The sequence below is a fragment of the Trachypithecus francoisi genome, unplaced genomic scaffold (assembly GCF_009764315.1).
Source record: "Trachypithecus francoisi isolate TF-2019V2 unplaced genomic scaffold, Tfra_2.0 Contig01461, whole genome shotgun sequence".
Taxonomy (NCBI): Eukaryota; Metazoa; Chordata; class Mammalia; order Primates; family Cercopithecidae; genus Trachypithecus; species Trachypithecus francoisi.
The window spans coordinates 13,683,613-13,805,508 of NW_022681433.1; the positions used below are offsets into that span (position 1 = coordinate 13,683,613).

The following is a 121,896-nucleotide window of genomic DNA, read 5'->3' on the forward strand; positions in this document are numbered from 1 at the left end:
TTACTCCCTTGGAGAGAAGAAAGGATAGGCGAAAGGAAGGCAGAAGGACAGAGAGAGATTCTGCTTTCCGAGGTCTTCCTCTGAGGCATAAAACACCCCAACATTATCACAAAAGACTCTTTCACCTTTATTACTCTAAGGCACTCCAAAGCTGCTTAAAGAACGAAGGACAAGAGGCCAAATACCTTAACAAATGGTACAGATACTGCTTTAGTCACTTAGGAAGTAACAAGCGCTATGGGAATTACTAATTTTTGTATTTTTGGTAGAGATGAGTTTCACCATGTTGGCTAAGCTGGTCTTGAACTCCTCACCTCAAGTGATTTGCCCGCCTTGACCTCCCAAAGTGCTGGGATTGTAAGCATGAGCCACCACACCTGGCCATATATATACATATATATATATTGTGTGTGTGTGTGTGTGTGTATGTGTATAAAATAAATGAGCTAAACATAATAAACATTGGTGGAATACTCCAGACAACCACAACACAATATATATTTTCTCAAGTGGCAGTGGAACATTCTCCTGGACAAACTATGTTAAACCATAAAACAAGACTCAATAAATTTAAAATAATTTAATTCAAACAATGTTCTCTGACTACAGTGGAGCCAAACTATAAGGCAATAATAAAAAATTTGGGAAATTTGGAATATTGGCCTGAAGTTTTGGATTTTTGTTGTATGTCTGCTATCTGGTTGTGGTATCAAGATGATGCTGGCCTCATAAAATGAGTTAGGGAGGAATCCTTCCTTTTCAATTGTTTGGAATAGTTTCAGTAGAAATGATACCAGCTCTTATTTGTGCCTCTGGTAGAATTCAGCTGTAAATCCATCTGGTCCTGGGCTTTTTTTGGTTGGTAGGCAATTTATTACTGCCTCAATTTGAGAATGTATTATTGGTCTATTCAGGGATTCAGTTTCTTCCTGGTTCAGTCTTGGGGAGGGTGTATGTGTCCAGGTATTTATCCATTTCTTCTAGAGTTTCTAGTGTATGTGCATAGAGGTGTTTACAGTATTCTCTAATGGTTGTTTGCATTTCTGTGGGGTCAGTGGTGATATCCCCCTTACTGTTTCTGATTGTGTCTGCTTGATTCTTCTCTCTTTTCTTCTTTATTAGTCTAGCTAGCAGTCTATTTTGTTAATTTTTTTTTTAAAGCTGGTGGATTTGTTGAATGTTTGAAGAGTTTTTCGTGTCTCTATCTGCTTCAGTTCTGCTCTGATCTTAGTTCTTTTTTGTCTTCTGCTAGCTTTGGGGTTTGTTTGCTCTTGGTTCTCTAGTTCTTTTAGTTGTGAAGTTAAGTTGTTGATTTGAGATATTTCTAGCTGTTTCACATGGGCATTTAGTGCTATAAAGTACCTTCTTAACACTGCTTTAGCTGGGTCCCAGAGATCCTGGAATGTTGTCCCTTTGTTCTCACTAGTTTCAAAGAACTTCTTGATTTCTGTGTTCATTTCATTATTTACCCAAGAGCCATTAAGGAGTCGGTTGTTCAATTTCCATGTAGTTGTGTGATTTTGAGTGAGTGTTAATCCTGAGCTCTAATTTGATTGCACTGTGGTCTGAGAGACTGTTTGTTATGATTTCAGTTGTTTTGCATTTGCTGAGGAGTGTTTCACTTTTGATTATCTGATCAATTTTAGAGTAAGTGCTATGTGGTGATGAGAAGAATGTATAGTCTATTGTTTTTGGGTGGAGAGTTCTGCAGATATCTATCAGGTCCACTTGATTCAAAGTTGAGTTCAGGTCGTGAATATCTTTGTTAATTTTCCATCTTGATGATCTGTCTAATATTGTCAGTGGGGTGTTAAAGTCTCCCACTATTATTTTGTTGGAGTCTAAGTCTCTTATTAGGTCTCTAAAAACTTGTTTTATGAATCTGGGTGCTTCTGTATTGGGTGCATATATATTTAGGATAGTTAGCTCTTCTTGTTCAATTGAACCTTTTACCATTATGTAATTCCCTTCTTTGTCTTGTTTTGATTTTAGTTGGTTTAAAGTCTGTTTTGTCAGAAACCAGGATTGCAACCTCTGCTTTTTTCTGCTTTCCATTTGCTTGGTAAGTTTCCCTCCATCCCTTTATTTTAAGCCTCCATGTGTCTTTGCACGTGAGGTGAGTCTCTTGAAGACAGCATACCAGTGGGGCTTGATTCCTTATCCATCTTGCCAATCTGTGGCTTTTAATTAGGGTATTTAATCCATTTACATTTAAGGTTAATACTGTTATGTGTGAATTTGATCCTGTCATCATGATGCTAGCCAGTTATTTTGCAGACTTGTTTATGTGGTTGCTTCATAGTGTCACTGGTCTGTGTACTTCAGTGTATTTTTTTAGTGGATGATATGGTTTTTCCTTTCCATATTTAGTGCTTCTTTCAGGAGCTCTTGCAAGGCAGACCTGGTGGTGATGAATTTCCTTGGTGTTTGTTTGTCTGAAAAGGATCTTATTTCTCCTTTGTTTATGAAGCTTAGTTTGGCTGCAAATGAAATTCTGGGTTGGAAATTCTTTTCTTTAAGAATGTTGAATATTGGCGTCCAATCTCTTCTGGCTTCTAAGGTTTCTGCTGAGAGGTCTGCTGTTAGTCTGATGGGTTTCCCTTTGTAGGTGACCTGGCCTTTCTATCTGGTTGCCCTTAACATTTTTTCCTTCATTTGACCTTGGAGAATCTGATGATTATATGTCTTGGAGTTCATCTTCTCATAGAATGTGTTACTAGGATTCTCTGAATTTCCTGAATTTGAATATTGGTATGTCTTGCTAGGTTGTGGAAGTTCTCCCAGATGATATCCTGAAGTATGTTTTCCTACTTGGTTTCATTTTCCCATCCCTTTCAGGAACCCTAGTCTGTTGTATTTTCAGTCTTTTTACATAAACCCATATTTCTCAGAGGTTTTACTCATTCCATTGCATTATTTTTTCTCTATTCTTGTCTGTCTTTTTCAAAAAGATAATCTTCGAGCTCTCAGATTTTTTTCTTTTGCTTGGTCCATTTTGCTATTTATACTTGTGATTGCATTGTAAATTTCTCGTATTGTATTTTTCAGCTCTATCAGATCAGTTATGCTCCTCTCTAAACTGGCTATTCTGTTATCAGCTCCTGTATAGTTTTATCATGATGCTTAGCTTCTTTGCATTGGGTTAGAACATGCTCCTTTAGCTCAGTGAAGTTCATTATTACCCATTTCTGGAGCCTACTTCTGTGAATTCAGCCATCTCAGCCTCAGCCTAGTTCTGTTCCCTTGCTGGAAAGGTGTTGCAGTCATGTGGAGGAGAAGAGGTGCTCTGGCTTTTTGTGTTTTTAGCATTTTTGTGTTGATTCTTTCTCATCTTTGTGGGCTTACCTACCTTCGATATTTGAGATTGCTGACCTTTTAATGGGATTTTTGTGGGGTCTTTTTGTTGGTGTTGTTGTTGTTGCTTTCTTTTTGTTTGTTTGTTTTAATCGGTCTAGGCACTCTTCCGTAGGACTGCTGTGGTTTGCTGGGGGTCCACTCCACATTCTAGTCACCTCTATTCCTCCCACACCTGGAGGTATCACCAATGAAGGCTGTGAAACAGCAAAGCAGCTGTGAAGGCAGCCTGCTCCTTCCTCTGGGAGCTCCATTTCAGGAGGGCATTAACCTGATCCTGGCCTGAATGCCTCTGTAGGAGGTGTCTGGAGACCCCTGTTGGGAAGTCTCATCCAGTTAGGAGGAGTGGGATCAGAGACCCATTTAAAGGAGCAGTGTTGCTGCCCCTGGCAGGGCAGGTGCACTGTGCTATGGGGGAGTCCCCTTGTCCAGAATGCCTAGACTCTCTCGAGTCAGAGGCTAGAAAGACTAAGTCAGCTGAACCATGGAGCCTGTGGCTGTCCCTTCCCCTGGGGCTCTGTCATAGGTTGAGATCAGAGTTCTGGTCTGGACCACCTGGACTTCCCGGAGCCAGCATGTTAGAATGGCCCACTCAAACCACAGAGATGGCAACCACCCCTTCCCCAGGGAACTCAGTCTGTCTTAGGCAGTCTCCAGCCTGCTGCCACTAACCAGCTGGAATTCCAAGCCAGTGTGTCTTAAATTGTGAGGTGCCTTTGGAGTGGGGCCTGCAGAACAACTCTGCTTGGCTCCCTGGATTCAGCCCCCTTCCTAAGGAAATGCACGAATGGAACTCCCACCTCACCAGAATCCCCAGGGCCAGAGTATGCATGCCTGAATGCCCACTTCCCCAAGACTCCACACAGCTCTGTGCTTTGGACCTAAAGCTCCGGTGGCTCAGGTATCTCCTGATCCACAGGTTGCAAAGATACATGGGAAAAAAGTGATTTCCTGGGCAGGGCCTCACAGCCACTCACTACTTCCCTTGGCTGGGGGTGGGGTCTCCCTGACTTTGTGCTGCTTCAGGTGGGCTGTCACCTCAACCTGCTTTTCCTTGCTCTCCATGGGTCAAGCTGTCTGCCTAGAACAAGAAAGAACTTGGATACCTCAGTTGAAGGTACAGAATTCATTTGCCATTTTCATTCCTCTCCATGAGAGCTGCACACTGCAGCTTCTAATTGGCCATCTTGGTCTGTCCCCTCCCGTAATTATTTTTGTTTCATTTTCATTCTTTTTGTTTGTTTTAAGAGACGAGATCTCATTATGTTGCTCAGGCTAGGCTCGAACTCCTGGGATCAAGTGATCTTCCGGCCTTACCATCCAGTCTAGCTAGGACTACAGGTATGCATCACCATGCCCAGCCTCTCCTTCATTCTTGAAGGATATTTTCACTGGAATGTCTTTGGAATTCACAAAATATGTTAGAATTTACAAAATTTTAAGATGATAAATATTAACTTTTAGTCATTTAACTTAATTCCATTGTCATTTTTTATTCCATTCCACTGAAAAGTGAGATGCCAGTCTAATTATTGCTCTTTTGAAGTAATTATTTTTTCCTATGGCTATTTCCAAGATTTTCCTGTTTTCCTTTGGTTTTTAACAGTTTTACTGTGCTTAGCCTAAGCATAGTTTTCTTTTGGTTAATGTTGCTTTGAATGTCTATAGACTTTTCTCAATCTGTGATTGATGTCTTTCATTAGTTTTAGAAAATTCTTGGCTATTATCTCTTCAAATATTATTATTATTATTATCATCATCATCATTAGGGATAGAGTCTCACACTGTTGTGAGAGTGCTGGAGTGCAGTGTTATGATCAGAGTTCACTGCAGCCTCCAACTCCTGGGCTCAAGCGATCCTCCTGCCTCAGCCTCCTAAGTAGCTCGGGCTACAGGCACACCACCACATCCACCTAATTTTTTCTTTCTTCTTCTTTTTTTTTCTTTTTGTCTTTCTTTGTTGCCCTAACTGGTCTCTCACTCCTGGTCTCAAGCCACGTTCCCCGCTTGGCCTCTCGAAGTGTTGGGATTACAGGCATGAGCCACTATGCCTAGCCCAAATATTATTTTGACCTCATTATAGGTCTTCTTTCCTTCTGAGACTTTAACTGAATACTCTCACCATACCCTCTTTTTCTCTCACTTTTTCTTCTGGATTTTTCATCCATTCTGTTTTATATTCATCATGCTAGATATGCATATACATGAATCATTTTTTCTCATCTATCTTTCAATTCACTAAATCTCTCTTTAGTTCTCTGTCTAAATTCCTGTCAAATTCACTCATTGAATTATGAAATATAGTCATTGTCTTTTTCAGTTCTAGAACTGCCATTTGGTTCTTATTTTTTTTTTAGTTTCTAATCCTCTGTCAAAAATCTCTATCTTTTCTTGACTATAGTAAATTTGATTATTTTACAGTTAATATTTGATATCACCATGATTTTATATTGGTGGACTGTTGATTTTGCTGGCCTGCTTTTTCTGGTGGTTTTCTATCATGCTATTGTTTCTCTTTATATTCTAAAAATGTTTCACTGAGTGCTGGAGATTGTATTTGGAAACTATTTTGTAGATAATTTGATGTTTGCTTCTGCCAGCTGACTTGGAGTAATAACAATCTGGAATCATTTTAGTGTAGTTTCAGGAACTGATACGATTCAAATATGAACAGTAGTCCTTGAAAGGATCTTTCTACTTGTAGTTTACCCTTTTTCTAGGATTCAGTCCACAAGGTTGTAACTCAAAACAAGAGAAGTTCACCAAAGTTCCCCTCAATCTTGACAGCACCTGGACCCCAATGCCTATTTCATCTGCCTCTGGTACTGTTAAAAGACCTTCTCAGCCACTCGGCAGCCTCCCTCTAAAATTGAAAAGTGCTTCCAAAGAAAAAGCAGCCTCAAAGTCAAGAGAAAAAGCAGGCTCCTCTTCCTGGCCTCCCCTTTTCCTCCTAAAACATGAGCTAGTAACTTTTCACTGTCTTACTTTTTCTTGCTTGTATTCAAGCAGATACCTTTTATTTTGGCTACCTTACAGTCAGCAGAATGAGAGGTCTGAATAACCTAGTCTTTCATTACCAGAGCCTTAATTTAGTTTTTTAAAATTTTATTTATTTACTTGTAAAATCATGATTATATATATATATACAACATAAAATTTACCATTTTAAATGTACAGTATAGTGGCATTAAATACTCACACTGTTGTGCAACCATTACCATCATTCATCTCCAGGACTTTTTTATCTTTCCAAACTAAAATTCCATACCCATTAAACAATAACTCCTCCTTTCCCACTTCCTCGGGCCTTGGCTATCACCATTCTATTTTCTGTCTCTATAAATTTGACTGCTCTAGGTACCTCCTATAAGTGGATTCATACTGTATTTATCTTTTTTTGACTGGCTTATTTCACTTAGCATAATGTCTTCAAGGTTCATCCATGTTACAGTATGTGTCAGAATTTCCTTCTTTTTTAAGGTTGAATAATGTTTGATTGTATGTACAAACCACATTTTGCTTATCCATTCATCTGTTGACGGACAACTGGGTTGGCTATTATGAATAATAATGCTTTGAATATAGATGTCCAGATATAGTCATATATCACATAAGAGCATTTTAGTCAACAACGAACTGTATGTAAAACAGTGATTCCATAAGATAATAATGGAACTGAAAAATTCCTATCACCGAGTGACATCATAGCATAATAATGTTGTAGCACAATTACTGTATTTTTTTTAAAGTCTTGCTCTGTCACCAGGCTGGAATGTGGTGGCACAATCTCAGCTCACTGCAACTTCCGCCTCCCAGGTTTAAGAGATTCCCCTGCCTCAGCCTCCCAGATAGCTGGGACTACAGGCGTGTGCCACCACGCAAGGCTAATTTTTTGTATTTTAGTAGAGACAGAGTTTCACCATGTTGGCCAGGACAGTCTCGATCTCCTGACCTCGTGATCCAGCCACCTTGGCCTCCCAAACTGCTGGGATTACAGGCGTGAGCCACTGAGCCCGGCCAACTCTATTTTAAAATTAAATTTAGTGTAGTCTAAATGTACAGTGTTTCATAATATCCTAGGCTTTTATATCCTCACCACTTATTTGCTGACTCACTGAGAGAAACTTCCAGTCCCCAAGTTCTATTCATGGTAAGTGCCCTATGTAGGTACACCAATTATTTTTATCTTCTGAATTATGTTTTTACTGTCTCTTTCTATGTTTAGATGTGTTTAGATACCTGGGTACTTACCACTGTGTTACAATTGCCTACAATATTCAGTAAGGAAACATGCTGTGTATAGTACAGGTTTGTAGCCTAGGTATACAGTGGGCTCTATTTTCTAGGTTTGTGTAAGTATGCTCTATGATGTTCACACAATGATAAACTGCCTAATGATGCATTTCTGAGAACGTATTCCCATCATTAAATGACACATGATTGTAACTGAGTCTTTGCTTTCATTTCTTTTGGGTATATATCCAGAGAGGGGATTGTTGAACCATATAGTAATTATATGTTTCATATTTTGGGAAACAACACACTGTTTTCCATAGTAGCTGCACCATTTTACATTCCCACCAACAATGCACAAGGATTCTAATTTCTCTGCATCTTCACCAACACTTATTTTCTGTTTTTTTTTTTTTTATAATAGCCACCATAATGGGTGTGATCAACTGAGTTTCAGTGATTATATTTTTCATTTCTAGAGTTCTATTCCATTTTTTGAAAACATCTATTTTATTTATTTAACACTGCTAAAGATAGTTATTTTATATCCTGGGTGTGATATTTCTGTATCTGAAGTTTTTGCACATCTGTTTCTATTATCACTTGTTACTGATTATTTCACTGATGGTGCCTTTTTAGTCTATGTTTAGTTGGTTTAAAATTAGGAGTTGGTCGTTTTATTTAGGCATTTATTCATGGGAAATTTTCCCATGTACCCTTGCTTAAAGGTACACTCCCTTAAATAAGATTTACTAATTTTAGTAGATACTCAGCTTTATTTCCTTGCCTGGACCTAATTTGAGAGATATTTTATATTCCCAGTGGATAAAAGGACGACAGCAAAGGTATACATTCTTCTTAAATTCATATGTAGTCTTAAAGTAATTCCATTCAACATTCCGGAGTTCTGTGTATGGCAAGGAAGAATGTGGTAAAATGATTCTCAGAATAAATCAGCGTGAAAAATAGGAATTTTAGAAAGAGAAATGGGAAGACAGAAGACTTTACCTACTTGATAGCAAGCTACATCACTAAGTTGTCCAAAGAAAAATGATATAATAATTAACAATAATTCCATGGAAGAGCCTAAATAGAGTAAAGCCCCAAAACATAAGCTTAATGTATGATAAATGACTCATCCCAAGTCATTAAGAAATTGATTCTTCAGCAAATGGTGTTTGTAAAATATAAAACTGAGATTCATATTCTTACTTCATTGCATACACTGGAGTAAATTTGCCATAAATTAGACAACTGAAAATAAAAGAAGCTGTAAAATTTATTTTACATGAGTGAATGAATAATCTCTAGTCAGAAAAAAACTTTCTAAGGACAGAAGCAATTAGAGAAATAACAAAAGGAAAGATAACTAGATACAAATGAAAAGTCTGTACAGCAGAAGACATAAAAACTTAAAGCTAACAACTGCAGGGAAAATTCTTTTTTAATTTTAATTTTAATTTTTTATTTCAGTAGGTTTTTGGGGAACAGGTGGTGTTTGGTTACACTGATAAATTCTTTAGCAGTAAATTTAGTGATTTTGGTGCACCTATCACCTGAGCAGTGTACACCGTACCAAATGTGTAGTCTTTTATCACTTACCCCCTCCCAAACTTTTCCCTGAGTCTCCAGAGTTCATTGTATCATTGTTATGCCTTTGTGTCCTCATAGCTTAGCTCCTACTTATGAATGAGAATATATGATGTTTGGTTTTCCATTCCTGAGTTGCTTCACTTAGAATAATGGTCTCAAATTCCATCCAAGTTGCTGTGAATGACATTTTTTTGTTCTTTTTATGGCTGAGTAGTATTCCATATATATTTTCTTTATCCACTCATTGATTGATGGGCATTTAGGCTAGTTTCATATTTTTGCAATTTTGCATTGTGCTGTCATAAACGTGTGTGCAAGTATCTTTTTCGTATAATCACTTATTTTCCTCTGGGTAGATATCCAGTAGTAACATTGCTGGATCAAATGGCAGATTTACTTTTCGTTCTTTAAAGAATCACCACACTGTTTTCCATAGTGGTTGCACTAGTTTACATTTTCAACAGCAGTGTAAAAATGTTTCTTATCACCACATCCATGCCAACATTTATTATTTTTTGATTTTTTGATTATGGCCATATTTGCAGAAGTAAGGTGATATTACATTGTGATTTTGATTTACATTTCCCTGACAATTAGTAATATCAAGCATTTTTCATATGTTTGTTGGCCATTTGTATACCTTCTTTTGAGAATTGTCTATTCATGTCCTTAGCCCACTTTTTGCTGGAATTGTTTGTTTTTTTCTTGCTAATTTGTTTGAGTTCTTCATAGATTCTGGATATTAGTCCTTTGTCAGATGCATATTTGTGAAGATTTTTGCCACTCTGTGGGTTGTCTGTTTACTCTGCTGATTATTTCTTTTGCTGTGCAGAAGCTTTTTAGTTTAATTAAGTCCCATCTATTTATCTTTGTTTTTGTTGCGTTTGCTTTTGGGTTCTTGTCCATGAAGTCCTTGCTTAAGCCAATGTCTAGAAGGTTTTTTATATGTTATCTTCTAGGATTTTTATAGTTTCAGGTCTTACATTTAAGTCTCTGATCCACCTTTAGTTGATTTTTGTATAAGATGAATGATGAGGATACAGTTTCATTCTTCCACATGTGGCTTGCCAATTATCCCAGCACCATTTGTTGAATAGGGTGTCCTTTCCCCACTTTATGTTTTTGTTTGCTTTGTCGAAGTTCGGTTGGTTGTAAGTATTTGGCTTTATTTCTGAGTTCTCTATTCTGTTCCATTGGTCTATGTGCCTATTTTTATACCAGTACCATGATGTTTTGGTGACTATAGCTTTATAGTATAGTTTGAAGTCAGGTAATGTGATGCCTCCAGATTTGTTCTTTTTGCTTTGTCATGCTTTGGGTATGCAGGCTATGTTTGGGTTACATATGGATTTTAAGATTGTTTTTTCTAGTTCTGTGAAGAGTGATGGTGGTATTTTGATGGGAATTGCATTGAATTTGTAGATTGCTTTTGGCAGTATGGTCATTTTCACAATATTGATTCTACCCTTTCATGAGTGGGGAATGTGTTTCCATTTGTTTGTGTCATCTATGATTTCTTTCAGCAGTATTTTGTAGTTTTCCTTGTAGAGGTCTTTCACCATCTTGGTTAGATATATTCATAAGTATTTTATTTTATTTTATTTTATTTGAAGCTATTGTAAAGGAGATTGAGTTTTTATTTGAATCTCAGCTTGGTCACTGTTGGTGTATAGCAGTGCTACTGATTTGTGTACATTGATTTTTGTATCCTGAAACTTTACTGAATTAATTTATCAGATCTAGGAGCTTTTTGGATGAGTCTTTAGGGTTTTCTAGATATACGATCATATCATTGGCAAACAGCAAGAGTTTGACTTCCTCTTTACCAATTTGGATGCTCTTTATTTCTTTCTCTTGTCCGATTGCTCTGGCTAAAACTTCCAGTACTATGTTGAATAGAAGTGGTGAAAGTGGGCATCCTTGTCTTGCTCCAGTTCTCAGGGGGAATGTGTTCACCTCTTCCCCATTCAGTGTAATGTTGGCTGTGGGATTGTCATAGATGGCTTTTATTACCTTAAAGTATGTTCCTTCTGTGCTGATTTTACTGAGGATTTTAATCTTAAAGCAATGCTGGATTTTGTCAAATGCTTTTTCTGTGTCTATTGAGATGATCGTGTGATTTTCTGTTAATTTTATTTATGTGTTGTATCACATAAACAGGATTGCATATGTTAAACCACTCCTGCCTCCCTGGTATGAAACCCACTTGATTATTACAGATTATCTTTGTATATGCTGTTGAGTACAGTTACCTAGTATTTTGTTAAGGATATTTGCATCTATGTTTATCAGGGATATTGGTCTGTAGTTTTCTTTTTTTGTTATCTCCTTTCCCGATTTTGGTATTATGGTGATACTGGCTTCATAGAATGATTTAAAGAAGATACCCTCTTTCTCTAGCTTGTGTCAGTAGGGTTGCTACCAATTCTTCTTTGAATGTCTGATAGAATTCAGCTGTGAGTCTGTCTCATCCTAGACTTTTTTGCTGACAATTTTTTTTATTGCTGTTTCAATTTTGCTGCCTGCTATTGGTCTGTTCAGAGTATCTATTTCTTCCTGGTTTAGTCTAGGAGAATTGTATGCTTCCAGGAATTTATCCATCTTCTTTATGTTTTCTAGTTTGTGTGTATAAAGGTGTTCATAGTAGCCTTGAATGATCTTTTGTATTTCTGTGGTATCAGCTGTAATATCTCCTGTTTCATTTCTAATTGAGCTTATTTGGATCCTCCCTCTTCTTTTCTTGGTTAATCCTGCTAATGGTCTATCAATTTTGTTTATCTTTTCAAAGAACTAGCTTTTTGCTTACTTTATCTTTTGTATTGTTTTTCTTTGTTGTTTTAATTTCATTTAATTTCATTTTTATTTTTAATTTCTTTGTTGTTGTTTCTAATCTTTGTTGTTTCTTTTCTTTTGTTGGGTTTTGGTTTGGTTTATTCTTGTTTCTCTAGTGCCTTGAGGTGTAACCTTAGATTGTCTATTTGTGCTCTTTCAGGCTTTTTGATATAGGCACTCAATGCTTTCCTCTTAGCATTGCTTTTGTTGTATTATAGAGGTTTTGATAGGTTGTGTCACTATTATCATTCAGTTCAAAGAATTTTTTAAATTTCTAAATTGATTTCATTGTTGATCCAATGATCATTCAGGAGCAGGTTATTTAATTTCCACATATTTACATGGTTTTAAGGGATCCTTTTGGAGTTGATTTCCAATTTTATTCCACTGTGGTCAGAGGAGGACTTGATATAATTTTGATCATCTTAAATTTATTGAGACTTGTTTTATGGTCTTTCTTGGAGAATGTTCCATGTGATGATGAATAGACTGTATATTCTGCAATTGTTGGGTAGAAAGTTCTGTAAATATCTGTTAAGTTAATTTGTTCTAGGGTGTAGTTTAAGTTCATTGTTTCTTTGTTGACTTTTTGTCTTAATGGCCTGTCTAGTGCTATCAGTGGAGTACTGAAGTCTCCCACAATTACTGTGTTGCTGTCAATGTCATTTCTTAGGTCTAGTAGTAATTGTTTTCTAAATTTGGGAGCTCCAGTGTTAGGTGCATATATATTTAGATTGTGATACTTTCCTGTTGGACTAGTCCTTTTATCATTATATAATGTCCTTCTTTGCCTTTTTAAACTGTTGTTGCTTTAAAGTCGGTTTTGTCTGATATAAGAATGTTTACTCCTGATTGGTTTTGGTGTCCATTGGCATGGAATATCTTTTTCCATCTCTCTACCTTAAGTTTACATAAGTCCTTCTTTTTTTTTTTTTTTTTTTGAGACAGAGTCTCGCTCTGTCGCCCAGGCAGGAGTGCAGTGGCGCGATCTCGGCTCACTGCAAGCTCCGCCTCCCGGGTTCACGCCATTCTCCTGCCTCAGCCTCCTGAGTAGCTGGGACTACAGGCGCCCACCACCGCGCCCGGCTAATTTTTTGTATTTTTAGTAGAGACGGGGTTTCACCATGGTCTCGATCTCCTGACCTTGTGATCCGCCCGTCTCGGCCTCCCAAAGTGCTGGGATTACAGGCGTGAGCCACCGCGCCCGGCCACATAAGTCCTTATGTGTTAGGTGAGTCTCCTGAAGACAGCAGAAACTTGGTTGGTGAATTCTTACCGATTCTGACATTCTGTGTCTGTTAAGTGGAGCATTTAGGACATTTACATTCAATGTTAGTATTGAGATGTGAGGTGCTATTCTATTTATTGTGCTATTTGTTGCTTGAAGATCTTGTTTTTTTTTCATTGTGCTAATGTTATAGAGATCCTGTGATATTTATGCTTTAAAGAGGCTCTATTTTGATGTACTTTGAGGATTTGTTTCAAGATTTAGAGCTCCTTTTAGCAGTTCTTACAGTGTAGACTTGGTAGTGGCGAATTCTCTCAGCATTTGTTTGTCTGGAAAAGTCTGTATCTTTCTTTCATTTATGAAGCTTACTTTTGCCGGACACAAAATTCTTGGCTAATAATTGTTTTGTTTAAAGAGGTCCTAAAGATAGGACCCCAATCTCTTCTGGCTTGTAGGGTTTCTGCTGAGAAATCTGTTGTTAATCTGATAGATTTTTCTTTGTAGGTTACTTGATGCTTTTGCCTCACAGCTCTTAAGATTCTGATGACTGTGTGCCTAGGCGATGATCTTTTCATGATGAATTTCCTAAGTGTTCTTTGAGCTTCTTGTGTTTGGATGTCTAGATATGTAGCAAGGCCAGGGAAGTTTTCCTCAATTATTTTTTTCACAAATGTTTTCCAAACTTTTTTATATCTTTCTTTGGGAACACCAATTTTTCTTAGGTTTGGTTGTTTAACATAATCCCAAACTTCTTGGGGGCTTTGTTTATTTTTTAAAATTCTTTTTTCTGTTTGTCAGATTGGGTTAATTCAAGTCTTGTCTCAGAGCTCTGAAATTCTTTCTTCTACTCATTCAATTATATTGCTGAGACTTTCCAGTGTATTTTGCATTTGTTTAAGTGTGTCTTTCATTTCCAGAAGTTGCAATTGTTCTTTATTTATGCTATCTATTTCTCTGGAGATTTTTCTGTCCATATCATGTATCATTTTTTTTTATTTCTTTAAGTTGGTATTTGCTTTCTCTGGTGCCTCCTTTAGTAGCTTAATAATTGACCTTTTGAATTCTTTTTGTGGCAATTCAATGAGTAAATATTCTTATGTCAGACAAAACCGACTTTAAAGGAACAACAGTTTAAAAAGGCAAAGAAGAATTCCAAACAATTCTTCTTTGTTTGGATCCATTGCTAGTGAGCTAGTGTGATCTTTTGGGGATGTCAAGGAATCTTGTTTTATCATATTACCAGAATTGTTTTTCTGGTTCTTTCTCTTTTGGGTAGACTATGACAGAGGGAAGATCTAAGGCTCAAGGGCTGTTATTCAGATTCTACTATCCCATGGGGTGTTCCCTTGATGTAGTGTTCTCCCCGCTTCCCCTAGGGATGTGGCTTCCACTTCAGGAAAAATTCTAAACAATGTGAAAAAAGGGAGCAAATGCTCTCTCTATCCTTACACCATATGATATTGCTTCATTACGTCAAAATATCTTAGTTTATTCTTTTTAACCAAACTCTTTTATACAGCACTCAAAATGCTGCCTCCAAGTATCAGAAGCATGTCAGGTAACCCAGACAAGGATGAGGACATAATGCTTTTTGTTATTTCTTGTAGATCCAAGTTTTGATCTGTTACAATTTTCCTGCAGGCTGCAGAACGCGCTTTAGTATTTCTTATAGTGTAAGGCTGCTGGCAACAAATTTCTCAGTTCTCCTTTATTTGAAAATAACTTTATTTCCCTCTTAAGATATTTTTCTGGATATAGAATTCTGGGTTGATAGTTTGTAGCATTTTTTTTTAATGCCACCTCGTTGTGTTCTGGCCTCCATTGTTTCTGATGAGAATTCAGAAATCATTCTTAATGGTTTTTCCTCAATTTATGATGTGTCCTTTTTTCCCCCGTGTCTGCTTTCAAAAATGTCTTTTGGTGTTCTTCAGTTTGACTTTGGTCCCTTAGATATGCTTCTCTTTCTATTTGTCCTGCTTCTGATTTGCTAAGGTTCTTGGATCTATAAGTAGATTTTAAAAATCAAATTAAAAACATATTTTGCCATTGTTTCTTCCTTATTTGTTGTGTATGATTTCCAGACAGAAATAAATATATCCTTCTACAGCATAGTGTCCTGAAGTATCTGGGCTTTACAATGCCTCCTTCTTATGGGCTAGAAGGTCGTTTGGCCAAGTCATTTAAGCATTCAGTACTTTAGTTTTCTCTTCTACAGGAGAGGAAATTAAAATCCTCAGGGGATTTCGTTGATAAGTCAATACAATGGTGTTTATAAAGGACATAGAAGGTATAGGTAAATGGTGGGCATTATTTTGTTTAAAGCATTTCTCCAAGAAGCCTTGCTCAAAATGCACATATAATTAATTACCCTCTGTTAACATCCTGAGACTCATTTGTTGAATTTCCTGACAAACAGCAAAGCCCCAAATAAATGTATATATTCTTTTGTTGGGTGTGGAGGAGTAAAGCACCAGAAAAGTTCCCAACATGGGCCCCAGGGTTCTGGTAGAGATGGCAAAGGCAAGTGGACACAGATATTCCAACCAGTATTGATTAACAGCCTGCCTCTCCTGACCTGTGGGCAGGAGAACCAGTTCATTAATCCTTATTATCAAATGTGAATTGTATACCACAGAATGGGGAAAATTAGCAATTTCTGTATTGTAATATATTTGGCTGCAGCAAAACAGAAAGGTAGAACAGATGTGCTGTCAGAATTAAAGTCTTCCAGTTCTCTCCACTCAATTGTCATTGATTTAATCTGACAAAATGTTTGCTTTAGGCCTCAATTCTTTGTCTATGCATAAATTCTAGCACCAGAAAAACAGCAATGTCATAACCGCAAGGGATAAACAAGGTTTCTAAATTACCTGTTTCATTCCTTTATGTTGCTTGGAATGCTAATGTCAGTCTGATAAAGGCTGGCTCATTGTAAGGAAACATGTGTCTCTGTTGGTGCAGATTGCTCCTGAGTTGTTCCCTGAGTGATTACATGTGATATGCAGATGGAAATCAATGCTGGAAATGAGTGGGACAATATGAGGTGTACTGGGAGGAAAGATGTGCAGATTAGGGGGTAGAGTTGACATATACTAGAAGGCAGGAGACAAGGATGCATGTTAAGTGAGAGAATGAGAGCCTAGCCATAACATGAGTCTGCATGTTCATATGAATGAATGAGTCCAAGTAAATGTTGGAATGCTGCCAACAGTATCTGCCAACATCTATTGGCATGTATCGTTCCTTTCAATTGGCAATGTGTCTCATGAATGGGAAGAGATTTTTGGTATGAACAGAAGGTCAGGAAGCACTGCAAATGCACTTAGGTTACTATAGAGTCAATTAAGTTCTTTCTTCTTCAAGTTTTAAAATTCTACTTGAATCAATCAGCAAATCAGCAGTTACATTGACTATTACATCAATGCTTTATGTACAGATCTTTTAAAAACTCAAGATTTCTCACCTGAGAACAGAGATAAGTAAATCGAAGCTTCCAAAGAAAGAACATACCAACCAGAAGGAGAAATTTGTATTTTTGGTCCTTACGATAGCCAATTAAAATTTTATTCAGCCAACCTGATGGACGGTCGATGGTGAGATGATACACTGTTCAGGCCAGTTAACAAATAACTCTCTCTGATCAAAACTAAAACAGGAAGTCTAGCTGAGAGCAAAATAATCTCAGCTGGGCACGTCTGTAATCCCAGCACTTTGGGAGGCTGAGGCAGGCAGATCACTTAAGGTCAGGAGTTTGAGACCAGACTGGCCAACATGGTGAAACCCCGTCTCTACTGAAAATACAAAAATTAGCCAGGCGTGGTTGCACGTGCCTGTAATCCCAGCTACTTGGGAGGCTGAGGTAGGAGAATCACTTGAACCCAGGAGGTGGAGGTTGCAGTGAGCCGAGATCGCGCAACTGTGCTCCAGCCTGGGCGACAGAGTGAGACTCTGTCTCAAAAAAAAAAAAAAAAAAAAAAAATATATATATATATATATATATATACACATATGTATATATGTATAATAGTCTCTTAAAACAGGCACAGCAATGATCCCAGCTCTGTGCCATGCTGAGTGATCGAGACTGATCTAATGAGAACATCTGCAGAGCACAGGGATAGTCTACCTGAAGCAGAAACTGAGGAACCCTTGAGAAGAAACTCCACCTTAGGGGAAAAAGTCCAAGTCCACAGTCTGGTTCAAGGCTAGCTTCAAGGAGGAAGGGCATTCCTGATGATAGCCCGTTTGCTCATATCGTGTCCTTCAGCCTAGTTCCCAGGATTCATGGGGGAGAGGAGACTAAGAAAATGAGAGAGAGTGAGGCATGACAAGTCTATCCAGGCAGTGAGGGCACAGGCAGCACCGATGTGTGGTGTTGTGTGGCTGTGCGACAGAACTGACCACACTGGACATGAAGCTTACTTTCCCTATCTGGAGTAACACCGGAGCATAGGGCAGACATAGTTGGACAGATGACTGGGGTTGAACTGCGGATGAGGTACAAATCCCCTTGGATGCTCCGGGAGTGAGTTGGGAGATGTTCGAATGAGTGAGGGTGTGGCATACGTAGTGGATACCTGATAATTCCTTGTCTGCTCACATTTCTTTCCTTCAGGAGTGGATTTTTCCTCTATCTCGGGATGCTTATGGAGCTGCCAATCTCCTCCAGCCCCGACAGCCCTCATAGTCCACAGAGATAGATCTGTGACCCAGGCTAACCAACAAGAGAATACCATTCTCACCGGAATCATGAGAGAGGCACATACTTGGGCACAGGACCCTAGCAGGGCCAATCGGAGGCCTTTCGCAGGGCTGAAATGATGGCTGCAAGGGGTCTCCATCTATCATGCAATTTGTAAAGACCATTCTTCCTACCAATGGAGAGATCTGACAGAAAATCGTAAAGTCACCAGGGAAACTGTGAGATAGAGAGAATAAGACAGATTTTGAGGACCTGGCTTCAGCCATATATACACGTGGCTCAAATCCTAAACATTTCAGTCACACAATGATGAAATTTCAAAATTTCTAAAATTCTTTTACACCTTGTTTAATCTTATGGATGACTTACAATTGAGTGACTCCTGACTAACAGAGAGGAAGGATTATTTGTTTCTGTTTTTGACCATTTGGAACGGTGAGCAGCTGTGACCTGCGGAAACACATATCTCAGAGGAAGAAGGCAGAACAAATCATCCCTTCCTCAGTCTCATACCTAATATCTCCAGTTGTTCCAAGGAAATTTTAAATATGTACATAAATATTTGTCTGGAAATTCTTTTAAAAAGTGACGGTGACTGGTAAATCCCATGTGCTCAGGGATGCTTCCTTTAAGTATTCATATCTCCCTTCTCTGGAATGGAACCTTGTAGTAGGGGATTGGAGACCCTGATTTCCAACAGCCTGCAATGATCTCAGGGCATCCAGAAATGAGGGGAATGGGGCCAGGTACAGTGGCTCACGCCTGTAATCCTAGCACTTTGGGAGGCCCATGTGGGTGGATCACGAGGTCAGGAGTTCGAGACCTGCCTGACCAACATGATGAAACCCCATCTCTACTAAAAATACAAAAATTAGCCAGCCGTGGTGGCACATACCTGTAATCCCAGCTACTAAGGAGGCTGAGGCAGGAGAATCGCTTGAACCCTGGAGGCAGAGGTTGCAGTGAGCCAAGATCACGCCCCTGTACTCCAGCCGCGGTGACAGAGTGAGACTCCATCTCCAAAAAAAAAAAAAAAAAAAAAAGAGGGGAATAGGAGACAAGGAAATGGAAACTGTCTGTCTGTTGGGGATAATCAGATTTCTGATCTGCATCCAGTTGAGGAGGAGTTGGGGAGAAGACAGTGTGGCTGTGTGGCTTTATCCTTACGTCACTGTTTCATGTAGAACCTGTCATTTTCATCAGGTCATTCAGCATTCACACAGCCATGCAATGTTTGAGTGCCTGCTCCAGGCCGACATTCTGCATGGCACACAATGGTGGGGAGACAGGACACTGCCTTTATGGAATTTATAGCCTAGATGGGAAAGATAGACAAGCAATTAATGATGAAATGTGATATGTGTTATGAATGAGATATTATTAATATATTTGATTAATGTAGTTGACTGTATTAATCAACTCTTAGTGACAAGTGAGAGAATCCAAATTCAAGCTAGCTTAAATAAAAAGAGTCTACTTACTGACTGCACAATAGCCCTGGATACAGATGTCTTCGGGTTTGACTGGATCCAGCACACCAATGGTGTAATCCTGTCTGCCTCTGCCCCCATCTCTGTGTCTCTCTGACCTCTGCTTTCTTCTGCATCTGCTTCATTCTCGGGCAGGCTTTCTTGCTGGCAAAGATAGCCCCTGGCAACTCCAGAAATACATTATCCTAATCATAATGAGATCCTAAGATCTCATATAAAAAGAAATCCTCTCTCTCTCAGTCTCCAGAGCAATCCTTCAATTATTCAGTTGGTCCATGCCCACCACTGGATCAATAATTATGCCCAGAGATTAAAGGTTTTATTTGCTGCTGTCTGGTTTACAGGTGCAACCCAAGGCTGCACTAAGAATCTAGGAGGTGTATTCTTAAAGATTTTAGGGGCATCCCCTAAAGATATTATGCATAACTTATACCATGTGCTATGGGAACACGTAACAGGGCAAATGTCCTGCTGTAGGGCTTCCGGAGAGGCTTATTAGAGGAAGCTCGTGTGAAGCTTGAGCAGTAATTCTTTCTTTTTCCTTTTAGAGACAGAATCTCACTTGTTGCCCAGGCTGGAGTGCAGTGGCACAATCATATTTCACTGCAGCCTGGAACTCCTGGGCTCAAGTGATCCTCTTGCCTCAGCCTCCGGAGTAGCTGGCGCTACAGGCATGCTTTCTACCATGCCTGGCTCAGTTCTTATATCCATAGCTAATATTTATCGAATGCTCGCTATGTACCAGGCACTATGCAAAGCACTTCACATATATTAACTCACTTATTCTTCACCGCAACCTCTGAAATGAAAACCAGTGTTTTGTCCATTTTAGAGAAACAAAATTGAGGCACAGAGAAGTTAAATAACGTATTCTCAGTCCTATAGGTACTAAATGAATAGGGTGTCGGGTAAGGTCAGTGGGAGGAAAGAAAGATCCAGGTGAGAAATAGCATGTGGACAGACCCAGAGGAATCACTGAGGAATCATAGCCTGGACTATGGGAGGACAAGGAGCTCTGCAAATTGGGGATGTTAGTAACACCATTTCCCCTCTGTCTTGACTGTAATTTCAGAGTCTTGTTTTCAGAGACTCACATTTCCATGTAGTTTGCCAAGGATCTGGATCAGCTGCACTGAATTCCCGGCTCATTTCTAGAAACGTGGCCCAACACTCTGATCAAAAAGCATACCTTGGTTAAAACTGATCTTTCAAAAAAGCCTGCCTGATGTGACCTATTGTTCTCATGGTTTTAACAACATGGCAATAATTGTGTTGTTGCTTGTTGCAGTTGGGTGACTCTACTTGGCAAGTGGGCTACTTTTAGAGAGATCAGCCAACCTAATTTATCTGCAACCTTTTCCTTGGTCCTGAATTCATTGGTACTCCAGTCACTTGGGTTTTCTTGTTTGTTTTGTTTCCTCAATTTTGTCCTATTCGAGTGCTCTTCTGGGCATAGATCAAACACCAGTGGCTATACTTCTGGATGTCTTTCACTTTAATAACAGGTCACCATCCCCACTCTCAGTGCTCTGGGACCAGAAGTCTGGAAGCATCCTGTAGAGAAACACGGTATGCGTGCACCACTCCGCAGCCTAAGGACACAGTATCAGAAGCACTGTATTTCTATTTACAGAAATATTTAGAGGAGAAGCATCTTTTAAAACTGGCGCAGACCTGGGCGCAGTGGCACAGGCCTGTAGTTCCACCTCCTCAGGAGGTGAAGGTGGGAAAACTGCTTGAGCTCATCAATAGGGTCACCAATAGGGTCATCAATAGGGTCACCAATAGGGTCATCAATAGGGTCACCAATAGGGTCAAGTCATCTGAAATCCCATTCTGTAGTATGACGGGGACAGATGGAGGAGAAGATGACAATGGGTGAAAAGACCCTACAGAGGCATCGTTGGATGCCGTTCAGGTACAGTAACAACCATCTGACTACCTTTAGTCACCGTGCTGCTCTTTGAGTGCACTTTGTCTCTGCTACATGAATGACTAAGATCTGCTTCAATCTTTACTTCCTTAAAGAGACCTCAACCAAAGGCTCACCAGCATACAGGATTTATATTAAGCATACTTAACAGACAACATGGCATAGGCATCAATCAATCAAAACAGGTGCTGAGCTATATGCAATGGTTCAGTTGAACTTGTGCTCACCAACTGACTGTCAGCCCTGCTGGTGGGGATCAGGTAGTCTCTTTTCACCCAAGAGACAGCATCCAATATCTACTGCCAGACAACCAGATATTCCTCTGGGCCAGTGGCTCTCAGTAGAGGCTAATTTTGCCTTACAGGGGACATTGGAGATGTCTGAAGACATTTTTGGTTGTGGTATCTGGTGGGTAGAGGCCAGGGATCCTGCTAACTATCCTACAAGTCTCAAGGCAACAACAACAAAGAATTATCTGGCCCAAATTTTCGTAGTAGTGAGGTTGGGGAACTCTCCTTTTGGAGATGCCCTTAGCATGAGCAATAGCTTCCCATGCTGTGAATCACAGTAAACCTTTACAAGACAGTGTTGATGGCAGACTCCCATCAGCTTGTCATCTTGGGGGTGTGCCATGAGTTCACAGTAAAAAGCCATTTATAAATACCAGTGCTCCTGTGGCTTTTTTCCACACTAAAGTCTACTAGTCAAACAATAAAATGGCCAGGCACTGACGAAGGTGTTCTGCTGGCGTTTTCTTATATCAGCAGAGCGTGCATTAGGTGAAAATTATTTATGGTAACAACAATAATGAAAGGCAGCTTTTATGAAGTTATTATTATTATGTGCCAGGCACTTCTTAGGGAGCTTTCAGACTTTATCTCAATTTTTACAGAAGCTCATTAGATGTCCTATTTTTGTGTTGAGGAAGCTGAGGCCTAGAGAGTTCAGTGACCTGCTCAAAGTCACTCTGTCTCTACTACGTGTGTTCTCAGCCACTGTATTGTCCACACACCCCTGATAGCCCACTCTTGTAGGAATGTTCTGTGTCAAATGCAAACAGAAGAGACCTAATTCTAAGGCTGTGAGGTTTGGGTATTTCAAGGCAGGAATGGGACGTCTAGGGAATGGGCAAACTGTTTAGAAGTCCAAAATGTCTTCATATATAATATATACACGGCTTATATTTATGCTTCAGAGAGTTGAAGCTTCTGAGGTGTTCAAGTGGGCTGAAATCTCTTATACCTTTTTCTGTCTTAATGTAGCAAGAAAGCCTTATCTGTGATGAGGATTTTCAGATGAAAAAACTACTGTGGTTAGGCTTGGCCCAGGATGGCACATCACTCACATGGCACACCCTTCTAGAAAACCAAAGAAGGGGATGGCTTCTGTCAAATCAAATCCCTGCAGACATTAGCTAAACCCCACAAAACACATTGATCAGGTGAGCTACCTCCAGTGCCACCCAGAGCCCTACGGTTTACAGGCAGGTGTTCCCTGGTTGAGAGAGACACATGTGTTTTGGTGGACATGGCCGTGGAAGAGAGTCAGGGACCTCGGTACAGGCCTTGCTACACTTTCTTTGATTTCCTTTCTTTTCACAAGGAGAGAGAAAGGAAGAGTCAGAGGATAGAAGAAAGAAGAGAGGGGAGGAGGGAGCTAGTGATCTGATGTTTCCTTTTACGCACCACCTCATCTCATCCTCACAGTGATCGGTCAAGGCTAAACATTGTTGTCCTCCTTTACAGAGCCTTTAAGAGGTTCACTAACTTGACCAAGGTCACATAGTTGGTGGATGAGGGAGTTCAGATTCACACCCATGCCTGTCCGATGCCAAAAGCTCTGCTTTTTTTCCTCTGCCACTCTGCTCACAGTGGGACGTCCCAGCCTTCAGGAGCTGATAGCATTGTGCTCCTATCAGTCAGAGCAAGTGGATTGCTTGTGTTGGCAGCACATCTACTGAACTGCAAATGACAGGGACGAGGATGACGTGGAGACTCTCGAAGGCTTTCCTATGTTCCGCGTTGGGCACAGGAGCCAAGAGGGAGGACAGCAATTGTAGGAAACACCTTAAAAGCAACAAATTGATAAATAAACAAATGGAAGCTTCAGTCTTTCGTCCTGAAAAGAGCCTGGCACTGTCAGTAAGAGGGCCTGGTTCTGCCTCTGCTTGGTCCTGTGACCTTGAGGGCTGCATGGGACTCCCCGTGTAGCTGTAAAACCAGAAGTTTGCTTGGGCCATTGTTAGTCTTGTCTCTTTCAGCTCTGACAGTCAGTCTTGTGTTTAAATATGATTTCCACCATATTAGTCTGCTCAGGCTTCTGTAACAAAATACCGCAGACTGGAAGGATTAAACAACAGACATTTACTATGTCATAGTTCTGGAGCAGAGAAGTCTAAGATCAATATGCCTGCAGGTTTGGTCTGTTCTGAGGCCTCTCTCCTTGACTTGCAGACAGCCATCTTCTCGTTGTGTCCTCACGTGGTCTGTGAGTAAGCCTCCCTGGTGTCTGTCTCTGTATGTCCTAATCTCTTCTTCTCCTAAGGACACCAGTCAGATTGGATTAAGGCCCACCCTAATGACCTCATTTTCACTTGTTTGTCTCCCCATCCCCAAATACAATTACATTCAGAGACACTGGGGATTAGGATTTCAAGATACAATTTTGAGGAGGATGCAGTGCAGCCCATAACATACCATATGTTCCAGAATGTTCTCATGTGCTTTATACATTTAAATGTCAATGGATATAACATGCATATGCTAAAAAAATGTAGCAAAGGTATGGGAAGTTAGTTAAGTACTTGCTTCATGGCACACAAAAAACTTCCAAACACTAAAGAAACCCATGCTGCTGGCCTTCCAATCAGAAAGACATCTGAACTGGAAAGATGAGTGAGGAAGCATCCTCTTGGTGATAATGATGACCAAGGCTCAGGTGAGAGGTCACTATCAGGGCTCGAACGCTCACCTGGCAAGCTGTCTGTGCCTAAATCTTCAGCTACATAGGAGAACCTGAAGACATTTGTTGGAAAATGTGGGATGAAAGGAAAAAAGCACTGAAGGGAATCAGAGCAGCTTGGGGAAAAACCAACTTGCTGGACTGCCTCACACTTATTTTAATATAGTTAACCCTGGGACAACATGGGGCTTAGGGGTTTCAACTCCTCACATGGTGGAAAATTTATGTATAAGCCCTCAAAACTTAACTGTCAGTAGCCTACTGTTGATCAGAAGCCTTACTGATGACACAAACAGTTGGTTAACATATATTTTGTATGTTACTAGTATTATAGATTGTATTCTTACCATAGAGTAAGCTAAAGGACAGAAAATATCATTAAGAAAATCACAAGGAACACATAATATGTTTACTGGTCATTATGTGAAAGTGGATTATCATCATGGTCATCATCCTCATTTTCACATTGAGTAGGCTGAGGAGGAGGAAGAAGAGGAGGGGTTGGTCTTGCTCTCTCAGGGCTGGCAGAGGCTGAAGAAATGGAGGAGGTGGAAAGGGAGGTGGGAGAGGCAGGCACCTTGGTGTGACTTTTATATTAAAAAAAAAAATCCATGTATGAGTGGACCCGTCCAGTTCAATCCTACATTGTTCAAGGGTCAACAGTATTTTTATTTTCAATTACTCATGCGGAGGATAGGCTCTTATCACCTTTTCAGAGCTTGTTACCCTGATTACCTTCTTACCTAGTGCCAACGGCCTGAAAATCTTGTCAACAGTTGGATGCCAGGCCTCAGCCCTTTCCTAACAAACCACAAGAGACAGCAGGAGTTGAGAAGGGAGGCTTGGATGTTCCTTGACTTGTATAGATTTGTTTGGGACAAATCTATACTGAAGATAAAATTTTGGTTTTTGGTAAAATTCTAATTTTTAATAACATCTATTGAGTTTATTGTAAATTTCCAATGTAGAAAATTGAGGTAAGTATACAAAAGAATTAAAACTTTCTGCAGGGACAATATTTGTATATGTTTCTGCCCTGAATATATATACTACATGTATATGTGAATATAATATAGGCTTATATTTGCAGATATGTACATATGAGCATGTGTATATAAAAATTGGAAGTGTATTACAGACAAAATATTATTCCCCATTCTCATAATATAGTCTGAGTACCTTCCACAATTTTAAATACTATTTGAAAGCATGGTATTTAATGACTGTTTAATATTTAATATTCCATTTTGTGAAGGTGGTAGGGAAACAAGAGCATAGGAGAGCTAGGGTGACAGCATTTTAAAATCAACTCTGTCTTAAAACTACCAAGGCACATTCCTTGCCAGTCACAACCCATGGTCGTAAGATGTTTACAACTAAGGAAGCAGCCTAATAATGCCCACAAGGACAGACTCCTATGATAACGAAATGCCCAGATGTCCTAATATCACATAACAAAATATGCTTTTAAAATAATTACAGTCATGCTTTGATGTACTTACGCACAAAAATGCCAAAGATAACCTTTTAAAAATTGGCAAATTACTAAAATTTGTCTCACTGTCGGCCCATCTGCAGGTAGACATAACTCAGCTTTTACGTAGATAAGACCCCTGTGTGAGAAGAGTTTAAAACAAAGACACTTTCTGACGATGCCCTATCCTGTAGCTGAGTAGCCTTCAATAAGCTAACTCTTCTCACTGCACTCTGTCTTGTCTTGAATTCCTTGCTGTGCGAGCTCCAATCACCCTCCCCTGGGGTTGGATCGGGACCCCTCTTTCCGGCAGCAAAAGCATCTTAATGTATTTAATCAACCCTTTGCTTATGGGTATCTGAAATTTCCTCTTTTGCTATGATAAATGACTCCATGATAGACATACATGTATCTAAACCTTTGTGAGCATCTCTCATCATTTTCCTATAGTTGTGTGTGATGGTTAATATTAAGTGTCAACTTGGTTGGATTGAAGGATGCTTAGACAGCTGGTAAAGTGTTGTTTCTGGGTGTGTCTGTGAGGGTGTTGCCAGAGGAGATTAACACCTGAGTCAGTGGACTGGGAGAGGAAGACCCACCCTCAATCTGGGTAGGTACCATCCAATTGGCTGCCAGTGCAACTGGAACAAAAGGAGGCAGAAGGTGGGATAAGCTGGCTTGCTGAGTCTTCCAGCCTTCATCTTTCTCCCATGCTGGATGCTTCCTGCCCTCAAACATCAGTATCCAGCTTCTTCAGCCTTTGGACTCTTGGACTTACACCAATGGTTTGCCAAGGGCTCTTGGACCTTCAGCCATGGCTTTCCTATTTTTGAGGCTTTGGAACTGGGACTGAGCCACTGCTGGGTTCCTGGCTCCTCAACTTGCAGATGACCTATCGTGGGACTTCACCTTGTGATCGTGAGTCAATTCTCCTTAATAAACTCTCTTTCCTATGCACATATGTCCTATTAGTTCTCTCCCTCTGGAGTACCCTAATACACTGTATTTTCTTACAAAGATGTATATTGTGAGAAAGTCCTCTTCTCTTGAGAGTACATTGTTTATACTGTAGAGAAAGCACTTTCTACCATGCCACAGGCATGCATGCAGCTGGTTTCGAAGGTCTCCTCAAAATTCTGGCAGGATTAAATTTTATTCCGTACTAAATGACCATAGTCAAATCCTCTAAACCCAACAGCTGCACATTTCAAAATCCAAGTGTTTGTCAGATGTTGCTCTCTGTCTTTTCTGCAATCCTTTGGGGCACTATTTTCTGAAGGTGCTTCTAATTCTTCCTCGTTGAAACAGGGTAGAATGTTCCTAGCATGGGAAAGCTGTGTGAATCAGGACTGTTGGACGTAAGGGACAGAAACCCAAGACGAAGTGGTGACAGCAAAAAATGGGGGTGAGGGCTAGTGAGCACTGGAGCAGGGATCGAGGGCTACTAACTCTTACTTTGTGGCTCCTCTTTGATTTCTCTGTCTGTGTCCACTTTATTCTCTCAGACTGGCTTATTCCCCGGGGCCGGAAACGAGGATGCTGGCAGCACCTGGCTGATGTCTGCCCAGCTCTGTCCACAGGAAGCAAAGAGACTTTTCCTTTTTCCAGTTCTGAAAGTCCTTGGCAAGGAAGGCTTTTGTCCACCCTGAGGGCCCTCTCTCTAGTCAGGGGATGGTCAGCCAGGAGTTTCTACCCCCAACAAAATTTCTATGCCAGGGAGATGGGATTTTTTGAGATGGAAATTCCCTTTGGAGTCACACTAACTAGTAGGGAAATTCAAAAGCAGAATTTCCCAGAAGAGAAAGTAGTACAGACTCCAAGAGAATAGATGGGAGCTTAATGGTCAACATTAAGGTCCCCCGAAGAACACAGTGACAGTTGTGTTGTTTGCCTCCCCAAGTGGACCCCTAGAAAGCTGGGATGGTGAAATTTTACCACTAAATCCTTGCAGGGCTAACTACAGACAGCTCTTCCCTGCAAAGACATCTACTTGTTCATTGTGAAGGACAAAGAATATCCCTTTATGGCAGAAAAAGAAAGCTCCCACCTTAGCATTTCATGTGACCCCACAAATCAGTCTAGTGTCATGCATGATAACCATGTTCACTGGGCATTTGCTATGGGACAGACATGGCACTAAATATTTTATGTGAATATTGTCATTTATACCTCATAGGAACGGTTAGCTCTGTCTTACAAAGGAGTAAACTGAACCTTGGAGAAAGGTGAAGTAATTGCCTAAGTATACTTGGCTCAGAAAATGCAAGGCCAGGATTTGAACTCATGTTCTCCAACTCCAGAGCCCACATGCTTAACCTATCCAATATACTGCCTTAAAACACTCCAGAAAATGGAGGGCTCCATTTGCTTAATCTTCTTAATAATAACTATTTTTGATTCAGCACTTTCTATACATAGACCTGTATCAGGTACTTTACATACATATATACATACATTTATTTAATAGAGTTTTTAAGAGCAGTTTTAGGTTTACAAAAATATTGAGCAGAAGGTACATAAAGTTTCCATATACCCCCCTCATCACAGCCCTCCCACGCCAGTTTCTCCTGTTATGTGAACATCTTGCATTAGTGAGGTGTATTCATTACAATTGATGAGTCAATAATGATACATTATTTTTTATTTTTATTTTTATTTGAGATGGAGTTTCACTCTTGTCACCCAGGCTGGAGTGCAATGGCACAATCTCGGACACAATCACTGCAATCACAATGGCACAATCACTGCAACCTCCGCCTCTCGGGTTCAAGCGATTCTCCTGCCTCAGGCTCCCGAGTAGCTGGGATTACAGGCGCCTGCCACCATGCCTGGTTAGTTTTTGTATTTTTAGTGCAGACGGGATTTCGCCATATTGGCCAGGCTAGTCCTGAATTCCTGACCTCAGGTGATCCACATTTTGGCTTCCCAAAGTGCTGGGATTATAGGCATGAGCCAGCGCACCTGGCCAATACTGATCCACTATTATTAGTTAAATTTCATAGTCTACATTACAGTTTATTCTTCGTATTGTACGTGCTATGGGTTTTGACAAATGCTGGACGGTATGTATCCACCATTACAGTATCATACAGAAGCTATACAGTCCTAAAAACCCCCAGTGCCCCACTTATTCATCCTCCCCTTCACAAGTCCCTGGCAATTACTGGTCTTTTTACTGTCTCCACTGTTTTGCCTTTTCCAGAACATCATATAGTTGAAATCATATAGTATGTAGCTTTTTCAGATTGGCTCATTTCACTTAGAAACATGTATGTTTCCTCCATGTCCTTTCATGGCTCGATACATTGTATGGATGTGCCACAGTTTGTTCATTTACCTATTGAAGGACATTTTGGTTGCTTCCAAGTTTTGGCAATTATGAATAAAGCTGCTATAAATATCGCTGTACAGGTTTTTGTGTGGACAGACATTTTCAATTCATTTGGATAAATACCAAGGAGCCTGACTGCTAGATAGTTTGGTGAGACTATGTTTAGTTTTGTAAAAAACGGTCACATCATCTTCCAAAGTGGCTGTACTGTTTCGCATCCTCACTGGCAATGAATGAGAGTTTCTGTTGCTCCACATCCTGACCTGCATTTGGTGCTGCCAACGTTTTGGGTTTTAGCTATTCAATAGCTGTGTAGTAGTATCTCTTTGCTTTAATCTGCAATTTCTCCAATAGTATATGATGTTAAATATTTTTCCATATGCTTATTTATTATATGTGTATTGTCTTTGATGAGGTATCTATTCAGATCTTTTGCCTATTTTTATTTTATTTATTTATTTATTTATTTTTGAGACAGAATTTCACTCTTGTTGCCCAGGATACAGTGCAATGGCGTGATCTTGGCTCACTGCAACCTCCACCTCCTGGGTTGGGTTCAAGAGATTCTCCTGCCTCAGCCTCCCAAGTGGCTGGGATTACAGGTGCCTGCCACCAAACATGGCTAAGTTTTTGTATTTTTAGTAGAGACAGGGTTTCACCATGTTGGCCAGGCTGGTCTCGAGCTCCTGACCTCAGATGATCCACCTGTATCGGCCTCCCAAAGTGCTGGGATTCCAGGCGTGAGCCACCGTGCCCTGCCATGTTTTTAAAGTGGGGTGTTTTCTTATTACTCAGTTTTAAGAGTCCTTTGTGTATTTTGGATACCAGTCCTTTATCAGATATGTATTTTGCAAAGATTTTCTCCCAGCCTGTGGCTTGTCTTTTCCTTGTCTTAACATTGTCTTTGCAGAGCAGAAGGTTTTTAATTTTAATGAAGGCCAACTTATCAATCATTTCTTTCACAGATAATGCTTTTGCTGCCGTATCTAAAAAGTCATTGCTAGATTTCCTCCTATGTTATCTTCTAAGCGTTTTATAGGTTTGTGTTTTTTTTTTTTTTTTTTTTTTTGAGACGGAGTCTCGCTCTGTCACCCAGGCTGGAGTGCAGTGGCGCGATCTAGGCTCACTGCAAGCTCCGCCTCCCGGGTTTACGCCATTCTCCTGCCTCAGCCTCCTGAGTAACTGGGACTACAGGCGCCCGCCATCTCGCCCGGCTAATTTTTTGTATTTTTTAGTAGAGACGGGGTTTCACCGTGTTGGCCAGGATGGTCTCGATCTCCTGACCTCGTGATCCACCCGTCTCGGCCTCCCAAAGTGCTGGGATTACAGGCTTGAGCCACCGCGCCCGGCCAGGTTTGTGTTTTACATTTAGGCCTATGATCTGTTTTGAGTTAATTGTTGTGTAAGACGTTAGTCTGTGTCTAGATTCGTTTTTTGCATGTGGCTGTCTAGTTGTTCCAGGACCATTTGTTGAGGAGACCATCTTGTCTCCATTGACATGTGTTAGCCACTTTAGATCAGCTATTTATGTGAGTCTAGGCTACTGTTTGGGTTTGGATGATTGTGCCCTCCATACCTCATGTTGCAATTTGATCCCCAATGTTGAAGGTGGAACCTAATGGGAGGTATTTGGGTCATGGGGATGGATCCTTCATGAAATGTCTTTTCTGGGAGTAGGTGGGATGGGGAGATGAATTTTCACTCTATTAGATATCTCCAGAGCTGGTTATTTAAAGGAGCCTGGCCCTTCTCCCCCTCCCTCTTGCTTATACTCTTGCCATGTGATCTCTGCACACACACACACCCCCTTTCATCTTTTGCCATGAGTGGAAGCAGCCTGAGGCCCTCTCCACATGCAGATGTCCAGTCTTGAACTTTCCAGCCATTAGAATTGTGAGCCAAATAAGCCACTTTTTCTTTATAAATTACCCAGACTCAAGTATTCCTTTATAGCAACACAAAACAAACTAAGTCTATTTCTGAGCTCTATATTCTGTTCATCTTTATACACATTTTTCATCCTTACCATGAGGTTCATATGTATCCAGCAGGTAGTAAAATTCTTATTTTGAAAATGAGGAAACTGAAGCACGGAGTGAACAGGCCACTCTCCCCAGGTCAGTAGCTGGTTAGAATTGAAACCCACAGCTGTCTGGCTCTGATTCTGTGCACTTTCCTTGCCCCCAAGGTGCCCAATGGTGCTAGAAAGAGACTTAGTATGTCAACCTTAATCTTAGATGTTGCTCTGTAGGGCCTAAATTGTAGCATCTCCTTTTCTTAATGGTTGCTGGAATCTTGGGCAGCTGCTCTTTGACTGTAATCAAGGCTGCCTGTTACTCATGGTTTCTCTGAACCTGTAATGTGAGTCATGACCTGCCTAAAAACTGGCTTTGCTTAAAACATTTAGCCCACTTTACAGCATCCTCTAATTTTTTTGCTGAGATCTTGTGCATAACTATTTTTTCCCTGGTTCACACTGAATTCTTTTTCCTGAGAAGTCACTTGCTCATCAGGTTTGTGTTATTGAAGACAGGACCTTGCTGAGTGGGAATGCTAAACGGAGCACAGTGCTAAAAGTCTCCTGGGTTAAATTTCACCCATACTCCCATCAGGGCCTGGAGCACTTGCTCTTAGAATTCACAAACATTAACTTCATGTTGGCGCTCTGTGTTGCCCAAGGAGAGCATCTCTATAATCTACGAGATTCTATTTTACTGCCAGAAGTCAACACAGGGAAAAAGAAAGACAGACAGATAGACAGAAAGAGAAAATTCCACAGTCATATTTCAAACACCAAGGCATAGATTTTTTTTTCTTAAGAATATAAGATTTACAAGCTCCAAACAGGGGTGAAACAGTTTGCAGAAGCTCTCACAGCAAATGAACTGGTAGAGTTCAGATTCAAATCCTGATCTGGTGCCAAGGGCAAAGGAGGTGGTCTTTAATCCCACCAGGCTTCTCTCTGTGAGAACGGGACATGCTTACTGTAGCCTCAGCAGAGTAGGCTGCGTGGGATCTGGGAGATCTCCTTCTGTGAGTGGAGGGCATCATTTCACCACTGTGCAATTGAATGAAGATACATTGTTTTATTTATTTATTTATTTTTATTTTTATTTTTGAGATGGAGTCTCGGTCTATCACCAGGCTGGGGTGCAGTGGTCCAACCTTGGCTAAGTGCAACCTCTGCCTCCTGGGTTCAAGCAATTCTCCTGCCTCAGCCTCCCAAGTAGTTGGGACTAGGGGCGTGCACCACCACATCCAGATCATTTTTGTATTTTTAGTAGAGATGGGGTTTCACCATGTTGGCCAGGATGGTGTCAATCTGTTGACCTCATGATCTGTCCGCCTCGCCCTCCCAAAGTCCTGGGATTACAGGTGTGAGCCACCGTGACCAGCCAGATTTGCTGTTTTAAAACAAAGCATATATGGCGGCTTACAATGATGTCAAGCACTGTTCAAAGCACATTACAAAGCTGGGCAGAATGGTGCTCGCCTATATTTCCAGCTACTGGGGAGGCTAAAGTGAGGGGATTGTTTGAGCCTAGAAGTTCAAGGCTGCAGTGAGCTATGATGTTGCCACTGCACTCCAACTTGGTGACAGAGTGAGACCCAGTCTCTAAAACAAAAACAAAAACACATTTTACAACTGCTAAGCCTGTGTTCATTACAGCTTTTTCTGGGGACGGGCATGGTGGCTCATCCCTGTAGTCCTAGATGCTAGTGGAGGTTGAGGCAAAATGATCGCAAGACAGCTGGTATTTGAGGCCAGCCTATGCAACATATCAAAAACTCTTGTCTATATATAAAAAAAAATTAACTAGGCGTGATGACACAAGCCTGTAGTTCTATCTACTTGGGAGGCTGAGGCAGGAGGATCACTTGAGCCTGGGAATTTGAAGTTACAGTGAGCTATGATTGTACCACTGCATTCCGGCCTGGGTGACAGAGTGAGATCCCTGTCTCTAAAAAACAAACAAATGACAACAGCAGCAACAACAAAACACTTTTCTGAAGCTAGCACCATGCAATTATGTACTTTATAAATTGCTAGTCTAATTCCAAGGGAATAGTTCAGCAGCTGACATTTGAGAAGGACCTGTAGAAAGGATTCAAAGGCCACAGACACCGTCCACTGTTTTTGTTTTCCTACAAGATAGAAGAAGGATGGCAGTATTAATTTATGCCCTGCTTACCTATCCCAAGTCCCAGATCACTGGATCTTTAAAGATTATGATTCTTGCTTGGTTTTTGGTACAAAAGGAGACAAGGAAGGAGCTTAAGAGGTGAGCACGGTGTGATTCAGGACTGAAGTTTCGGCCACTTCCTGGGAGGTAACTGCAAAAGTGAGCCGTTCTGACTAGCTGTTTGTGCATTTGCCACCGCCAAGGGGGCACTGGTAGATTCAAGCTTTGGGGCTCTTCTGACAACTGGCAAGGATAAAGTATTAGCAAGGGCAAGGAAATAGCAATAAAATAATCCAATAACAAAGACATGAAGATTTATAGTAGTTTTTAGGCCCGTGCAGTGTTTCAGGCCTGTAACCCTAGGGCGCTTTGGGAGGCCCAGGCGGGAGGATCGCTTGACCAGGATTTCGAGGTTAAGGTGAACTGCGCTCCAGCCTGGGCAACAGGGCAACACCCTGTCTCTAAAAAGAAAAGACAATTTAAACCCTTTAAGTGCATACCAGATCTTTTATTTTGGTGAAGGAAAACTGGTCTCGAGCTCCGCGTGAGCTCCCTGGGGCCCGCCGGCACGGGGTTGGCACAACCGGACCTGCGGCACTAGTTCTGGCCGGGGTGCTGTGGGATCTGCAGGGGACCATAGGATGCTGTGGCGCGGCGGGCTCAGATTGGCGGAGAAGCGGCCACACGCCTGCGGAGCTACTGAGAAGGCGAGCGGAGGTGCAGCCCGCCCGCCCGCCGCGGGAACCGCAGGTTGAGGCGCCGGGCGCGCGAAGACTCAGCTGCCCCGCCCACCAAGGGCGCGTCGGTACTCGGCCGCCGCCTCTGGGCTGGCAGCCGCCGCCGCGCCGCGCTCCTATTGGTGCCCGGCGGTGACGCGGCCGAGCGGGCCGGGGCTGCCTGGTCCGTAGGCGGGCGCCGGGCGCTGGGCGCGAGGGGCGGGGGCCGGGCGCGCGGCTGATGAAACCTGGCGCCGGATTCCGCCAGTCCTCCGCGCCCATTCAGTCAGCGCGGGCAGGTGTGAGCAGCGAGTCAACCGCGAGCAGCTGGTCAACCGCGTGGCACGCGCGCACGCGGCCGCCGGCCCCTGATAGCCGCAGCCTCCACTCCTCTCCCCGCGCGCCGCGCCTCCGCCCCGCCCAGTCTCCCCGGCCGAGCGTCCGTTGGTCCTTGAGCGCGTCCGCCTGTCTGTCCGTCCGCTGTCCTGCTGGAGCCCCGCCGCCGCCGCCGCCGGCTCGGTGAGTGCCTGGCCCCCGCCAACGCAGGGGGCAGCTCCTTGGGCCCGGGTGATCACGAAGGGGGCCCTGGCTCCGCGTGGGGCCGCGGGAGGGCGGCGCGGGAGTGGCGAGGTCCCTCGCGCCGGGAGGGCTGCCATCCTCCGGGAAGGGCCAGGACCTGGACCGGGCGGGACCCGGAGTGGGCGCGCGGGGCCGGTGCCCATGTGGCTGTCGCCTCCACGGAGTCCATTTTGGCTCCTTGAAGCCGCGGCGTGGTGTATGATGCAACATCGAGTGAGTAAGCGTGGGCGACCTGGCGATGCCCGCCCCGCGCGCCTGTCCGGGGACCGGCGCGCCGCTACGCACGGGGTGGTTGGGGTGCGTGGGCGGGCGGCGGGCGCGCTGGCCAGCCCGGGAGGCATCCGGAGCCCGCTGGCAGCGAGGAGACCTTCCCTTACATGGCGCGGTGCAGAGCACCCCGCCCCGCCACGAGGTCTGGGGATATGTCATCAGCCTTGGGTGCGGACCCTGCCCGGCCGCCCGGAGGGTGGTCCCGCGGCAGGTGGCCCGCCCGGGGACTCTGCTGCCATCCCCGCCCGGTGGTCGCCCTGACCTAGAGCAACTAGCCTTCCGCTTGTCCCTAGAACCCGGGACGCGCCGCCTGCACCTCTCGTCTGGGTCCCAGTCCCCAAGATTGCTTCGAGGAAGTCTCCCCTAGGTGGGCTTCTTTGTGACCCAGTGTGGCCTGAAAAGGCCGGGTTCCTCAGGCCCTCCACATGGTTTGGAGTGAGAGGAAGTTCTTCCGCCTTTGGAAAGACACCGTATTCTCAGGGTGTTCCCTTCTGCGTAGTAGAAAACTTCCCGGGCATGGGCAGGTCACAGTCATTCTAAAACCTGCGTGTACACAGAGCGGCAGCTGCACTGTAGTTCAGCTCCTGTAGTTGAACTGCACTGTAGTTCGGCCTGTTGGTTCAGCTCCTGACCCTTTCCAGGGGATGGGGGAACCAGATAGCAGTTGTGTTTGACTTGTGTGACTGGGATAGTCAGACATGTGCCTTTAGGAAAAAAAAATAAATAACCTGCATTTCCCAATACTTACGTCATCACCGCCATGCCCTCATGTGTTGGGTTTTAGTCCAGATAGTTACCAGATGGTTGGGATTTCAATCCCAGGTGTATCTCCCTAAAATATGTGCCTTTTATCTTCCATTCAACTAGTAGAATTGTATATGTCGGCCTCTGGCTGAATGCCCTAATTGTATTTAATTCGATTTATAATTTATTTGGGATTTTTCTTAATATTTCTTGCCCTTTATGTTTGGTTCAGATAATAGGAAACCATGATACATTTATTCCTCTGGTATTTTTAGTTGGTGTCAGTGGAAATTACCGTGATTTTTATATGAACACACCTTCCTGTTAGTAAAATAAAAGGTCTTATTTAAGTCACACGAACAGAATAGAAACTTAGGGGAAAGGTCAACAATAGGTTAAAATGGTTTTAAAAATAGGTTTAGCATATTACGATCACGTTTAATTATTATAAAGGTAAAATTCAAAGGATGTCAAAGGAGTTTTGAGTAAAGAGGACAGGGCTTAATAAGTGGATCAGAAATGTACTCCCTTGTCTGGGTCTGGATTCTAGAGCCACGTGCTTCTGTGCGTATGATTAGGTGAAAAAAAAAGGGTTGAAAGATAAGGTTGTTGACTTCAGGGAGTTTCAATTTTCTATTTGGTACAAAAACTCATTCTTTGATGGAATTAAATACATGTTGATTGATTATGCTGGTCTGTAGTTTATTTTAACCAAAGTCCATACAAATAGGGAACTATGTTGGAGGGCTCAGAAGTATGTCCAATTAAATTAATCCTTTCTCATTATCAACTATGTATTTGGAGAGATTGCTGTTATTCCGAGGGACAAATTTGAAATGTGAGTAAGTGCATCCTTGTTATAGAGAAAAATATTTTTTTCCCTCTCAACCTTGGAGATACTTGGGTCTCGGAGTTATCTCTTCCAGAGGCATCTTCAGAGATGCCTATCACTCCACCTGCTTCTTGGTCCTCACTCCAAGCAAGACCTTCCGATGGGATGTGGTATTTTTCTGTATAGTTGGGCCGTGCAGACCTGGATAGATTTTAAAGCAGATCCAATAGGATTGGCCGGTGGATTCATGGGAGGGTGAGAAAGGTCAAATATGACTCCAAGCACATCGGAGTTGCTGTATTAATGAGATGGGAAGGCTGAGCAAAGAACCTGCTGGATGGAAGAGGGACTTTTTGAAAGTCACAACTGCCCTTTTTAGAACTCTCATCCCCAGGGTCAGGGCTGGAAGACGTGTCTTCTTGGGGCCCCTCAGGTGCCTGCCTGCGTGTTGCAGCCAGCCGTCCACGGTGCTGGCATCCTTCCCCTTCACCTAGCTTTACTGGCTCCTCTCGCCAAATCTGGGGGGTCTCTTCAACCTCTGTCTCCTTGCTGCCCATGGCCTCCCTTTGCTCCTCTGGCGCCTTCTAGTGGGCCGCCTGGCGGTGGGCTTGTCCTGTGGAATGGGAGCCCTCTAAACATGGGGTTCAAAGGTCCTGGGGTATTCCTGGATCATCAGGACATCTGCCTCCTCTCGGGTTTCCCAGGCCTTGGGTGGGGAGGCATCAGATCCCTGGCCATCCTGCTATCCACCCCAGGGTTTGGACCTCTCTTCCAGTGAGGGAACAGAGTAGTAGCTTCATTTGCGGCAGATTATCTGCCTTGTGATAAACTTTAGTGGCCTCCCTTTCTGTTTTGCCATAATCTGCCTCCTCCCCCACCCCCGTACCCAACTACAAAGCAGCCTTGAAAATAACCACCCCTGTGGTTCAGTGTGGGTCATGATCTGTGAAGGCAGGTTTAGTGCATTTGCCAAATGGAATTACCAGAAGGATGGGCATAAAACTGGGAAAGTGATTTGGTGGCTTGCTAGTCGTGTTCATTTCTCTCCCAAAGCATTCGTTCAGATGTGCAGCATTGGCAGACGCGGGGGATGCCGTTTAACTGGCCCATTGGTCAGGCTTTGGTCATCCCAGGTACATGGACTAGATTCTGGCTGGTCTGCGGTTGGCCCCTCCTGCCACACCCAGTGGTTTTCATTGAGCTTTTTTCATGTAATTATTGTCAGAAACAGTGGGGAATGGAAGGTATTGCATTTGGTGAATACACTGGATAACTGGAGCCAGAGCCGTGTGACTGAGGGAAGAGGCTTTCACAGCTTCAATGCAGAATGGGATGATTATCTGCCTTGAAATGAAGGATGCTGCTTTGAGGAACTGAGGGGAGTTAGGACCAATATTGGGAACAGCACTGCTCCTGGCTTCTGGAATCCTGGCTTTGCTTCTCTCTGAGGTAATTTAGACTTCCTGACCCTTATACACTGGCTCCATCTATATATTGGGAGAGCCTGTCCCTCTCAGCCTCACAGTAGTGAAGTTAGGAAGCATGGAGTCCATAATGTTCTTTGAAAGAATAAAGGCACCAAGTCCATGCATTTAAATTTCTCTGTTGAGATCAGTCCTTTTGTTAGCAGCCTGCAGTTCTGACCGTGGCAACCGAAAGTCAAGAGCAAGGAAACCTGGGGGTTTATTTGGAGGTGGGACAGGAGGTCCCTTCTTCTAGTAGGACTGTGTGTGGCTACATTGTCTCTCCATTTTTTTTCTGATTGTCCCCTTGCCCCTCCCTTTCCTGGGGGCACAGAGGGCATGGCAATTTTGTTTCCTAGCTTTCCATATTCCTACTGCAGTGCTTTCTTCAGAATATTTGTTCAGATCGGGTTCTTGGCTGTGAGGACAACCAGCTGCTTTCCTGTTTCTTTAGAAGTGGATCCCCGTGTCCTGCACAGAGAGTTCTGCGTTGTCGAGACCATCTAGCAGTGGTGACTCCGGGAGTGGCCTCTGCTCGATGTGGGGCCTCTGCAACATGAGGTTATGGGGCCTCTACGCTGTGGGGTCACATGAGACGTCATGACCCCTGCTGGCGGAAAGAGCAGAGCCCCAGAGTGGGTTCCACTTATGGGATCAGTGTTTTTTCTGATAGTCCTTGGAAGCACATTTAAATTCTTTTTCATATTGTTTGCATGATAATTGACTTCTAGTGCCTACCTTATAGGACTGAGAGGATTTAAATGAGATAATCCATGCTACGGATTTAACACGGCCTCTGGCACAAGTCTAAATGTTGCATATAAGTGTTGACTATTATACTGGAAAGAAGGCTCAGTTCCTTGATTTAGGCGTGGGAGACATAGATATATCTATGTGTGTATATATATATATATATATTTTTTTTTTTTTTTGGGGAGAGGATTGCGCTCTGTCACCCAGGCTGGAGCGCAGTGGTGCAGTCACAGCTTGTGTAGCCTCCATCTCCTAGGATCAAGTGATCCTCCACCTCAGCCTCTCCGGTACCTGAAACCACAGGTATGTCTCCGGTACCTGGAACCACAGGTATGTACCACCACACCCGGCTAATTTTTATTTTTATTTTTTGGTAGAGGAGGGATCTCATTATGTTGCCCAGGCTGGTCTCAAACTCCTGGCCTCAAGTGATCTGCCTGCCTTGCCTCCCTCAAGTGCTACGGTCGTGAGCCACTTAGCCTGGCCCTGAGAAAAATAATTTTTATAACAACTTAATTTCGCTCTCTCATTTTACCAAGGCATTAAAATGTTGTGCTCTTTCCTTGGGTTTGTATGAATTAGAAGGGGCGCATAGTCCCAGGGTGCTGAAGGAGGGATGTGGGCCTCTGAGGCATCTGCTGACAGGTTCACCATCCCATCTGGTCCTAGGTCTGAGGGAAGGAACAACAGTCTCTGGCTGTTTTGGCTCTGACTGCCTGGATGGACTTGAAGCCATCTCTCTTTGGAATCCTGGTGTCCCCCGGCCATGGGGTGCAGGTTTGCTTAGGTCTCAGACCCACACACCTTGGGCTTAGTGACTCCTAGGACTCCTGGGAAACAGAGCTCACAGCCCCTTTCTTAGTGTTTGCTGTGTGTGTGTGTGTCTGTGTATGTGTGTGTGTATGTGTGTGTGTGTGTGTATGTGTATGTGTATGTGTGTATGTTTGGTGGGAGGCAGGACGGGAGTGACTGCCCTAGCTATAGTCATCTCAAACATTTTGTTCAAATTACTCTGAAGACCTTGGGTCTTAGAAAAAACAAAGCTGAAAAGCTGAAACTCTGGCCGTGTGTTTCCCACCTCACTCACCCCTGCTTGTGTCAGTAGGATAGGATGCCTCCATACAGGGCAGGGGAGGTGGGTGACACCCACCTGGGAGCAGCAGTGAGAAGGTGGGCTCACCTCCCCACAGAGTGGCTGTTGATCTGTTACGGAAGTCTTCGAAGTGTTCTTCTCTGCATCTTGTCTGCCTACCGAGTGCCATTAGCAAAGTCTGTTAGGCGAAGTAGGAAGGAAGGGAGGGGCCCCGGGGCTAGGTAAGATCAATCCTTGCAAGCACTTATTTCGTGCTCAGCATGTACTGGACGCTTTATCTAGGTTTCATTTGAGTCCTCCCAGCCACCCAGTGAGGTCGGCCCTTCTGCTTTGACTGACGGGGGGAGGGAGGCAGGTGGCCCATGGGCACACAGGTAGGCAGTCAGCGGCCGAGTGAAGATTGGAACCTAGATGTCTGCCTTTACCTGGACTCCAGCCTGTCTCGGTATAGGCCTGGTCTGGCCTGCCCTGTGTGCACTGAGTGGGAGTCAGACAGATCTGAAGCCCATCTGCCTGTGTCCCTCTGTTTCTGGCTGAGTCCAAGTGGTGCTGGCACCGGTCATGCGTCCCAACGCTGGATGGCACCCTGCCTCCCCTCTCTTTGCCCTGATTTCCCTCTGCTGTCTCTGAACGCAGGTCTTCTGCCTCCCAAGTCCAGGCATCTGGCACAGCTGGAGCCCTGGGGTCCCTGGGGCAGCTGCGCTGGGACGTGGCCAGTGTCAGGAGCCAGGGTGTATGACAGAGGCTGGGCTGCATTCTTTTTGGGTCAGTAGTTTGGCATTTACATCCCCAGACTTTGGCTGGATGCAGTGCCTCCTGCCCAGACCACAAGGGAGCTTTGTCTGATTTATCACCATCCAGCCATGCCCACACTCCACCTCCATCTCTACCTGGGGAGACCCCTTTGCAAAGGGTCTTGTGGGAACCAGAGACTGTTCGTAGGGGAAAGTCAGCTTCCTTTTGTGTATTCCATCCTTCTTAAGGCCAGTGGCCTCTGTCGTCCTGCCCTTGGCTTGGCTTTGATGATTTCTACAATATCTTGCAGAGATGCTGCCTTTCCATAGAGGATGCTTCTTTAACACTCTCGGAGAGCCTGGGGCAGGAGCTGTCCACACCAGGGCCTGCAGCAAGGGCGCATCTTCCCCAAAGTGACTTGGGAGTGTCTTCCTGGCCCGCAGCTTTCCCACAGTGTCAGGGACACCTCCTGCCCTCCCTTGGGACGAGGCCTGGTCCAGGAGCTGAGGCATCAGGGTGCAGTTTCTGGGACCCCATGGAGGCCCCCTGGGAAAGACTGGCAGTTAGAGTCGGGAAAACTCTTCCCTAACCGCTTTTGCCCTTCTCCTTTTCCCTCTTCTTTTTCAGCAGTTTTTGGAGAACATTTCAAAGTTAAAAGTTACAGAGGCCAGGCATGGTGGCTCACACCTGTAATCCCAGCATTTTGGGAGGCCGAGGCAAACAGATCACTTGAGGCCAGGAGTTTGAGACCAGCACTGGCCAACATGGTGAAACTCATATCTACTAAAAATACAAAAGTTAACCAGGTGTTGGTGGCACATGCCTGCAGTGGCAGCTACTCGGGAGGATGAGACACAGGAATCACTTGAACCCGGGAGGCGGAGGTTGCAGTGGGTTGAGATCACACCACTGCACTCCAGCCTGGGTGACAGAGTGAGATGCTGTCTCAAAAAAAAAAAAAAAAAAAAAAAGGAAAGAAAAGAAAAGTTGCAGGAGTACAAGGAACTCCCGAGTACCCTCTTCTCAGATGTGCGGGTGGTTTATGTTTTGCCTCCTTCTGTTCTCTCTCCACCCATACACAAGCTCACATGCACACAGACATACACATTTTTTCTGAACCATTTGAGAGTAAGCTGAAGATATCATGCCCTTTTATTTGCTCTCTGTACTTCAGTGTATATTTCCTAAGAACAAGGACCTTCTCTCTCATAACCATGGTACGACAGCAAAGTCAGATTGCTAGACTGTCCCTATTCGACTTGCAGTCGTCCACATAATGTCCTTTATAGCTAGGTATTTTTGGGGAAGGAGTTGTGCAGTGTAGGAGTTCTTTCAAAAAAGCTGTAGTCTAATTTTCTACCTCATAAGCCTTTTTAAGAAAAAGTGTTTCTAAAAGTTATGAATGTTTGTTGTGGAAATTTTGGAAACTACAGAAAATTAAAAGAAGGAGAAAATAAAAACCATTCATAATTCCAGTTCAGAGGCTGAGTAATTGACCAGAAAGGTGGTGGGAAGACTTTCTCAGCTCCTTGAGCTCTGGTGACCTGGCCACGCGGTCCCGTGGTCCCTCTACCACCCACACACCAGGCAGGAGCCCCGCAGCCGAGTCCTGGGGCTGTGGGAGGAGCTGGCCCTGTCTGGAGTTGAAGGTCTTTCATGCTCCTGCCCACCCCTTGGGCAGGTGCCCATCGAGCAGGCGGACTTAACCAGCCTTGGTGGTGCCTTTGTGGTGCATATCCTCCGGGTGGGGAAGGGTGGAGATTGTTAATAAATATCCAGAACTTGTTTGAGACTTGAAAAGAAATGTTGCAGGCCCACTCTTGTCTGGTCTATACCCCTTGCTTCCTGGACTTGGCAGAGGTGAAGGATGGGGCCTGGAGCGTGATTGAGGGAAGCAGCACTGGCCCCGTGTCAATGACCTCTTGGGTGCTTCATGCGGTTGTTAGACTTGCCTTTTCATAAGCCTCTTGGCCCCTACCAGTGGGCTACGGAAGAAATAAAATGTGAAATTTTACCATGTGAAGTTTGCTGTTTGCTGATGACTGTGCATCTCAGAAGTTCCTAGGGAAAGGTTTTAAAACTGGTGCAGGTAGTGAAGTTTGGATCTCACTTCTCTGCTTTGTCTGTTGAGGTGGTCCCTTCGTCATAACAGCCGTAAGAGTGGCTCTCCCATTTCCTCACCCAGGACGGGTCTTTGCTAAGCGAGTCTGGTTTCTGGAAGGATTTTGTTCTTAGAAGCTACTATGTCTTTGTCCTCAACTCCCCATCATTTGTACCTCAGTTTCCCTGAGCTGTGGGTCTACGTTATGTGTGAAAATGGGCCTCTGAAGGTCATGATCAAAAGCCTTGAGTATTTTTCCATGTGTTTGTTTTTTCTGCTCCGGCCCCAGACCCTCTCCTTGAAGGAGCTGGCCTTGAGAGTGACTTCGGTGGGCAGCCGCCCAGACTCCACACACCCCGCTGAGTCCACGTAACGCCCAACCTGGACGGGCCAGAGCTGAAGGGCTACTCTTCAAAGAAACCCTTTGAAGTGCAAACATTTCCTTTCCTGAAAAGAAGGGAAATTGAAATGAAAACGTATTGTTCTGGGCAGACAATGTTCTCTTCGATCAAAGAGGGAGTGAGGCTTATAAAGGGAGATGCACAAATTAGAGCTTGATGTGGCCAGTGGTGTGGACGTGGATATTCATCCCTGTGGCGGAAAATAGGGGGGTCTCTGACATTCGTAAGGTTGTATTTTCCTTTTTTTCCTTCTTTTTCCTTAAGGCTCTGAATCTAGGTCTAACGTTCTATTTAATCATGTCTCTCTTTTGTGTTTTTATCTTGTGGTAAGCATTTGGGAGTGTCTTTTGGTAAATCATGATACCATTTCCATGTTAGAATATTATGTAGCCAGTAAGAATGGTGTTTTCAAAGAACATTTGATTTTATGGGAGAAACTTTAATGTTAAAAGTGAAACCATCTGGGTGCAATTTTCCATATTCGGTGTTATCTTAATGAGATATATGTATTTGCACAGAAAGAAAAAATTGGTAAAATTGGACTTTGTTTTTCTCACTCAGTGTTTGTGGCACCTAAAATAGTGCTCAACAAATATTTATTGAATGATTATTTTTATCATTAGTAAAACTGTATTTAAAGAAGGCATGTCTTTGAGCTAATGTTTTGGCAGGTGGATGATGGGACAATATATTATTTTAAGTTTCTGTTGTAATTTTGCTCTGGCAGCTCAGTTCGGGTTGATTTTGTTCTTTGGTGCACATATGTACCCGATTTTGCACTTTGGTGCAAATTATACTGTGAATGGGTGACTTTGACATTTATATTTTTGGAAGAATTTGGTTCTACTGAAGTCAGAGTATCAGAAAGTTGCCTTTTTCCTAATGTTCCCAGATGGGGTAAAATTACAGCTTCTTCTTACTTACTCTGTAGTTAAGGAACCTTTGGGCCAGTGTGTACTGTCCTGTGGTTGAGAATTTTTGCCTGATTTGCCCAAGGTTTCTCGTTCTAGAGCATCCAAGGCTACCAACATGCACTGTTCATATGTCGTCCTGGTTTCTAATGGATAGTTGTCTAAAAATGCAGCTTCTCATTCTTACCTGTACTGTAGGTTAGCTCGGAAGATGTCCATCCATGGTCTCAGTGATCTTATTCAGGGAGGCTGACTGTCACAGCTGTCCTTTCCTCTCTGGTGAGATTATTTCATTGCTTCTTCAGGCACTTGGGATTCAGAGCCCTGTTGACTGCCTCTTCTGTACTGTCAGCTTAGCACAGGATTCTGGAAGCCCGGTGCTGGGAAAGCCTTTCTCTGGGCTGTTTGGGATGGGGCTACTGGTTACACGCACACACTGGTACTCACTGGGTGTTCCTGAGGATGGCAGCTTTTCAACTTCTTTGACTGCAGTCTACAATAAGACCTAAATTTACATTGTGATCAAGTACACACACAGAGGCACACATATTGATACATAGATTAAAATGAAAATTTTTATGAAACAGTACTCAGTTTTACTATCTGTGATACACTGAGATAGTTTTTATTCTTTTCTGTTTCATTACAAGAAAAATTCCTGGTGGCAACTTGGAGTTTGCAAAACACACTACGTTTAGACATATGAGCCACACCTCACCTGCAACTTCACCGCACTGTCCTGAATTTCATGTTCACTGCTAGCACCAGGGAATGGGAGTCAATTCTCCATCCAGACCAGTTAGGGCAAAGAAAGTTGAGGAGTCGAGGTTTCTTTCTGTGGTGATTTGAGAGTTTCTGACTGAAGGAGACATTATTCTCTGTGGTGATGCCCAAGAAGGTGAGTAGGTTTTCAGGGCAGACCTGTGTGAATTCCCCAGTGTGGTTTGCGTATGCAAACTGGGGTATCTGTCCTTAGTTAACCTGACACACTGGTGTCCCAAAGGTGGCCTGGTCAGGCTGTATGTGAGTCTTTAGAAATGGGCCACACGTTTGTTAATTTCGGTGCTCTGATTTTCTTTGATTTTATTTTATTTGGCGTGATGTGGTGAAGAACCTATCTGAAAGAGTTAAGGATTTTTGGGAAGAAGAGTGAGAAAACATGCTCGTAGAAATGTTATTTTTTGACTAAATCTGATGGGTTAAAATCGAATGGTGTTGAAACTATATTAACATAGCAGCTATACCATTAAATAGTTCTTCTTGAAAAGGTTGGATGGATTTTTGCTTAAGAAATGCTTGAATGTTTTTTTCTGTTTTTTCTTAGAAAATAAATGTCTTTTAGTCTGTGCGTATAATTCACAAAACAATTGTAAATCAAGGGAATTGACTCTGCCTAACAACGGTATAGTGACATAACAGAACTAGAACAAGATAAATGGCCTCATTTATTGAGACAATGTGCAAAAGTCTGTCCTTGTTCTTTGGAAGTTTCTTTTATTTACTATGCTTCTCAATAAAAATAAATTTGTTGTGAGAATTCAGAGTACTTGCTTTACAGTATTCTTAAAAGTTCATATAGAAGGTACAAATATTGGCTGGGTGCTGTGGCTCAAGCCTATAATCCCAGCACTTTGGGAGACTAAGGCAGGCAGATCACCTGAGGTCAGGAGTTAGAGACCAACCTGGCCAACATGGTGAAACCCCATCTCTACTAAAAATACAAAAAATTAGCTGGGCGTGGTGGTGCAGTACAGCTTCTGAGTAGCTGTAGTCCCAGCTACTCGGGAGGCTGAGGCAGGAGAATCGCTTGAGCCCAGGAGGTGGAGGTTGCAGTGAGACGAGATTGTGCCATTGCACTCCAGCCTGGGCAACAGAGTGAGACTCTGTCTCAAAAAGAAAAAAAAAACCATTACAAATATTACCACCACCATTGTTGGTATTTGAGAAGAAACCTCGTGAACTTGATCTTATGCTGTTATATATGTTAATGTTTGAAATAAGTGATGACTCTGTTATTGCAAGTGTACCGCACTTGCCCCGCAAATCTATAACCTCACAGTTTCAGCCGCTGGGTTTGTTTGTTTGTTTGTTTTTGTTTTTTAACTTTTGTTGGAAGACATTTCTTTTTCAGATTGCTTTCTTTCCAGAGGGCAATCTTGGGAGAAATTAAGCAAGAGCATTCATTAGTTCTTTGAGTAATTTTATTGAACTGGGAAGAATGTCTGTCTTGCTGGTCTGAGAGTTGGATACAATTAGAGTTTTAGAAAATTATCAGATCTAATTTGTGCTGGGATTCAGGCCTCATTACCGAAAGACTCTGTGGTCTGGTGAGTCAAGGTGAGGGCATTGCTGTCTCATGTTTCTTGGCTGATTTGGTGTAGGGCAGTGCCCAGGGGAGGAGAAAGCTCTCTGCACAAATCCAAATCACTTTCCTGTGGCTCCTGGTTGCCCATGAGCGGTTCCGTGTGGAGCATCTGCAAGGGAGGTCTTGCTGAGTCACCTTGCGCAGCGTTTGAGTTGCTGGAAGAGTTGAAGTGTACTAAGAGCTGCTGGCCTTGACCCACAGAGGTCCCAGCAAGAGTCTCTTTCCAGCAAAGGGTCCTGCTATGTGAAGGAAGAAAGCACCATTCCGCCCTGGGGAGGCACTTGGGAGCAGGCACAGAGGGAAAGCATGGGCTTTTCCACACGGAGGCTTTGTGGGAGCAAGCAATACTCCCCATATTAAAATGAGCAGTGTCTCAGACGTTTGAATTCTCTTACCTTTTCCTGGAATTGCCCTTGTTGCTAGACTTCCTTGAAGGAACAGAACTGTAGGGCACTCTTTACTGTGCATGCGGGCACGGGTATGGGCTCCTTACAGTTCTGGGGTGGGGCCTGAAGGCCACATTGCTGCCAGGTCTAGACCTAATGCAGGGCCTGCACCTGAAGATGCAAGCTGTGTAAAATAAAAAGACAAATCTGGGGACAAGACGACTGAAGCGTATTGTTTCTGGAAACGCAGCACACAAAGCAGGACACATTTCCATTGTAGTTGTGTACGTTGGGTGCATTTTGTAACGTGCCTGTTCATTATGACTGTTACTCCTTCATCGCTCTCTAAAGAGCATGTGGGTAGATAAGGTCATATGGATTGGGCCAAAGTGGCAGTAGGGGCAGGCAGTAAGGATGGGGAAAAGGAATGCATCTCAGCAAGTGTGCACGTTAAGTACTTGGCATAATGTAATGGTGCCTTTCATATCCTAAGGTCATACTGTGGGTATCTTTGAACTGTCTAGACCAACACATGCGTACAGATCCTCCCCCGGGGATCTCCTGAAATGCAAGTTCTGATTTGGTAGCTTAGGGAGTGGGTCTGAGAGATTGCATTTCTAACCAGCTCTCAGGGTCCTTGGAGTAGCAAGCACCTCCCAAACTGCTGGAACCTGGGACGACTGCAGGGAGACCTGAGCTGCCCATTAGACCACATCTCCCTGAGGGTCTGGGATGCATATGTCTTTGTTCCTCCTGTACCAAGGGCAGTGCCTGGTATGAGAAGTAGATGCTGAAAGTGATCTTTTCAACTGAACTGAAGAGGCTGCTGTCCCAGAGCCCATTTGCTTTAGTGGCCTTGGGACGGCAGAGGTGTGGTGGTCCGGTGATAGCCTGTGCACTCATTTCAGCCCAGCTTGGTTATCGCTTTACAGCCATCTGCAGATAGGTTGTGCAAATTTGGCAGCAGAAGTGGGGCTCCTGGCACCGGCAAGGAGTGATAGCCGAGGGCTTGGCAGTGAGGACAGAGAACACCCACGGAAGAGAGGCAAGAACTCAGTAACCACCACCGTCTGGGATAATTAGCCAGGTGGCAAGCAGCCCTCCTCATTTCAGGAGGTCTGTGTTGTACACCCACATGCAACTCTGTGCCTCAGTTTCCTCATTTGAAAAATGGAGAAACTTACAGTCCCCCTGTTGTAGGTCATATTAAGGATTGAAACTTTTAGCGCCTTGCCAGGCTTAGCATGAGAGTGCAATAAATGTGAGTTGTAACTAGGAGTGGTGTGTAAAGGGTTAAGCCCCGGCCTTCAGGGAGGTTTCTCGCGGAAGAAAAATCCCATTCCTGAGGTTGCATATAAATGTGTTGGTATTTTGCTGCTAAAAGAGTAGGTGTAAATGAACATGCAAAGTGATTCCTCCAGAAGGCTGGGGGTGGTGAAATGGGCAAAGGAGAGGTTGCTACTTGTTCCTTATCCTCAGGAAATTCTTAACGGAAGAGGCGGATGTCAGGAGCTTTCTAATTAACAGGCCGGCGAGAGGGGAGATGAACCTGTCTCTGGGGTGTGCCTCAGGGGCAGGCATGCGCTGCCAGTACTGGCGCTGGGGCGAAGTTCCGGGGACCCTTGCCCGTAAGACCTTAAACCAGATTGCCACTTAGAGGGGACGGCACACGCTTGGATGTGTGCTCTGGTGTTTAAGCCTCTTTGCAACTTACTTATGTTTGGTTCTTCAAAAGTCTTAGAAGTGGCTGGCTAAAGGTAACGGGGTGCTGAGGCATGGCTCCCACACATGTCTGTCACCCCAAAGGTGCTGGGCACGAGTACTGAGGGAAACCTTGGCCGTGTCGACCTGTGTTTACTTCAGAGCTTTATGCCTAGCACTTGGGTTTGCACAGGGACATTTAAAGTAAGAAAGAAGAGAGCAAAGTAGATCGGTCTCGGGAGGCTTTGAAGGGGGCCCAAGCTTCTGTATTTTACCACAAATGCCTGTGAAAACTCCCAGAACATTCCTTGACCGAGATGGTTTTCTTGTACTTTCTCACAGGGGGAGAAGCAGGGGTGGGGGCGGGGGTGGGATGTCATGGGAATGGAGCGTTCTTAAGCTCAGTTGTATGTGATTTTTATTTCTCTCTGTTGCCTGGTTCATTAATTCATAAACTCCTTTAGAAGGCTGAAGAGTTCATTAGAAATATCCTATTTCTGTTAAATAGCAAGTAGAAACATGGCATTTACATTTTTCTTTAAAACTCAGAACTTGAGATCACTTATGTAAAATGTGAGGCAAGGCTGTCCCTTCTCTGGGAGGCTCTGGTGTTGGCGGGAATGGGGGGTTCAGGGGATCGAGGTTTAACCTGTGACCTTTGGTAGCTTTTGAATTTTTGAGCCATGTGTGTGTTGCCCTTTTGAAAATCCCATCATGGCATGCTTCTTTGGGGAAATCTGATTTCGTTTGTATGGTACCTCTTGCAGGAATGTAGAGGGTAGCTTTTAATCACCTTCTTAACGCTGTTCAGTCTCTAGAAACTGGCATATTATTCATTTGCCTCAGCAGGCGTTAAGATTAACAACATATTCCATGCTTGAAACTTTGCAGTTGGGCCCGGGAATAGTCTCTCTGCTTTATAGCACTCATCGCCTTGCTGGAGAGGGAAAATCAATCAGGTAAGGAGACATATCTCGATTGTTCAGCGAAGCAGCCCTGTGAGGAAATTAAGGTTTGTTTCCAGGTGTGAAAAAGGCCTGTGAAGGAGGAGGCTCTGCCAGCCATTGAAAGTGTGTTCTCCACATGTGTTTATGTGTTGTCTGGGCATGAAGAGGGGTAACATGGAACAGATCTCTAAAAGGGGGAGGCAGTTATGAAGGCACTGAGAAATAAATGTAGAAAAGCAGAGAGGAAACACGGTGGAGGAGTCCTGGACTCTTAACAGAGCTTGAAGTACCTTGGAGCCTGAGAACCCAGACATGTCCCCTCTGCTGTCCCCTCCTCCCTGGCCTCGAAAATCCTCCTGGGGATTTATCACACTCGCTGCATGGCAGTTCCCGGATGCCCTGGCCCCTCAGCAGTCACGGCCTGGAGGTAGAGCGACCTCCACCCCACCGGCTCAGCCACGGACTCATGTGATCCTGGGCAAGAGGCAGGCGCTCCAGGCCGCACTTTTTGCTTTGGGGGTCTGAAGAGCTTGCACTAAGATGCTGCCCTCTGTGAGGTTTCCAGCCCTAAACGGGAAGTTAGGGACATTCCATGATTATGGATCCACCAGAGAGCTCTGAGCGGTTCGGTGGCCATGTTGTGAAAGTGAATGTTGAGTGGGAACCACGCCATCAGATCTAGTAGGAACAAAGGGTCTGGTAGGAGGATGACGACAAAGACCTTTACTGAGAAGTGTCACTTTGCCTGTGTTAGCCCAGAAGCATTGAGCAGGGCACCAGTTCGACCAGAAAGAACAGGATGGCTCTTGTAAAAATGAAAAGCACTTGGTAGCAGCATCCATGTGGTCCACCAGGCTTGTGCCCCATCAGAGGAATACTCTGGAGGAAATGGGCCATTCAGAATAGTGTATTTCCAGGCAGCTCTGGAAAGAGTGAGCAGTTGGGGACCAAACATTTCATGGTCTGATGAAAAGCTAGTGGATGCTGGCCAGGTGCGATGGCACTTTGGAAGGCCGAGGCAGGTGGATCACCTGAGGTCAGGAGTTTGAGACCAGTCTAGCCAACATGGTGAAACCCTGTCTCTAATAAAAATATAAAAAAATTAGCCGGGCATGGTGGTGTGTGCCTGTAGTTCCAGCTGCTCGGGAGGCTGAGGCAAGAGAATTGCTTGAACCCAGGAGGCGGAGGTTGCAGTGAACTGAGATTGCGCCACTGCATTCCAGTCTGGGCAACAGAGCGAGACTCCATCTCAGAAAAAAAAAATGCTAGTGGATGCTTATCCATTCATGACAGGGGCAGCCGTTTCCTGGTGTCAGATCCCTAGCCGCGGTGTCCTGTTGTGCGGGGCGCCTCTGGTGGAGTTCGGAATGTCGGGATAGGCCATGAGAAGTTTTAGTTCCATACTATCTCACCAGGGAGGAAGCCTGAGAGAAGTTTTTTTTCAAAAGGATTAGTGAGCCATACACATCAAAATATATACAGGTTTCATCAAAGGAAAGAGACCCAGCTTGAATTGAGGATAAAGCATTTCCACAGCAGAGTCAGGCCGAAGCTCTGCGTCAAGATATCTAGAAAGAGCTGTCTGCTGCCTGAAAGGTTTCTTCTAGAAAACCCTTCACGGTGGTACCACGTGTACTTGTTTCTTTTCTGCCCTCCTGAGAAACATACTTGTCCCCAGCAGAATGAAGAAAAAGGCAATAGCAGAAGATGTGAGAGAGAGAGAGTTCTTGCCTGCCGCCACATCCCGCCTGCGGAGAGAAGGGCAGCGCTGTGGAAAGAGGCCTTGGGTCTGAGAACAAGAGGACTCATTCAAGTCTGTGGCTTTTGACAGGCTGTGACAGGGAGCCGGGGTATCGACGGATCGCTTTTCCAGCATTGGTGGATCCTTAGTGGACTTGGAGCTCTCAGGGTACCCAGTGAAAAGGCACCAGGCAAGAGCTCCCCGGGGTGTCTGGTTGACCCAGTAGCTTGCCGTGTTCTCTCCAGGAAGAAATAGTTCAGGGTGGATTGTGCCAGATTCGCATTCCTCTCCGCAGCCCCTCCAAGGCTTCTCAACCACGGCTGGACTCTGGGTAGACTCAGCTGGGGACAGACGGTGGACACCTGGCACCTTTCCTGGGCCTCACAATGTTTGCTCAAGGTCCTTTAGGTTTGTCTTAGCAGATGTGATCCTGCCGATGACAGGGTATTCTTATTTACACTTGCAGATGTGTGTGTATTAAAATAACACGCCCTTGGACTGAATAGAGCACATTCACCTGTGCCACTGAGTTCACGTAAGGTTTGCAGTAGGACAAAGGATGGCAAAGAGTTCGATCTGCAAAAAAAAAAAAAAAAAAAAAAAAAAACTTCAGTTGTGCAGCCCAAGTTCAGATGTCTTAAATATCTGCTCTCCGGACAGAAATCTGAGAAGGGTTGTGCTACAGGAGAGGGGAAATCTCATTTGCCAGCCCCCAAGAAGCCTTGGCTTTTGTTTGGGGATGGCAAGGACTTCCTAAGAGGGTTGACTGAAAGATCCGGAAGATGAGAGTAAGAGCTGCCCTCAGAGTCTCCAATGCCACAGGCCACAGCGAGGAGAACCACAGACTTAGTGACCAGCTCTAGAAGTCAGCACGTGTTCCTTGTCAGAACTTGCAGATGTTTTAGAATAAATGAAAAGCAAATAGGACTTTCCGTAGCTGGTGACAAACTGACCCAAGCAGAGGAGTGGAGGAGGAGAGGGTGTCGGGGTCCAGAAGAACGTGGTTCTCCGTGGTTGCCCAGCACGCCGGGGCTAGCAGGGCTTGGGGTGATCACAAATCTTTTGCAAATGCTGTCATGGGACATGCCGGCCCACAAAGCCTGCTTTGTGAGCTCCTCCAAAGACAGGACACTCGGCCAATGGCGACTAAGGTTGACCAAGATATTATTTCTTGTGATCTTGGCTCTCCAAATACAGGCTATGTGGCATTTCAGTGAGGAGCAGGACAACTTGGTGGCCAAGAGGTCCGTCAGAGATGCCTGGCATGCATTCTGCACGTCACTGTAAGGCAAGTTGCAGCCCCAGCATGGACACAACCCTCTTGGAGCCAAATTTCAGATTTCCCTGCTCTCTCCAGTGTGTGTTTTCCACCTGTCCCCCTTTATTTGGGACTTCCTAGAGCCACACGCCCAGGAGACACTGCTACCCTTCAGTTAGTGTCACCTCTCCTGCACTGGGCACCCAGCTTCCTCCACAGCCCTACCAACCCCCGCACCAGCGAGGTACTTGGAGCTGACTTGTGCATTTGGCTCCAACTGTGGGAGCCTGCTGAATCTGGCGCCTGGCTCTGGCTAACCCTGACCCAGTTAGGTGGGAGTTCAGAGTCAGAGCTGGAGGCCAGCCCGGCCACCAGCATGAGGTGTGGAGAAAAGCCCCAGACGCATTCAGCAACAAAGTGGCTGGGAGAGAAGGTGGCTGTCGAGGTGCAGGGAGAGGAAGCCCCTGCCCCATCCGACCATTGAGTTCACTGTGCCTTTTGCTCATTCAAGCTACAGTAAAAGACCTTATGGCAAATTTCATTTGAATTTTAGAACCGGCCTTGTGTTTCACTGTGGATAAAGCGATTTGTAAACTTCTGTATCGGTATTTAAATTTAGGTGATTAAAAAAAGACAACCAGTGAATGGAGGTGACAGGCTCGGGCCAGGGCCCTTCTGACCCAGGGCTACCTGAATGGGAAGTGAGAGGAGCAGAGGTGTTGGCACCAGACAGACTTGGGTTCTAGCCTGGTCTCTGGTGCTGACCGGCTGTAGGAACCTGCTCCAGGCCTTCCTCTGCCCACTCGCCAGGTGCCGTGTTCCCAGGTATCCGAGAACTGAGGCAATAGCTGGCCAGTTCTCAGTACAGAGCTGCACATATATCAGTTGGGCAGCAGATACCAGTTTCCTTTTTTCTCCTCATTCTTTCATTTAGTTTTAAATGGCACTAGAGATGGTGCATCTGTTGTCCTGGAAGCCTACAGGGCACTGGGAACAAGGCTCCTCAGCAAATGAACAGACCAAGTGGACCATTGGGATGGCCCAGACATCCTGTCCTGTCCCCTGTCCCCTCCTTCTCTCACTTTCTGCAGCTCTACCAGGTATAGGTTTGATTTGAACTTGGTGTCAGCCTTTGTAACGTAGGGAGGGTGTATGACGCTGAGAAACAGTGATGCAATGCAAGTAACAGATTCCCAATTTCAACAGCATGTCAGTCGCATTACCGAGTTCTCTGCTGTTAGAAAACTGTTCATTCTTATCTGAATATAGTTTGTGTGGTTCTTCCTGCCTGCAGGAAGCTTTAAATTTCTTTTGTTTTCTTTCTTTTTTTTTTTTTTAGAGACAGGACCTCATACTGATGCCCAGGCTGAAGCGCAGTGGCATGATCACAGCTTACTGCAGCCTTGACCTCCTGGGCTGAAGCAGTCCTCCTGCCTCAGTGTCCTGAATAACTGGGACTACAGGTGCACACCACCACACCTGGTTAATATTTTAGAATAGTTTTTGTAGAGACAGAGCCTTGCTCTGTTCTCCAAGCTATTCTCAAACTCCTGGCCTCAAGGGATCCTCCCATTTCAGCCTCCTGGAGTGCTGGGATTATAGGCATGAGCTACCACACCTGGCCTAAATTTCTTGATAACTCCACCAGTGCCGTGAATTCATGTTCTTGTTCATGTGGGCACTAGGCAACATTAAGCATTGATATTTGGTGAAAATTAATAAAAAGTGTACTTTCAGCTCTGAATGGGGAGCTCTGTAGGCCTTTCTGGAAGTTGCAAGGCAGGGGCAGATGACCACAGTGGGCACTCATGTCCCTCAAGCAGGGACAGAAATCTCTCTCTGTGGGCCAACTTTGAAAAAGTTTGTACTGTATTGAAAACATAGACTACATTTGGAATCTAAACTTTTTAGACATTGGTATGAAAAACCTTTGGTTTAGTTTGTACATAAACTTACTTTTAGGCTCACTCTTAACTGCGTCATAAAATACCTAAAAGTAGATATTTTAGGGGATTCAGGGGCACGTTTGTTTTATTACAAGTGGTATTTAATAGCATATCCAAGAGCTAAATACACCTTTAGTTCAGACTCTTATTTAAGTTTGTAAATTCTAAAGTTGGGTCCTTTAGCACAATGGGAAGTTTGCAGAAACAAAACAAGTAAAAGTTTCTTTTTAAAAATTCATTATGTACTTGGGATTTATCATACGTTAGAAGCAGTATACAGTACTTGGCTTTTAAAACTATATGTCTTCTTCTTTTTCTGTTGTTTGCGTTTACTGTTTTGAGAAGATCTCCCTGGGCGTTCTTCCAGCACAGATCGAGAGAAATTGGCTCTGGGTAGAATCATACTTCTATGTATGAGTAAGAAAATCATGGTGTTCTTAGGTAATTGTTTACTTAAACGCTCCTGTAACTAAAGAACAGTTGCAATGGTTACACAAAGGGCGTAGAAAAAGTGCCTTCTGAACAAGAGGAGCTTGCGTTTAGGAGGTGGCAGCTTCTCCTCTCTGCTTGATTTGTCTGACTCTTAGCATGTGCTTCATTAGGTGTTTTTGTTCATTTGTTTGGTTTGGGCCCAGGACAGATACTTGTGATTTGTGCTGCAAATCATCCTCCACTGACAGACTGGTTAAAGAGTAAAGAATATTAGCTGCTCCAGTGAGTGCTACGAAATGTTAAGGTTTACCCTAGACCTTGGCTTTCCATTTTTGGATAAGATTTCAAATTTCAGAACAGGCTCTTTGAGAAGACAGCCCTCATTCATGTACTCATGTGCTCCACAGGTATCGGGTGAGCTCCCCCTGACCTTCCCAGGTTCTTGCCCTTGTGGGCCATAACTCCCTGGCATCATACAGATAGATTGATAGCACAGGCAGTTGGCCAAGAACCCTGTTTTTTAATGATTAAGTGAATGACAGAGAACGTCACAGTTTTACCATCTATCTTCATCCCTTTGTAAACTAAGCTCCTACTCGTCTAAAACCGCTCACAATTTCAATTTCCTGTCTCTTGAATTAGACAATCTCCTGATCTCTTCTCGGTCCTCACTCCCTGTGGTGTCTGTGAAACATTTAATACTGTTGGCCATTCCTTTCTACAGATCCTCTCATTTTTTGGGTCTGTTGAAGGAGGCTTTCTTCATGTACAGCATGTGAGAGAGCTTGTCAAAGAACGGAGTCATTGCTTGTTAGCAGCTGGGTATGCAGAAATGCCTGTGGAAGTCAGAGCTCATGGTCTGCAGTTAGAAAGGTGCTGGGCGAAGGCGAGGTGTTCAGGCCTGAGGCCTGAACTGTCAGTACCCAACTGGGGTTACCAGGTTTAGCAATAAAAATACTGGATGCCCAGTTAAATTTGAATTATAAATAAGCAGTGGATCCTTTTTTTAGTATAACCTTCTTATACCAAAAAATTATTTGTTGGCAATATTTGGGACATCATTGTGATCTATTTGGGGCATACTTACATTAACCAATTATTGGTCATTCACATGAAATTTAGATTTAAGTGGGCAGTCCTGTATTTGATCTGACAGCTCTTTGCTGAGCTTCCATCGAGTCACATTGTCTTTTGTGGCTCCTGCTGCACTTTGAAAGGGGAGGATGTGGGCCTTAAGGCAGACACTCGGAGTCAGACACTCTGGTTTTAGAGAAGTCCGTCTGTCTTTGGACTCTAGAATTGCACCTCCCTGTCATTTGTGTGCTACTTCCTCCTTCGGCTCCCAGATGGTGGTGTTCCCCGCGATTCTGCTAACAGCTGCCTTCTTTTCTCCCAGGGATTTCAGTCCCCGCAACACATGCCTCTGGGGTTGCTCCACATCCAAGTTCCTCGTTTCAGATTCTCACATCCCCGACTGCTTGCCCGATAGTTCTATCTGTTCTGCTGGACACAGGACATGTGGCAAGACTGCTTTTTGATCCGAGGATATTTTGACTGTCATTTACGAATAAAAATATTTTATCAGATACATGTCATCACCAAAGAATTTTTTGATAACAAGATTATCCTGATTGAACTTCAGCTTAAATCATTGTGTTTTTAGAGCACAGATAAACCATTGAAATTTTTCATGTTTCGTGACATTATTTTCTCCAGGATAGATTATTTGCTATCTACGTTTTCAAGAAAGGTTTCTTGTATGTACCAGCCACTTGTCTGTGGCAGGTCTGGCGGCTTTGGCTTCTGTCTCTGTTTCTCCTCGGCCACTTATCCCTTCCAAGTTGAGTTTTCCTCCCTCAAATTGTACAGCTTTAGGTGTTGCTTACCACGTTGAGTTGCCCTTTGCGGTTGTGCTTGTTGGCTGCTTTTGCTTGGTGTGCTGAGAGCAGTCCCATGCAGGTTTCCCAGGGCCACCTTCCCTGCCCAGCGCTGGTCAACTATAGTGCCCGTGTTTTATGAGCTTCTGATCACTTTGTAGATTCCAAACTGGGGCAGAGAGCGACTGGGGGAGCCAGAGGGGTAGGGCCACAGTGCCTTAGTGAGGGCCACCCTTAGCTCACATTCACTGCTTCCAAGTTTAGGATTTCAGAGTTACTTTGGGCTCATTCCCTTCATATTGATAACTGATGGCATCCGGCCAGTCCTTCCTTCCCTACCCCTCACACGGTCTTCTTCCTTTTCATTCTAGTCCCACGCCCTCGTGCCGGGAGTCCCGAGTGTTTCTTCCCACCTCCTCACCCTCTGTCTTTCCAGCATCCTCCTGAGTGGCCTCTGTACTACTTCTCCCCTGTTAGATTACACTGGCACCTACCCCTTTAGGCGGTGCCTGCCGTTCTTGACAGCATGTGTGTGGAGTAGAAAAGCCAATGAGTGACTCTTGCGTGAAGCATCCTGGCTCTGCCCTGAGGGCTGGGGGAGCCCGCACTGGTCCACTGGGCTTCTCTGGCGACAGGTGTGACTTGGTGTGGGACCGGGTGGCCCAGACAGCGTGTCGCACTTGGAGGTGTGCTTGGGACCCACAGGCGGCCTCTGCATCCTCACCACCTGCGTTTTGGGGCAGTGTTCTGCATGCCACAGGCAGCCTCAGACCTGGGCATTGGTGCCTCCTTGGCCACTGGCCATCAGGCCTGCTTCCCTTGTGACATGTCACTGTGACCTTTCCTGTGAAGGTTTTTAAAGCAACACTGTACACGCAAAGGTCAACAAAGAAGAGTGGATGCTAGGTGGACAGAAATGTAAGTTAAAAGGCAGGAAGTGAGGCTGCTTAATACAAGCAGGTTGGAGGGGATGAGCAAAACAAAAAATGCCCTTGAAATGATGCTTTAATCATTTGTCTTTAGAGACGTAAAGCGGGACATGGAAAACAAACATTTCCATTCAATGTATACACAGTTTGCAAAACAAATAACTGGGCTTTTTGAGTGTCCAGACCTCCTGGAAGGAGGAAAGTGGCTCTGGACTGGGCAATCCTTTTCCGCCTGAGTTCAGAGTGGAAGAAATTGGGGAAGCCGCCGCTCTGGTGGAATAAGTAAAGCAAAAGCCTTTCATTTCCTTAATGAAATGTAATGCCTCCAAATTTGGCCCAGAAGCCAAATTGAGATGGAAAGGCCTCTGCGTGGAACGGGACCATCCATGAGTGAGGACCCCCCAGCGGATGTCTGGTGGTCACTTCATTGTGATCTAGAAAGGCCCCAGTCGTGGCCAGCCCTCCACCACCCCGCATTCAGGCACCGCCAAGGGCTTTGGTGGTTGGTGCTATAGAGATTGGGACCTTTACATATGTAAATGTTTTAAAATTAAAATCGGCCATAAAGTGTCGTTATGTTATGCTTTTACAATTTCCCCATTTTGTTTCTGTTTTTAATAGTTGTAAGTCAATTTTAATATTTCTGGGCAACAGCCCTCAAGTCTTCCACCATCTGAATCAGGGCAGATGAAAATAAGTCAAACAATTACCTTATTTTATTTTTTCAACTGTATATTTGTATAGTACGTTTTTGATTACAAAATACAAGTTTTGCTATTTTAAGGGCAAAAACTGCAATTATTTTTGCATCAACCTAATACCTTCATATGGTATGGCAAAAACAGTTATCGTTTTGGGTACTTAATCTTCACAGCACTTTGTAAGTTGGTTACTAATGAGATGTCTTATACATTAAGAAACTAATAATAGTAATATAGTTGGCATATAGCACATACTATGCACCAGGAGCTCTGCAGTGCTTTACATACATAAATTCATTGAAACCTCCTCATCTTGCAAAGGAGAAAAGAGAAACTCAAGAAATTAAATAACTTGCCCTTTTTTTTTTTTTTGAGACAAAGTCTCTCTTTGTTGCCAAGACCCAAGTGCAGTGGCATGACCATGGCTCACTGCTGCCTCTACCTCCCTAGGCTCAAGTGATCCTCCCATCTCAGCCTCCTTGGTTGCTGGGACTATAAGCACAAGCCACCATGCCTGGCTAATTTTATTTTCCTGTATTTTGTAGAGACATGGTTTTGCTATGTTGCCCAAGCTAGTCTTCATCTTTGGGGCTCAAGCCATCCACCCGCCTGCCTTGGCCTCCCAAAGTGCTGAGATTATAGACGTGAGCCACTGTGCCCAGTCCCATCATTTTTTGAATCCAGTTTAGCCTGAGAGTTTAGCTTCTATCTTGTTTCACCGTTTCTTGAGCCTCACAGGAGGAACAAGGTAGAGGTAGGGGGGCCGGTGTGGGTGACACTGTCATTATTCCGGTTTCAGATGGTAGAACTGAAACAGCAGCATGGAGTAGCTTGCTCTAGATCACACGGCGAGGGCAGGCCTTCTGATTCGTCATCAGATCAGTGAGCAAATATAAAATGGGACGTGGAAAGAATTTTTCTATTCAATGGCAAGTCAATAACAGTGCTTGATGCAAACCACTAGGCCTTTGTACCCAGGCACATGGCAGGCCCTGGCCTCCTCCTCCATGCTGAGCTTGGGGCAGGGGAGGTTCAGCAGAGGGACCACTGCACATAGCATAGCAGCCATTCATTTAATGCCAGAGGAACATGTGAATGAGCGTCCCCAGGATTCCCAGGCGGGTGAGGAGCTGCTAGGTAATTTCACCTGGTGGCCCACCCAGGCAATGTGATTATGTGAATGTGGCATTCAGGGAGCTTCTGCATTATGTTAGAAAACGTTTGTTTCTGGTTCTGTTTTTCTTTTAATTTGTGTAATGTGACCAGGACGTCTGTGGCCTGGCTAGCCAGCAGCTGTGTGCTTTGTTCCCTAGTTGGAGCCTGGCCAGCCGTGGAGGTGGATCCGAGGGGCCTTTGGGGCGACTCCTGCCTCAGCCTCTTTGGGCTCTGATAAGCACCCCTGAAACTCTTTGAGGTTCAGTGTTCTCATTTATGAAATGAGGATTGATGGTTGCTTTTCTAGGTATGTGAAAGACCTAGCACAGTGTCTGCTGCATACCAGCTGCTCAGATGTCATTGCATTACATTGAATACTTTTTTAAAAATCTGTCTTGATAGTGCAATGTGTTGTTGTAACTGATCACTAGACTCACTGTGGGTACTCTTGAGAATGGGGTGGTGGTGATTAGTCTGGTGTCCTTAGGAGCTCGATTTAGAAGGAGAAGGGCTGTCATGTGATTATTGCAGCCCCCGCCTCGTGGGGTCAAGCCTTCACACTTGCAGTGGACCTGGTGGCTGCAGACATCCAGAACTCACTGCCCCTAAGGCTGCTGCCGTCAGGGGCCCTACAGGGCACAGAGTGCTTTCTCAGGTTGGGCAGTTTGAGGTGAGTTTAAATAAAGTGACTTTTTACGAAGGCAGGGCAGGGGGTTCACAGCCTGGAGTAGTGAGGGGGCCCTGACCACTTCTAACACCCTCAACCTGAGGGGAAGGGACGGTTTTGAGGCTGCAGCTGGCTTTGTGAAGGGCCGATCTCCCATGAGACAGCCCGCAGAGAGGGTCCTCCCTCGCCTCACCCCTCCCTGCCAGTGCCCAGAGAGCTCGGGATGCACACAGGTGGGCCTTGTAGTGGGGAAGGCAGGGAGTGGCTCTGGGGGCAAACAGGATGCGATTTCAGGCATGGGGCACAGAGCCAGGTGCCCTTGGCTGAGCTGAGGACAAAAACAAGTCAGATGAGTTCTGCAGCCCACATTTTTGTTTGCTTTACATAGGAGTCAGTTCTTAAAATGGAATCAAAGTGACTGGACAGAGATCCGTTTTGATGAATTTAAGCTGGTGGCTTCTTGGGTAATCGTCCTTCACTTGCTTAGAAGCCTGGAGACCTGTGTTCAGGTGCATCTGAGTCATTTGGTGTGTTAGGACTTGAGTTGCCCTGTGGTAAAATAAAGGGATGGACTTGATCAGGGCTTATCAAGCGGGTGGCCTACAGGGCCAAGTAGTACGTATTTTAGGCTTTGCGGCCACAGAAGGTCTCAGTTGCATGATCATCATCTCCTTTTCCTTCTTCCTCTTTTTTCTCCCTCCAAAATCGTTCATAATTCGTGGTCAATACAAAAATGGGTGAAGCGCCGTTGTGTGTCAGCTCCTGGACTAGATCGTCAGTCCCCAGTGTGCTTTGTGCACTTCTGTGTGCAAGGTGATTTTAGGGAATGCACATGCGTTTTTATTTTAGTGGTATGTGAGTTCTAATGCGTATTAGGAAAAATAGATGACTAACACCTTAAGAGTTCACTACCCATAGATATAGCTACACGGGCCCTCCAGGAAACAGTTGACTCTCGCAGGCTGGGTGGTGGATGTGAATTTTAAGACCTGATTCCAGATAATTTTGGTGGTGCTCCATTTATGAGAGGAATACATTGTGGTTTTTTAAAAAATTGCCTAAATTATTAAAAGATGGATTCCTTTAAGGAGAAATATTATAAAGGACAGTGTCCATACCACACAGAGCAGAACCTCACAGAAGAGGTACAGGGTAGACTGTGGGCTGGAGTGGATTAGATCAGCTCACTCTTCCGTAACACCACACTCTTTGATTATCCCATGTTTTAGATGTAGCCTGTTGGACCATTTCACATCGATGAAAATGCTCTCCGCACTTTGAGAAGTTTTGTGTAAGTTTAGAGGAGAAAACAAGAGGGCAGAGCCGTTTTTTCGATGGAGGTCGGCAGCCCGCCCACCCTGCCCCTCTGTGAAGGGCTGTCCCCTGGCTGGGAGCTCTTTGGAGTCAACCCCTCCTCGAAGTTAGAGCCACTTCACCCTCCAGGGCATGCACATTCCAGCAACACAGGTAGTGATTTAGGCCCAGGAGAACAAATTAAGTCCATAAAAAAAAGTACAGAGATTCAGAGGCCAAGACTTGCGAGTGCTTGCTTAATTCCCTTTGGTAATTACCGGCTGTCAGTCTCACTGTCCCTGAGCCTGTGCTGCTCTCACAAGCTCCTGGCCACACCCGAGACTTATTTGTCTCTGTGGGCTTCTTTAGAACTGCTGCACTGTCCGGGTTGCATCTGTGGGAGGGATGCCCGCCTGCAGGGAGTTGTACCCGGCAGCTTGTAAACACCCAGGAGTGTGGCACGAGCTTACCTGTCAGGTGTGCCTTGGCAGAGAAAAAGCTGCGGCCAAGCCCTGTGAGCATTCCGAACACTCAGTGCTGGAAGCATCCCAAAATTTGTCTCTCACTCACTGAGTTGGGCATGTCTTTTCCTATCCTCCCGGATGACTTTTTTGCCCTGGTAGTGAGCCCTGACGGCCTTAGGATATACTGGCCTGGGCTAAGAGACTGTTGCATTTTGACTGCCTGATGAGCTTTTACTCTTCTGATTACCTCTTTAAGCCACCCTTTCTTCTTGAGATCCTGGACCATAGGCACCCACAGTGAGAGGGGTTCCCTCCCCCCAGACCCTATTTTGACCTAAAAGCTTAAAAACCATGTGTATGGCACTATGTAAACCAAAAACTGCTGCAACCTTCCCCATTTTTATTATTCTGTGTCCTGTCGATGTGAAGTATTTAAGCTATGTATTAAAAACAGGAGCTTGTATTTGCAATGTAACAGAACACCAGAAGATGAGGCGGCAGTTGTAGGGAGAGTTTATCAGATAGGAGCTAATTTCACCCTTGTGAAACTCTCAAAGCAGAATGACGGTTACATATAATAAATAGCTTGTGCAAGTAGAGTGGAGAGCCTCTTACCGACGGCAGCTGGAGCCATGATGATTGATTTCTGGGGGAGTGGGGTGGTAGAGTTTTGACTTGACGGAGGATCGAAGTATGTGGGAGGAAGTGCTGCCTTAGCAACTGAACTTGAATAGAAGTTCAAGTTCAAATCTGCCTGTTATGGTTACTGGGAAAACTAGACTGGGGTCCCTTTGGATTGGGCTCCTCTCGGCTTTTTTTTTTTTCTTTTACAAAAGTAGTTTTATAAATCTAATTTACATAGTATAATGCTCACCCAGTGAAAGTATAAATTCAGTGGTTTTTAGCACATTCACAGGGTTATGCAGTCATCACCCTAATTTTGGAATATTTTTGTCACCCCTAAAAGGAAACTCGTACCCATTAACAGTCACTCGGCACCCGTAGCCAAGCCCTGCACAACCACCGAACTCCTTTTTATCTCCATCCTGGACATGACACGGACTGTGACCCTTTAGGCCTGGCTCCTTTCACTCAGCATCGTGTTTTCAGGGTTCATCCGTGTTGTAGCGTGTGTCAGAATGTGATTGCTTTTTATGGCTGAATACTATTCCTTTGTCTGGATGTGCCACATTTTGTGTATCCATTCAGCAGTCGATGGGCGTTTGGGTTGTGTCTGCTTTTTGGCTATTATGAATGATGCTACTGTGAACATTGGTGTACATTTTCGTATGGACACTTGCTTTCCTTTATCTTGAGCATTGACCTTAATGGAATTGCTGTATTGTACCTCTGTGCACTTTTTGAGGAATCTTCTTAGTTGTTTTGTTTTTCCATTTTGAATTGTAAGTTTTTTTTTTTTTTTTTTTTTTGAGACGGAGTCTTGCTCTGTCACCCAGGCTGGAGTGCAGTGGCGGCTTTCAGCTCACCGCAAGCTCCGCCTCCGGGTTCACGCCATTCTCCTGTCTCAGCCTCCCGAGTAGCTGGGACTACAGGCGCCAGCCTCATCGCCCGGCTAGTTTTTTGTATTTTTTAGTAGAGACGGGGTTTCACCGTATTAGCCAGGATGGTCTCGATCTCCTGACCTCGTGATCCGCCCATCTCGGCCTCCCAAAGTGCTGGGATTACAGGCTTGAGCCACCGCGCCCGGCTGTAAGTATTTTTTAATTGTGGGAGAATACACGTAACCAAACTAATCATCTTAGCCGTGTTTAACTGTGTAGTTCAACCACATTAACTACATTTACGTTATTACACAACCAGCGCTGCTGCCCTCCTTTACTTGGGTTTTGGTGAAACAGTCCGCACCGTCTCTTAGGCCCCAGAAAGGATAAATAACTTTGGCTTTGACTCATCAAAGAGGTGGGTTAACAATGATTGAACGCACAACCTTTTGAGAGGTGTGAGAGTCTAGACAGGGTGATGGTTCCTTGGCCCAGAACCTCAGGATCCCTTCTCTGTACAGATGCGGCTGTGTTAGGAAGCTTTGGATAAGAGGAGCAGGGTGGGGATAGCTTGAAGAGGCTGCCCAAGAACTGGGAGCAGGAAAATGGTAAGGTGGGCTACTGTCTGCATCCTAGAGGAGCCCACCAGGCATGTTTGAAGGACACTGTCTTTCCCAGGCCTTTCTCCAGGGCATAAGTAGGTGCACAGAGGCTTTTTTTTTTTTTTGTGGTGGTCTGAGATCCACCTGTGCCCTGGCAGATGGCAGAAAGGGATCCTGAGTATAAAGGACTGTGGATCGGATTTACTGAGTCACGGGAGAGTGTACAAGTGTGGGCCACAGTGTGTAAGTGTGTTTAGGGAAGACCTTCATAGACCTAGAAGAGATCCTGGAGAAGGTGGGCCTAGATCATCGACAGGAGGCCCCTCTGCCCCACCTCTTGGGAGGCCAATGCCCTGGCACTCCCTGAGCCCTTTGTGCTCCTCCAGGCCCTGTTCTGGGAATGCCTGCTGGGTCTGTTGGCTCTGCCCTGAAGTCTCCCCAGGCCTCCTTTCCCCCTCTGCTGGCCATCTTGAGATTACCCCGCTGTGTTTGCACTGTACTCATGCATCTCCATGAGCAGCTCTCTTCCCTTCTCAGTTACATAGTCACCTCCTCACTGGCAAAGTCTGTGTTTTGTACTCTTTCGGATTAAGTCACTGGCAGACAGAAACATCAAATATCCTAATTCAGGATGGATGCCACAGTCTACCCAGGCAGCTCATTAATGAGATAATTCTTTAAAAATATTGACAAACCATTAATTAAGAGCTGATTATTCACACATCAAACAATTCTTCACTTAAACTAGAGGATTTCTTTAAATAGCAGCTCCCCCTGGCTGCGTTTATCTCTTTGTGTAGTTTATTAGCTATTTGGCAGAGAAATTTCAGAATGCCAGCTACAAGCCAGTGCAGTTGAAGAACAGAATGTAATGAAGCGAAAGTATTTCTGGAAGCATGTCATTTATTCAAAGAAATTATCTAAGAATGTATTTATTTTGAAAAGTGCTTAATATATTTATATACATAATCTCTATTTATTTTCTTAAATAATTGTTTGAGCTTAGCAGTCGTTTCTGCATTGGAGAAGGCAGGATATTGAGATTCAGAATAATTTGTCCAGGCTTATTCAGCTAGTCCGTGGTTGAGCAGGGATTGATATCAATGTCTTCCTCAAGACTTGGGCCTCCTCATCCCATTGCCTCTGACTGCATTTGCTAAGTGGGAGGATCGTCCATGCATCTAATTAAACTTGTGCTGTAATTTCATTATGGCTGTTGCCCTAGGGGAGCTATTATAAGTCTGGCATAGAGTTTCAGTAGTATTGAAAATAATGGAGCATCGTGGATTTAGTTAGATGCATACCCTGAGGTTTGAGCTGAGATTCCGCTTCACAGAACCTACTTTATGCAGCTGGTTTTTTCACATGTGAAGCAAGTGTAACAGCTGTATAACCTTCAAAGGCTTGGCTTGAGTATTAAATGAGATTACATACTCATTTAAGAAGACGTGCCTGAGGAGAGGGCACTGGTGCATCGCAGGCACTTAGTAGCAGCGTTAGCCTTTGTTGTTATTATTGTCAGTGGGCCTGTAACTGACTTCACGGGTGCATTTATTGTTGCCTGAGCCAGAGGTGAGCTGTGCAGGATAGTTGGTGAGAGCATGTCAAATGGAAGGCGGGAAATGACCGAGTGGAAAATCAGTGTATTCTTCCAGACCACCCCTTCCTCCAGCCCTTGTCCTCCCTTCCTCTTTCTCCCCACTATTTTCCTGTGTTAGTCATGGTTTTCCTTTTACTGTCTTGAGAGGACTCCTGCATTCGGTGACTATGTGGTCCTTCCAGCTCTTCCAGCTTAGGACTTGGTGTTTTTAAATTCTCGTTGGCCGGCAGAGCATCACTTGTAGAGAAGCTGCCCTCTCCATGGTGAAAACTGCCTCTCGCCAGCTAAAGATTGCCTTCCCCCAGGAGCACCAAAACCCTGTCTTTTTCTGGACAGGAGGACTTGTTAATAAATTGGCAGTGGTGCCTTAGTTTCAGAGTTGAGCTACCTTTCCTGAGCATCAGCATCTCATCCATAAAGTGGGGATGGGTATCCCTGCCCGTGCTGGGAGACCCATGAGAGCACCGAGTAGTGCTGGCAGTCCCGTCTCTTCAAGCTGCCTATCTTCTCCATGCTGCCTGCAGGGCGAAGGCATCCCCAGCCATTGTACAAGCTGTCAGATTCACTCTTAGAAACCAGAGCCTGGATTCATTCCAATGGGAAACTTGTCTTGGTCTCCTGCATCTTTTCATCCTTTACTGCTGTTCTTCCCCTGCTTCTTCTTAGCTATTCACTATCTGGTTCAGGTACATCAAGGGTTCTCCCGGGGTGTGATGACAAAGTTTTGTTTTCCTGTGAATATGTTTGTGCCTATTTTGCAAACAATATTTGTAATTTTTAATATTATAATTTAAATAGTGAAACATTAAAAAACCCACTCAAGTAAATTTGTAGAACACTTTGCCATCCACCAGTGCACGCGGTAAGGCGGGCTTTCTCCACCCTTGCCCGCGGTAAGGCGGGCTTTCTCCGCCCTTGCACGCGGTAAGGCGGGCTTTCTCTGCCTTGGCACATCATGGATCATTCTTTGTTGAGGGAACTGCCCTGTGCGTGGTCGGATTTAGCTGTATCCTTAGCCTCTGCCTGCTAGTCGACCACCATCCTTCAATTGTGACAATGTAAAATGTCTCCAGACATTGTCAGATGTCCTCCAGGGTACAGAGTCACCCCCAGTTGAGAGCCACTGCACTGCAGCCCCCAAATCTGTCTTCCTGGTCTCTCTCATTGCCCCTTTTGGAGCCATCATTAGATTTACACCAGTAGGTTAGAATGGCTTTCTCTAGCCTTTTGCAGTGCACAGCTCAGAAGGCGTTTGTAGCCTTTTCTCAAAGTATTTTGCATTTCAAAGGAAGGATGAATCATGCAATTTTGAGCCAAACGGTCTTTTCCTGGGTGCAAAATGAGCTGGAGTAGTTTTAATTATTGAAGGGCTGGAGGTAGAATAAATATCTTGCTGTTTCTTTCTTGACCATATTTCCTTTAGAGTTTGTCATCTCCCATCCCCTAGTAAGTATTGTAGAACCACAAATATTATATAGATTGTGTGGTCTTTCCAACAGCTTTTGCATTTAAATTTTGTTGCTGACTCAGGGAGTGGACAGGAACTGGTATAGGTTCCAAATAACAGTGGAACCAGGACAGACATTAGAAATTAGGAGAATGCCACAACAATGATAACCGTGTGAGGTAATGCATATGTTAGTTAGCCAAGTTCAGTCGTTTCACAGTGTGCAGGTTGAGGATGCCTTATCCAAAATGCTTGGAACCAGAAGCGTTTCAGATTTGGGATTTTTTTTCAGATTGAACTATTTGCATTATATTTACCAGTTGGGCGTTCTTAATCCAAAAAAAAAAAAAATCTGAAACTAGAAATGCTCTAGTGAGCATTTCCTTTGAGCATGATGTTAGTGCTCAAAGTTTCAGATTTTGGAGCATTTCGGATTTTGGATTTTTGGATTAGAGACACCCAACCTGTGTATACACTTTAAAATATCATGTTGTACATAGTAAATATATACAGTTTTGTCTGTCAGTGTGAAATATAAAATGAAATAATCTTAAAGAAAGTAGGGGAAGAACTATTGACATTCTCACGTGGAGACGAATCCATTCTGTGAGTTATGGGAACTGTTGAGTAACAGCTGGAACATTCACTGTCGTCAGGTAAAGGACAGGGCGTGATCCCTGGGAAACTGGCAGGCTGAGACTGTGCTATGTTGGGATGGAACTACGGAAGTCAGGAACGCAGGGGAACGTGATACTTGACAGTTTTGGTTTGTAGTACCATTCATTTGTGTCCCTTGCCATGACTCTGTATTGCTACAGTTAACAAGAGTCTGGATAAATCTAAGATTTGGACTTTCAGGACTGGAAGGCTCAAGGACAGAGGGGATGCCCCCGTTTCTGTGGTCCAGAAAACCCTTTGGGAATCGCAGCTCTCAGTGTGTCTGCAGAACAGTCGCTAGGATGGTCACCTGTTGACACAGTCCGGTGGTGCCATGTGTGGGGCCCATCACAGAAGGGGCGGAAGGGCCTCAGACCACGAGAGCCTCAGAGGGCCGTTCTGGATTCTTCGGTGATGCCTGGGCCTGCCCTTGTGGTTCCAGGGATGCTGACGTCTGTACTGTGCACATTAGGTTTTGATTTCTGTCCTCCGTCCGTCTCTTTGAACAGTCAGGTTATTTCAGTCTCAGCACAGTGCTTTTAACAAAAAACTCATGGACATTTCAAGGCAATATTTATGTCAAAGGAAAAATTGAACTAATTGTAGTTTGCCTTTTCAAACTAGAAACCCCCTCTTTTTCCAAGACTCTGACACCCCCGACCTATCCCCTCGGCAGCTGCCTGGGCTGTTCCACAGGAATCTGGCCATCCCAAAGGGCTCGGCTCTCACCAGAGTTATTGGTTGTAGCTGTTGGTTGACTTCACAGAGGTCTCCCCACTGCCTTGAACTGTGGTCCCTTGTAGCTTCATTCTTGACACCCCCTCAGAGCGTCACCAATAATGGTGACATCGACCTCCTGCTGGGAAGGAGCACGTGCACGTGTAGCTGGGGCTCATTCTGTTTCTCCTTGTTTCATGCAGTTACTTCAGGAGATGAGAAGTGTGCTGCCTTCATTAGGGTTTGCTCCGTTCTTATTTTTTGAAGAGGTATTCCCATTAATAGAACATTAACTCCACAAAGATGGGGATTTTGGTCTAGTTGGTTCACTGCTGCATCCCCAGTTTCTGGAACTGTACCTGGCACTCAGTACATAACTGTTGAGTGAAGAATAGAATAAGAACAGGCGAAGCTGCTATGTAAGTTGCCAACAAGTTGGGCATTATGTTTAATAAATTTAAAGTTTTTTTTAGTGGTTCTTATCACTGGACTTAGTGGAAAGACCTGACTCCTTTTGATTTATGAATCGTTCAGTGGGATATGTTTTCTGATATTTTGGGGTTATTTTATGCACGGATTTTCTCTTGGCCTGCCAGGTGTCCACTATAAATATACAGCCATGAGCCCTGTAATGATGTTTTGGTTTATTATAGACCTCGTCTGTGATAGTAGTTACATAAGATTATAATAGATCGGAGAAATTCCTGTTGCTTATTGATGTCTTATCCTTTGTGACATTGTCCTGCTACGTGTTACTCACGTGTTTTGGGTGGTGCTGGGGTTAACAGACGTACTGCATTGCCACCCATCTAAAAGTATAGCACATGCAATTAGGTACAGTAGATAATACTTGATAATAAATGACTGTGTTACCGGGTTATGTATTTACTCTATTATAGTTTTTATCGTTATTTTAGAGTGTAGTCCTACTTACAAGAAAAGTTAACTGTAAAGTCGCCTCAGGCAGTTATTTCAGGAAGTATTTCAGAAGAAGGCATTGTTATCACAGGAGATCACAGCTCCCTGTGTGTTCCTGCCCCGAAGACCTTCCAGTGGGACAAGACGCAGAGGTGGAAGACGGTGACATTGATCATCCTGGCTCTGTGTAGGCCCAGGCTAATGTGTATGTCTTTATCTTGGTTTTTAACAAAATAGTTGAAAAAGTAAAAAAAAGATTCAAAATAGAAAAGGTTTATAGAATAAGGACATAAAAATATTTTTGTATTTTGTATAATGTTTGTGTTTTAAGCTGTGTTATTACGAAAAAGTAAAAGAGTTACAGAAAAGTTCATGAAGTAAAAACGTTGCAGTAAGCTAAACTTAATTTATGACTGAAGAAGGAAAAATATTTTTTACACATTTAGTGTGGCTTCAGTGTACAGTGTTCCTGAAGTCTCCAGCAGTGTGCAGTCATGTCCCAGGCCTTCACATTCACTCCCCTGTCACTCACATTCGCTCTCCCCCACTCACATTCACTCCCCTGTCACTCACGTTCACTCCCCACTCATTCACGTTCACTCCCCCCACTCGTGTTCACTCCCCCCCCGCTCGCGTTCACTCCCCCCGACTCGCGTTCACTCCCCCCACCTCGCGTTCACTCCCACTCGCGTTCACTCCCCATGTTCACTCCCCCCTCACTCACGTCACTCACATTCACTCCCCCCTCATTCACGCTCACTCCCCCTCACTCATGTTCTCGCCCCCACTCACGTTCACTCCCCCCACTTGCTTTCACTCCCCGCACTTGTGTTCAACCCCGCACTCGCGTTCACTCCCCCCCACTCACGTTCACTCCCCCCACTTGCGTTCACTCCCACTCGCATTCACGCCCCCTCACGTTCACTCCCCCCCACTCACATTCACTGCCCCTTCATGTCACTCACATTCACTCTCCCCTCATTCACGCTCACTCCCCCCTCACGTTCTCGCCCCCCACTCACATTCACTCCCCCCATTCGCGTTCACTCCTCCCACTCGCGTTCACGCCCCCCACTCGCGTTCACCCCCCTACTCGCGTTCACTTCCCCCCACTTGCGTGCACTCCCCCCACTCGCGTTCACTCCCCCCTCACGTTCACTCCCCCCGACTCACATTCACTCCCCCCTCACTCACATCACTCACATTCACTCCCCCCTCACGTTCTCGCCCCCCACTCACATTCACTCCCCCCTCACTCACGTTCACTCCCCCCCCCCACTCGCGTTCACTTCCCCCAACTCGTGTTCACTCCCCCACCACTCACATTCACCCCCCTACTCGCGTTCACTCCCCCCTCACTCATTGACAGTGAGGGCAACTTCCAGTCCTGCAGCCTTTGTTCATGGTAAGTGCCCTATAAGGAGGTACCAATTTTTATCTTTTGTATCTTATTCTCGCTGTACCTTTTCTATGTTTCCATTCACAGATACTTACCATTGTGTGACTGTTGCCTACAGTATTCAGTACAGTAACATGCTGTACAGGTTTATAGCCAAGAATCCCATGCAGCCTAGGTATGCAAGAGGCTATCCCACCTAGGTTTCTGTCAGTACACTCTAAGTACACTCCAGGATGTTCACACAAGGATGAAATCGCCTAAAGACGCATTTCTCAGAGCACATTCCTGTCATTGAGTCATGACACATGACTGTATTACAATATAGCCACATGGTGTCACAATCACACTTTTACAGTCCGCATGTACTCCTGGAAGCCCATCAAGGGTAGTGTTGGAATGCTGCTTGCTATATTTATGAAACAAATGGAATTGAACTCTTTACGTCTGAGGCGTAGCATTGCGTTACTCTGCTTTTAACAAAGGAATTTTCAAATCTCAAAAATTACAATAAATTGGTTGGAACATTTTTGGATTAAAGAGAAGTGGTGCTAATGAATTTATTTGCTATGCATTCCAGTCCCATTAATCCTGATGAGTTCATCCTGGCTTAACATATGGCATGCCTTTCTTTAGACTTTTAAGGTTAGCATTAACTGCTTTTATACCACGACAGGAGACTGCGACTAGAGCAAGCGTCACTGCGGCAGGCTGCTGAATTCATGCCCAAGCAGGACAGCAGCATTCCTCCTGTTGAGTGTATATTAAACTTGGCTGTGTTCATTTCACAGGGCAACCTTTCAAGCAGTGGTTCTCAAACTGTTGGGTCTGAAACCTCTCTGACACCCTTAAAGAGTATTGAGGACTCCAAGAAGCTTTGCTTATGTGGGTTGTGTCTATCAACACTTATGAATTGGCAATAAAATGTAGTCTGGGTGCAGTGGCATACCCCTATAATCCCAGCACTTTGGGAGACTGAGGCAGGTGGATTGCTTGAGCTGAGAAATTTTGAGACCAACCTGGGCAATGTGGTGAAATCCCGTTTCTACAAAAAATAGAAAAAATTAGCCAGGTGTGGTGGTGCGCACCTGTAGTCCCATCTACTTGGGAGGCTGACGTGGGAGAATCACTTGAGTCCAGGGAGGTCGAGGCAGCAATGAGCCAAGATTGTGCCACTGCATTCTGTCACCTGGGTGACAGAGTGAGACCCTGTCTTAAAAACAAAACAAAACAAAAAAAAAAGGAAATTAAAATTTAGAACGACTTGAAATAAATGTTTTAATCTACCTAAAATAACAAGGATTAACCTGTTTTGTGTTACTGTAAGTAACATTTTTATGAAAAGTAACTATTTGCCAGAACAAAAAAAATTCAGTGAGAAGAGTGGTCTTGTTTTACGTATTTACAACCCTCTTTAATGTTTAGCTTATGGTAGCTGGATTCATATATGTGCTTCTGCATTCAGTCAGTTGGGACGTGTTGTTTTAGTTGAAGTATATAAGGAAATATGGCTTCACAGGGATGTACCTAGAAAAGGAGGAACACTTTAGTGGCCTTTTCAGGTAATTGTAGATATTCTTTCTTGATACTACATTAAAACTCCGCAGGCAATAGTGGGTTCCCCTGTGGGATCTGAAGCCATCTCAGTAAGCTCTTTGTTCTAAAATGATGGGTCTATGTTGCACTTCAAATCAGTCTACACATTTATGATTCTGTTTTACTGAATTATGTAGGTCTTCCAAATGCTGGCACATTTCATCATATCTTTTTAAAATATCACATTTGTTGACATCACCCCCAGTGTCATGGGAAAATTCATCTTTTAAGGAACGGTCCACATCTTGATGACGAACACAAGTTTTCTGAAATTCCCATTTTTCTCTTGAACGCTCTCAAATTTTATCACTCGCAGCAAATGTTGTCAGTTGTTTCCCTTCTAGATTCTGCCCCTTTTTTTTCCAGAGTTAACTTTTTAAACTACAAATCCCAATCGTGGCCCCTTGGCACCCACCCTGCAGTGGGGCACCAGTATGCTGTGTCCCTAGTGGGCTGTGAGCCTGACTTTATCAACCTTCATTGTTCTTGGTGCTCTCATGGTACGTGATAGAGCATCAAGAAAGAGCAGTAACTGACAATTAGGGACACTTGATTATGGACTGTGTCTTTTTTCTTTTTTCTTTTTTTATTATACTTGAAGTTCTAGGGTACATGTGCACAACGTGCAGGTTTGTTACATATGTATACATGTGCCATGTTGGTGTGCTGCACCCCTCAACTCGTCATTTACATTAGGTATATCTCCTAGTGCTATCCCTCCCCCCTCCCCCGACCTCACGACAGGCCCCGGTGTGTGATGTTCCCCACCCTGTGTCCATGTGTTCTCATTGTTCAGTTCCCACCTATGAGTGAGAACATACGGTGTTTGGTTTCCTGTCCTTGCCATAGTTTGCTCAGAATGATGATTTCCAGCTTCATCCATGTCCCTACAAAGGACATGAACTCATCCTTTTTTATGGCTGCATAGTATTCCGTGGTGTATATGTACTACATTTTTTTAATCCTGTGGACTGTGTTTTAAATACTATTGAATTAATGTTCAGTTCCACTGGTGTGATCATGGCATTACAGTTTGGTAACACAACGTAATTCTTAGCAATTACTTATTGACATATTTAGAGGTAGTTGTCATGATGGCTATAGCTTGCTTATCACAATGGTCATAAGGAAAGCATATATTTGTCTAAAGAGGGATAAAGCAAATATGGCAAAATGTTAAACATTGGGAAGTGTAGATAAAGAGTAAGCATTCAACTTCTGTAGGTTTGACATTTTCAACATAGAAAGTGAAAAGCAATGAAATATCAATGTAGGATGAAATATCAATGTATGAAAGATGACGCAGATGGGAATAGAGTAAGATTCCAATTGTGGGCAGTCTGGTTTGCTGCCGTCTAAGTTATAAAACTCTAGCTGTTGATGAGCATGTTTATGTGCATTTTTAGTGTAATGATAATCTTGTCTGGGTTCACATTAGGTGCAAATCATGTTTCAGACAGCTTAATTAAACCTCTTCAGCTCCCGGGCGAGTGCGAGATTCTGTGCAGAGTGTAAATGGTAAGATTTAGAAAACAAAGGACTTTATATGCCATGCATCTACGAGGTTCTTCCTAGCGTGTCCTCAGGCTGCGTTCACATCAGGTACTCCCAGTCACTGGCCAGCACGATTCCATTCCAAGGCAACAAGGTCCTGCATCCCAGATTTAGGATAACCTTCTGCCCACGCTGAGACTCTTGGTGTTATGGGCAGGCGTGTGCTCCGTGCTGCCATGGCAGCTGTTAATAGTACCCATAGAACTCCATCACCAAATGCTCGATTGTACGAATTGGAGTCCGAGTGTTTTCAGAAGATACCAGCTAATGTTTTCTGCCCCTGCTGACCTTGCTGGTCAATACCAGTGTCAGGAGCGGACTCGCTCCCCTTTTTGGCCCCTAACCGGGGCCTCAGAGCTTTTGCATGCCTACGACTGTGCCCTAGATTTGTGGAAATTGCCAGTGTGATGTTTTATATCTTCGTCTTTGAAATACGAGAGTCGATTTCAGAGGCAAAGCAGTGGAATCTCTGGTGTGGAGGGCATCTAGTCTGGCTTCCCATCTTCTCCCTGAATTCCCCTGATGACGCCCCATGGTGGTCCCCTTTGCCGTCAACCCTGTCTTCAGTTGCTGTTAAGGTGGCATGTGTTTCCCACTGCAGGGCTGAGCTGAATCCGTTTTCACTGTACCAGCCACAGACTTGGAGATTCTGGGGTCGAAACTGAACGTATCTGATGGCTCTTCTTTGCCTTTCAGGTTCTGAAACCTTCCTTGTATCCCTCCTGACACTTCTTTGCTGCGAGATCGAGGCTGTCCTCCGGTAAGAAGGTGTTGAGGCTTCACGTCATATTGCAGGTACAGTCTGCCTGTCAGCATGACAGCAGCATGCTAGAATATGTTATTCTGTTTTGTGCTAGAATATGTTATTCATTTAGACTGCTAGTTGTCTGTTGACTTTTTAAGTTAACTGTCAACTAAAACCCCCAGTTGTCTTCTTTTTTAGATTCCCGACTGCTGTAATTTTTCAGACTCATGTGGCTAGCTGTCCAGACTCATTGACCCAGCAGAAAACAAGCTTGTCTTTTCACTTTAGTGTGTTCCTTAAATTCCTGCATTTCCTTCAAACAGAACTCTTGATATCCTGTGGCTGGCCAGGCCTTCCGTCCCTGAGGCCTGGTCACCAGGGCAGGCTCTGGGGAAGGATCAGCCTGGAGCTATCCCACGTCATTCCTGGTGCGGACATTGGGCGCCGTGTGTCGTGCTCTGTGTGCCACCCAGCTCCTGGGCACTGGCGTGCAGCACAGCGGCTGTGCTGTGTCCTGCTGTGTTTCTCTCTGTGACTCCTGGAGCCTTTGCAATTCTCAAGGTCAAGGGCTGCTTCCAGTTCTCTTCCTACTCCAGAACTTTTCATCTTGCTCCCCTTCTTCTGACTCGTCTCCTGACTTCTCTCCCTTGTACTTAGGAATTCTGCTGTAACTCGTTCTTGGTTCAGGGGCTGTAACCGTCTGCTCTAGGGCAGTGGTGTTTCAGGCTGTTCCTTGCAGCTTAAGAGTTAATTCCAAGTGGGCATAAGACCCAAGTGGGGCAGGGGGGCACTCAAGGCTTTCCGGTGAGGCTCTGTGTCCCCTATCTTTCTTTAAATACGAGTAGCTTCATTTTTGTCTGATTTTTCTATTTGGGTTTGGCGTAGGATGTAGTTTGGGTGCTGAGACCAAGCTCGGTTGGAGACCCTAACCCAGCAGCGCTAGAGGAATTAAAGAAACACACACGGAAATATAGAGTGTGGAGTGGGAAATCAGGGCTGACAGCCTTCAGAGCTGAGAGCCCCAAACAGAGATTTACCCACATATTTATTGACAGCAAGCCAGTGATAAGCATTGTTTTTATAGATTATAGATTAACTAAAAGCATTCCTTACGGGAAATAGAGGGATGGGTCTAGCTAGTTATCTGCAGCAGGAGCGTGTCCTTAAGGCACAGATCACGCATGATAATGTTTGTGGTTTAGGAACACCTTTAAGGGGTTTTCCGTCCTGGGTGGGCCAGGTGTTCCTTGCCCTCATTCCGGTAAACTAACGACCTTCAATGTGGGCATCATGGCCATCACAAACATAGCACAGTGCTGCAGAGATTTGGTTTATGGCCAGATTTGGGGGCCTGTTCCCAACATTTGGGAAAAAGAGTTCCGCTATAAAATACTTTAATTGCTCTGGCCATTTCTCCATTAAACTAAAAATGTTTACTGAGTATGGAGGCATCATCATTATCATTGCTATTTTATTACAAAAAATAGAGCTAAAACTCTTCAGTTGAGGGAAAGTGTGTGTGTGTGTGTGTGTGTGTGTGTGTGTGTGTGTAATGACCCTCACCTGACTTGTCTCCCACTCTCTCACATTCTTACGGTCATTTGAGGCCATTCATATAGTTAATTCTGAGACTATGGCTATATTAGGAATGCAGACATACCCAGGCTCAGCAGCCCACACTGAGATCTTAATCAGAAGGACTTCTGGGGGATATAGCCAGTGACCTTTGCCACATGTAAGCAACTTTGAGCAGCCTGCCTTGAAATAAGAATTGGGGAGGAAGGAGGGGCTGCCCATAAGCTTCAAGCTCTGGGGGAGGATTAGGCTATAAGTAAGCACCTTGTTTATGAGGCTGCTACAGCCTTGTCAATGTCAGAAGCAAAGGTGCAGCATTACCAGGTGCACCTTCCCAAAGACAGTGGGTAAAATTAGCTGCCGGCCAGCAGGGAAGTGGGAGGACGTTGTGCACAGGCCAGAAGCCACTGTGTGTTGGGGTGTGTGAGCCTTGAGCATCCTTTTCTTTCCTTCCGTGTTTAGGTGCTTCATTAGTAGAAGGACTTGAGTTGAGTGAGTTCATTCTGCATTCTTCCCCCCCCACCGCCCCAGTCAGATGTGTTTCCGCTGTCTTGACAGACTTTTAGAACACCTTCCGGTGTTACCTGACACTGAGGCTGGGCGTTGACATCTGAGTGAATAGCCTAAGTCCGAGTCTTCCGCTTCTTGGGCTGGGCAGTGCATTATCAAGGTGTGAGGGGAAGCCCTTGGGTGGTGTTGGGGCACAAGTCCTGAACCCTGTCTGAATCGGGGGAATTTATGGCTTACTGGGCACTGCCATGATGTCACCTTTTCCTGTCGAAGAGAATCAGGCCAGGTGGTAACACAGATGCCACATCTCCTGGAGGCCTTTCGGTCTTGGCCACACTTGTTGTTTGGTTTATCACATTCTGTCTTCTCTCTTCTGTTCTGTTCCCTGCGCTTCCTCAGCCTCTGCAAGGAGAGAGGGCACACAGTAGGGGAATAATAGGTAGTTGTTGCATGGATGGATCATTGTGAACAGTTACTTGCTTGCTTCTTTCTTCCCATACTGTGCACTCTGAGGGCAGGGACGATGTATGATCTCATCTTTATAGCTCCCATAATTCCCTACAACCATGGCCCAGGGAAGATCACCCAATTTTTAAAAAATGAAGTAACAGCTATTTAATATATGGCATTTTTCCAGGAGGAGGAAATTACTTTCAAATCATTCAGCCTCCGTTAAATGAAATAGTTTCAGGCAAAGTCGTGGTTATCCCCACCACTGAAGCAATGTATTAAAGAAAGTTGCTGCTCTTGTTCTTAGACCCACAAGGATTCAGTGAGCAAATGAATGCCAGTTCACTCATTATCACACGAGAGTGTTTGGACCATGGTTAGTCATCTATTTCTCTGGCTTAAAACAGCACACATCTTATTTTCTCAATGTTTCTGTGGGCCAGGAATCAGAACAGGAGTCAGGGCTTAGCTGGGGCCTGTGCTTGGGGTCTCACCGGGCTACAGTCTGGATGCTGGCCTGGGCTTGGTTTTCATCTGGAGGCTCGACTAGAGAAGTGTCCTCTTCCACATTCCCTCAGGTTGTTGGCTGAATTCATATTCTCTAGTTGTAGGACTGATTCATGGCCTCTTTTTGGCTGACGTGGAGGCTGCTGTCAGCTCTGAGAGGCCACTCGCCATTCCTAGCAGCTGCCTGCATCTCCCAGAAGCCACCTGCAGTTGGTTGTCATGTGAGCTTCCCCAGCATGGCTGCTTGCCTCATCCAGCGAGCCCAACACAGGTCAGCTTTCTTTACTCCTTGGAAGGGGGAGTTGAAAAGTGGTTTCCATCTGCTGTCTATTTTTATAAGAAATTATTTTGCTCCTTGCTTTTTTTTCTACATTTGTCCCTGATTTTAAACCTTCTGCAGGGTCCCAGCCCAACAGGACCCATTTACCCTTGCAGCCCTGAGCCATCACTGGCCCTGCTGGCTGGTGGGTGGCTCCGGAGTGCCCAGCCCTACTTTAGGAGCGAGGTGGGTTAAATGGCTTTTTGTGAGCTGCCTTGGAACTTAACTGCAGCTTTGTCATGTTGTTTCTATAGGAAAATGTGGTCCTGGGTCTCAGATGACTGGCATGTCAGTGAACTTTTAGCAGGCAAGAGGTCCTTACAGTAGGTTTTTCTGTGGCCATGGGGACTGTAGAGAATATTATTTGGGGCATATGTTAAAATGTCTCTTTTCAGCCTTTAAGAACTCCTTAAAAAACAATAGAAGTGGCTGTGCATGGTCGCTCACACCTGTAATCCCAGGACTTTGTGAGGCTGAGGTGGGTGGATCACTTGGGGTCATTCAAGACCAGCTTGACAAACATGGTGAAACCCCATCTCTACTAAAAATACAAACATTAACTGGATGTGGTGATGCGCACCTGTAGTCCCAGCTACTCAGAAGGCTGAGATGGGAGGACTGCTTGAACCCAGGAGGCGGAGGCTTCAGTGAGGTGAGATGGTGCCCCTGCATGCCAGCCTGGGCGACAGAGTGAGACTCTGTCTCAAAAAACAAACAATAGATGTAAGCTGTGCTCTCCTTTTCTCCTGATTCTGTGAAATGTAGAGTCTGACTGTCACAAAGCCGTAACCAAAAAAGGAAGAATTTTGATTATACACGGTCTGGAACATTTGAGTTGAACGTTGGCATATTGAGGGGCTGACTCCAGGGTCAAGTTGGGGTGACACTCCAGAGTGACAGTGTGTGGTCATGGTGTTGGTCTGGCGCCTTTGATGAAAGCAGTGCAGGTGGCACTGCCAGTGACGGAGGATAAAATACGGACCACGTCGTGTGCTGAAAGGGCCGCTCCACCCTTCACCCCTCTGGCACTCTCATGCGGTGGGAAGGAATGGAGCTGGCTTCCTCCTGGTCCATGGGCACTATTTTCTCCCAGTCTTTGATCGTTCAGGCGAGCATGCGGACAATTGGCCATTTGTTTCCAGATACCTGAAAGGAATTGCAGGTAAATTGAATCGCATTCTCCTCTCTGCTAGAGGCTATTCTCTCAGTGCCCGCTAGCACGTCCGCTCCACATAAAGAGAAGGCCTCGTCATTTGAAAAGTACAACCAGCACTTGTTGAAGACTGAAGGCAGGCAAGGTGGTCAGCCAGGCCAAGAGGCTGTGACATTCTTTTGAGATTAGAAGTCAGATTAAAAGTGTGCTCCTTCTGGAGTGAGTGTCTGAAATTCTGGCCACCAGTGAAAAAGTGTGGTGGTGAGTGCGGCAGGAAGACCTGCCATAAAATGTGGCATTTCCTGGTGGGAATTACTGGTGCGTGACATGAACGGCGTAGATAATCCCCATGGTAACTATGGGCGTGTGTTTTATGTGTGTGTCAGGGCTCGTTGCAAATAAAACAGGGACCGGGGAACAGATAGATCAATAGGAAAGGTCACAGCATGTGCTTACGCAAAGGTGTTCTATGAGATGGATTAAAATATTGTGCCGTAAGGCGAGCATATTGATTTGCTACCGAAAAGGAGAAGGCTGGACCTCGAGAAGTTGGAAGTCCTCGTGCTCTGTTTTTCCCCCCTCAGTGTTTCTTACACAGACCAGATTAGTCCACCCAAGATCATGTTTTGTGGATGCTCTTCCTTTGCTTTAAAAATCTGCGTCTAAATAAAGGTGTAAATCCCTTAGCTGACCACTGAAGACCCCTAAAAGGGCCACCCTGCCCTGCCCCAAGTCACAGATCACAGACCAGATTGCCAGCCTCGCCCAGTGACTGACATGCCACCTGTTGTCCAGCGGGCATGGGTTCCATCTCCCCAGTGAGGTTGTTACCCGTCGAAAGGTAAGGAAGGAGTGAACCGCAGAATTCACTGGTGCTCCTTCCAGCGTATAGCTTCTAAACGCATGTGCCTAGTGTTTTAGACAGCCACCAGCTTTTGAATAGCCTGTGAACTACGCCTAAGTCTGTTCCCTGGTGCTCACATCAGCTTTTCTGGTAGAGGCTACAGTATGAGAGAGGGTTGCTTTTCAGTCTGACTTTCTTTTGATTCAGACTTAGGCCCAGAGAAGTGTCTCAGGACACCGCCAGGAGAGTTAAGGACAGGTCTGCCTGTTACACATCTTTGACTCTTGGCTGTTTTTTAGGTCATATATGGTTGAATATTGAAAGCTTCACAGGGCTTAACCTGATGCCATATAAAAGACCCTTTAACTAGTTAACATGTGGCTGTCACTTACAGCATTTTGGGGCATCCTGGCGCTGGGCTTGGGGAGTGGGGTACTTGGTGCAGGTAGTGGAGTTTCCTCAGTGTTTTTTGGGTCAGCCCCAGACGAAGTCCTTTGTTTTTACATTTAATTTTGGAAATTTCCAAACATGCACAAATGTAAAAGGAAAAGCATAATGAAGCCCCATGTACCTGCTTATCAGCATCTCCTAGACAGACTCGAGGTGGGCTTGGCTTGTCCTGGGACCCTCATGCCTGCTTTTGTTCTCCCTCTTTGTTGATTTCATTAAAAGAGATTTTCTTTCCCTTAATTCAGAAGCAGTACATACTCACTGTTTAAAAATTGTTGAAATATGGAAGGAACCATTCATAATCTTCTTCTATCTGGAGACAAATGCCTCACTTCTTCCTGTACTACGATTCTTTGTATACCCTTATTTTTATGTTTTTTTTTATTAAGGACTGCTATAATGTTATTTTGACACTTTTTCCCTACTTTTATCAGGGACATCATATCTCCAACGTAATGTGTAATCCATCTGCTTTATCTGCCACTTCCTTCCACATACCCCTTCCAGGCCTCTGCTATCTGTATCCTTTCCACAACTTTCCGCCGAAGCCCCGGTTGGGTCCTGCAGCCAAAATTGCCCACTTTTCCTCAGTCCCAGATAAAGTTCCTGTTACCTCACAGCTAGCAGCTGGCTGGATGGGAAGTGGATGGATTACGCTGATTCACTCCCCTGCATGAATAATAATGGGCTTCATTTTTACAGGGGTGTCACATTCAAGAAGAGGTTGTCACTTAACTCATGACTCTTTTATGTTTGTAGGATTTCAGACAGGGTAACAAATAAAGTAAGAATTATCAGGCAGCAGGGAGAATGAGCTTGGTCAAAGTTGAGTCAGTTTGGCACCTGGCAGGCCATAGGGTTTCAGGAGTTAGGTGACCTGGGTTCAAATCCTGGCTTCACTATTACAAGTTACGTGATGGCAGGCAATATAATCCGCCAGCTACCCTCCGCGCTCTTATTCTTACAAGAGGACTAGCCATTGTGACTTGATTGCTTCCTTCTGAGGATTTAATGCAGCAGTACATCTATGCATGTACGTGACGTGGAGCTGGTGTTGTATGATGTTGGCTGTTTCTAGCTGGCCCCGCTCACTGTGAGGCTGTTCCTGGGCTGTGCCCCATTGTTCATAGCTTTTCTTTGTCTCCTCTTGAACCAGTAAATTTTCTAGGAGTTCCAAGTTTTTTCACAAAAAAGTTGCTTGTGATGGTGGGGAGACTGAGGGAGAAGTGAACATTTCCAGGAGTTTATGGATTAAGGTGTTCCCAGGCCTGTGTGTGAATTGGTGGACTGCCTGGGTTTATTAAAGGTTTGTTGAGTGAATCAGTGAGTGAGTAGGAAAATACCGGTTTGTGAATGTCCAGTGAAAATTCAGTTAAGTTGGCATGGAATCCTCTGCTTTGCTCCTGTTTGCAATGCTGATTCTCCTTGTGCTTTTTGGAAGAGGAAATATTTAGAAGGAGGGAAAGAAAACTAATTTAACTCCCAGGATACCTTAGAGGCTCAGAAAATGAAAGTGCCAGTGTTCTAATCTTGGGGGGGCTTTGTTTAAAACATTTCTTTTTACATAAATGAACAAATTTGTTTAAAGAACAGATTTCTTCTTGAGATGTGAGAGCCGGTTCCATAGCCATTTCCAAGGCCCAAATGCAGCGCGCGCAGACGTAAAGCCTGTTTCATGGAAGCTCCCGCTGTGTCGGGCCAGCTCCCTGGTTGGTTCTGGCGCACTGATGCTGCACTTGGGAGGCCGCGGAGAGTCTCCCCGAGGACCTGCCCGCAGGGTGTACAGACTGATGTTTTCTTCCATGCTGCCCAAGTGTGATGAAAAGGCACGTGTCAGAGGAGCCCTGGCTCCAATAGGATAGGCTAGGCTAGGCTAGGATACCTGTTTTTGCTGTAACACACATGCACGCAGGGCGTGGGCGTCTCTCCCGATGAAGCACCGCCCTCCGGAGTGATGATGGAAACAGGCGGAGAGACATGAGCTCTCCACTCATCCTGCTGGCTTCAGGAGGAAACGCTTTTCGGGTGTTCTCTGGATTTTGTGAAGATGTCCTTGATAGCTTTTCCACTGGCTTCTCGTTTTTTAAAGTCAGTCTTTGATTTGGGTAAACAGAATTGGGAGACTGGAGCTGAGTGGAGTGGGTGGTACTCACAGTGCCTGTGGCAGAGCTTCCATGAAGGGAAACCCTGGTGACGGGAACCTCGAGCTGATGGGGATTGTCTGCCCTCCGCTTCTGTGAGGCAGAGACAGTGACCAACAGACTGTAATTGGGATTTAAAAGAAAATGTTATTATGAGGCAGTAATAGCTACTATTGGGGCGATGCTGATAGTTCTCTGCATTTGAAGAGCAGTGAGCTCTGTTTACTGGGTGTTTCCCAGTACGTTGCCTCATGTGAGCCTCACAGCACCTTGCAGTGGCAGGACCGTCCCATCCCCATTTTACACATGTAGAAACAGAGACGCTGACACTGTGTCTTGTTGAACACAATGCATTTGGGCCTGTGGAAACCTGGACGGACAGAGTGGTGGGGACCTGAGCTGGTCCTCACAGTGGCATGGGGGCGATGGTCAGATGGGGGTGAAGGGAGTGGGGAGAGGGCGCAGGCAGAGGTTACCTGTGAGGAGACGGGCTTGGAGAGGGCTTCCTAGACAAGATTGTTGCTTTAGATTTTAATCTGTGACTAGCATCTTTTTACATTTATATTCATTTAGAGAAACACATGTATTCCTTGGTGAATGAAACCATTCAGTATTCAGCTAATAAGATCTCCTTTGATAGAAAGACCCTCACAAGTTGTTGATGGTCATGGTGATGATTACCTGAGACAAAAGTGAGTGTCCCGTTAGCTTCCTGAATTTCAGGTCATTGGTAATTACTGAGTGCTGCGTGTGCTGTGGTCCTGTCAATCCTATTTGGTGCGTGCTAGGTGCCAGGGGCGTAGAAGGATGATCGGCATGCAGCTCTTGCCCTGGGGGAGCATTATGAGGGGGCCGAGTTGAGTCAGTGGGAAGAGCTTGCCCCCCCTCCGATGAGGCATGTGTGGTGTCCCCTGTGCCCCCTCCGCCAGGCCACAGTGCCATCTGTGCCCTCTTCTGTATTTTATACCCTCTCCCCACTGCCCTCGCCACCATGCCATTTCCCAGAATTTGTTGATCCAATTCAGAGGGCAGTTCAAGGCTTTGGAGGCAGTGAGGCTTGAGCCCCAGCTGCACCTTTCATTAGTCAAATGCCCTTGGGGACGTTCCTTGGGAGAATGCTATAGAAGTTATTTTATTTGTGGTGGGGTCGGGCATCATTACTTAAAAAAAACTCACAAGATGATTGTAATGTGCAACCAGCGTTGAGAATTACTGTGTTGTAATCAAGCCTGCATCTCCTTGTCTCTAGAATGCAAGGTATTGCCTACCTGATAAGGGGGCGAAAAGATGAAGTAAAGTATGTAAAGGACTTTAACTTGGCCAGTGCCCCAGGCTGTTAGGTGTTTTTAGTCATTACTGTTGTGTTCTCATTGAAAACGTGACATGTCATTCTAGACTACACAGCAAATGATAGAAAAGAAGAAAATAACAACAAAAACATACCTATAATCTCAGTTAATATTTTAGGATTTTACACCCACATACGTACTCATTGGGATTATATTATGTTCTTTTGGACTTGATGTTTTCTCATGACATTAAAAGTTGAAAACGGTTTACTGACTGCAAACCGTTTCAGCAACAGATTCACGCTGTAAAGATCTCACTGGGCTGCTTCCTGGGACAGCATTGTCCACTTTCGGCCTGTGGGTTGTTCGTTTATTTGTTTGGGCCTCTTCACGGTGTGAGTGGTAGGAGCCCGGTGCTCCTTAGTTGCTTTTACCTGGCTGAAGCCCGACGCTGTGTGTGTGGTCTTTGCCATGCCTGCTTTGGGGCCTCTGTTGGCAGTTGTTCCCCGCTGTGCCTGGAAGCTGTTCTGCAGTTGGTGGCTGCTCAGCCCAGGGAATGGCACCTGCGGTACAGCCTTGTGTCGTCTCCCCCCCGCATGACCCCCAGTCACCCCCTCCATCCTCCTGTGGAACCTCTGATGCCTGCCTCCTCCCCACCCCTCTCCCTCCTCCTCCAGAACCTCTGATCCTGCCTCTTCCCCACTCCTCTCCCTCCTCTTGCGGAACCTCTGATGCCTGCCTCGTCCCCACCCCTCTCCCTCCTCCTGCGGAACCTCTGATCCCTGCCTCCTCCCCACCCCTCTCCCTCCTCCTCCAGAACCTCTGATGCCTGCCTCGTCCCCACCCCTCTCCCTCCTCCTGCAGAACCTCTGATGCCTGCCTCCTCCCCACCACTCTCCGTCCTCCTGCAGAACCTCTGATTCCTGCCTCCTCCCCACCCCTCTCCCTCCTCTTCTAGAACCTCTGATGCCTGCCTCCTCCCCACCCCTCTCCCTCCTCCTCCAAAACCTCTGATGCCTGCCTCCTCCCCACCCCTCTCCTTCCTCCTCCAGAACCTCTGATGCCTGCCTCCTCCCCCCCCTCTCCCTCCTCCTGCAGAACCTCTGGTTCCTGCCTCCTCCCTACCACTCTCCCTCCTCCTGCAGACCTCTGATCCCTGCCTCCTCCCCACCCCTCTCCCTCCTCCTGCAGAACCTCTGATCCTGCCTCCTCCCCACCCCTCTCCTCCTCCTGCAGAACCTCTGATTCCTGCCTCCTCCTCACCTCTCTCCCTCCTCCCGCGGAACCTCTGATCCCTGCCCCCTCCCCACCTCTCTCCTTCCTCCTGTGGAACCTCTGATCCCTGCCTCCTCCCCACCTCCATCCCTCCTCCTGTGGAACCTCTGATCCCTGCCTCCTCCTGCACTCCTCTCCGTGTAATGTTGCCTTTGCTGTAAGACTTAGAGTGGTGGGCCATAAACCTTGTCTATGGGACCTCAGAAATCCCTGGGAACTTCGGCCACCAGCCCAGTTGAGTCAGTAGGCAGAAGCCGTGTCGGGGAGGCGGGGCTCTCAAACTTTCTGATTGTGAAGTCACCAAGGCCTGAAGGACTGAAACCCCTGGTTCAGCCATCACGCTGGCCCTTGGCCCGCCTTGTGCCTGACTTGAGCTGTCATACTGCCTGCAGCTTGTGGATTTTAGAAGAGTGTAAAGTGTCTGTAACCAAGGCCTCCAGCTCAATATACAGAAGTGCCCAAATGGCTCTGTACCTCTGTACTTCTTGAGGGAAGGCCACCTTTTTTTTCCCCCATGAAAGTAGTGGCTTTTTGAGACTTTTCCTTGTCCCACACTCCCCTTCGGGACCCAGGAGTTGCTGTGTATGTTCACAGCCTCCTGCCCCACCCCACCACTCTGTGCTTTCCAAGAATAAGGACGGGGTTTGCCCATTTCTCTTAAACCCCAGCTGTCACAGTGCCTTGCACATAACAGACATGGGATCAGTCACTTCGGGTGGAATTCAGTTATATCCTCAGCATGTCACTAGCTGCCTGGGGTCAGCCAGATGTAGACCCTGGGGCCTTTAAAAGAGTCTCCAAGCTCAGAAGTCATGTTTCATTCTAGGCAGAGCCTCTTCCCAGTGAGACTGGGGCCTTGCACTGTGCCATTTCCTTCTCTGCCGCTCACTGCACAGGTGGACTATTGTTTTTTTCTTTTTAAGCTGCATAATTTTGAACCACCCCTCCCATCCTCATACTTTTGATTCTTTGATTTACTCTCTCCAATTCAGTTTTCTTATGGTCGTGGAGCTCATTTAGTCTTTTTTTTTTTTTTGAAACAGGGCCTCCCTCTGTCACCGAGGCTGGAGTGCAGTGTGTGATCACAGTTCACTGCAGTCTTGATTTCCTGGGCTCAAGCCATCCTCCTGGCTCAGCCTCCTAAGTAGCTGGGACCACAGATGCATACCACAGTGCCCGGCTAATTTTAAATGTTTTGTAGAGATGATGTCTTGCCACGTGGCCCAGGCTGGTTTCGAATGAGCCCATGTGGTCTTTTTTTTTGAGACAGATTTCGCTGTTGTCACCCAGGCTGGAGTGCAATGGCGTGATCTCAGCTCCCTGTAACCTCCGCCTTCCAGGTTCAAGCAATTCTCCTGCCTCCGCCTCCTGGGTAGCTGGGATTATAGGCGCCTGCCTCCAGGCCCAGCTAATTTTTGTATTTTTAGTAGAGATGGTGTTTCACAATGTTGACCAGGCTGGTTTCCAACTCCTGACCTCAAGTGATCCACCCGCCTCGGCCTCCCGAAGTGCTGGGATTACAGGCGTGAGCTACTGCGCTTGGCCGAGCTCATATAGTCTTTAGTGACACTTTGCACAGTGAAAGGTTTTCTCTGCCTGTACTCCCTGTAGGTGAACATGCCTTCTGCAATGCAGAATGACTTTGGAAAGATTGTATGTATTTTTTAATGACAAAAATAAAATAGAATTTTTAAAGAGAATTTTGAAAAGTATTTTTTTTTTTTTTTTTTTTTTTGAGACGGAGTCTCGCTCTGTCGCCCAGGCTGGAGTGCAGTGGCGGAATCTCGGCTCACTGCAAGCTCCGCCTCCCGGGTTCACGCCATTCTCCTGCCTCAGCCTCCCGAGTAGCTGGGACTACAGGCGCCCGCCACCGCGCCCGGCTAATTTTTTGTATTTTTAGTAGAGACGGGGTTTCACCATGTTAGCCAGGATGGTCTCGATCTCCTGACCTTGTGATCCGCCCGTCTCGGCCTCCCAAAGTGCTGGGATTACAGGCGTGAGCCACCGTGCCCGGCCGAAAAGTATTATGATAGTGAATAATAAAATTACTGCTATTAATATTTTGATATACTTTTTATCTGGCATTTAAAGGATACATATGTATTTTGCTTATCCAAAAATATATACGTTTTCTGTGAACCTGTCATGAACATTTCTTCATTGTCCATACATAGTCTAGAAAGACATTCTTAATGGCTGCATTATTTTGTCATATGCCATTACAAGTTATTCATAATTTTCCTACTCTTGGACAGGAAGAGTTTTTCTCATTTTTTCCACTTCTCTTGGTGACATCATGTTAACATCCAGAATGATCTTAAACTGTATTCAACATTTGTGAGCATGTCACTACGGTCTTTCTCCTGCAAGGGTGAAAGATTTTCCTCTAGCTGGCTCCCGCCAGGTGCCTGGAGAAAGGGGTCTGCCGGGACCCAGCCATTCTGAAGGCCACTGAAAGGGCAAACTAAAAGTGTTGGCTTCTTAAAGATCCCAAGATGAAGATTTTTCATGATTTTCCCAATTGTGCTAGTCTCTATTTGTCAGTCTTCTATACATTGTATGTGAATTGAATTTTTATGAATAAGGGTTTTCCCTTTGATATGTACTAAACTTGTTAAGATCAGTCCTCCTATCTGCTCCCTGCCCGTCATGCCCAAACTGGCAGTGGCTTCTGATGACAGGAGAAAGACTGTGATATCTACCATTGTAGCAGGCTCAGTTCACCCGGGACTAATGAGTCCATGTTAGGTCAGTTATGACCTGTCCTCTGATGGTCTCAGGCACTGACCACCGTTACTTTCCTTTTCTGTTCTGAGTCTCTTTCTGCCTGTTAAGGGACCTCCATTGCTGCTTCTCAAGACTGTGTTTAGTTCTGTCACTTTCGTACCTCTTTTTTTATAACACCATGCCTACCTCCTTCCGTCTCCATCCTTAGTGTCTCTGCCAGTCCCATCTGATCTGACTTGTTTTTTAAAATTTGAGTTCTTGCACCTGGGCCTCCTAACATCTGTGGGGAAGTGAATCCTGGTTTGAGATCACTTCCTTAAACAGAGGTTTTGCCGTTGTCATTGAGACTCCACGTCCTCTCCCACCGTGGCCAGTGTCCCCTTCTCCCATCTGTGGCTGCAGCTCACTCAGCTGTACGAGCCCTGCCCCTCTGTGCACACTCAATCTGGAGCACTCTGGGACTGCTGGGCAGCTGCCCACATGCCAGCCATGAGGCTGGCCAGCCACTCTTGTTGAGGAAAGCTGAAAAGACGCCATTGACTATGCCCACCCATTCATGGTATCCTATGATAGTGCTACCACCCTAGCAAAGACAGAGATTCCTTAGCCTGGTACAAACGTAGACTACGGTCTTTCTCCTGCAAGGGTGAAAGATTTTCCTCTGGCTGGCTCCCGCCAGGTGCCTGGAGAAAGGGGTCTGCCGGGACCCAGCCATTCTGAAGGCCACTGAAAGGGCAGACTAAAAGTGTTGGCTTCTTAAAGATCCCAAGATGAAGATTTTCTTGAAAGAAGGGCATTTCCAAGTGTAGCATAACAGCTTACTTTTGACTCCTCCCGTCCCCCAAGGAGGCCATTAAGCTGGAATGTATCAGTGGTGGAAAGATCCGTTAAATTCAAGGCTGGAAACATCACACCATCCACCCCTGCTCACTTGTATCAGAAATCTTTAAAATGGAGTGTAAAAGAGTCTTTATCTCAAATTCTGACCCATTGGGCCAGTAAAACTCCTGGTGTTCCGTAGTGGTTACTAGAATAGAATGCAGAGTTCGAATTCCTGTGGGAAACTTGCTTTTCTGAGGACACCCTGCGGGTAAGTGTTCTTTGATAATAAATGGCAGGGAGCAAGATGGATCCGAGATACTTGGGGTTGCAAGATTTCCATCAAACCCTCACATAAAAGGAGGCGTCGACTGTTGTATAAATTCCTCCTCACCTAATTTCCAGGTAATGCTCTCAAAATATTCTGGCAACTTTCTGTGTAAACCCCAACAGCAGGAAGTCTCTACCAAGCTGGCTTTGCTTGCTGGGGTTGGAATGATTAGACTAATTCTGTGCAGAGTAGCTTTGTGCAGCCTCACTGTTGGTTGAACAACCAGCTTTGGAGTCCTGGCATGAATGTAAGAACTGGTAAAATGTGTACAAAATGCTGACAGATAAAACCACTTGGAGAACAGGTTTTTGCATTATTTCCAAGGAGACAGGATATTTCCTAAAATAAACACAAGACAGAGTAAGTGTCTCATTTTCTCCTACCCTGGGAAGTAGGAGTGAACACCTAGCCTGAAACATTTATGTTCTCCAGATTATCAGCTCTGGGCTTCTCAGCAGCAGTTGGCCGCATCTTTGTTCTAGTGTCTTCCAAAGGAATTGAGTTTGCCCTCTCCCTAGACAGCAAGCAATAAAGTAACCAAGGTAAAAGTAATCTCCTGTAGGGGTCCCAGCTGTCCCCACCCTACCCCGCTGAGACCCAAACACTTCCCTCCAGCACTTCCCTGGGCTTGGTGCGGGGGAAACAGGCCAAGAACTATACCCAAAGAAAACGGGCCGCTGCGTACCTATTCAGGGGAAATGAGCCGCATCTGTGCACAGATGTCTCACCAGAAAGGCCCTTTTCACATTATGTTAGAAAATCGTTATCTGTATCTAAGCTTGCAGTGATTTAATCACCTGCCCCTTCATTTTGAAGGGGGTGCAGAGGTCCCCCCAGCATAAGTTGCTTGGTTCTTTGAGTGGGTTTTCAACTGGTAGCAGTGATCTGTGCTGGTGGTGACATAGGTGCATGTGTGTGCATAGGCTTTGCATCTGCGCACCTCCACAGGCGTCATTTGTCCTCTTATGCGAGCAGCCGGCTCACATTAGCCTTCTGTTCCACGTAGGCCCAGAACTATGTAACTGGTGTGTGTCTGGGCTCCGGTGTGCTCCTTGCCAACAATCCGTTTGGTTACTCTTGTGGCTTTGGTTCTGCCTAGGACAACAGCACATTTTTGAGAAAGGAGTGCAAACAGGGAACAGCCCTCCTGAGAAGCCCAGAACAGAGAAAGGCAGGGCGACCCCTTCTCACCTTCTGGGCATGTAGGTTATGTTATCCTGTGAGGCCTAGGAAAGAAAATGCTATTGAGTAGTATTGTCTTTCCCTTGTACTTGGCCTTTAGTATTTTTTTTTTTTTTTTTTGAGACAGAGTCTCGCTCTGTCACCCAGGCTGGAGTGCAGTGGCCGGCTCTCAGCTCACTGCAAGCTACGCCTCCCGGGTTTACGCCATTCTCCTGCCTCAGCCTCCCGAGTAGCTGGGACTGCACGTGCCCGCCACCTCGCCCGGCTAGTTTTTTTGTATTTTTTGGTAGAGACGGAGTTTCACCGTGTTAGCCAGGATGGTCTCGATCTCCTGACCTTGTGATCCACCCGTCTCAGCCTCCCAAAGTGCTGGGATTACAGGTGTGAGCCACCGCGCCCGGCCGGCCTTTAGTATTTTATGGAGAGAATCTGCTTATTCTTGAGCAGAAATGACATCTGGGAGAGGTTGGGAGCAGACAGGCACTGTCTGTGCATCCCCCAGCCACATTGCCTCACCAGATCTGAAACAGTGCAAGTCATAAGGAGTTTTCACACCCTGTTTCTCTTCAAGGCTCCTCTACTTAAACTACTCCCCTCCCTGCCAAAAGGGATATTGAGAAGTGACTGCAGCAATGTTTGCACATCTCCCAGCACAGGTTTTTCAGCTGAGGGCTATGTTGCATTTTCCCTTTCAATTTACTATGCAAGTAATTGTTTACTAAACCCTTTGTTGTGATTTACAATTTGACGTGAATAAATCTGGCTAATTCCCCAAAAGGAAGAAAAGAAAAAGGCATTTCCAGGAGAAATCACCCCCTGAGCCTGCAGATCCTGGGGTCCCAGCACCACCAGGTCCTTGGTTCCTGCTCCTCCTCCTCCCTGGTGCCACTCAAAAGCACTCACTTCACTGCCTAGGAAGCCGCAGGCATCCCTGCCTTGCTGAGACACCTCAGAACTGCTCTGGCTCGAGAGCTTGCAGAAGCAGTCCCGTGTGTTGCTGAAAACAACCTGGGAAGCCATGTCTCTCTCGGCTTGCTCTTCTCTTGTCGGCCTCAGGGACACTTTCCTGCTCTTCTCAAACTCTGAGGTCTGATTTTCCCACTCCAGCACTGTTCCACAAGCAGCGCTTCCTCCTCATTTCCTCCCCACTTTTCCCCACCTGCGACACCATGATATCATTTCCTTCCTACCTGCGATGCCGCCGGAACCCCAGAGGACGGCGCCTGCAGAGCCCGTGACCCTGTTTGACACTTGGCTGTCTGAGCTGTTTTCCCCCATCTATGCAACAAAGGGATAGGATCAGATGATTTTTATTCCCCATTCTAGCTCAAATTTTTGAGTGTTGGGATTATTCTCTTCCCTCGGCCTGTCAGGTAAAACAGAACAGGCACCACTCCCAGTTTCTGCACGACCTGGAGCTGATCGGTGATGTGACCATTGCCGAGGGGCCTGAGCTGCAGCCTGGGGAGGCCCTACTGCACTGTGCCTGCCCGGCAGCTGCGGGTGCAAAGGTGTGGGCAGGCAGGGAACTGTCCAGGTGCTTAGGCACGGACTTTTCTAGACTTACCATCTCAAGAGACTTCATTGCAGCTAAGTTAGGTCAATAAATACCAACTGATGATCAACATGAATAATTGGTGGTTTTTTGTGTGTACCTCAGTAGCCGAAAGTCATGATGATAGCTTCTCTGTGCACATGCTGTGGTTTTGTCTTAGATTTTTAAAATAAACTCTGTTTTAGGATAGCGTTCGATTTATAGAAGAATCGTGAAGCATACAGAGCTTGCATGTGCCCCTCACCATTTCACCTTAGGAATGTGTATCTTACTTTGGTGGGTACAGTGGTTACAATCAATATTGATGTGCTGTCACTAACTGACATCCATATTTGATTCAGGTTTCCCTCGTTTTCCCCAGGTGTCCCTTTTCTGTCCCAGGATCCCATACAGGATCCCACACTGCATTTAGTCCTCACGTCTCTTTAGCCTCTCTAGGCTCTGCCATTCCTCAGACTTCCTAGTTTTTGATGACCTTGATAGAATCAGTCCAGTATTTTGTGGAATGGGATGTGTCCGGTGGTTTTCCCATGGTTAGCCTGGGGCTGTAGGTTTTGGGGGAAAGACCAGGGAGATGAAGTGCCCCTCTCGTCACGTCACTCTGCCAACATGACTGTCACTGTTGTTGGCCTCGGTCACCCGCGCAGGCAGTGGTCCTCGGGTTTCTCCACCGAAGAGTTTATCTGCCTTCCCACCCCCACCCTTCCATCCTGGGCTCTGTGGAAGGAAGTCTCTTCCCTTCAGACGTGGGGAGCAAAGCTCCCGCTTTGTGAGGGTGGCTGCTGGCCTGTCCTTGCCAAGGGCTCACCTGTCGCGTCTGGCCAGGCAAGTTGGGCCTGTAGGTTGGAGGAAAGCAATCTCAGAACCATCCCACAAGGCGCAAGGTGTCCTGGGCCCTAATGGGGTATGTCCCATGTGAGGGTGGGATGGATGGATACATGTCCTCTCGTGATAAGTGCCCAAGAGCATATCAGATATGCATATATATCATGTACCACAGAGCACATTGGGCTGACATTTCAGCCCAGAAGAAAAGTGCTTCCTGGAGTAGTAAGTGACGAAAAGCCCTCACTGGTAATAACTCAACATTTTTCTGCTTCGCCCTACCTCTGTGTTACCTTAAAAGTGAAAACAGCTTGCTCCTTACCCTCAGAGGATCCTAGAAAGATCTTAAATAAAACATTGTTACTGTTATTCAGGGCCTCTGAGTTTTAATAATTTAATAATGTAATTTAATCATGAAATTACGATATGGTTTGATTTGCCTTCTATTACAGAATACTTGAACTAACACCTTGTTTTTCCTGGTGTATTATCTGATGACTGAGTGTAGCAACAATGTCATTAATGTGTGTTTCCTCTACTACATAATTTCCACCCATGGAAGAGTCTCCATTAAGAGGACCTGATACCAATGTGAAAGCTCAGAGACCTCGAAATGAAGTCAGCTGTATCTGTTGGCCTGCTGGGATAATTCTGTATGTGCTGGTGAAACTGGAGAAGGCTGCGTGCTTCTGCCAATCGATGGTGGAATTCTACGAATTAAAGCATTTTAGCAGGAAATGATTATGAAGGACCTGATCACTGTCTGTTTCAATAATGTGCTAAGATGAGAATGATGGAATGACATGAGGAGCAATCAGGAAACATCTTTGTTCTTTTTCAACAGTTCTGAACAGCACCATGGGGTGCAAAGTCCTGCTCAACATTGGCCAGCAGATGCTGCGGCGGAAGGTGGTGGACTGTAGCCGGGAGGAGACGCGGCTGTCTCGCTGCTTGAACACTTTTGATCTGGTGGCTCTCGGGGTGGGCAGCACGCTGGGTGCTGGCGTCTATGTCCTGGCTGGAGCTGTGGCCCGTGAGAATGCAGGCCCTGCCATTGTCATCTCCTTCCTGATTGCTGCACTGGCCTCGGTGCTGGCTGGCCTGTGCTACGGCGAGTTTGGTGCTCGGGTCCCCAAGACGGGCTCAGCTTACCTCTACAGCTATGTCACCGTTGGAGAACTCTGGGCCTTCATCACTGGCTGGAACTTAATCCTCTCCTACATCATCGGTAGGTACCGGGGGCCCGGAGCTTGTGCCCTCTGCCGCTTTTCTCTTTGTTCCCACCTCCAAAGTGTGGGCGAAGGCCCCATGGAGAGGTCATTCTTGTTAACATGAGAGGCACAGAATTCATAGGATGTTTCTGATTCATTTAAAAGTATTTAGTTTCTTTTAGTATGTTTTTAAATTACTAGAGTAAATGCATCGCTGATAGAGAAAAATTGGGAAAATAAAGAAAAGCACAAAGAAGAAAGTAGAAATACCCTGCCTGACAACGTGGAGAAACTAATTCTCTTATTCATTCATTCATTCTTTTAATAAATGTTTATTGAGTACCTGCTCTGTGCCGGGCATTGTGCTAGACACTAGGGATCCCATGAAGGCATAAGACACTCTCTGTTCAGCAGTTTACTGTCTACAGATAGAACTATTGTTTTAACATTTTTGTGAATTTAAATGTATATTTTTGTACAGTATACCTCTTTGTAAAACAATATAGAGTAAACACTTTTCATATCATTAGCTATTTTTCCATGGTAACATTTCTAATGCTTGCCTACCATTGTATAGATTTATATACACAGCGTGTAATGTATTGGATGTCTTTATGGGTTGTTCAGATTGTTTCCATTATGTTGTTGCTGTTGTTATAAACAGTTAATTACTTTATGTTTTTGTGCTTAGCCATGATTCTTTTCCTTAAACCTGTCTAAGGAGCAGAATGGCTCTTGGTGGGTCTGCATGTTTTTAAGGCCTTTGTTGACTGTGATCCTCCACGTAGCCAGGGGCCCCTTTCCCTGCAATGTGGACAGTGGACATCGGCCTGTAACACAACCACCCAGCAAATAAAGAAGCAAATGTAGAAAATCTTTCCAGTTTGCCAGGTAAACATGCTTTGCTTCCCTTTATGCTTTTCTGTATTTTGATTACAACTGAAGTTGAACACGTCAACTTAAAAGAAACAAAAACCTAAGTCTCAGAAGAAGCAAAGGGTACAAACGGCCACTCAACATGCCGTTTATGTTTTTTCTCAAATTTTTTGGTAATAGCGAAAAAACAGTAAGACCTGGTAAGCTGAGCCATGTGGGTCCCACCTTGCTTCTGTGCCAGCTCCCACTGGACCCTACCACACCCTCCCTGCCATGCATGCTGCCTGCTGGGACCCTCGCAGCCCTGGGCTCCCCGCAGCCCTGTCTCTGCATGGGGGGCACCACTCCCCCTTCACCAGGACAGCTGGCAGACGGCGCACACACATTCATACTTTCTGAGCAGCACCTTCTCTTTCTTTCCAGCAGCTGCAGTATCTGCTGAGAGCCAACATAGCTTAGTCTTCTGGGCTCTAAAATAAAATTCATAATGTTTTCTTTCAATGCCCCATCAAAACTTACAGCCACACATGGTTCTCACAAGCTGAAGTCTCTCACTGGGAATGTAGCTATTGTAAAAGGACCGTTATGTTTCCAGAGGATTTACCTGAGCATAAAATATACATTGAGCATGAACTGCTTGCAGCTTCTGGACCAACAAATGAAAGGCTTTGCCAGAGTGCCATTTGCTTGTGTGAGAACATTTGCATGCATTATGAAAATATATTTGCAGCTTTAGCTGCTGGGAAGGGCAGTTTTTCTAGCAAACATTTTTTTTTTAAAGGCATGGTTCAGAAATTGGGAGAGGGTAGGCTCGGAAGAAAGGGTGGGGTAGCCCCTCTCATCGAGCAGGACAGGGTTTGGGAGCCACATTTGCCAAGAGCCAGCCACTTTGGGGGTGACAGGGAGATGGTGAGACCATTTTTACAGAATTCATAATAGATTGGCTGCTCAAGAGGAAGAAATGTGGTTAAACTTCTGAGTTGTTGGAAAGATACTTATCATAAGACCAAACAGTGAAATTGAATCTCTGCAGATGACTCTGGCAATATGCGGTGAATAATTAGGACCATGGTCACCGACAAGGCCCCCTTTGAAAATAAAGGAAAATGCTCTATGAAAATACTGGAATTTTAGTGACATTTCCTGAGAAACACCAATGGAAACGCATTCTGACTCTCTTCGGAATTATATGAGAGGAGAGAACGAGAGTGAAAGACAGCAGCCAACTATTGTTGGCATTTTGGGTGCTGCCCTGTTGGTGTTCTTCGGCGCTGGAGGGTGCAGGCTGAGGGGAGAATGAGGAGAGCTGGGGTCTGTCTGCGGTCCCGCACTCTGGGGATGCCATGGCCTCCGAGTCACGTTCAGGCACAAAGTGGCAGAGGTGGCTGATGCCTACTCTGCGGTGAGCAAGTGGCTTTGTCCCTGAGCTGGGGTTCAGCCCCTTCAAGGACCTCCTGGGACTCCTCTTGTTGCTGGGAGGAGAATGATGGTGCAGGCGCCATCATCTCTGCTGCCAGGGGTTCCCTAGAAAAGAGGCTTCCTGAATGGGGTTCCTCCAGACTGCCAGCTGCACCCCAGGAGTGCATTATGAAATCCATTTTTCATGACTTGTCATCAATGTTTACTCTTTCAATGCAACAAAATAGGTAGCATTGCATACTATCAGAGTGCCTCTCAGGTGGTAACACTTGTTTCGCAAACTTTTTATTCGGATATATATATTTGATAGAATACACCTGTGCATATTGGGTGGGGTGTGAAATGCATTCCTCTGTAGGCCCTAGAAGCCTTCTCGCACTTAGCACTAGTTGACCATCACTTCTGGCTCAGCATACATTGTGGTCTGGCTGCCGCCGCCAGATTCCAGTGCACCGTCAGTGACTCCTGCAATGATGTTGTCAACATGGAACTCCACTGCAAATACCTGGCCAACAGTTGTCCTCACATCCCTCTGTTGTGTGTGCTTTGGGGCAGGTACTTCAAGCGTAGCGAGGGCCTGGAGCGCCACCTTCGACGAGCTGATAGGCAGACCCATCGGGGAGTTCTCACGGACACACATGGCTCTGAACGCCCCCGGCGTGCTGGCCGAAAACCCTGACATATTCGCGGTGATCATAATTCTCATCTTGACAGGTAAAGAAAGCCCACACTGAAAGAGAGATCAGGTCAGAGGGATGGTCAAAGCTTCCCTGAGAGGCTCCTAAGTTCCTTTCTTTACTTATCTCTTTAACCACAACCCCATTTCTGTTTTGTTTTTGTAGTTCATGCAGGCATCTTTGTCCCTGTCTTCGTGGCTTCTTGTAGATTCAGATGGGGCTGGCCTGCTTCATAGCTGCTGAGTTGTATGCCATTTCATTAAAAGAATCTTAGGTGTTTAGTCTAGCTGTTTGTGGAATAAGATTTTGTCAGCACTGCAGGCTTTTTGTATGAGTGTCCTGGGAATAAAAATTCTTTTGACTCAGAGGATGACCATTTGGAAAGCAAAGCTGTCATTCATCAGCCAGGAAAATGTGGAGGAATGAGCTCCATCTGGAACACTAATGTGTGCCTGGGGCGTCTGAAGACGACTTGGATGGTTTTACACCTAACAACCATCAAAACACCCTTTCAATAAATAAGTTTCATGACAGAGTTGTGGTTACAGAATTTGAAAAATCCCAAAGACTGCCTGAACACAGCTGATGGCAACTTCTTGCTAGTGACATTTGTGCATGTCTTGGCCAGTGCAATGCGAGTTTTGCTCTGTGGGGCTGCATAAACGTGAAGCTGAAATGCAGATAAGTTCTCATTTGGGGTCAGAAAATCTTGGATGAGTTTTAAAAATGACATGCCTTATTTTACACACCACATAATTGAAATAACTTCACTCAGGCTGGTCTCAGCAGTATTTCTGGTCCAGCTGGCAGAAACATGCATCAGAAAGTAAGTCTGCACTAGTGAGGTTTTATTTTAATAAACCTAAGAAGGAGGAACAGTAAAGAAGAAATATATTGTTGTGTTGAGGTGTTCTCCCTGTGATTAATCACACAATGCTCTTCTAACATCTGTACTTTATAATTCCATCTCAAAAGTACAGCAGATTTTATTTTATTTTATTTTATATTTGAGACAGAGTCTTGTTCTGTCGCCCAGGCTGGAGTGCAGTTGCGCGATCTTGGCTCACTGCAACCTCCATCTCCTGGGTTCAAGTGATTCTCACACCTCAGCCTCCCAAGTAGCTGGGACTACAGACACGCACCACCACACCGAGTTAATCTTTTATATTTTTAGTAGAGATAAGGTTTTGCCATATTGGCCAGGTTGGTCTGGAACTCCTGACCTCAAATGATCTGCCCGCCTCCCAAAGTATTGGGATTACAGGTGTGAGCCACCGCACCCAACCAGTTTTTATTTTAAAACTATGAGGGGCGTCCATGGCAGAGCATTGGTCTCAAATCCTGGCTGTGTTTGAGTGGTACCAGCCCCTTCGATGCCACTTTTCTTGTGCAGCAAAGACTTCAGCTACGGAAGTACCTGAATGACCTCTTCAGCCTAAGGTGGTGCTGGGGCATACGCCTCAAAGGTAGTGCTGTCAGAGGTTCCTGGGCACCTTTATTAGTTTTCTTAAAAAAAAAAAAAAAAATGAGTTTGCAAGCTAGAGCTAGCCTAGCTCGGATGTTATTTTATATGCACTGAGTCCGATGAGGAACCATGTGTGTTAGTGGTTCCAGAACCATAGTTAGTTGTTACTGTTAATATCACTAACATCCCAAAGTCAACCAGAATAATTTCTTCTTGTGAAAAATGCCCATTCTCCCAGGAAACTGAGCAAAGCGCTTCTTCCTGGATTCTTCCTGGAGGCTGTTTCCCAGCAGTGCATTCTTTTAGTGAGCGGGAGTGGCTTGGTGTGCGGGTCCAGGCTTTCCCGTCCCTAGGAGAGGGGCGCATGCTCCAGATCTCTGCAGTCCTCGGGTGCTCCTGGGTAGGCTTCTTAGGGGACCTGGGGGTCACCTAGGAGGGCCTGGGAAGCACCCACAACCTTGGTGATTTAGACCCCGATCCCTGCCCCCAGAAAGATAATTAATCCACCCCAGTCCCAGACGCTCACAGAGGTCTGCAGAAGCTCGATGCACTTGGATTCTTTTTCAGTCACCTTCTTATCCCCATCCAGGAAGGACCTTCACAGTTGGTGGTTAACACTCAGACAAGGTTTTGTGTCTGTGCGCTTTTTCAGGACTTTTAACTCTTGGTGTGAAAGAGTCGGCCATGGTCAACAAAATATTCACTTGTGTCAACGTCCTGGTCCTGGGCTTCATTATGGTGTCAGGATTTGTGAAAGGGTCGGTTAAAAACTGGCAGCTCACGGAGGAAGATTTTGGGAACGCGTCAGGCCGTCTCTGTTTGAACAAGTGAGTTGCTGCTTCTGACCATTTTTCTTATTTGGTATTTAATGACATAGACTTGTATGGAGGATGTAACTGGCTAGGATGGCATGTGCTTTAAAAAAAACACCATATTGGAGTATATGTTGTTAATTGATTTGTTTTGTTTTTCTGCAGTGAAGTAGCTGAGGGTATTTTGTATGTATCAAGTTTGTGTGAAGGTTTATTCCCCTGAAATGGAAAGACTATTGTATGACAAGAAAGACTGAGGGAAAGAAAATCACCCTAATTCCAAATTGTGTATCATTCAAGATTCTTATCAGACTCATTACATGGTCCCTCTTTCCCCAGATTCTGTTTGATGGCCAACTTTCGGATTTTGTGTTCAGAAAACATTTTTCTCTGCAGTGCCATGGTGACCTCACTTTACCTTTGAATATCTTCCTGTTACATTAATAACGTAGAGGGAAGAGAAATAGATGAAACTGTTTTTGAAGGTTTGCAGAATGACTGAAGTGTCAGAATGTGAGTACAACAGTCTCTTTTGCCAGCATTTGACTTGTGCTGCTCCAGCCCTGGTGACAGTGGCCCCATCACCCTCATGTCTCTGACCCCCGGAACTGGAGGTGATAGCTCCACCCTGTGCCATCTCAGGTCTCTTACCCAGCCCTCACTGACAAGCTCAGATAACCTAGGAAAAAAAGCTCAACAGTCATCGCATATCTTTTTTATCTTTTGTCAGATCTCCACATAATTCTTTAGGTCCCTGGATGGAGAATGGGGGCTTAGACTTTGTGTGTGATTCTTCATTAAGACTGAAGGTTGAAATTGCTATGATAAAGAGACCCCCCAGGTGCCACAATGGAGTGGCTTTAAAGAGATGTTTCCAGTCCTGAAATGAGCAGTCCAACTTGGCTGGCCAGCTTTACCACAGGCCTCTGTGGACCCAGACATCTTCCGTCTTTCTACGTCTTCCACTGGGACATTGTCCTCGTCTGCCCGGTCAGAGCTGGCTGTAGGCACAAGCGTGACCCAGCTCTTCCAGAAGGAAGAAGAGAGGATAGAGGGGAGTGCTCAGGGCTATTCAGGATAGACCAGAAGACACACAGAAATTCCACTGGCAAGAGTCCACTGGGGGCCACATCAAACTGCAAGGGAGGCTGAGAAGCACTATCCCACATGGGGAATCTTAGCAGTCACGTATGCCCAGTTGGTCACTGGTTCAGGGCCAGGTGCCCAGCCATGTTGTCCAGTGTTGTCACCAGTGGGCAGGCATTGATGTGTGACTACTTGAATGGAAACAGGAAGCTATGGCGTTCGGTGCACGAAACTTCACTAACACAAATATTTCGTGGTTAGCAGTTCTAGTAAAAATACCCTTGCTTCCTAAACTCTGTTACAGAGAAGTGAAAACTTTGAATATGTCATCCCAAGCATTTCAGAGTGATATTTATGCCAAATTTATGGATGCCCATTAGTTTAGGGTGGAGTAAAGCCAGTTCCAAATATGCTTTGAAGGAACATAGTAGCCTTTGAAAACTCAGAGAGCATATTTGAGCGGTTGCTAGTTACAGGTCAGGAATGAAATAGAAAGAGCACCTCTTGTTAACTGGTTGCCAATCGAGATTTAATTTTATTATTTTTATGAAGAGATTGGTTGTGCCAGCTGATGGTATTTACTTTCACTGGTCAGCCTCACGCTGATGCCCTAGTAATGATGAGCTAGCTGTACCGGCCCCCAGACAAAGCAGCATTTGTTGCCCCAACCCCCAATCACAGGTGAGGCCCCCTTAGCTACATCTGACGGCCTCACTGCCAGGGCCCAGCGCCCTGACCACGGGGCTGGCAGGGGATCGGCCATGTTAGGAGGTGGAGTTCTGCAGGACTGGAGTCTGCTTGGCATGCTCTGTCATGTTGTTAAAATCTCTAAGCATCTTTCTGTCTTTTGTTTTTCCAGCCGTAACTTTGTGTTTCTGACAACAGCCGTGTAGTCTTGCCTGAGATGGCTTGTTCCTCTGAAATAGCAGGGCACGGTCCGGCTGATCCACGTAGCGTACGGGGCTTCAGCTTGCATGGGAGGCCGTGTGACCTCGTGGGTTTGTGATTTCAGGATGCTGTCTTCGAGCCGTCTGGGAAGGCCCCTGGGAACTAGGTCGGTCTGTCTGTTGGTCTGGGAAGAGGAGTGTTACCCTGCAGTCTGGATGGCTCTGCTTGCCTTTGACTCAGGCTGCTGCTGGCATTCCCATCCAGTGTTCGGTGGACACAGCAATAGTGAGGCATCAACCCCGCGTGGAAGCCTGTTGAGAAAGTTTTGTGGGATGGTGCCTGCCAGTTAGGATGGAAGCCCCCAAATAACACTGGCTTCAACAAGATAAGGCTTTGGTTCTCTTTGGTCAACCTCTGGGGGTGGTCAGTCCAGCATGTCGCTGCACCCGGCCAGGAATCCAGGCCAGGCGCCCCAGGGCCCAAGGCAGCTCTTCCCGCTCAGGCCAGCAGGATGGAGAAGGGAACAGCAGAGGGCTCCTCTCTCCCCACTTCATCCCCTGGAGTTTCTCAGCAGACGCAGACGCCATGTCTGCTCAAACCTCCTCCGTCAGAACTTAGCTAGATGACTACCCCTTGTAGCTAGCGACTCTGGGAAACATGCAGTCCTGATTCTTAAGGCTTATATGTCCAGCTGAAGCAATTAAGGGTTCCATTACCACGTAGAAGAACAGGGGAGTGTGGCTTTTGAGCACAACTAACAGTTGATGTGAGGGTGGCTGGTGTAAGTGAGGGTGGCGGAGCCCTGCTGCAGGGTGTTCACTGCTGATGCAGTGGGAGACCTTCGGGCCTGACCCGTTTCTATGCCAGGCCTTGTCTTGCTGCCTCTGAGCGGCCAGCTGAGTGGAACACAGAAGGGCTGGTCAAAGGCTGCAGGGCAGGCAGCGCCGAGCTGAGACCAGGACTCACGCTCACTTTGTCTTGGGGCAACATTTGCTGGGTGAGGGCTCTTGGCAGCCCTTCTCCTTCACGTGTGAGTTGCCAGATGATGAGTGAACACAACTGCCACACGCATGTAAAAGGTTATTGATTATATAGAAAGAGACTGTTGAGAAATACCTCTACATGTTTTGGTTTACGCCTCTAGAATGGATTCTGTGGTTATTTTGTGTTGATACTCTGCCACTGGCATCAGTAACACCCAATCTTAAAGGTTGAATTTAACTTTTTGAGTAGGTGAAATACTACGTGGTTCATAATGCTTTAAAAAAAAGATTTACAATGCGTTCCTGTCTTCATCCACCTCATCTCCTACCCTCACAGGTAAACTTTCTAATTGTGTGTAAGCTTCCAGTTTCTGTGTAAGCACAAGCAAATGCAGATATGTATATTTTATTCTTTTTTCTTACACAAAACGCAGCATTCCATATATATTGTTCTGCACCTTGCGTTCTTGCTTACTAGCAAACCCTGCAAATTTTTTTTTTTTAATCAGCCCCTTGTTCGTTGTTATGGTTGCCCAGGATCCCAGCACCTGGGTCCTCCTGAGGTCAGGGGTAGGTCCTCCTGAGGTGAGGTGTAGGTCCTCCTGAGGTCGGATGTAGGTCCTCCTGAGATGAGGTGTAGGTCCTCCTGAGGTGAGGTGTAGGTCCTCCTGAGGTGAGGTGTAGGTCCTCCTGAGGTGAGGTGTAGGTCCTCCTGAGGTCGGATGTAGGTCCTCCTGAGATGAGGTGTAGGTCCTCCTGAGGTCTGGGGTAGGTCCTCCTGAGGTAGGGTGTAGGTCCTCCTGAGGTCGGATGTAGGTCCTCCTGAGGTCTGGGGTAGGTCCTCCTGAGGTAGGGGGTAGGTCCTCCTGAGGTAGGGGGTAGGTCCTCCTGAGGTCTGGGGTAGGTCCTCCTGAGGTAGGGTGTAGGTCCTCCTGAGGTCTGGGGTAGGTCCTCCTGAGGTAGGGTGTAGGTCCTCCTGAGGTCTGGGGTAGGTCCTCCTGAGGTAGGGTGTAGGTCCTCCTGAGGTCTGGGGTAGGTCCTCCTGAGGTAGGGTGTAGGTCCTCCTGAGGTCTGGGGTAGGTCTTCCTGAAGTCTGGGGTAGGTTCTCCTGAGGTCTGGGGTAGGTCCTCCTGAGGTTGGGTGTAGGTCCTCCTGAGGTTGGGTGTAGGTCCTCCTGAGGTCGGGTATAGGTCCTCCTGAGGTGAAGTGCAGTATGAGGAGCAGGTGTGGCAGGGTCACAGTCAGCAGGGCCAGTTTTCGGATGCTCACGTGTGCCTTCACCCACGTTCTGTCACCTGGAGGGTTATCCAGTGTCTCCTGCAACTGTCCTAAGGAGCCGGGGAGGATGCCTTTTGTTTTGCCTCCTCCCTTTGCGCTCACCCATCCCCCTTGCTTCCTTCTCTCCATGCTTTTACTGTTGTGTGTGCTGTACCTGTTTGCCTGAGGAAGACACATTCCAGCCCTTCTTAGTCCTCTTCTGTGAGTTCACCTCTTTCTGGGATTTAATCCTGTATGCAGTTCCCTGCACTTTCCACTTGCCCTGAAATGGGAATTTCAAGACCTTTCTAGGTGCCTCTGCCTCATGGTGGCCTAAAGCTTATCTATCCATGATAGCATTCATTTATATATATTTTTTTAATTTTTAAAATATATTTTAGAGACAGGATTTTGCTGTGTTGTGCAGGCTGGGGTGCAGTGGCACAGGCTGGGGTGCAGTGGCACAATCATGGATCAAGGCAGCCTCAAACTCCTGGGCTCAAGCAATCCTCCTGCCTCAGTTTCCCAAGTAGCTGGGACTCTAGTCACATGCCACCACACCCAGCTAATTAGAAAAAAAAATTTGCACTAACCCGGTCTCACTATGTTGCCCAGGCTGGTCCCTAACTTATGGCCTCAGGTGATTCTCCCACCTCAGCCTCCCAAAGTGGGCATGCATTTATTTTAATGCAAGGCCATGTTGCTAACTCTTGATGTCATAGGAACTGAGTGGGGATCTGGAGGCTTTTCACTGCCTGTCTGTCACACTGGCCGCACAGGGGACCGAAGTGGGGCCCACAGAAGCCATTTTGACTCTTGAGTCCCCTCCTTTTTTGGCCTCCTCCTCCCCCTCTTGAGTCATTTGGTTGTCACCTGTTTTGTCTTCAGCATAGGCCACTGTATAACAGAAGCCGTTAGCCAGGGTGGGAGTGGGCAGCCGGCAGGGCCCGTGGCCTGAGAGGCGAGGGGGTTTGGATGAGGTGGACACAGCTCCGGCCCTTTGCTGTCGCGTGGCGCTGCTGACTTGTCTGTCCTGGGCTGCTTGGGTTGCTACTTTTAGTCATACTCTAACACAACAAACTAAAATTTTGTTTGGCCACAGTTTGTCCTACATCCATCACTTGTACATTTCTGGGGGTTTCCTCTCGTTACTGTTTATGGAACCACAGTAAACCCCACATGTACATGAGCTTTCTCATGCATGTACTTGCAGTGTCTTCATGGCAGTTTATGTAACTGAGAGATGTGATGATCCTCTAGGAATTAATGAGGCTTAATCCCTATTAGAAAGTTGGGTTCATCCTGTCTGTCTATCAGCCAGTCAGTAAATCCCACTGAAAGCAAAGTTCACCAAATGGGCTGCCCAGCCAACCTGAGGAATGTCAGTGTTTATAGGATTGGGAGCATCCTATATGGTTCCTCTCTTCATGCTGATGAGGTTTAGGGCAAGTTGTCCTGTGCAGCTGGGTGGCTGTCAGTCTGGTTGAGTGGGGGTGACAGGTGGGTGGTGAGCATCCTTTAGGGCTCCAGGCCAGCCAGTGGGACCCTGGCACAGGACAGAAAGTCTGCGGCCCTGCGACTGGCAAAGGTGTGGGAGTAGGGGGTGCCCCTCTTGAACCACAAGGAGTGCAGTTGCTTTTTGGGTGGCAGCAGAGGGCTGGATGCAGAAAGCTTAGGGTTACTTGGTGACCAGCAGGGGCTATGTGCCTTCTGACCAGGCGATGGTGGCCAGGGAAGCCACCTGCACTGACTGCGTGGTGCACCCCCAGAACTCAGCATGTCGGGGAATCAGACAGGCCAGGGCTTTGTACATCGCAGAACAGGGACTTGAAGGACCCCCGACGGGGCCCGGGGAGGGGCCATAGCGCCACACGGAACCTGGGCACCGTGTCTCAGAACAGGTGTCAGATTTATGGGACTGTTTTCTGAATGTTTAAGCAGCCTGCTTCTTCTGGACTCCTGGGTTTGTAAACTGTGCTTATTTTGCCTTTGCATTCATCAGTGTAGCAAAGATGTGCTGAGACCCTCCCGTGGACCAGAGCCCAGCTGTGCCTGGGACCCACACACCTGGCAAAAGCTGCGCCATCCTGGACTCCACCTTGTGCATACAGACACTTAAGGAATGCCTTTGCTGACAGAGGCTTTTAGTTTAGCCTTAGCTTCTCTGGAATTATTTGTTTTGAGATTGAGTTACTGATGAATATGGGACCGGGGTAGGACTGGCTGGCGGTTCTGCATCCTTCCTCCGAGGGCCCTGGGGAGAAGGGTGTGGGACCGGCCGCGTGGCTGGTTTCTCCCCCATTTCCTGTTGAACCCCTGCCTCATAGTCCCTACGTCTCCCTACCCTAGTCATTGTTTAGAAGATGCTTCTGGAAAGGGCGATACTCGGCAGCCTTGTGAGCCTGGGCCACGAACAGCAGGGAGGCCTGTGCCCATGGAGTCAGCATGCCGTGGCTGGATTCGGCGTCTGAAGCCCAGGGCCTGGCAGCAGTAACAGGGAGGGCTGCCAGGTTCCGCTCGTATCCAGAGATGAGCACAGCTCCTTACGCCAGACTGTGCAGCGAGTGACGTGACATTTGTTTGTGGCTCTTTTTTCTAGTGACACAAAAGAAGGGAAGCCCGGTGTTGGTGGATTCATGCCTTTCGGGTTCTCTGGTGTCCTGTCAGGGGCAGCGACTTGCTTCTATGCCTTCGTGGGCTTTGACTGCATCGCCACCACAGGTATGCCCGCCAGCCCCCTGCAGTCCCGGGTCCTCCTGCATCCCGGGCAGACAAGCCAGTGCTGCCCACGGCTAGTCATTTCCCTCCTTGCTGGCACGGTCCAGTCGCCACTCTTTCACACATGAGCGACGTGTAGGTTTGTACTTTCCTGCCAACCCCTCCCACCCGCAAACAATCATCACATCCCCAAGTGTCAACGCCTGATGGAAGCTGCATCTTGAATGAGGCTAAGGTTCCGCTGTTACAGTGGGATCATAGCTGCGTGGCTGTGGCCTGACTTCTTATCTGAGCATCTTCCGGGAGGAGTGAGGCCATTCACAACATTGTCATCCTGGTGGACTGAATAGGCCATATTTTCTCTGCCAAAGGAAACAAGTCCCTTCCTTGGCTGCACCACCACATTCAGGCCGAGAACGCGGTTTCAGAGCCGTGGGCTGTCTGATGTGTCTTCCTGAGCACCACCCCTCCGCTCCCGGGAGCACAGGAGGCCCCAGTGCCCACAGGGCCAAGCGCTGCGGGGAGTTTTCTCGTAGTGTTGCGTGGGTTCCCTGGCACTGAGAGGCCTTGGGTGTCATGTGGGCAGATGCGCTGCCTCTTGCTGTGTGCCCTCCTCTGCTAACCCCTTGGTGCTTCCAGGTGAAGAGGTGAAGAACCCACAGAAGGCCATCCCTGTGGGCATCGTGGCGTCCCTCCTGATCTGCTTCATCGCCTACTTCGGGGTGTCGGCCGCCCTCACGCTCATGATGCCCTACTTCTGCCTGGACAATAACAGCCCCCTGCCCGATGCCTTTAAGCATGTGGGCTGGGAAGGCGCCAAGTACGCAGTGGCCGTGGGCTCCCTCTGTGCTCTTTCTGCCAGGTGAGAGGCCTTTCTGTGGTGGCTGCTCCTAGGGGTGGAACCACCAGCAGGGGTCAGGCTGTAGCAGACCAGGTACAGCCATGCGAGACACACGTCGGCTGCCAGCATTCTTTACCCTTGAAATAGACCGAGCACCCAACCTAGCCTTGATCATGTGGCTTTCCCCTTGTCAGTCTTCATCATCCCAAGAGTTGTGTTATTGAGATTTTCATCCTGAGGAACCTGAGGCTGGCTTTTCAGCATCATCTGCTTAGCAAGGGACTGGCTCCCTGTCCCTAAATCTGGCCACTGGAACAGGCTCCCTGTTTGAACACCATAGTTTGGCCCTCAGTTTGGCTGTCATGCAGAAGCTACTTTGAAGAAGGGAATAAATGCCTTTTAATGAGAAACGTTTTCACCAATGTATTTCCTCTTAGCCTGTATAAACAGAGCTATTTGGTAAATATTGATTTACCACGGGGAAATCTTCGTGAATGCAGTGATGGTTGTATTTTCTGTTTGATTCAACTAGAAATAATTGCAGGAATAAATACAGTTTTCCATCTGTAAAGACGGTACTGGGTCTCATGCTAGTGTATGTTAGATAGATGTTCCCTACTCTTTACCTTAACCCTTACTCACAGTGTGTGCTCTTTCTGGGGTTGATTTATTAAATGCCAAGTCTTTTGGCCACTGGCTTCACCCTGTGGAGGGATGGCAGCTCTTGGTGAGCTCAGACTCCCTCTCCTCCGTGGTAAACCGAGCATGGCTGGATGTGGTTCCTTTATCCCTTATGAGCCAGGTTCACTCACGTGGTTTGCCTCTCCCCATCTAGTCTTCTAGGTTCCATGTTTCCCATGCCTCGGGTTATCTATGCCATGGCTGAGGATGGACTGCTATTTAAATTCTTGGCTAAGGTCAACGATAGGACCAAAACACCAATAATCGCCACACTAGCCTCAGGTGCCATTGCTGGTGAGTACTAGAGCTCATTTCACATGTAAATATTTTAACAATGGAGTCATTACTCCCTAGGGAGGCATCTTGCCTTGTTCTGGTCTGTGAGTAATCTCAACTGGTCTTTTTAACTCCTGGTTTTTATACTTGGAGCCTGATTCATTGAAAGTTGACTGACATTTTGACAAAAGGCAGAGGCCAGTTTGACAGAGGATGGGAGAGAATTTTCGAACAGTTTGCACTCTGGTTTTCATCTCATTGGGCAGAGCTTAGAACACACAGTATTCCCCCAAAACCCTTTTCCCCCATTTCTGGACATTTCCCTGAGTAGTCAAGGGTAGGCTGACACCTTCCTGCATGACACAGGCCAAGGGAGACCTCGCCAGCACCTGGAAATTCGGCATCCAATTCTGAATTCTCTGGAAAATAAGTGTCCCTTATGATCAGTGTTTTATGAAATGTGCTGCCTCTTCCCCAGAGAGTATCAAGGGTGCTGCTGATGAAGCCACTTGCTGCTAAGTTTATCTGTAACAGCAGACCCAGTGGAGCTTCGTCTTGTCAGAGGAGCATCATCGCTGAGAGGATCTTTTTGATGGATGACTAATCTGGGCCATGTGGGTGTTTCAGGGCCGTAGATGATGGAAAGGAGAACTCAAAAGGAAGCTCACGTGCGCACTGTACCTGTGGTTTTATGTCTCCTCCTTTTGCGGTTGCATTTCATAGCCCTGAAAGGCAGACGCCAGCCCACTGTATAGATGTAGAAGTGGAGGCCCAGGGAGGTGAAGTGAGGATGTGCACCCAGGACAGTGGAGCGGCCTTGTGGTTCCAGGATTGTTTTCATGCCAAAGTAGCCAAGCTCCTTCCAGGGTCTGAGCAGAGCAGTGGGTCTTTTTGGCAAATTGGGGCATGTGATATCAGTCCCAGTTTCTAACACAGCAACTTGTCAAACAGCCATTGGTAAGGCCCTTGACCTTCTTAAATGAATGAATTATTCTCTAAGTTTTATTAGCATTTATGCCTTTAGCAAACTGTGCTTAGTTTTTTAGATTAATATCATGTAATAAAACAAACCTATTTTTAAATTATGAAACTTTTTTTTACGTGATTCTATGTTCTTGAGAGTGACCACAGTGGTCAGATTGAGAGGCACTATACATCAGAATGTGACCAGTATATTTACAGGATTAAGGATTTGGAAATAGTCATTGTTTTCTCAGGCCTTACCCGGAATTTGATCATGTTAAAGACTGGCCTCAATTTCCTTCCCCTGCTGATAGAGGGAGATCAAACCATGCTCTTTGAAGTGACTGTAAAGTACGTGCCATTCACAAAATCCAGGATTTACCCTTTTCATTTGGTGGGAGTGGTAAATAAGTATTTGATTTTCTAAAATCACCTCCCATGGAAGAAATTAGTCTCGAGTTTCCCATGAGTAGGAGCATTGGCATCTGTGGCATGCTGTTGGGTGCTGTTCTGATTATCCAAAAGGCCCTCCCTCATTGCTCTTTAATTTTGTTTTATTCTCCATTTAAATTTGTTTTAGTTGCAGTGATCTAGAGGGGCTTGAGAGATATATGTGGAAAAATAATGGTTTTGTGTTGGTATTTTAGCTTGTGTTGATTGCATGTGTTTTGAAAATATCCCAAAGCAGATCTAGCCAAGTTGTTTTTTAATGAGTACTTGACATACACACCCACATGAGTAGACATGCATCCTCTCCCAAAACTCACAAAAGATGTTCAAATGAGGGTGCAGGTTTTAATTCATTTTAAAGGCAAGGCACACGGTGAAGGGGCTGATACTATGTTGTTTGAGAACAGCGCTTGAGATTTCTTCCATGTGAGTGACTTCACAAGTGAAGAACTCTGTTTTCCTGCTCGCCTGCCTGGGTTAGGACCCCGTGTGAGTCCCCCCAGAGCACCAGACCTGCCCTTCTTTATCACCCAGCACTGTTGCCCACTGATGCCTGTGTCTTGGTGGGGTACACTCGGAAGGCTGGGGACTGTGGTCTGCCCTGTTCAATAGTGAGTACCTAGAACCCAGTGATGGGCACATTCTCACCAGAGCTGGATGGATGGAAGATGGGTAGATGGATAGATGCTGAATGGATGGATGGCTGGATCGGATGGATGAATGGATGGATGGATAGATAGATGGATGGAAGACGGGCAGATGGATTGATGGATGGTGAGTGGATGGTAGTGAGTGGATGGATGGATCGATGGGATGGATGATGGATGGATGCACATGAGTCTGTGAATCAGCATGGTCTCGAGGAAGACAAACAGGACTCAGCGTCATAAGAACCTAGTTCACATCCTTATACCTATGCTTATGAGCTGTGTGATCTTAGATAAGTCTCCTAACCTGTGTGACTGTTAACATCTGTAATACAATGATGGCTTACAAAGTTGCCATTAAAATCACCAGAGCAAAGGTATTCTCTATACAAATGTTAATGATTATTACTGTCTATTGAGGACTGTGTCTGTGATTGAATCTATGTCCTTCTATGGGAAGGCCAGGAAGAGGGTGGGAGAAAAAGCAGCCCCCTTCGCTGCCCTGGATGGCAGGTGGTGGTGGTCCTGGTTGTCCGTGCATGCAGACGGCCATCCACAGATCCTGGTGTCTGTCTCTTCCCAGCTGTCATGGCCTTCCTCTTTGACCTGAAGGACTTGGTGGACCTCATGTCCATTGGCACTCTCCTGGCTTACTCGTTGGTGGCTGCCTGTGTGTTGGTCTTACGGTATGTATGGCTTTTTGGGGTTTCATGACAGAAATGCAGATGTACCTGGTAGCCTTTTCACAGTTCCGCTATGGTTTATGTGATGAATGAAACTTTTAGGTTGGTGATGGCTCCAATGTGAGCTGCGAAGGAGAGGGGAGGACCTTGGTTGAGAGCCCAGTTAGGAGGACGTCCTTGGCAAGAGTTGGGTGGCCCCTCACCCCCCTCTATCATGTGCCCTCATTTTTATGGCTAGATGTTGGGTGGATGGAAATAGATTCTTGGCCCAAGTATTAGGCCAGGATCCTGGGATAAGAATTTTTGAAGACTGATTGCAACTTGGTTCAGATTCTTGGGACAGAGAGGATAGAGGGCTGCCCTGGTAGGAGTTATGGAAACCCAAGGCCTGTGAAACCCAGGTCAGCGTAATGCTTCTGCAGCTTTGTTGCACTGTGGCTGGAGGAATGAATCCCATTACGTGGCATGGGGTGCCCTAGGTTGATGTTCAGGGACACTGTGTAGTTGGCTTGTTGTGGCCTGGTTGGGGCCAGGCAAGCCTCTCGCAGTCGCAGTAAAGCTGCTCTGGGCCTGGGCTTGGTGCCTCGGTGTTCTCACCTGCCCCAGTGCCCACTCCCCAAAGCTCATCCCTGGGCAGCTTCCATCCTGAGAACCTGTGCTCATGGAGACACTCAGCATTGGTCTGCCCTCAAGAGCCTCCTCATTTCTTTTCAGGGATTCCCACCTGCCAGGCCATTGATTGCATCTCCAAGGTGCTCAGCAGCCGATGCACATAAAGCCCAGGCTGAGACTTAGCAGAAGCTCTGTAGAATCAGCTAAGACTATTGGGGACCCTTTATTCTTCCCCAGGGGGCCCAGCGCTAGGAGATTCTCTGAGGTCCCCCACTTTTTTAATTGACCGAGTGGTGCTGCACAAGCGAATCCGTACAAAAATGGTTGATATCTTTATACTCCCTCTTAGAATTGATCATATGCAAAATAATTCATACAGCACTCTGTTTTTCAAAGCTGGTGGAAAAGATTTGCACTCTGTTCATTTTGGGTGGGAAGATAAGACCCCTCATTCAGAACGGATGCTCCACTAGCAGGTAGCTCATGTCTTGGAAATCGTGCTGCAGGCTCGGCCCTCCGACCAGCCACACAGAATTATTTACTCTGACGTACTTGGAGTTTTAAAATAAATTGATCCAATTAAGGCACGCAAACAGAATTTCTCAAATCCATCAGCCTGCAGCCAAATTTCTCTGGCTCTCTGTGCCAAATAGGATCCTGGCGTTACTGCTTTCTATTTCTCTCCTTCCTTTTTGCTCCCTACAGCAGTAATTTTGTGGGAAGTGGCCTAATATCTTTAGCATCTGAGGGCCACTGCCACTTCTCAGAGCAAGAGAGATCCTCTCAGGGTATTCCTGTGGGCTGCTTATGGTGGAGGTCCTGTCACCCCGAAGCAGAGACCATGGGGGATGTTCCCCAGAAGCAACAGTGGGAGGTGGTGTTCCCGGTCTCTCCTCGTCTGTCTACAATGCAGCATCTGACTATATCCTTCCCATTTTATACCTTGTGTCCCGGGCAGCTAACTTTGGAGGCTTATTGAGAACTTGAGTTGGTGCATGTCCTTTTGCTTGAAGCGGATGATGGTAGTCACATAATACCTTTCTTTCCAGGTATCAGCCAGAGCAACCTAACCTGGTATACCAGATGGCCAGTACTTCTGACGAGTTAGATCAAGCAGACCAAAATGAGTTGGCAAGCAGCAATGATTCCCAGCTGGGCTTTTTACCAGAGGCAGAGATGTTCTCTTTGAAGACCATACTGTCGCCCAAAAACACGGAGCCTTCCAAAATCTCTGGGCTAATTGTGAACATTTCAACCAGCCTCATAGGTAAGAGCCAGCCCTTCCCTGGGGCCTTGCTTGTTGGCACTGCATGGTTTCTAGGCAGTGGAGCTGGGGTTGGGGGAAGGTGCTGGAGCAGATGAACATCTGTCTCGCTCCTGGGCATAGCTGCTCTGTGCTAACTGAAGTTGACGCCTTCAGAAAGGGAGCCTCTCTCGCCACAAGTTGAGGGGAGAGCAGCGGATGCCTGTGGGAAATGGAGAAATGGTTGAGTTGCAGCTTGCTCTGTCTTTTCCTTCCCCTTAGCTGTTCTCATCATCACCTTCTGCATTGTGACGGTGCTTGGAAGGGAGGCTCTCACCAGAGGGGCGCTGTGGGCAGTCTTTATGCTCGCAGGCTCTGCCCTCCTCTGTGCCGTGGTCACGGGTGTCATCTGGAGGCAGCCCGAGAGCAAGACCAAGCTCTCATTTAAGGTGAGCAGCTCGGCCTAGGGAAGGAACCCTAGCACACACCTCCTGCTGCTGGGCCAGCCTTGTGTGGGCTCAGCCGGGCCTGGGTGCTCCTGAGGAAGGCTTTTGTCAGCCAGCTCCAGGTAAGATGGGGCAGGGGCACTGAAGGCACAGAGAGGACCAGACCCTGGAAGGAGGCAGCAGCCCTCCTCCCCTGGGCATTTCCCTGAGTAGTCAAGGGCAGGCTGACACCTTCCTGCATGACACAGGCCAAGGGAGACCTTGCCAGCACCTGGAGATTCGGCATCCATTTCTGAATTGTCTGGAAAACAAGCGTTCCTTATGATCAGTGTTTTATGAAATGTGCCGCCTCTTCCCCAGAGAGTGTCAAGGGTGCTGCTGATGAAGCCAGTTGCCCCTAAGTTTATATAGAACAGCAGACCCCGTGGAGCAGCCCTCCGGGGTGGTGGGACGCTCCCTAAGTTTATATAGAACAGCAGACCCCGTGGAGCAGCCCTCCGGGGTGGTGGGACGCTCCCTAAGTTTATATATAATAGACCCCGTGGAGCAGCCCTCCAGGGTGGTGGGACCCTCCCTAAGTTTATATAGAACAGCAGACCCCGTGGAGCAGCCCTCCGGGTGGTGGGACACTCTCTAAGTGTATATAGAACAGCAGACCCCGTGGAGCAGCCCCTGGGTGGTGGGACACTCCCTAAGTTTATATATAATAATAGACCCCGTGGAGCAGCCCTCCGGGGTGGTGGGATGCTCCCTAAGTTTATATATAATAGACCCCGTGGAGCAGCCCTCCGGGGTGGTGGGACGCTCCCTAAGTTATATAGAACAGCAGACCCCGTGGAGCAGCCCTCCGGGGTGGTGGACGCTCCCTAAGTTTATATATAATAGACCCCGTGGAGCAGCCCTCCGGGGTGGTGGGACACTCCCTAAGTGTATATAGAACAGCAGACCCCGTGGAGCAGCCCTCCGGGGTGGTGGGACGCTCCCTAAGTGTATATAGAACAGCAGACCCCGTGGAGCAGCCCTCCGGGGTGGTGGGACGCTCCCTAAGTGTATATAGAACAGCAGACCCCGTGGAGCAGCCCTCCGGGGTGGTGGGACGCTCCCTAAGTGTATATAGAACAGCAGACCCCGTGGAGCAGCCCTCCGGGGTGGTGGGACGCTTCTCCTAAATGTCTGCTCAGGTTGATCGCATGAGTTTTCCAAGCCTTAGCGATGGGCAAGGCTTCTGCATTTTTAGATTACAGAAATAATAAAAAAGGTTGTTGACCTGCGGGGCAACGTGGAGGTCTGTCTTCTAGTCCTTTCTTTAGCAGGAGAATTGCAGCAGAGAAAAATTAGAACCAAATCCCCACCTACTAAGATTTATCCGTGGGGGTGTGTGTGTTGGGATGGGCACTCCCTCTCTCCTCCCCACGCTCACCTGACAGTCCCTGTCACTCTCAGGTGTGCTGCCTTTTGCTAGACAGTTTTACTTAACTGCTGGAACCGGCGCCACTGCTGTGGACTGACACCGCCTCCTGTCTCTGCAGGTTCCCTTCCTGCCAGTGCTCCCCGTCCTGAGCATCTTCGTGAACGTCTATCTCATGATGCAGCTGGACCAGGGCACCTGGGTCCGGTTTGCCGTGTGGATGCTGATAGGTACGTGATGCTGCCACCAGCATCTCTCGGGAGCCTCCCGTGTTTCAGATTTCATAACAGAATGACGCACATGCAGTCAGCAGCTTTCTCGAAGATGATGCTGAATCCCTGGTAGGCTGTGAGTCCTCTCCTCCCTGTTAGATACTTTTTGTTTTCATTGCCTCTTGCCCAAACTATTTCTTCCATTGGGCAAGACCTTGATATTAACAGGAACAAAGTGATGAGTCTGGTGCAGATAAGGTACCAGTTATTTTCACCCCGGACAGGAAAGTCTGGTGTGTGCCTCCCGGCCCCCTGGCCTGCCCAGCACCAGATTGGCATGGGCACTAGGCCCAGGCAGGGGTGGGTGTCATGGGCTCTCTGTGATGGCATCGTCTCTGTAGAAGGAGAGTGTTTTGGAGCCTATGGGCCATGCCACTGGGATAGGGGGCTCCCACATGAGATCGGTCACCAGGGGTTGGTGCAGCCTGTAGGGCCAGCTGAGTCCCACCCTCTGGACGTCTCGCCCCAGGGGCTGGAGGGGAGGGACTCGCTTCCTTCCTTCAGCATCTGAGTCATAGTGCTGATGGCCAGGAGAGCGGCCCTGGCCCTTGCCCCTCAGGACCATGTCCCAACAGCCTCGCAGCCCCGAGTTTGCATGCTGGGGCAGATGGCTGCTGCCTTATCTTCCAGGGCCCTTGCGGGGTGCTCTTCCTCCAGCAAGTCCATTGAGGCCTGTTGTCTGCTGGCACCAGGGTGCGTCCTCATTCTCTGCAAAGTCCAGCCCATATCTAGTTAGACAGACGTCTCCTAGAGCCTTTCTGAGAAAAAACTGCTCACAGCCCACTGGCCAGTTCCTCAAGGCCTGGTGAAGGCAGAGGGTGCCTCTTCCCAGCATCCCTGTCAAAGTCCCTGTGTTTGGGAGCCTGAGCTCCTTTCCTGGGCTCTGGGTGGCTGAGTCCTTGCTTTCAGGCCTCTTTCCTGTGTCAACCACACAAGGTGGCCCCAATTACCTGGGGCCATCTGGACACATTCCCTGGGCAGGTGGTTAGAAGCATAGGTCCTGGACCCACCCCAGAGTCCTGGGCACAGGAACAGACTGTGGACTCCTGTGTGAAGTCCGTTCCCGGGGCTCGGTGGCTCCTGCAGTCTGATGGTCAGTTACATGGAGGAAACGGGCAGTGGGACTGTCCAGGCTGAGAGCCTGGAGCCCTCCAGCGCCTGCAGGAAACCCCATCTCCATAGTGCACATTCCTGATACTCTCGTGGCCTCAGGGGGCATCAGGGGGTTAAGCTGAAGGACCCAACGGCTTCTGGTGGCCCTGGCCCAGCTGCTCTGTCTGCTCAGGAAATGCTGCAGCATGAGGCCGTCCAGAGGAATGTTGGGCTTTGCCAGATGTCGCAGTGGCCTTCGTGTGGCAGCTGCTCCAGATGTGGAAAGGTCCCAAGGGCTGCTGGCTGTGGGCTCGTGCCAGGCAGGGGCAGGCTGCCTGAGAGGGTTTGCTGCGCGGCTCCCCTGGGCTCCCAGCCCTCCCTGCGGTGGTGCAGCCAGCGTTCTGTTCATGCCCGTCTCTGCTGTCGGCCCGCAGGCTTCATCATCTACTTTGGCTACGGCCTGTGGCACAGTGAGGAGGCGTCCCTGGATGCTGACCAAGCAAGGACTCCTGACGGCAACTTGGACCAGTGCAAGTGACGCACAGCCCCGCCCCCCGGAAGTGGCAGCAGCTCCGAGGGACGCCCCCAGAGGACCGGGAGGCACCCCACCCTCCCCACCAGTGCAACAGAAACCACCTGCATCCACATCCTCACTGCAGCTGACGGTGCAATTACTTGAACTGCAGCCCCAGCCCACCCTCGGCTCTGCAGCCGGCTCTCCAGGTCCTGGTCACCTCCAGACAGCTGCTTGGCTGGGGCCACTAGGCTGCAGGTGGCCACTGTGTCTCCTCACTTCTCTGAACAAAGCAGTTCCTCCCCTATCAGCTCAGCCCGGATCTGCCACAGCCTCAGGCAGAACGGAGGTCACCTTCTCTCCTTATCTTGGGAACCAGGCCTTCCTCCCCAGGGACTGTTCTGGGATTGAAATTGTGCATACTCCAAACTTTCGCAGCCATCTTCCTGCTCAGCCCCAGACACCCAGCAATCAAGCCAGATGAGTACCACAAAACAGTGTGTCCCCAGCAGCTCCCCACCCTCAGAGCCAAACGACAGTAGTGAGCTTAAAAAGGAAAATCAGGCCTGTTGTCCTCCCGTTGCGTTCAGATGGATCATTAGGGCTGGACCTCGCCTGCCCCTCAGCTTCTCAGGGCTTTGCTCTGACACCGTGACTGGCTGGTCAGCGGGGCTGAGGGCAGCTGGTTCCTCTCAAATGAGGAAGAAGGGATCACTCCCATCAGGGCCTACTCTGCTTACGCATGTGTGTGCACACGTATGTAAACCAGGGACCTTCTTCGGCTCGTGGCCTCCAGGCCTGGGCCAGTTCTTGCTGCTCCTGCTGTCTTCTCTGACTGGCTGTGTCCTGAGTAACTGGAACATGAGACTGTCTGCAGGATTGGCCTCACGGCGGCCGAGTTAGAAGTCTGTTTCCTGTGAGTCGCCACTGTTCACTCAGTCTTGCCCTCCCATGCTTTGGAGCCAGTCTGGTGGCTCTTGTAAAGTTCTCAAGGCTGGTGGCAGCTCAGTCTGGGTTTAGGGCATGTTGGGGCCATGCGTTTCTGGCCCTGACATGAGCTGTCTGGCCTCTCTGTGACATGATGAAATTGAAATCAATCCGCAGTCCATGAAATTGTGACTCACTCCCCCAGATTAAGTTAGGGCATAACATTAACGTGGAAATGGCCACGTCATCACCCCTGTGGCTGGCGTATTGCTGAGATGCGTGGTTTGTAGGGGAGATGATTTCCAGGCATATTGCTGTCCCTTTTGTGTATCTGTCATCCGGATGCTTCGTACCCCATGCCTCCACGAGAGGGACAGACCCGAGCATCCTCCCTACCCCCATAGCTACAATGCACTCCACCCTGGACTGTCTTGCCCGGGTCGGGGCCTGCGGCCAACACCATTTCACGCACCCTCCTTGTAGATGGAAGCCAGAGGAAACCTGAACGTGGGTGGAGCGTCCCATTGAGAGAGTGCTTCAGGAGAGGAGACAGAGGGGCCATGCTGATGGGGGAGGGAAAGGGAGGCAGGCATTTTGGACGCCAGGGGAATGGAAATGTTGCTTTCAAAACTTAAGTTTCCTGTCCATTTCTTCCTAGTCTGGCCTTTGACACAAATCTGGTAGAAGCCTGATAAATTGAGGGCACTTGTGTCCTCCCTGTGCCCCCAGAAGATTCTCGGAGAGAAGTGCAAGAATTTGTGAACACGCCAGTGGAGGGCAGGTGGGCAGCCATGGGCTGGGCCTCCGTATCAGGCCTGCTCACCTTGCTGGGAGCTTTATTCTGATGTCATTTTGAATGTTCCAGAGGGAGCATCAAAAGAGCCCAAAGTTCCGATTTCCAAAGAGAGGTATTGACATTTATATAGATTGGTGCTGTAACATATTTTGATAAATACTAACTTATTTTGTTGGGGTTTTGGTTGTCTCGTCTTAGGACCTGGTAGTTATTTGCTTGATTTTTTTTTTTCTGTTATTTTCTGCATAAGCAAAGAGAACTCGAGGGATAGACAGTCTCAAGAAAAGTGAAGTGGTCGGAGAGAATTGCTTTTTTTTTTTTTTTTCCTTTTTCTCTGGTTTTTCTTTCTGGCTGAAGTTTCTGTGAAGACAGCACCCAATAGACTATTTAGAGGTGACATGTGACATTTCAGTGGGCGCCATGAATCATTCTGTAGATGGAGGAGGTGTGTCTCCCCTGCTCCGAGTCTCACCGTGAGGGCTCGCTGACAGCTGGGAGTCTGTGGCCTTCCTCACGCAGAGGCCTTAAAGCTCGATGCGGAAGCTAGCCTAGGCTCGGCAGGGATGGGACCCCCCGCACCCCCTCCTTACAGGATGGGCTTCCTGGTTAGGAAAGGACACGTGGAGGTGCCTTGCATCATAGTTCACTGGTCACCGTGCTTTTATGAGTAGTTTTTTGTGCAGTTGCCAGGGGTTTTCTCTGCTGTGTGCGAGGGGAGTAATTTAAGCAATGGTGTCTGCAGTAAGCCTCACAATTTTAATAGACTTTTTTCTTATCAGATCCCTCATTTCTTTCCCTGAAATAAAAATACAAGTGAAAATATTGATAGTTTCACATCTCTTAGTTCCCTTGCCCAAACAAGAATATTCTTAGTTCTGCTGGCCAGGATTTTCCTACATAGTCAGAACTTACACATTACTAGAGGCACACCCACCAAGGGAGTATTGTGTCTACTTTTATCTCTACACCAGCCACAAATAAATACCCTTATTGGGAAGACCCATTTGTGATGGGTAAACATCCCTTCCTGTCTCCCACAACCCCTGTGACTGCCCTGCATGTGTTCATGACCTCTGAAGGCCCAAATTCATGAAGCAGCAAACCCAGTGGATCCCCAGGCCCCTGCCTCAGGACCTCTGCTGAAGAGGGGGATGAAGAGGGTCTCCAGGGAGGCAGCAGGAGCCTTGTTGGCGGCTGGCTCAGGAGCTGGCTTACAGGAGGGCAGCTCTGCAGTGGGGAGGAGCAGCGTCCAGAGGAGACCAGGCCTCTGCATGCCCCCCACTCTACTTACCATCCCTGCTCACACCCCCTTGGCCAAGGCTTTGTGCAGCGGATTTATTTTTCCAAATTAGGAGGACAGAGTGATAGATGCATTTTCCCCGGGCTGTCTCAGAAAGGTCGCTGAATGTATACTGTTGTCAGAATTGCTGAGATCTTCCCCTACTTCTGGTTTTTGCAGTAGCAAAAACTCTCTCTCCACTGCAACTTCTCTTATCTCTCTCAGGCAACCAGCTCCCTGGTCCCTTGTGCTGACTCTAGCACAGTGGCCAAGAGCCGATATGAAGCCAGGGGTGACCGCAGGATGGTGGGGTCAGTGGGCTTCTCCACCTATCCCCGTCGCCAAGGCCCTGACGCGCTCCCTCCTGCACCGTCAGCACATCCGTGTGCGCAGCTGGAAGGGTGCATGGCCTGCCCACCTTTGTCCAGACGGGTGGAAATCTGATGATGCCAGCTCCTCCCTGCCGTGCCCCTGCCGCGAGCAGGCATTGTGAAGTGGCTGGTGTTTGCAGTCCCACGTGGTGTGGCCTCCAGCGCAACCCATGGTGGAGACTGGAGCCAGAGCGATGAGTCCTGGTGGGGGGCACGTGGACATGCCCCACAGGGGCCTCACCCAGGCTTATAGGCAAGGTCCTGGGCACTGCATGACGCAGCACTCACTGCTAAAGCAAGCCCGCCTGGCTCTGTGCCACGGCCCCTCTTCTGATTCACACGTCCCATTTTTACGCAGACCTTTCCTTCTTAATAAAAGCTGACAGTTCTGTTGGCACCCAAGAACCCACACCATGAAGACAGGGAGTGCGGGGCCTTTGTGCCCAACCCCAGCACAGCTGTGTTCTGGGGTGCGTGAGAGGCATGTTCGTGTCCGAGCGCTGCTGGTCTCCTGACAGTGCCGAGGACGGGGAAGTTGCTGGGTGGCAGGGTGTGAGGCTCGTATGTGGAACTGATGCAGAGTTCACCTGCAGACGGATCTGGATATATGTTATGTATAATTGTTATGTGTAATTTAAGATATATCTGTTTGCCATCGTCATAAGATTATATATAAGCCTCTGAAGGGAGAGGGAGATGGACATTCTGCCAGGCTCCTGTGGACTTTCAGTCATGAAATTGATTCCTGTTGATCCAGTGGTGCGCAAAGCTACACTCCATGTGTCATCACGCTTATGACTCCTAATGGATTTTTAAGGCAAAAAATGCCAGCCGACTCCATCTTCACCCCTCGATTCCTCGAGTCCAGCCTTTCTGTGCCAGTGCATCCCTGAGCCACAATGCTCTTGCCATCGGGACCCCGCTGGGCCTGGAGTCTCGGGGCACAGTTACCATGGAGCCCTCCTGGGTCATTCTACAAATGTGCTGAGTGCCAGCTGAAAACCCCACAGGAGATGGAGTGCCTTGGCCAAGCTTAAAGAGAAGATTTTCTCAGGGTATTTATTAGTGTGTCCAGCAGGGTCAGGAAGCAGGGATGGAAAGATGCATTCAGACTGTTAATTTATTAACAAGGCAAATGGTTTTGTGTTTCTTGATGACAAACTATTAAGTTTGGGACTTATTTTCCCATTTGAGAAGTTATAATATATATTTAAGATAAGTTTCCTGCTTCAGTTGTGCCTTTCAGCTTCAACGAGTTTAAGGAGCACTAAGGGTAATGATACCAATGAGGGTTGGTTTATTATCAAACCTGAATAGCTGTGGTTTCTCTGGTAAATGTTTTCTTCTACTGAACATGGAGCCATTATTAAGAGTTGTGTGTTTTTTATTATGTACATTTGTATATTTTTTTGCTTGTTTGATGTTCTATTTTTCTAATAGTTTTCTTAGAGTTTCTTAAAGTTGTGATACTAGATTTAGACTCCGATGCTAACTGCAAATCAGGTTGGTCTCTGCTGGGTCTCTCCTGCTTTTCTTTTACTTTAAGGACAAGTGTAGTTGTCGTCCACCACTTTTCAAAAAATGTGAAACTGCCCTGCCTCCCCTTTTTGCTAACAACAACCCTGTGTACATTGACAACTTCTTTTATGTTGTAAAAATCAAACTATTTTGTGGTACATTATCTCATGCTTCCGCAAATTCTAATAAATTCTGTGGCTTCCATGTGCACGGCGTGATCTCAAGAATCCTGGCGGGTCTGTGCTGGGACCCAGGCGTGGGTCCAGATCCTGCTCTGCTTCCCCACAGCCCATGACTTTAGTCCCATCTTCTCTTTCCTGTAGCCATTTGGGGAAAATCCTTATTCCAACAATTTAAGCCTCAACCAGAGAATCCCTTGAGCCCCCATTTTGGATGCTCTGATACTGTCTGCAGATTTATTTGGCTTTGGGGCCACAGATGTCTTCCTTCCAACCAAGCTGTTGGGGTAAAGCAGCTCAGAGGCTGTCAGTTGTCAGGCATTTGCTGAAAGACTTGGTCTCCGGCAACAAAACGCCCTTGCCCATTGCCACCCCAGCCTGTGCTGGCCTGTGCACACACACCATCCTGTTAGAGGGAGCAGAGTGTATGCAGGGCAGAGGGGCTGTGGGGGAGTGTAGCTATCCTGGTAATTGTTACTATCTCACTCCCTCAATTCCCTTGAGAAAGGATCCTTTTTTTTTTTTTTTTGCATTGGAGGCAAATGTAGTCAAGTGGGCCGTAATTCCCAGACAGTAAAAGGCAGGGATTCACAGCGGCTCTACCAGAAGATCCGCTGCCCGGAAGATAAGGTTTGACCTTTGAGTTTTGTCAGCTGATGGATGGTGCTGAAAGCAGATACCCAGGGAGCTGTGCAGAGGGGAGAGCAGGCGAGCTGCTCTCCCGGCCCCAGAGTGCCTGTGATCTGGAATGTGTGATGAGCATCTGCACCTGAAAGCATCATGCACATTTCGTGTTCCTTGGCCACACAGAAAGCCAGACCACAGAGCTTGTGCGGTGGGGAAGC

At 46.3% G+C, this 121,896-nt stretch overlaps 2 protein-coding genes and 1 pseudogene across 3 annotated transcripts; 2 read left to right on the forward strand and 1 right to left on the reverse strand.

The window, feature by feature from the left end:
* Positions 1-32,467: 32,467 nt before the first annotated feature.
* On the reverse strand, positions 32,468-34,962 carry LOC117097886 (translation initiation factor IF-2-like). The gene is made up of 2 exons (XM_033236352.1): positions 33,816-34,962; positions 32,468-33,277 (listed from the first exon to the last, which is right to left on the reverse strand). Exon 1 carries the CDS (start codon positions 34,949-34,951, stop codon positions 34,169-34,171), a length of 783 nt encoding a protein of 260 aa, XP_033092243.1. The 5' UTR covers positions 34,952-34,962; the 3' UTR covers positions 32,468-33,277; positions 33,816-34,168.
* Positions 34,424-121,076, forward strand: SLC7A1 (solute carrier family 7 member 1). Its single transcript, XM_033236338.1, has 13 exons — positions 34,424-34,550; positions 74,461-74,559; positions 93,306-93,689; positions 96,523-96,681; positions 98,762-98,936; positions 105,735-105,856; positions 106,493-106,715; positions 107,530-107,669; positions 110,295-110,397; positions 112,056-112,273; positions 112,532-112,698; positions 114,225-114,333; positions 115,902-121,076. The coding sequence occupies exons 3-13, from the start codon at positions 93,320-93,322 to the stop codon at positions 116,003-116,005; spliced, it is 1,890 nt and encodes a 629-aa protein (XP_033092229.1). The 5' UTR covers positions 34,424-34,550; positions 74,461-74,559; positions 93,306-93,319; the 3' UTR covers positions 116,006-121,076.
* On the forward strand, positions 118,794-121,076 carry LOC117097892 (annotated as a pseudogene). Its single transcript, XR_004443092.1, has one exon. The product of XR_004443092.1 is annotated as an uncharacterized LOC117097892 (transcript).
* Positions 121,077-121,896: the final 820 nt, after the last annotated feature.

What these genes read in the sequence shown, in the direction of transcription:
- SLC7A1 (XM_033236338.1), top strand. Translation starts at nt 93,320, where the DNA reads ATGGGGTGCAAAGTCCTGCTCAACATTGGCCAGCAGATGCTGCGGCGG. An exon ending in AATCCTCTCCTACATCATCG is followed by an intron (nt 93,690 to 96,522) that starts GTAGGTACCGGG and finishes GCTTTGGGGCAG; the next exon opens with GTACTTCAAGCGTAGCGAGG. An exon ending in GCCTGTGTGTTGGTCTTACG is followed by an intron (nt 110,398 to 112,055) that starts GTATGTATGGCT and finishes CTTTCTTTCCAG; the next exon opens with GTATCAGCCAGAGCAACCTA.
- LOC117097886 (XM_033236352.1), bottom strand. Translation starts at nt 34,951, where the DNA reads ATGCCTCCCGGGCTGGCCAGCGCGCCCGCCGCCCGCCCACGCACCCCA.